Source organism: Opisthocomus hoazin, chromosome Z (assembly GCF_030867145.1).
Source record: "Opisthocomus hoazin isolate bOpiHoa1 chromosome Z, bOpiHoa1.hap1, whole genome shotgun sequence".
Taxonomy (NCBI): Eukaryota; Metazoa; Chordata; class Aves; order Opisthocomiformes; family Opisthocomidae; genus Opisthocomus; species Opisthocomus hoazin.
In genome coordinates this window covers 16,394,904-16,538,425 of record NC_134454.1, presented here as the reverse complement: position 1 = coordinate 16,538,425, position 143,522 = coordinate 16,394,904, and the positions used below count along the sequence as shown (strand labels likewise).

Sequence of the window (143,522 nt, the reverse complement as noted above, 5' to 3'; positions counted from 1 at the left end):
AAAAGAGAAAATAATAGTATATATCTACTTGTCACAGACGTGAAGAAAAGCCAGAAACTACAACTTGAACGTTGTTTTAGAGGTCAAAAAATGAGACAGCAACTAAAAGAGACCAAGGTTTATTTTAATCTCCTGGTATTTTTGTAGTTAATTATATTATTCTGCTGGGTCCTGCAATTTTTAAACATCTGGGATCAGCAATGCCCGTCTACACCAGTCACAAGGCTATGCTATAGCTCATCTCTCTCTTTCGAGCTTTGCTCATGGGTCAGCTCCTGCAAGATGCTCATGTCAGAGCTGAATGCGAGGCAACCCAGTTTACATGCAGCCTACGGCTCTGCCTGCACCTTCTGGGGCACCAGATGAGGAGAGATGTGCCAAGAAGGATGGTGCAGAAGGAGTCTTGGCTCCCTAGCTTCATCTTTCCTGCTGCCACAGGAACGGCACCTTGAAGCAGTACTAATGCTGTGTATTTGCACAGTGCAAAGGAGCTGCAGTAGTTCCTGCCACCATCCTCACAGGCATTTCTGCCTGGTTTTCTTCTGGGTTCCTATGACCAACAGCTGACAGAGAAGTACTTCGGGAGCTGATGGGGCTGCACGTCACACCAGGGTCTCACCACATACCTCAGACTATACCATCAGATGCGGTGGATGGTAGAAATGGATAAATGACGACATAGTTGAGAGCACCCTTAATTCAGGGCCTTTTGCCCGTTCTCCTGGCTGCAGAAGGGAAAGGGCCAAATGATGGCAAGAATTGGTTGGAAACAGCCTGCAGATGAGGGAAATCATCTTCAATAGAGGTAAGGCCGCCTGCCATATCTATTAAAAGTGTTCTGGGACACACAAAGCCATTCCCTAGGTCTTGAAACCACTCACCTGGAAATGAGTGCCAGAATGGTCTGTTCTCAAATGAACTCGTCAGCCACTGCGGAATTATTAGCAAAATTAAGGTTTTACATCTGAAAATTAAGGTTTATAGGAAAAACGTAGCAGTGTTCACCCATTGAGGAAAAGCATGAAATCAAAAGGAGCTCTGAGGATGGGACATAGCTGCAGCAGGCATGCGAGGAATCCACTAACACAGCAACTCCCTGCAATGTACCATAGAGGACGGAGCGGGGTGGAGACTCCATGGCCCTGCTCCATGATGATAAAGCAGGAAGAGATGGTCCTCTAGAACTGATAAGCATCTCATCTGGCCCCCTGAGCCAACAGTTTGGAAACCTTGCCAAAGTGCTATCCTGTTGTGAACTTTGCTCATTTTAATATCATTTTAATACCAAAACACACCTCCATCCCAAAGGCTACCCGCCTCCGAGGTGCGACCACCCCTCTTCGAGTCTGCGCTCTCAATTTTTCATAAACTATACCTTTAAATGTGAAGCGAGAGAATTTTACACCAATCATGATAAGAGGTATGTATGAATACAGTCACTCAGACTCCACCTTAAAGGTAGAAAGGATATAAAATTAACCAGGGGAATCGGGGATTTTCGGAGAAGAAGATAACACCGTAGATTTTCGGAGAAGAAGATCTTCAGAGGAAAAGAAGATAACACCCTGAGCAAGTCAAGGGAAACTCCACCTCAGACTGCCTCCGAAAGCCGGGACTGGCCGACGGGCTGAGCATTGCTTCTCCCCCCTTGGGACGCCTTGGGTGAGACTTAACTAAGCGCTTTTCTCGGGAATAGTTACTCCCTAATATTTATAGCCAGGCTGTATTATTTATAACCTTTTCACACGTTTTATATTTGCACGTGCTTTCTTGCAGACAGTCACTATCACCGGCAATTCGAAAAACCTCTATACCTGTTGCACAAATAACACTGCACTGTTTCAGTAGCCACTCGTCACAGTTTCTCACTGAAGGCGACCAAATGCGGCTGTGCCAGTTCATCAGCACTACTGGACTGGTAGTGGCAAATTGGACATCACTCAGAATTTAAACCTAGCCGCACCTAGCCTCTCACTTCGGTGAGGAGAGTTAGAAAGCAAGGGGGTTTACTTTCTGCCAAAGTAACACGACAGGCCACATCCGGTTGAACTTGGTGCTCTTCTCAGAAATGAACGACCTCTTCTTTGCAACACAGTAAACATTGACAGGATTTTCTTGGTCATACCACTCCTTAGGTATTATTGTTTTAAACGTAGAGCTTGCCAGCTTCTGTCACTGAGCGCTAATCAACCCAGAAGCAGGCCTGGTCCCAGCATAGGCTGTCAAAGCGGGTCTTTGCACCAGGTCATTTTTCAACTCTAAGTCGTACAGTGGCTAAGCCAAGTAAATTCCCTGTGGTAATTACTAATTGGTTTTGTTTAATTTCACTTTTTGGTGCAGCTCTTGGCTGTCAGTGTCCACCGCAGCTACTGGAACTGGTTGCTGGACAGAGTATTGACCAAGCAAGTCCTGGCTGTGCAGTGTGGACCTCTGCCTTATTCTTTTGCAAATTAAGTAGAACCTAGCCCAAATCAGCAAAAATCATCCATCAAACATCTCCCTCTCCCAGAATAATGGGATTCATTTTAAAGTCATTAAAATTGCAAACATTTATTCTACCTCCTTGTAAATTCCCATGCCTCAGTAGATGCTCAGGTTTCCCCCACACTGGGGAGGTCTAGCAATTAATTACCTTAGCTTGCAAGTGGAGAGTCAGACTGCCACCTTGTCACCACGTATGGTTTGTCTGTAGGGCTGCAGCCTTCCTAGGGGTCTGCATGACTCCTCACAGTCTGGATGGACTGTGCACAGAGGTGTGCCAGTACCAGTGTTGGTGGGTACTGACCCTCCTCCCACTGAAGCCACTGCAAATTTTGTGCCTATATATATATGACATTCTTATCCAGATCCGTTTAGCCTTGTCTTCTGCTCTCTGCATGAAAGGAGTGTATGCATATATGTGCATAACCACATGTATATGTATGCATTTAAACTTGCCAGGACTGTCTAGACCCAAGGCTGGACAGCTCTAGCCCTGTCCACTTCTCACCCAATAGGTGACAACCTGAAAAGCCACGATGTACTTGGGCAACCTGGACTCTCTGTAATCTCTCCCCCGGACCTGAAAATCTATCTGTGGGAAATCTGAACTGTCTAGGCCAACCTCAGGCACCCCACAGACCTACATGTACACTGAGTGCTTGCTGTGGGGCAATAGCATAGCACAACACTTTAAACCAAGGAGTACAGCTCTCTCTTACACTGATTATCATTACGATTTTACATTTATTCTTGATTCTTTTTTTCCCTTAACTCAAAATAAGCGGTGGAAACTAACACAGAGCTTCTGGGCCCCCTTTTGACCCCTTTCCACTATGCCTAAGAGTTTGTCTGCACTTCGTTATTCATTGAAATAGCAACTCTGGATAATGGTACTAGCTGTATATATATATAAAATGAGCAGCAGAACAAAAATATTTACATGGGCTTTGCCTGGCCAAACAAAACAGAGCAAAACTTGCCTGTTATCCATACCATTTGCCTAAAAGTTTCTTCCCATTTTTAGTCATAACGCAAGCACCCTGCTGGAATGGAAAGCTCCAGACAGAAACATTTTTCCTAGCACTTCAGCAGTTCTTATTTCCGGGTGGCAGCAGGTAAACTGTTGTGAAAACATGAGGGGCCTTTTTGCTTTTGTAGTTCTTTTGAGGTTACTGGATAGTATATCAGTATTTTCTCTCCAGTACATCTGATTTTTTGCCTAACAACCTAATTAAAATCTGCTTCTTATTACTAGCAGACGTGAACTAGCAACCTGCAAGAAAATATGTCCAGTCTCAAGCTGTTTGCAATCAATATCTCATCTGGAGATATAATCTAGGTTTTTGGAGACAAATAATGGGTCTGTGAGTCATTCTTGTGATTTTAATAGACTAAAATTACACCTGCAGATAAAAACCCTGTTAAGAACTAAGGTGCTTGAGACAAGGATCTCTGTTTTGTCATGTGGGTTCCACTTTGACTTTTTAAGTATTCTTACACTGCCTTATCTGACTAAGAAGATAAGTCCCTTGGACAAGTAAAATGACACAGATAATTTGGTTTAGTGTTTTACAAAATGAGTTGCCCATGTGTGTTCTCTGTTTCCTTGGATACTTAAGATTTCATGCCACAGTTCAGACACACATACATTTTCTATTGCATTACAGCACTGAGAATATGAATTAAAAATCCTCAGAAATTGTGAAGACATGAACAAGACTGTAGGTGTAACCTCAAGCAGGAACCTCCTTGACAGTGTCAGATAGGAGTGGACAGGTAAAGCAGAAAGGTCATCATCTGCATAGGTGATGCTTCTCAGTGGTGCTCTCTCTTGCTCTTCTAAACAGATAAGTTTTGCATGGGAATATTTTTTTTCTTTCACCATTCTGAAGCTGCAGTTGTTTTTGCTTTTGGCATCCACCTGACTGACAGCTTAAAATACAACAAATCAGACCATGTGCATACTTTGGACTAAAGGCCAGTCCAGTGCATTTTCAAACCAGTTTTCATAAGCCCTTGCACAATCATGATTGTGTGATAAAAATGAGAAGCTCCATCCTCAAAGCTTTACATAGGTGTGCAGATTGATTTACTAATCTTATGAATCACTTTCCATTCACTCGTGTGATTATTCAATCTCTGAGTATTTGTCTAGCACTTCCTAAGTCTTTCGCAAATCAGGAGTGTTTTCCCCGAAATGGACAGATTACTAATTCCAAGTTAGTTGATAGTAATAACAACAAAGCTGGTTCACCAGATAACCTTTAGTCGGACACATTTAGTCTGGACAAAAGGGCAGGGAAGACTTAGAAAAATCTGATGAATACTTTCCAAAGAGTTCTTTATGTTTAGCAAATGTAGATAGTCTTTTTCCATTAATTTGTTGAGCTATTTTGAGAACCCAAACAACTTATATCATTTACAATGTCTTGCAGCAAGGAGTGGTACAAATTAATTGTGTGTTTCATGGAAAACCACCCCCTTGTTCTTGTCTGGAACCTACCTACGTCTATTTCAGTCAATGTCCCCAAGGTTTTGTGTTGGAAGAGCCCATCAGAAATGGCCACCTCCTTCAAGTCACTCAAGATTTTACAGACCCTTGAGTTCTGCTTGTTTCCAGACTGAAGTGTCCTAAATTGTTTGAATTTTTATCACAGAAAAGCTGTTCTCTAGCTTCCCCAATCTTGCCATCCTTCTCTGTAACTTCTCAGTTCTTTGACTTTTTCTGAGCTGTTTCAAATCAAATACAGCGTCCAAGATGCGGACATATCACAGATATACATACAGTGGCATAAAGGCATTCCTTGTTTTGTCCTTTATCATTTTCTGAACAACTAGGATCTTCCTTCACTTTTCTGACCTTTGCTGAGAACAGAGTTCATGTTTTCGCCAGATGCACCTCATCTCCTACAAGCCCTTACCTTTTCTTGTTGCCAAAAAAGAGGAGACACCATTCCTAATTTAACTGCCTCACTTCAGTTGCTAAATTAATGTGATGAATTAGGTATTAAAGCTTATCTGAGAGAAGCTGTAAAGAGAATTTTAGTCAGAATATAGCAGAATGTCATTATTTACTTCCAAATCCTGGCAAGGCACTGAATATTTTGTGCTATTCTCTGAAGGCTTTGGTTTTGTCTTCCAACTGCTAGTTCAGATGCACAGAGTTTCCTTTCCACCTCTTTGTATTTCCAGTTTTCTTCAGAGGGAGAGAAACATGCGCGAGCTGTGCGGTGTCAAGGCTCTGCACTGGTCACTGAACGGGAAAAGCAAAATGCCATTACAGGTGAAACAGGATTTCACAGGTATATCTCATGCCCTTTTCACATCAGTGATGGTTGATGCTTGGTGTCAACATCTTCAGTGACAGCCCACCACTGACACTTGCATGTTCCTTGAGCCTCATTTCACTGACACTGGGAGATATTTCCTGGGATGCAATCTGGAAGATTCGGAGCCACTTTGCAAAGGCAACATCTGTCTATGGGGGGCAAAGGCTGGCATGAATCAAACCATTGCAGTGAAAGGCCCTGGAAAAGCTTCCCAGCTGTGTTCTTGCCCACAATGCAGGAAGTGGGAGAGACCTACAGCCCACTAGGACAGGTCTCTTCTTTCCAACAGGTATCACGGGATATTACTACCGCAGGGCTCACAGGGTAATAATATACTAGAAAATGCATTAGAAATCACTTTGTAACTAGGCTTGCAAACTTTATTTTTATTGGTCATACTGCAGAAGAAGTCCTAACAAGGATGATGTCCCCTGTTGCAATCAAAGACTTCAGACTTGCAGTTTGAGAGCGTTCCTGCATTAGGAAGCCTGTTTAAAGGCAGGATCATTAACTCCTGTTCCCTCCCAGGAGGGTGGCTTGCTTCGTGACTAATGCTCAGCACAGTAAAGTGGCACAGCCAGAGTTCTTGGCAAAGCAACATACGGTGTTTTCAAGCATTGTTGATGTTTCATTGCATATGTTTCCCACTGCTACTTCGCGACACTTCAGGGCACCTCTTTGCTCTGTTTATCGTTGTTGCTCTAGTCCTCTCTACCTTTGTTTTCAAATGTTTATTATTTATAGTATTGATACTAGAAATTCATACCAGAAAGACAGATATACCTGTGTATACACAATTTTGGGGGTTTCTTGTAACTGAGACCCCAAACTATGCAAAAGCTTTTTGATGCCAGACTTTGCCACCATTTTCCATCATGTTGTGCATCCTACTCCTGAGTTGGGGACTCTGTGCAAAGCACTAAGCCTTGGTTTTATGCCAACTAGAAACTCAATACACCTTTTGACTGCTTGGCATGTGTCCTTTGGAACAACAGTATTTTCATTTGCACAAGTAGTCTTTACATAAATAAGCTTGGTTCAGAGGCAGGCAGAAAGACACACACACACATGCAAAGCAAAAAAGCCCAGCCACGCCAGGGGAGCTTACCAGTTAGTACAGTATGTTTATTCAGAGAACTACATTTGCCCTCTCTGGAAAAGCCAGTGTGATATTTTCTTCAGAGTCTAATGATCCAGTCCCAGAACAATCCTCGTGAGTCATGAGTTTCCATCTGCACAAACCTGGTGTTAAATAAAATGAGAGAGAGGCAGATAATCTGCTTGTGTTCACAGGACTGATGCTAGAGTGAAATGTGATGCTTCAGAGGGGTCCACAGGGTGGCAAACTGCACTAACCTGGACTGCTGAGAATGGAGGTGGACTCACCAAAGAAGCCAGGTGGCTGTAACATTAGTTCTCTTCCCAAATCTGTGTCCCGTTTACTTCTTGAGTATACGCTGACTGACATGGAATGAGGGCTTTTTAGCTGGGGTCTAGTCAACTTTCCATCCTCTGAATATTTAAGACAACAGCTTGTCATATAAGACAAACAGGAGTCTATGATAGCAGTACTAATGTTAATAGGCATGCTGCCCCAGGGAAAATGAGAACCTTTTTTTTTTTCAACAGTATGCGGCCAAATCATTCAAAAGAGATTCATGCACAATAAGAAATCTGGCATGAAAAATGTAAATAAATGTAGGGCACCCTGTCTGCTGTAAGCGGGCTGCTCCACCTGGGTTCAGCGGTGTCACCCAGCTCACAGCAGTAGCGTGGCACCTCATGTGCAGAGAGCCCCAGCATTGCCTTTGCCTCACCAGCCTTGCTCCCTGCAGACACCAGTTCACAAAGAGGGGCTAGAACTCAGGCACCCTTTCCCCAGAAATCTTCAAGCTGCTGAAATTGTTCCAGGACAGCCCTGCTACCAGCCATAACGCACAGAGACCCTGAGTCTGATCTACATTTTGGTGGGGTGAGACCTACCCTATAGTGAGCAGAAAGTAAAATTGGCCCAGCATAACTTTGATCCCTGAGTTTTGCAGCATGTATCCTGGATATCAAACCTTAAGACTTTCTTGGAAGAGCACAGAAAACCCAGGAGCCTCATGACCTTGGGAAAGTCAGGACAGTGATTGTCTAAATACCAACTGCTGTGGCATGTATGGAGCTGGGGTTCCTCTCTAACCTCTGTAGGGGTCTCGCTGGACGTCACTCCAGCCTTGGAGAAGTCCAGGTGGTTTTCAGCCCCCTCTTCTGACGACTTTTAAATCTCTGAGGATAAAATGCAGCAAGCAAACATTCACAGTCAAGCTAAATTAAAAAAAAAAAATGTATGTTGTTATGGGTCAACCAAATCATGTATTGACTTTCATGAATGGGAGGAGAACAGCTGAATAGTAAATCATAGCCAACTAAATCGAATAGAATCAAGTGCAGTAGGATAGTGCTATTGCTGGGTCAAAGTCAAATTGATCTGTAACTTTTGACTGCTCAGAAAAAAACCATACAGGTCTAATTCATTCACACTGTTGCCCTTCTTTCCGACAAACATTTTTGTTGAATTTTCAAATATAGAAAAGGCGTAATCTAGATTGCTTAGCTACTGCAGTATATGTTTCTGAGTTTATGGTTTTTTCTTGATTTATGTCCATGTTTGGAATGATGTGTGGGTTTAAAAAAAAAATCCTACCTCTTGAGTTTGACATGGCCTGTATCAGGTCCCCACAGAAGAAATAAAAGCTAGATAATTTACTTTACTTTAAGCTGATATGAACAAGTCCAGTAACTTGCTGGTGTTCCCTGAAACTTGACCGAAGTTCATTTTCTGCTCAGACAACACTTTATGTCAACTGCTTGCTTCACTCACTAGATAAGATTTGCAAATGATGTGAAATGATCAAAGCAAGGTAAATTGGGCAATGGTTCTTGTGAATGTACATTCTACTTGATATATGTGTATTTGTACTTATGTGAAGCTCTTTTTCTGCAAAGCTGAGCTTCGTAGCCTAATGATACTTCATTCTCCCACCTCACAGGCACAGGACTTTCTTATGTCCTGTCTTTTATACGTGTAAATAAGAAATGCGTATGTGATGTAAACAAAATTAGCAATGAGCTCAAGAGCATCTTCATTTGGACCAAATGGTGACCCTTGTTTTGGCTTCAGACTAGGAAACTTAGAGTAGCAGGTTTGCAGGTAGCACACCTGCAGTCCAGCTTACTCTGGAGCCTATATCTGGGAAAGATGAACTGCATGTGTGCCCTTCTTAAACCATAAATGCATCTATGGCTTACTAACTATTTTAATAATAGTAAATAATACTAAATAATACTAAATAATACTAAATAATACTAATACTAATACTAATAATAATAATAATAATAATAATAATAATAATACCACAGCAATAATAATAATATCACATAATGACAGTAAATGCCACATAAATAACAGGTGCTGAAAAAAATCAATACAAAACTGGCTCCCCATGAGAAAGGAGCTGACACTGACAGAATGTGTAATACATACTTGCACACACACACATTCACCTATTGCTGGCTTTGCCCAGCTGGTCTGTTTTAGCACACTGAACTTATGTTTTTCTACTGTCAGCAGCTCTGTGGTGCATGAGGCAAGACCTTTCCTGTGAGTCTCCCAAATCACACTTTTTTTTTTTGCCAGGTAAGACCATCAGCCTCCCAGTGCAGCCCAAACCACACTCAGCAACTTCTATACTGTTTTAGAAAAAGCCCTTTTCTGTATGGAAACATAGAAAACCACACACTTAAAACTAAATACTAAATATGTCCTTAAGATTTTCTCTTGTGGCAAGTTTTCATGGTTTCCCCATTAGCTGAAGATGTTTCTTTTGTCAGAAAATTAGTTCTAAATCCTTTCTTTTTTTATACAAAACAAATGCATCTAGTGATGAGTAAATATGTAGCCACCCTGGGTAGGCTCATGAAATGTTCTTTATCAAGCTGTAATCCTCTTCAGAACATGTTTGGGCTAGACTGCAGGGCAGTACCTACCAACTCACTTGCACGGGGACCACCCGCGGGGCTCTCGAAGGTAAGCTCAGTGCTCCCAGACCTCTATCACCCACACAGGCAAAACCTCTGGGCACAGCAAACAAGCAGCAAGTATTTACAGCTTTACTACCATGAAATTTCAGAACTGATGACTTCCTTCTACCTCTGTGACTTTTCGCCCCAGTGGACACTAATTTCCCAGTATTTACACTGGAAAGGGTATTAAAGGTATATGGGAAGAACAACCTGTACGTCTTCTTTTATAAGTGTTAATTTGGTCACCCTTCACTATCAAAGAGACATTTCACCACAGTCTAGAGGTGCACGGCAGCTGTAACAGGTGAGATGGTGTCTGTAGCACTGCAGGCTTGCCTGTGTGTTATTCCAAAGGTACATCATGAAAATGCCTTTCTAAAGAGATGTCAACACTCAGCCCTCAGAAATATTGCAAGACTAAAGTCCCAAAGCAGTTATACTCTTAGCAATTGCAAATTAATTGGCAAGTGTTTTCAGATTCCCTTTAAAGTGTCTTTCCATTAGGAACAGGACAGAACAGTATGTTGCTTTGCATTTATGTCCAAGTATCTGAAGGAAAACTTGATTTATTTTTATGCTGTCTTCTCTTATTCTAAGAAATGGGATAACTACAGACTTTTGGTGAAGAAGAAAGTGAAATTTTGTAATGAGAAAAAGTAATAAGCAAAATCAGGAAATAAATTACCATAACAATATACGTTTGCCTTTGTAAATATCTTCCATTTCAAATAGCTTTACAAATCCTAGCATTCCTCAGGCTTTGTCTTTGTATGAGTATGTACGAGTTTGCTCATGCACATATTTCCAATGAGGCACAAAGAATTTATTTGCACAGGAGATGCAGAATCACAGGTATCTTTAGTCAGCACTCAAATCACAACTGTATAAGGGGAAGTTTGCTATGAAAGGGAAGGAATTATTATTATTATTATTGATAATAATAATATAATATAATATAATATAATATAATATAATATAATGTAATGTAATGTAATGTAATGTAATGTAATGTAATGTAATGTAATATATTATATTATAATATAATATAATAATAATAATAATAATAATAATAATTTGTCAAAGTAATGTTTCTCAAACACTTCCCAGCTATTACTTGTGTCAAAGGATCTGTTGCAGTAAAGCCATGAAATGACCATCACTGAGTCCAGAGGGTGTTATATTGGGCCTTCCTGATACGTTCTCCTGTGCCACAACATTTGAGGCAGCACTTGAATAGCATTGGATCTTTTTTTGTCTCATTGACTTTGCATCTGCGTATATAATCAGCTCTCTATGTGGTTGCAATCTAACCATTCCCCAGCTAACAATAAACAAGCTCTGAACTAACCAGAGAGAAATTAGCCAGTGTAACACCTCGGGCTTCATTGGTTGAGTCTTTAAATAGGATTTCTGACAAATCTGTGCTTGCCTGAGATGCATCCCACCACAATTGCACTGCTGTAGGTAGCAGAGCCCTTAATTGTATGGTTGCTAGCTGGTTGCACCCAGACCAACTGTGTAGAAGTCAACAGAGGAACACCAGCCAAAGAAGGTGTTAATTAAATCAGAGTTAGCCCACTGTGTGCAGGAAACGCTGGGACACCAGAGAAGCGGAATATATACCCCAAAGATAAAACCCTGATATTGGCTGATCAAGCTGGAGGAAGATACTTGGCACATTTGCAGCTTCCTAGGCCAGTAGAAAAAATGAGATGAAGTAAATCATTATATGTCTACTGTGAACTGCATGTAACCCAAGGAAATAAAAATAATCCATATTAAAATAATGTGCTCTCTTATTTGCTGTAAGAAATGTGTATTTTACTTAGGAAAGTTAGCTTTGGCCTCTAACTTCTTGCACTGCTGGCACTCAGGCTCTGAGCTTAAAGAGACAACCCGGATTGTTCTCTGTAGCAGTGGATAGATCCTCTGTGCAGAAGTTCCCCTTGATACAGAAATTCATTTTTTCCTACTATTTATTTTCAGAAATTGAGTTGTTTCTTGATTTAACTTATTTTCTTGTTCTTTCTGAGAAACACGGCAGGAAACCTGACCCCTCTTTTCCTTTTCTTTCAGATGTTCAAAAAAGTCTTCTAGTTTTCACAAATTCAGGCTTTCATTGTTCCTTTGGAAATGCTGAAAGTTGCACAGGAACAAGAGAAACAAGAATTCTCATTGCCTCCATTGTGACTGTTTGAAATGCATCAGATCATTTGTTACTGTGGTGGTGTAACAAGTCACCTGCTAGCCAGTTAGCCAAGCTCTTGCAGAAAGTAAGAGTGAAAAATTCTTTGTTGTTTGGAATGGAGTCAAAAAGAGAACTATTTCTTTTCAAAATCTATTGCCACAGAAGCACTGGTGATGATAGAAACATTCTTCAAAGTGCAAAGTTTTTGTTCTGGGAAGATATGCTCTTTTTAAAATTTCAGATCTCCGGTTTCCCTTGGGAAAGTTGTCCTTTTTGCAGATTAACTAACCCTTTTGTAAGGGACCTGCATACATTATCTAGAAACTCAGTCCAACCCTTGTTGAAATTACGGAATTTACTACTAGTATTAGGAGGCACGTGGGATTCAGGCACCTGGGCTGCAGTCAGGTGGTAACCGCCTGAATATCTCCCTGGGTTTCCCATGGACAGCCCTTGGACAGGCACTCATGCCCCTTTCAGTCTTAATTATCAGGTAATTTCATGTTCGATCTAAATTCTGAAGGCTGAAAATGAGCTTTCACTTGACCAATACATATGCCTTGTATGCCTCAGAAAATTTTACCATCCAAAACTTTGCTGGTCTACAAGCCCAAGCCAGAAAAATCATCCTATTCCTGGCAAGACTTGCAGCGTAGACCAGCTCTAACAAATAGGGACCTCACCTTTGCTAGCGTCTGTGCTCACTGCCGAAGTGCAGACAAAAGCAAGAGGAAGAGCCCGGAGCTAGAACTACTGGCATTCGTCTTTCTGCTTGTTTGCCCAGCTGAAGAGATATGACGTCTCATCAGCAAAAATCCTCTGAACAATCAAGGATAATTTGAATAGGGTCTAATTTAAAGAATTCCTACTACAACTACACATTGGACTATTTTTATTATTTTGTGCCCACATAATGAAGTATTCGAAGTTTATGAGGGCATTGAAAGTTTACCCATTTGGAAAACAAAATTTCCCAGAAGAACAAAGCTTAAAAGGCACCAGATGGTAAAATTAAAGCTAAACCTTTTTTTGTTGCAGAGCTTAATAAGCTAATTAAAAAGATGCCATTCATAGCAGAAGTTACGCGATGCAGAGGACAACAATGGAGCGCTTTTCTGCAAACATCTGTTAGATGCATCGGCCTGTAAGGGGATACCTGTGAAGCATGTGTACTAAGTTGGTTGTACCCTCCACAGTGCAGGTTTGGTAGAAACGACGTCTACAATTTAGCTCCAGATTATGATAGTTTTTCAAAAGATTTGTGCACAACAGTACACCAAAACCCACTTAAAAACTGTATTTCTGTACTTGTGAAGGATATTAATTGTTTAAGGAAAATAGTTTTGATCCTCATCCACTATTAGCATGGCAGAGCATCTCTGAGAGTCAGTGGGTGTTGTCTCTATTTTGCAAGTAAACAGTGAATACTTCTCTTTCAAGTAAAGTTCAAAATTTTAATTCCTAATATATCTTAAACATTATTTTAAAAAGCACTTGAATTTAATTATGTCTTACTTTCAGCAGCAGGACAGTTCTATAAAATAATGTAACATACTGAAATTGATATGAGTACAATGAGCACATAGGTTTGTAAAGACAGATGTTACATCCATTATATAGGTGCATGCACAGAAGCTGTGGGGAAGGGCACATTCTAAAACTTTAGATGAATACTGAGAGTTCGGTGCAAAAAGGGCAGTTTAACATCTGTCCATTTATCGAGTGCTTTGTGCCTACTTTTACAGTCTGGTACAGGAAATATGTTTGAATATTTAGGGCATCCATGTCTGGGCAGCCAGCTGCCACGTCGCTCTACCAGCTGTGTGCAGGGTTGCCCCAAGCCAGGACAGCGTGAGGGAGCTGCACAGACAGCGTTCATGCCTCCCAGTCAGTACTCAGCGGATGGCATGTGCAGATGGTCAGAATGAAAATGTCCTCAGGACTGAAGCGTGCGAGAGAATGGCATTTACTGACAGAAAACAGGTAGGTTTGGTGCTTTTTGGTGAGCTCTGACAGCAGCTGCCATCTCAGGTGCTTCCCACAGAAAGCTTTTCACACATGAGGGGGAATGCTTAGACAGCTCTGTGCTGCGAGTGTCATGTAAGGCATCCACAACATAGATCTGGGGTTTGGCCACTCTGTACAATTTTGTATCATATTTATTTGTGGATGCTGTCCTTTATGCAACATCTTCTTGGTCAGCTGGAGGCTAACTCAGAAGAAGTGCATATTGAGGAGTATGGCCTGATTCACTAACAAGCACACTAAAGTATGCTGTGACTAAACACTTCAAAAATTTGGTGTTATGAATAAAAAGCATTTGGAAGAACCTGATGTTTGTTTAATTAATTATTAATACTAATTCCTATGCATTAAGTCTCAGGAGTTGCACTGGGGTTACACAAGCATCTGTAGATTCCCTTGCTGTTTTTTCCTCTAATTGCTAATCGTGACCAAGCAGTTGTCTTTCTTTTTTCTCCTCTTGCTCCTCTGGGATCTTTATAGGGAGGATTTCAATCTTTGCTTCCCAGGGAAAGTAAAACTACATCTGAAACAAGACAAAATGTATATTTGGACTTCCAATTCATATTCCTGATGTACAAAAAATAAAACTGAAATAGTCACCATTTGAAAACAGATTTGCAAGTAAAACTGTCCCTTCTGGCTGGACTTGCAAAGTTCAGCAGCAGGCTAGGTCCGTAAGAAGAAAGAAATGGTAGACCACGGCTTTCTTCTGTTAACTCTGGCACACCAGACATAGCAATGTAAGGAAAGTACCCTGATGTTGTACAACAGAGATAAGATAGAGCTGTTAGATAAGGAATGATGGCTAAGTTTATTTACAAGAGTTTAAAACCAGAACATGTCTATGTATCAGTAGGTGCCCACACAAATGTGTCTTCAGGCTAGCAATCAGTGCTGCGATAGGGATTGTGTAACATATTCCTCAGCACCTTGGAATCTGAGCCCACAAATATTTGTTTTATGGGAGACCTACTCAACCATGTCAAGTTTTCTGTGCATGTACCTGGTTATGGGATTTGGCACGCAGACTAGGACTTAATTCTGACGGAGACTGCACGTGACATGACGGATAAGCACAGGCTCAGTCTGAATGGGTGCCTCCACAACCATCAGACTGCTCCTATTTCTCATAGACAGTCCAGAAGCAGTGGTAGGGTACTGTCAGCATCTGCTTCTTCGTCCACCCAGGTAAAATCTCACCTAACAAAAGCAAAGCTATGTAAAAGCTGTATGAAATGACATGATGTTTAGAGACAGATTTGAAAGGCCCAGCATTTCCTTTTGACTTTACTGCTGTGGACACACCACTGTGCCTGCCCCTTTACCATTGCAGGAACCTGTATTTGTACAAACATGATAGAAGCAATTGTGATGTGAAAAATAATCTGGCAGTCAGATGCTCACATCGCATTGACTGCACCCAAAAAGTGACTGAGGGCAGGATGGAAGGAATCACGGATGCTGATCTGTAGGTAAACCATTATCTCCATAGCAGTAACTCATCCAGCCAGATCGCCATCAAACTCAGCTGGCTCCAGGTACGTGGGTTCCTCTACTTCCAGACGAGCTTCTTCCCTAGCCTTGTGCCTGGAGCCCGCAGCTGGGGAATGGAAGAGAGATGATCTCAGCTCTTTGCCACTTGGGACACGTGTGCATTGGGAAAATCCTCCTGCGTCATTTTAGCTGGCTTCAGAAAAAGACACAAAGTGACCTTAATGCATGGCAGGATCTAATCCTACAGACACAAAGTAGAGTGTTAGAAGGATTGATTTGGGTCCAAAGCAGCACTGAAATGCTAGTATGTATACGATGATGTGTTAACAGATGCCTCCAACACAAAGATCATGTTAAAGCCACGCATCTCTCTACAATAGAATTCTCCAAGCAAGGGAACTTTTCACATCACCTTACATCAGCATTGTCAGAGAGTCAGTGTGCTTAACCACATGTTTGTTTGCCACCTGAGTTATCGCTGGGTCCTAGCAAACCGTGCACTCATTTGAATGCTCAGTGTATGCCTGTGACAGCAAACCATCAGCAAACAAACAAACAAAAAACCAGAAAGGTCAGCAGAGAAGCTCTAGTTGAAAAAAAGGATAATTCCTCTTAGGCATAGCAGGGATCAGACAACTCCTAGTACCCTGTCATAAACATTAATTATCCTCAGCACTGCAGGATACATTTCAGATACTAAAGGCTCTTAATAAGGTGGCATGCCCTGATAGTGTAATCTAATTTGCAGGAATGGTCAGGATACAGATTTGCTCTCCCTAAAAGAAAACATAATTAATGGGAACAGCTCTTGACAGATGTCAGAGGGGGAACTATGGAAAAGAGACAGCATATCAGTCCTACTGGAGTTCTCCAGTAAACACAAAAAATGACACTGGGGAAAAAAAAGAGATTAACTTAGCTTGGAAATGGAGAAAATTGCCTGAGAAGTTCTGTCAGAGCATATAGTAGTTTGCTTAATGGTGTGGTTGTGCAGTGAAATCGTTTCCAAGGAGAATGTTGAGCTTGAGGGATATTTTCCAGCCTGATCATGTACCAACCTAGCATATGCTACCGAATGGACTATTCTATATTCAGGGGTTTTATACCTCTCTCAACATAGATCCAGCTAAATATCTGTAAAAGGTGATAACCTGTATTTTGTTTTGCTTGGGTAGTAATTACCATTTGTTTATATATAGGGCGCAGACAGTGTGTGTTCATGTGCCTTTTGACAAGAGAAAAGTCCTGGCGCCCTACAGCTCATTGTGGGTTCCCTGTCCTGTGGGTACTGAAGTGACCACTCAGTCAGAAGGCAAAGAGAGGAGTGGTAGGGGCAAAAGTGGCTTTAAGCAATCTTTTGTGCTGTCTCAGTTCTGGGAATTACCCACCTGAGTGGGGTTTGGAAGCTTTCTGTGAATATTTATGTGGGAAGTGGATGGTACCTGTGACTAGTACTCACAGGAAACACATAAAAAAGTGGAAACCTGTGGATGTTATTATTAGCAGTGCTACAGAACAGTCTACACCATCACACACCTCTTTGGCAACTGGCTTTGTCAGTACACTACTCTCACCAGCATCTAAACAACTTGCAGTCTCTCCTTGACCTTTAGATCTTGGTCCATGCTCATACACAGCTGAAACCATCACTCTGGGCTGTCTGCTGATGAATTATCCTTGCAAATTCCCCTACTAACACTCCCACCTGTTTATATTACTCTGGAAGTATGCAATATACTGCACTACATAATTATCCCTGGCCTGCCAGAGAGCACTCTAACATACAGCCAGGTCTCTCACCTTCCTCACGCCTCTCATCTTCTAGAAGTATGTATGGCAGGCTATTCCCTCTCACAGGGGAGGGAGCAGCACTACCCGTACTTACACACTTCACTAAGGGAAAAAGCCTGTTTTATGGCTTCCTACATTTCCTTATCAATTGCCTGAAGCATGACTCAGCCTGGTACAAGAGCTTGTTTGTGAGGTGAAAACAAGAATACCTCATTTTCTCTGCTGTGCCCCACAACATTGTTTTTTTCAGCCAAGCATACTTCTGTGGATTGTCTAACTCAGGGCAGCTGCGACCTGCAGGCTTGCAGCCCGTGTTACCAACCAAGGATAGGATACTATACACACACTCTACATACATTTGCATGTTTTCTTTTCTAAATCATGTATTTTACAGGTGTGGCTAAGAGCACGACAAGTACAAATGTGGATGTGACTATTTATTTGACCTTGTGTGCTGCAGAGTGAATGGTTAACCGAGTGCTGACGTGCAGTTTGCAACACTGTCATTCCTATGGTGCGTGGCAAGGCTGCAGCGCAATCCACACAAGCTCCCCAAGCACTGCACACACATGATGTTCCATACATCTTGACAGCCCATTTATTTCCACTGAAAACAACAGCTTGATATTTTGCTGTTCTGCCAACAGGCAGGGACTAATCAAAAGTCCTCTGCTTTCCTTTTCTGCTTTGAAAGGGACAAAAATCTGATATCCCAAGAAAAGCAAAAAACCCATATAGGAAAGAATAAAAAAATATAAGAACATAATCTAATTACTGATCCCAATTTGACCCTGGGATACTTAGTGATTACAGCATTTTAAACCCCTGTTAGCACAACACTTGCCTGACACTGAAGGTTTCCAACAGAAGCATATTACTGATGTCACTCAGATTCATTTTCACTTTTGGCTCATTTCAAACCTTATCTAATTTCTATCTACTGCAGATAGAAATCAATAACGGCCATGCTGATCCTTCTAAACTAGTTATGCAGTAGCAGCAATCAAAAAAAAAAAAAATGCTTGTCACTTTGTGCTTCTTGCTGGCCAAATACAGAAAGAATCAGTATTTTCAAACACATCTTCAAATCACCTACAGGTAGTATTTTGCAGGTTCCTATCACAGCCTCAGCTTCCCGGAGCTATGCTGGGAACCACAAGACTGGTGTCATGGAGGGCCAAAAGGTATTGCTACAGGCTCAGTTCTGCAGGAATGGTATGCAGGCTCCCAGATCAGTCCCTGCACATGTAACTGCTAGTCTCTCCTTGACCTGTCATCTCACCTGTTTCTGCTTCTAAAGTTCTTCCACTGGGGCTCTTCTGGCTCCAAGTATCATTCTGAAACCCAGAAAAATGAAAGATGAAGACAATAGTGTAAACAAAGAGCTTTACAGCCTCCTGAGCAATCTGTTTCCTCTCACACTGCTTATGAATATTGCTTCTGTAGTGTTTGTGGTGGAGACCTGACCACAAGAAGTCCTGAAACCTGAAGGCAGTGCTATAAGTCTGGAAAACCTGTCCAAAGCCCCAGCAAAAAACATGAAGTTAGACACAAATCGTGTTTGTGTCAACTTTTTCACACAGGTGATATTTCTACTGACTTCACTGGGGCAAATGTTCGGTCGGGACAGAAACCAGGAGTACTTCTCCCAGCGTCACACAACTTTGAGACTACTCCATGTGAGAGACACCATGAAAGATGAAGGGAACTAGACTGTATGTTGAGGGTCTTTGCCATATCGTCTCCTATAAAATAGTACCAAGAGCCTATCTTACACCCACAAATACTTACTGCATCTTTTGCCCAAACTCTTATTTGACCTAATATTGGCACAGACAGGTATATTCTTGCACAGATACTGTCATGTTTTACGGTAAACTGCTCTGAGGCCAGGTGTCAAATTAGAGGCAACGTTTAATATGGTCTGGAAGGTGTTTCTCTTTGATAAATGGGTGTTGGTGAAAGAATACTCAGTAAACGTGAATAAAACTTGCTAGCCAACTGCTTGTTTTCATTACAAGAGCAGATCTGCGAAACCCACAACATTTAACTCAGTGCTGCTGAAATCTGGAACAAGCTGTGAAACTGGGGTAGCTTTGTGGTGGCCATGAAAATAGTAACTGTTGTCACAATTTCAAGTTTATTTTTAAATCTGAATTTGGACAGTATTACTTTTTTTCTGTAAATGGACTTTTTCCTTATATTTTCTCTTTTTAAACTACAGAGACTTGCTTCCATGTTACTTAGCAGTGAATGTGTCTTGCATCTTTCAGCCATATATCCAGAATAATGGAGGCGAAAACTGTGACTGTGATTGACATATGTGTAGTGCTGTACTGGTTTGTGAAGTTATAGTCCCAAGTCACACACATGCTCCATTAGCTGCTTAAGCATAAGGACTTCCAGTAACTACAAATGAAAAATGTAGAAGTACAACTTTTGAAAATGTAGCTTTTTAATTGTGATTAAAAATTTAATTCTGATTATTAATTTAATCACTTAGCTTTCTTAGCTACCACAGTAAACTGTAGGGACTAGGACTGAGAAAAAGAAAAGTAATCATAAAAATTTAGAGCTCTAATGTGCCTATTACAAAATCAGTTCCAAAACTCTTAAATACTTCCAGTTGTAGCAATGCCAGGCCATACACTTGTGACAGACCAAGTGATTCTCTTTATTTGTGTATGGCAGCTTTGCTTTCGTGCACAAACATCCTTGCACTTGCTCCTAATACAGGTCAGGTTTGCCAGCCAGCCATTTTCCTCACGCATCTAGGAACACCTCTCTTTTCTGCAGGGCGCACTTCACTAGAGAACCTTCATTAAGTTGGTAATGCATTCTCATCTATCTGACTTATGTGAGGTTTTTGGAGTGCTGCTGAGACTGGCTTGAGTTAGTAGACTCTTGGCCTTTATGTGACAGGAAGAAGAAAAGCTCCTGACAGTCCAAAGTAGGCAGCCCATTTTTTTGCAGAAGCCACAGAAAAGGGCAGTGAAAGGGAAGGCATAAGGAAGTTCATCACATTTGACTGCATTAATAATCACTTACAGAAAACTAGCAAAGGAGTTGACAAATTAAAATCTCACAATGAAAAAGAAGTGGCAGAGACAGCTGCTGAGTAAGGTCTTGAAGCCCCAGCGTGACTGATGCTGTCAGTAGTGTGACCTATGCAGTGTGCCAGTTTCCAACACAAGCAGCTGCTAAGGTTGTTGACTGAATATACAAATGTGTACCAGGGAGAGCATCCAACTTTTTGCTGTGTTGAGGTTTGGCCAAGCCTAAAACTTTCTGTAATTTTGCCAGAGCACATTTCTGTCTTCTGCTTGCCAGATCTAAGAAGGAAGGTATTTTGGAAGACTGGGATTTGAACTTAGGACTATCACCTTCATCCCATTCAGAATGATTATAAGAAAACCTTTGAGGCTTAAGAAACACATTAGGAAACGTTTGTTTTTTACTAGTAGGCTTGTTATCTCATTTTGTTTCTTTGTTTCAAGTACAGTTGTGGGAAACATTTTCTTTTTCCTTTTATAACAGGAAAGGGAGATGAACAAGGAGAGAATTACAGAAGAGTCAAGAACGGGAGATGATGTGAAAATATATGAGGAAATTCTAGAAAGTGGAAAAAATGAAGGAAAGAATTAGAGGAAAAAATGAAGGAATATGATGAATTATTAAGAGATCAGATTCAGATGTCATTCACAGAGTTATAAATCAGGAAAGAGTGAAGAACACTACCATTATGTGCTCCTGTTACTTGGGACCTTTGGATTAGTCAAGTGGATTTGTTCAGGTTTTTTCATTTCCCTTTTGGTCTTCCACTTTACTTTTTGCGTGAAATCTAGACTTCAATCAGGGTTCAAATAAAGGTTTACTTTCTTGAAAGACACAGGCTGTGTTTTAGAGAAAAGAAAGCAAATTGTAGTTGAGATGAGCAGATATTTCTGTGGACATTATGAATACAGATTTTTTTTATTCCTACCATCTCCATTCTCCTACAAACATTTACTAAAACTAAGCTACTGACTCCAGGCCTCTTTCTCTATCTTGCGCTTTTTGTTTCTTTGGAGACACCTTCTACACAGAACTAAACTTCAAAGACAAATTCCTTGCTATTGTGTCACCACAAAAAGTCCCTTCTACTTAAAGCACAGCTTTATGCAAACATCAGTGAGGGTGAGTGGAACAGGCACTCATGTGGGGAACAGAAAAGGGATCTTCTGTACTGCCACTGACTAGCCTGAAGCTCTTTGACTTCTGGGGCGAGGAACTGGCAGGACAAGGTACTGGGGGACACTGACACTGAGGTGTGGCTGCAGAGCAACAAACCTTTGCTGTGTCCAGGCTGTCAGGTCTGCTAGCGCTCCAGGACTGATGTCACAGGGAGAAGAAAAGTCCACTTTCTGTCCTCAACAAATGAAGGGGAGATGATGGCGCCAGTATGGGGACAGATCACCCTGTAAAGATAGAAAGTAATGGATGGATGGATAGAGAGAGCCAAAGGGCTCGGTGTAGGCTATGTTAGCTATAGACAGTAAAAGCTTGCTGTTGGTATTTAGAACGAAAATATACAAAAGCTATGCCTGTAGTAGCTATCAGACGCTTCTCAGATGACACCTGGTGGACAAAAGCTAAAAAGATGAAAGCAGCCTGCCTTCTCAGTGCAGAACTGTACCATCCGTGCTCATTCCTGCACTTACTGCTGATGTACCTGCCAGCTGCCCTCCCTACCCTGCTCCCCTGCTCCCAGAGAGCATTATTACACTGCCTCAGAATAAGCACATATCATCCATGTACCTGTAATAGCTTTTTTTTTTTTATCTGCTTACATTTTTTTTTCATATTCTGGCTGATGCCCTGAGTTGGTTTAATTCTGACCTGTGAGTCTTAGGCTAGACTAGAGTGGAAACACTGTTTTCACAAACAAAAATACAAGCAAAGCCCATGTTGTTAGCAGCAACTGGGTGCTTTTTTAGTCTAAGATACTGACCTGGTTTCAGCTGGGATAGAGTTAATTTTCCTCCCAGTAGCTGCTGTGTTTTGGATTTAGTATGAGAAGAATGTCATTAACAGTCATGTTTTCAGTTGTTGCTATGAAATCAAGGACTTTTTTTCCAGTTTCCCATGTTCAGCAGCTGAGCAGGAGCTGGGAGCGAGCACGGCCAGGCAGCAAGCCCAAGCTGGCCAGTGGAAATATTCCACATCACGGACCACGCTCATTTTATAAATGGGGGTTGGCCAGGGGGGCAGGAATCTTCTGTTTTCCGCGAGTTTGAATCCCTTCTTTCTCGGCAGTTTGAACTTTTCTGGGAGTTACATCTTTTTCAGGAGTTTCAAGAAATTTGTGAAATCCGTGAGTTCCAGGTTTTGTGACTGCTGCTCAGGGACTGACTGCGAATCGGTTATCAGGTGGTGAGAAAATTGTAGTGTGTATAATTTCTTTTGCATATTCATTATTATTAGTAGTAGTAGTAGTAGTATTTCCTTTCTTTCCATAATAAACTGTCTTTGTCTCAACCCAGGAGTTTCTCCTTTTGCCCATTTCTCCTCCCACTGGGGGGACAGGGGAGGGGTGAGCGAGCGGCTGTTGCCAGCTGCTGGGTTAAACCACCACAGATACCTAGACAAGTCTATGAATGCCTTCATAGTGGATAGTTGTACCCATAGGGTTAAAGGCTTTGATTTCTTCTGATTATTAATTTACACTTTTTCTTTTAAAGTTTAAAAAAAACTGCTCCGAGTTCACCTGGAAGGAAACATCTACTTGGGGAATTCTTTCTTGTGGGAATCTGCATCCAACCAGTGGATGCTTATGCCTTCTGGTAAGATAGGCGGATTTCCTCAGGGATCTTGTGGATGTGAATACAACATTACTTTGTGGTCCTTTTTCTCTGTCTGGCTTGAAGGATTTCAGGAAAATGAGAGATGTTGCTGAACAACCACTGTGACAGACGGGGCCTCTTCCATAAAGAAAAGTGGCTGTGATCAATTTTGATTGTTGCCATTGCATCTTTCAGGTTAACAGCTCCTTTTTCTGTTATTTGGGCTTTGTTGCTCTATGTATACCCAATTCCTTTAAATTTTAACAGCTTTAATTCTCCTTTGTGTATTTCCATACTGTATTTTTGTGCAAAATCTTGAAAGCTTTTATGAAGACAAACACACAGAGAAGTCAGGGATTTGCTGACTTCAAACACCAAACTGAGATGAGAAACAGGGAGTATGGAAGAGGTCAAGATACAATTATGCTATGTAAGTGTCTAGCTCGTTTCTTCTGGGTCTAGATTACCTGTTTAAAAAAAGTGGACAGAGGCCACCCAAGAGTCGTGGCATTGTATTTGGTCTGGCTAGGACACAGTTAACAGTCCCCACTGCAGTCCCCATAGTGCTGCGCTTTGTGTTCATAGCTAGAAGGGTGTTGATACCACTCCAGCATCCGGGCCACTGCTGAGCAGTGGTGGCACAGCACCAGGGCTGTCTCTCCAACAGCCCCTCGAAGGCCAGTGGGCTGGGGGTGGGCAAGAGGCTGGGAGGGGACACAGCTGGGACAGCTGACCCAAACTGACCAAAGGGATATTCCGTACCATATGGGATCATGCTCAGCAACAAAAAACTGAGAACGAGGGGGAGCGTTCGTTATTAAGGTGTTTGCCTTCTAAAGGAATCGCTATACGTTCTGGGACATTACTTCACAGGAAGTGGCTGGACATCACATGCTGATGGGACGTAGAGAAGAAATCTTTTGTTTTCCTTTGCTTCTGAGCATGGCCTTTCCTTTTACTCATTAAACTGCCTTTATCTTGACCCTTCAGTTTTTCATCTTATTTTCTTCTGCTGTCCTGCTGAGGAGGGTGAGTGACAGAGCTTGGTGGGCACCTGGTGGCCAGTCAAGGCCACCCCACCACAGCCATATCCTGGCTTAGATGAGTCCTGCTCCACAGAAAGAATGAAGTAACATCCTGGCCCAGATGAAAGCCGGGGTTCATCTTTATACCAGCATCACAACTCCATGCCTGACCTCTCTGGCACTTAGAGCCAGAACTAGCCAAGCCTAGCTCTGCTCCAGTGCCTGAAATACCTCTGCACATAGTTTCCAGGACACCTTTGTAAAGTCCTCAGTATTCTGAGTAACTCATGAGTGAAGTGTGTGGCAAACAATAATACAGACTGACCATCCAGAAGGTGGTGAACTACTGAACAGCATCTGAATTACACCATGACCAGAGCCACCTTGCTAAAATGCTTGCTGTGGAGCAATCCCTGACCAGTTATCAGTTTGTTGATCCTAATAACAGAAGCCTTGGAAGGGCTGACAGTCACCAAAGGAAAGCAACTACAAACATGTTCTAGAAAGCAAACTTTCTTCTCTTACATCCAATAGTGAAGGACAACACAAAGAAGACTTTGAAATACTGCTGTGGAGAGAACACTTTTACAAGCCATTTCAGGTAGCAATCTGTGAGAACAATCCTCCTTAATTTATGCTGATGACTATTTTCAGGTTTTGAAATGTTCTCCTATACTTGTTAATTCCTATTCAGCAAATACAAAGAAATCAAATGTAAGTGCAGTCATAAAATATAAAGAGAAAAATGTATCAGGGAAGTGCCCTTAAAAACATCAATTAGGCAATAAAATGTCTTCAGCTTAGGCCATTTGGTTAGCATCTGTGAACACTTGTGTTCTGCAGCTGGGAAAACACCAGTTTGTAAAATCTCTTTAGCTAGCAAAGCCACTGCATGAATAGATTATTTCTGTTCTGCAGAAATGTTAAGTGGCAACTCATTAAAAGTTTGATTGGTATATGTGAGTGAAAAACACGATCTTCAGAGTCCCCAAAATGTATTATATAATGTGAAACTCTTTATTTTCTGTCAGGATGATGAGGACATGCTCCAGCCTCCCTGCAGGAAGCAATCAACACAAGGCCTTAAACCCCAAAACAAATGAAACCAGAGCCGGTAACAAGCCTGCTCCGCAGGCTGAGAAAGGGAAGAAAAAAAAAAAAAAAAAAAAAAAAGTGTTAAATCATATATGCAAGATGGTTATCCCTCACAGTCAAATTACAGCCCTAGGCGGCTCTTCCCAATCGGCGGCAGCCCCCGAGGCAGCGCGGGGCGCGGTGCCAGCCCGCCACCAGCACCGCCTGCTGCCCCGCGTCCGATGGGGCTCCACAGGCGGGATTCCTGCCCGCCCTCGGGAGAGCTCGGCGCTGCCCGCCAGGCCTTCCGCGGGCCGCTCTGACGGGACACCTCGCTGTGACACCCAGACCACCGCCCCAGCTCCTCAAGCCACCCGAGGGGACTTCACCACCAGCCCAGGACAGCCTGGGGCCTCCTGAGGCCGCCGTCTTCTCCGAGCGCTCCCCGCCCCAGGGCTGGCGCGGCTGCCGGCCCTCCGCTCGGCACCCTCCGCCGCTCGGCACCCTCCGCCGCTCGACCGGTAGAACGTGGGGCAGACCCTCTGCGCGCAAACCCCGCCTGCTTTCTGTGGGAATCGCAGGATTTCGGGAGCGCCCCGCCGCCCACACGCCGGGCGGGCGGGCCGGGGCGGGGCGGGAGCCGGGGCCGCCGCCAACATGGCTGCTTTGGCGACGGCCGTGGCCGCGGCGGCCGCCGGGCGGCAACAGGTAACGGCCGGGGCGCGGTGAGCCCCGGCGGGCTCTCCCTGGCAGCGGGCCCGGCGGGAGGCGGCCGCCGAAGGAGACGCGTGCGAGGCGGTGCGGGCTGCGGGGCTGGCCCGGCCTGGCCTCAGGGGGCGCGGCCCGAGCGGGGCGCTCCGTGACCTGCCCTCCGAGCAGGGGCTGCCTGAGGGGCGTGAGGGGTTGCTACTGAGAAGAGCTGGCGATCTGCAGGGGGCGCGAAGCGGATTTCAGAAGTGAAGCTAGCGCTTGGGCTGACCCCCTGTCAGAGAGTGGCTGCCGCGAGAGGCGCGGCGGTGGAGTTAGCATTGGTTGTCGACACCTGATTTGGTGTTGCGGTGTGGTGAGCAGCCTCTGTTAAAGCAAGCTGATGTTGCGGTCTTCCCGGTTTTCCGCTGAAGAATGCGTTCCCGTATACAGCCATCAGCTTGCCGTTGCTCATCACTCCAGTTTTATACCTGTGTGACTTAAAAGTGGCAGGGCTGCACCAGTATAGAACTGAAGTTGTGCTGTTACTCTGCACCGTGGTGTTCTCTGGTTAAAAAAAATGCTCAGTGAACATTTGAAAAAATAAATGCTGTTTTTGAATAATGCTTAACTTTGTTATGCACAGAATGACAGCCGTTCCGGCACCACAGGTGCTGGTCGACCATTTCAGAACTGGAAGATGAAAGGTGAACAAGCTAAGAAAGTTGAATTCATAAGAACAGCAGAGAAGCTAAAAACTCAGTAAGTTAAACTCTTCGTCATAACTATATTTTCATGCCGTTCTGGAGGTAACATAACTCAAGGTTCAAGGTAAGAATTTCTGGTAATGAAACCTTCAGGCAAAGATTTCCTTTTCAGGAGCTCAGGCAGATTATTGTGGTTTTTGCAGTAGTTCAGGATAGGCTCATGAGCTCCAAAATGCCCTGTTCTTATGTCCATTTGGACTTCGGTCGAGCATCTTCTTTAGTAAGCTATTGCTGCACTAGATGCACAAAAAAGAAAGTGCGTGTGGCATAACTGAGCTCTCAGTTTTCCTACTCAGCTCTGCTTACCCTTCTAAGGACCTAAAGCCCTTAAGACATACCAACAAAAGGGGAATTGCAGCAGCATTACAACAGCTTCCTCACAGAAGACTGAAAGCACTTCATCTAGGCCACTGCTTTGGAAAATGGGGTTTCAAGCCACCTCAGACAGAGAAGTGATTTAAATCTTTTTCGTTACATCTTGAGCAAGTGCTGTAACAACTACACTGGCAGCTGAAAGAACAGGGAGGTTTCTTCTTGCATGGGTGAGCTGTATGAGGAAGAGCTGATGTAGCCACCTGGCTGAGGGCGAGGTTTGTAGTCGTGAACCCTGAACAGTGACATAAATCTCACAGCAGTGTTTTACACTGACTGAATCAGCTCCTCCCTAGTAATTCTGGATCCTGGGTTATGGCTCAAACATTGACTGCTGGGTAATGTAGATGTTCCCAAGCAGCTTCAAACAAGGCATGCCATTTAACTACGGCACACTGTCCTTCTGTAGTTGTGTTCTGAAGGCCTCTAGTGCACTGTGTGGGGAGATTTGGTAATTGGATCTGGTCTGTGGATTCCAGCGGACAGCAGAGCATTTAAATTCTGAACCATAAACTGCACCATAAAGGGGTTTGAACCACATAGCAGCAATAGTGTGCTGAATAACCAAGCTGCTACTGAGAGTCAAGAGTTTCTTGGGCTGTCAGTAGTGTTGCTTAACATTGGGGAATCCTACCAGATGTCTCCGTACTGCATGGCACCAGTGTCCTGCTGTTCTGATCTCCAACATGGTAGCACCAAACTTCTCAGCTGTGCTCAGGACTACAGTATGTGCTGCTGACTGGGTGGGTCAAACCCTATAGTCTACTGCCTGGTTGTAGTAGGGCAAAGCGCATCCCACTCTGAGTTGTACTCTAAAGCTCGTGACCTTAGTAAGAAAGCATAAGTCACCTATAGCTCTCTATACGGTACGTAAAGCATAGTTGGTAAGTAAGGTAGCAGCTGTAATATCTTAAGTTATTTAAATGCTAATGAACTTGAATTTGAATCTTCAGTTCCAGTAGTACTATTACTAGTGTTAAGGCTAAGGGAATGTACCTGCTTTGTCTGTTCTGGGGCTCCATCTACGTGTGCAACTGTATTAATACAGCCTGTCTCTGTCCCTGCGGATTCCAGTGAAAATTCTCATAAGGGTCCCTGTTTGTGAGCATACAGATAAAATTTCAGTATGTTTCAGTGTGTGAACCACTGCCTGTCAGCAAGGCAATTTCCTTGTTAACTTCTTCCTCTTGTCATGTTCTTAGGTTACTTTGGTGTGTAGTCTTGCCACTGCAGAAAGATTTTTCTATGAAAACACCGGTAGGAACAAACTAGTGATTTGTGTGAAATCTAAGACAGTCCTGTTGATGCAGCCCCAACTGGATACTAAGCTTGGAAAATCTTGGGACTTTGCAGAGTATTTGTGTCTTCTTCTGTGGCAACATTTTTTTCCAGGCTTGCAAATATAGAAAAAGACAAAAATGGACATCTTTACAATAGGAAGAGCGATTCCAGGGTAGAATACAGCACACTACAGGAACTGGAACATAGCATGACTGTCAGCAGGAAAACTGAAAGTAAGTAGGGTTTTATTTGGGTTTTTTGTTTGTTTTTCAACCTACTGTTGTTTAAGTGGTTTAATAATGAGTAGTACAGACAGATCAGTTCAGGTGGAAGGTAGACGCTGACAAAAGTGTGGTATTTCACCATGTGTACTGCTTATAAAGAAGACTTCAACAATTCACTTGCAAAATGCTGAAGCATAAACATTTTGGACCTTCTGTGTTATAAACTGTTCTTCATTAATCTCGAATGCAGCAGATACCACCCACAACAACTTCAGTGGAAAGTTACTGTTTTAGAGACTTGGAATCAATTTTGTATGTATATTGCAAAATCTGATGTAGTCCAGCTACGGTACAATAAATATGTACTTACCACAATATAAGTTTTCACACACTGATTGCTGCCTTTAAATATACTTTTAAACAGTTCCATGTTTGCGTTTTTCAAATTCATGGATAATAAGTATTCATATTCTAAATAGTGCTGTGATATGGTACACAGTCTGTCCTACGATATCTGTTATGGACCAATTAAATACTTCAGGAAAAATAGCGACTCCCTGATCACAGTACCTAGATTGTTTCGAAAGTAATCAAATAAATCTTGCTATGCCTTTTAATGTAGAAGATCAAAATAAGTTGAAGAAGGGAAAGGACACATAGAGACAACTAAAAATATACTTACCTTACAAATTTGTGTGTGTTTGAATGTGCGTCTTTTAATTAAGGAAACTTGCCATAGTGTTTACATCCTGCAACCCGTAAGTAAATAATTCCAAGGAATGACCAAGCTAAAAAGTTCAGAAAATTTTCCAGGGCGAGAAGGGCACATGGAAGTATGGATGGAAACACTGTTGTGAGATAATAAAGTGGACAAAGATGAGAGGTGTAAGGCACTACATGTGAGATGTGAAGGAGTGTTAAAGTATGATCTTTTAGGGCATGTACTAGAGCCCCCAAACTTCCCATTTACTGTGTTGAGGTCTTTAAGCATGATCTATGTGCTTTTACACTTTGGGTGGTCTCAGCAGGAACTAGTAGGGTCATGTGTTAGCTACATTTTGTTACATTTAGGTCTTGGACTCTGTTATCCCTTCCTTAAACCAAATCATCTAGGATAGGAGATACAGCTCCTTAGTACCTAAGATATATCCAGAACTTCATCCTCATCAGTATTGTATTAATGAACTTACAAGGAGCCAAGTGATAACAAAGCAAATAAGTGCACGCGTGCTTGGAGTACACAAAAACATAAATTCTGCTTTAGTTAACATAGCAAATAATCTCATTTTAGTAGTACATTCACATATGCTTTCCAAGTTTGTTTTCTCTTCATTTCTGAGTGTTTTGAGGCCCAGGTCAGAGTCTCCTTCAAAATTCTAGAGGAGATGTCATCCGCATAGCAATATTCTCCAAGCTCTGGTTATTTGATGGAAAACAAAACCCCAGCTGATTTAATCTAGATATGACTATCCCGTTGACCCCTTTAGAAATAGGAGCTACTAATTTTAAAATCTGTTGACGCTGTGTGGGGAAATACGTGGCCCATGCAGCCTGCTACATTCAGTTACAGTCACGTTAAATTGCTTAGCATTATGGCAGTTTCTTATGATCAAACAGAATTTGTGTCCCCACTTAAATGAAATCACCAGTTTATTTTGATCATTTTGTTGCTCTTGTTTTTGTATGGAATTTAATGCACAAAGAAATGGTTAGAACTATAAGCACTTTATTTTAACAGAAGCTAAAATCCTGCAGCAGCTATCGAAAATACAAAATAATGTGAAGAGACTTCAGCAACAATTAAAAGATGTGAAGCCTACACCAGAATGTAAGTTGTGATGACAGATTTAAAACCATTTTCCTCTATGGACAGGTTTGTTGCATAGTTGGGCTTATGATTCTCCTGCAGACTTGGTATAGTCCTTCTCCAGTCTGTCTGCTTTTCCAGGAATTTATACTGGGATTTGCATGCAGTTAGCTAAATCACTGGGAAATCACACCTTTTGAATAAATGAAAGTCTGTCTTTTAAGGTATTTGAGATGGAAATGCTTGCTTTTTTGTATACCAAAATAAAAAAGTGTCCCAGAAGTCTCTGCAAGTGCCTATATTTCTGAATAGTGCTGAATTACTGGTAAATACTGTAGACTTCTTAAGTGATATGCTCTTTTCTTCTTTTTGTTTTTAGTCGTTGACAAGCTCAAGGAAATGATGGAAGAAGTTGAAAATGCAATCAACACTTTTAAAGAGGAACAGAGGCAAATGTATGTTTATACATGCTTCAGCTACAAGAAAAAGTGCTTTTATAAGACACAATGAAAACTTTGCATTAATCAAGTAAACTGTTCTTTTGATTTACTCTTTTGCTAGTGATTCCTGTGGTATGTAAATCAAAACTCAGGCTCCCAACGTTAGAATCTTGATAAACAGCCTATTAGAGAGGCTGTTTACATAGCTATTGCAGTGATCCAATGTAACAATGATTTGCCTATGAAATGGCTTTTCAGAGAAAGGCTGCAAAAGAGATTAGATTGTGGGTTTTTTGTTGTTGCTGTTGTTTTTTTTTAAGTGGGTGGGGGCTTTTTTACTTCTCCCTGCTGGTGTCAGAAGGGGATTGAGTTAGTTGTTTGAGTGCCATAAATGTGTGCTTTCGCTAAAAGGGTAACTTAATTCTGATTGTGTAGTGCTTTATTATGGGATCATTAAAACCCTGCTGTCATCTGTGTTAGCATTTCAGTTCTTAATCTTTGAATAATAGCTTTTGTGTGGCATTGAACAATTCCAAAATTCATTTTCAGTGAATGAACAATGAATACTGGATTTTTTTCTTACATTTCAGTGTTTATTCTCTTTTCAGATATGAACAGCTTTTGAAGGAGGAAAAAACTGCCATTAATGAGCTCAGTGTTTTTGAGAGAAAAGTGGAACTGTGGGCGTTAGGCAGCTCAACATCAGAAAAAGTTTTTAAATTACCGTCAGCTAGGGTCTCAGTTGATAAAACACTAGAAAATCATCTACCTGAAGAAGTAATAGAGTTTGAAAGATTTCTTCAGCAAACAGGAGGGCGGCAAGGAGGCTGGGATGATTATGATCATCAAAATTTTCTGAAAGTATGGACAAAACACAAAGGAAGGCTATCTTACGTGGATGAAGCCCTTGAGTATCTCTGTGGAAGAACAAAAGAAGATATTCAACAGCATGACAAATGGTATCAAGAATTTCTAATCTTACACGAAAGAAAGAAAGAGGTAAAATAACCCATCTAGGGCTTTTGTAGCTTTAAGAAAAAGTACTTTTTTAAATTTTAAATTTTTTTAATTTTAAATTTTTTAAATGTATGCATTTCTTATTTTTGTATTTTCCCTTCTGGTGGTGGTGCTAGGTGGATTTCTGTTACAGTTGATGGTATATAACTGAAGTCTTTAGCATCCTCAACCTGCCAAAAATATTTGTCTTAAAGAATTACCAATAAACGTAGAGACCTAACAACACACTGAAGTGGGCTGTGTATTGCCAAAGTATAAATGATTTTGATGGCAGTAGTCCAGCAAGTTAGATGCCAATCCCAGAGCAGTAAGTGATCCTATCTGAAATTGCCATTCTAATTACGTCTGTCCCTAAGAATATCTGTCCCACTGTATAGGCAATATACGTCTGCCATACTGACAGAGAACTATGATTCCTTTAAGAACTATCCATCTGATAATAAAAGATACACTGACATAAAAGCTGAATTATGAAATAGTACTTGGAATTGTTAATTTGAAGAAAAAAATTAAGACCTGAAATATTTTTGCATTAAAAAAAGCATATTACACTGACATTCATAACTACTCCAAGGTAATATGAAGGCCATGACATGATTTTTTTTCAGGCACGTATTAAACCTGCCTGTGTGATCCATAAAAATAGAAAAAAAAATTGTGAGAAAGCAGACGTAGGCACTTTCTTGCCTTTAGTAGATGTTTTTAATTCCTGTCTGCCGCTTATATCCTTGGAGCATATGTTTTCATCAGACTGAATGAATGAGAATGTGTAAAATTTTAATGAAAGCTTCCCCACCCCGTTCTCTTGCAGTCAATTAAGAAGTGGAAAGAAAAGCAGCAGCAAGAAAAAGTAGGACACTTGAAGGAGAAAGAGAAATCAGAAAAAATGCTCAAGGAAGAATGGCTACAGCGTGAAGAAGCTCAGAAGAAAAAAGCAGAAGAAAGAAAAAGACAACAAGCAGCAGTTGAAGCATGGAAGAAACAGAAAGCAGCAACATTTGCAATGGAACAAGCATCACAACTAAAACTAGATGAAGAGAAGGAGAAAAAGCAGCAAAAAGAATACCAGCACCAATGCCACATGAAGTTACTGTTGGAAGGGTATACCTCGCAGAAGAAAGAAAAGGAGGAACTTCAAAAGCTTGAACAGAAGAGAGAGGAAACTGAAAAGGAGGGAGGGAAGAGAATTGCCACAAAAGAAATTACCAAGTTTCAAGAGCGTGTGCGTAATTACATCTCCATTTATGCATGCTGTTTTAAATTCACCTACTTCCTCCTATAATATAATCTGTTCAACACTTTTAAAAATCCTTAATACCCAAGTTTCATCCATTTAAGTCTATTTTTGATTCACTATGAATAACAGCATCCATTACACACAAAAAACAGTATGAAACTTTATTCTAGACACAGATGTTGCTTTCCCTCTATATCTAAGTTCTACAGGATTATTCAAGCCCATATTTAGTTCTTTTTTGCATACAGAAGTGGTTATATTTACTTCAATGTGAAAATGTTTGGGAAAAACAGGCTGTGTCGCTCTCCATGCTACAGAAAATGTCAAAAGACCTGGTTGTTGTTTGCAGGTGTGAAATAGAAAGAGATTGTGAAGATCTTGCAGGTTTCAGTAGCTGTAAGGTGAAGTTCAGTACCAGCTCAATGTAAATCTGATTACTGGAGAGCCAGTATTATTGTCAGCATTCACACTAGAGTTAATTTTTGTAAACAGAGACCAACTACTACGATCCTTTTTTTTTTTTTCAATACTGTGTAACTACTATTTGTTTGTGCAGGACAAGCTGTACCAAGGAGCTACCTAGTGTAACTTTATTCTGTACCATGACAAAATAATTTCAAAACAAAAAAATAAACTGAAAGGGCTGTGTATGTATTTTTATATAATTTGTTTTACTTCCAAAGAAAAGTTTGCTTTTCTGTTTGTTATATGTTTCAGGATCTGCATAAACTGGAGCTAAGTATTCTACAAAAACATACTGAAGAAGTAGAGAAACAAGAAAAAGAAAAAAAGTTGGCAAAGTTAAGAGAGAAGGTAACTTACTTTATTTTTTTTGTTTAACTGAGATGTGTGCACCTTGGTTGTTTAAACAACCTTTTTCCTCAGTGCTCCAAAAAGCAATTATTTTTACTTCTCTAAATGGTTCATAAAGGGAACAAAATTAAATAATAGGTCATGCTCATTATCAGGAGACAAAAATGCAGCAGGCATAATTGTGTTTAAAAGAAAAAAAAAAAGAGGAAAGAATAAAGGGCAAGAAATAATTTATTTCTCTCCCAGCAATATTTGCTCTGGGTAAAGCCTATAGTTTATACAAATGAGCTGCAATATGGTTGGTGTTTTTAATTTTCAGATGTTTTTCTACCATTAGTTAACTAACTAGGCTGGCTTCCAGAAGAGTTTTGGTCACAATGGCTGGGTTCTGAGAATCTAACCTTTTAAATTACTAAAATTCAACAAGAGCACGCAGTTGTTGCACCTCTTACTGATTTCATGTTTCTGCCATTTCCTGTGATAGTGCAGAGGTGGACGGTTTTTTTCAGGCTGGCCAGTGTGTCTTGTTTACGTTGCACCTATTCAGATGATGGAGACCTGGCGTGTGTATGTAACTCATTTGGTCATCAAGGAACAAGGCCAAGTTTTTTCTTTGTTTCCCTCCGAGGTCAAGATTCAGGTGGCCAGAGACGGGTCCAGGGTGTGCAGATCTACCAAGGAGGAACGCACGAAGCTGCTCACACCAGCAGCCTCGGCTTTCACGTATTCCGCACAGGTAAGGAGGAGAATCATAGAATCACGGAATCATAGGTTGGAAAAGACCTCTAAGATCATCAAGTCTAACCGTCACCTTCATGGCTACTCAACCATGTCCTGAAGTGCCACATCTACATGTTTTTTGAACACCTCCAGCGATGGTGACTCCATCACCTCCCTGGGCAGTCTATTCCAATGTCTGACCACTCTTTCAGTAAAGAAATTTTTCCTGATATCTAATCTAAACTTCCCCTGATGCAACTTCAGGCCATTTCTTCTTGTCTTATTGCTAGTTACTTGGGAGAGGAGACCAACACCTGCCTCACTACAGCCTCCTTTCAGGTAGCTGTAGAGAGCAACAAGGTCTCCCTTCAGCCTCCTCTTTTTCCAGACTAAACAGCCCCAGCTCCCTCAGCCGCTCCTCCTAAGACTTGTTCTCCAGACCCCTCACCAGCCTCATTGTTCTTCTCTGGACACGCTCCAGCACCTCAATGTCCTTCTTGTCGTAATGGACCCAAAACTGAACACAGTACACCAGGTGCGGTCTCACCAGAACGATGGATGCGTCACGTGACTTAAGTACAGCTGTATGTTCCTGTGTGGAGGAAGCAGGGCTATAAGTAGGATCAAAATCCCGTGGGCCAGGGCTCTCGAAGTAGGGGGGTCCAAGAGAGCTGGTCGCTGTTTAAATGTCACTTCCTCCGTGCACAGGAGCAGTGCATCCCCCTGAGAAAGAAATCGAGCAAAGGAGGCAGGAGACCCACGTAGATGAGCAAGAAGCTTCTAGCAGAGCTAATGTGGAAGAGAAAGGTCCATGGAATGTGGAAAGAGGGACAAGCCACTTGGGAAGAGTACAGGAACGTGGTCAGAGCATGCAGGGATGCAACGAGGAAGGCCAAGGCCCACCTGGAATTGAATCTGGCAAGGGATGTCAAAGACAACAAGAAGGGATTCTTCAACTACATCAGCAGCAAAAGGAAGACTAGGGACAATGTGGGGCCACTGTTGAATGAGGAGGGTGTCCTGGTGACGGAGGATGCAGAGAAGGCAGAGTTACTGAATGCCTTCTTTGCTTCAGTCTTCAGTGCCAAGGCAGGCCCTCAGGAATCCCAGGCCCTGGAGGTAAGAGAGGAAGCCTACAGAGAGGACGACTTTCCCTTGGTCGAGGAGGACTGCGTGAGGGATTGCTTAAGCAATCTGGACACCCACAAATCCATGGGCCCCGAAGGAATGCACCCACGAGTGCTGCGGGAGCTGGCGGATGTCATTGCTGATCCACTCTCCATCATCTTTGAGAGGTCCTGGAGGACAGGAGAGGTGCCTGAAGACTAGAGAAAAGCCAATGTCACTCCAGTCTTCAAAAGTCTACCTTGACTTCCGCAAGGCTTTTGACACTGTCTCCCATAACATCCTCCTAGGGAAGCTCAGGAAGTGTGGGCTGGATGAGTGGTCAGTGAGGTGGATTGAGAACTGGTTGAATGGCAGAACTCAAGAGGGTTGTCATCAGCGGCGCTGAGTCTAGTTGGAGGCCTGTAACTACTGGTGTCCCCCAGGGGTCAGTACTGGGCCCCGTCTTGTTGAACTTCATCAATGACCTGGATGAAGGGACAGAGTGTACCCTCAACAAGTTTGCTGATGACACCAAACTGGGAGGAGTGGCAGATACACCAGCAGGCTGTGCCGCTGTTCAGTGTGACCTGGACAGGCTGGGGAGCTGGGCACAGAGGAACCTGATTAAGTTCAACAAGGGCAAGTGCAGGGTCCTGCACCTGGGGAGGAGCAACCCCATGCACCAGTACAGGCTTGGGGTGGACCTGCTGGAGAGCAGCTCTGTGGAGAGGGACCTGGATGTCCTGGTGGACAACAGGTTGACCATGAGCCAGCAGTGTGCCCTGGCTGCCAAGAAGGCCAATGGAATCCTGGGGTGCATCAAGAGGAGTGTGGCCAGCAGGTCGAGGGAGGTTCTCCTTCCCCTCTACTCTACCCTAGTGAGGCCCCATCTGGAGTCCTGTGTCCAGTTCTGGGCTCCCCAGTTCAAGAAAGCTGAGGAGCTACTGGAGAGAGTCCAACGGAGGGCTACGAAGATGATGAGGGGACTGGAGCATCTCTCCTACGAGGAAAGGCTGAGGGAGCTGGGCTTGTTCAGCCTGAAGAAGAGAAGGCTGCGAGGGGACCTTATAAATGCTTACAAATATCTGAAGGGTGGGTGTCAGGAGGATGGGGCCAGACTCTTTTCAGTGGTGCCCAGCGACAGGACAAGGGGCAACGGGCACAAACTGAGGCACAGGAAGTTCCGTCTGAACATGAGGAAGAACTTCTTCCCTCTGAGGGTGACGGAGCCCTGGAACAGGCTGCCCAGGGAGGTGGTGGAGTCTCCTTCTCTGGAGATATTCAAGACCCGCCTGGACAAGGTCCTGTGCAGCCTGCTGTAGGTGACCCTGCTTCGGCAGGAGGGTTGGACTAGATGACCCACAGAGGTTCCTTCCAACCCCGAACATTCTGTGATTCTGTGATTATGTATGTGAGCTCTTCATGCCTTTTTTTGCCTTGTTTTTAGGGCTGTCCCAGCCTGGAGCCAAGGGCTGTAGACGAGCACCTGCCTTTGCCTGTCGGGGGACGGCGACGCCCGTGCCTGTGAAGAGGCCAGCGCTCCTCGGGAGTCGCCACGAAATTTGCGTGACGCAATGACGTACATTTACCTTTCCCTTTTTTTTTTTGTTTATTTTTTTGTCGGATGTGAACGTCACCTGTGGCGTCACCGCGGCGGGGGCGGGCCGTGACGCATTGCGTGCGCGCCGGTCGCGGGCGGCGGCAAGATGGCGGCGTCGCCGTGCTCGGGGGAGGGGGAGCGGCTGGATTTCCTGAGGGAGCGGCACGTGCGCTTCTTCCAGCGGTGCCTCCAGATCCTGCCCGAGCGGTACTCGTCGCTGGAGACCAGCAGGTAGCTGCCCGGCCTACTCCCGCCGCGGAGGGGCCGACGACGACCAGCCGTGCCGGCCTCCGGGGCGGGAGGGCGGGGTCCCGTTCGGGGTGGCGGTCGCCGGGCGTCCGGTGGCCGGAAGGAAAGGCTCCCTCAGAACCCGCCCGCCAGCAGCCGGCCCTCAGAACCGGGAGCTGGCGTAGGGGCCGCGTCGGTGCTGGCTTGAGCTCCCCGACGTCCACGGGGGAGGGGTTGCCGATCCTTTTATAGCTGTCTTCGGGCGTGTGCTTCGCTCTTTTAATCCACTCTGGAAGCCGGTTTTAAAATAAATGACTTGAGACTTTTGTAGCTCGAATTCGTCGTGCAGGAGACTCTTGTTCATGTAGCAGAAATAACTTTATTAGCTGGTGTAAGAGTTAAAATACTAGTGAAATGTCTTCCTCACTTTGAGTTAGAGGGATGCATGTCCTTGCTACGGCGTCAGAATGCATCTATTTCAGATACCTAAAGTCTGCAGGTAAGGTAGTCAGTGACACCTGAGGCGCAAGAGGGTCAGTAATTTGGTTGTTAGGCGGCGCTTGATGAAAATTTGGAGACATGTAGAGGATTCGATCTCTTACTCAACCGGTAAAACCATCAGGTGCTTTTCATGTTACAGTGTCCTGTGAGTCGTGCTGTGAATAATGCTGAATGGCTTTGATCAAATCTTCCTTCTTGCTCGGTTAAATTATGACAATCTGTGAAATCGAAATTTCTGAAAATCTTATTCATGAAGAATTAGCAAATGTTTCAGTGTACTTTGTCAGTTATTTTAACAGACAGCCAGAGGAAGTCTAGGCGTTCTATACTCTTTAACTCTTTCTAGCCATTAAAGTTAGAGTAACGTGCAGACGTATTAGAACCATAACGCAGAGGGATAACCCTAGTCACACTGACACATGGAGAAAGGCTCAAGAAATAGGGTTTGTTCAGCCTGGGGGAGGGAGGGTCAGATCCCAGTCTTCCGTTACTGAGAAACTAGTTACAGAGAAAGTGGGGGTGCACCCTTGATGAAGGAGCACCGTGGTGGGGCAGGTGGCTATGGGAATGACTTGCTTCAGAGACAATTGTCTGGATGTAGGAAAAACATTCTTCACTGTTGGAGCAACTAACCACAGATGGGTTGCACTGTGGAGTGGTGGAGTCTCCTTGAAGACCTGGTTTGTCAGGGTCCTGGGTCATCTCATCTAAGGCCCCGTGTTCCCCAGAAGGTTGGACCAGTGGTCTCCAGAGGCCCTTGACAAACGAGGAGTTTCTGTTCTGTGATTTGCATTGCCAAGCTGTTGCAGTTTGCCACTGAGCTGGAACAGAGGCTCCACTTTGCCTGGGGTCTTCCTCAGTCTTACTGAGTAATGCTAATCATAACGCTGATTGTTTTGAGAACTCCTGAGAAACTAATGAGCGGTCTGAGCTTATATTTAATGTGTGGTTGTAGTAGCCATAATACATTAAATAGCCAGTGCGTAGTGTGTTGCACATAAAGGCTGTGCAACACTGAAAAAAACACTGTTTTCTGAAAGTTTGAAGTGTCAGTTTGAAATTTCCAGGGTGCCTTAATTTCTGGCTGAGTACAGTCTAAGCCTTCAATTAGATTAATAATCACGGCCATCTATTTTTTTGAAGCCATGGAGTTTTTACTCAGCCAGAGGTTTTTCGGTTCTCTTACACTGATTTTTAGATCAGTGTTCTGCAGGTGCACATGCATGTCAGTTAACAAATTCTAGGCAGGGGACTGAACCGTAAATCTGTCTTCACCGGTGTGATGCTGAGGGTACTAAGTTTGCCTTTTCGACAAGTTCAAGGTCACTGAGTTCAGCAAGCCTCCTGAGCTGGTACTGCTGCGGAAAGAAGTGCTGTCACCCTTTTGTTCTTACCTCCCTTGTTCCTGCGTTTCTGTGGTTCCATGACAAATTAGATGTGGAAACTCAACTAAATTAAATAGAGACTTGTAAAAAAAAAAAAAAAAATCATTTGTCAGTGAGTTGGTTTTGGGTCACTGCACTGCAGCAGAAACAGCTGCATTTGTTGTCACCAGGCAGGGTGGTAGAGGAGGAAATTTTCCACATGGTGGTGGTGAATTCTAACTTAAGCTGTAGTTTGTCAAACACTAAGAGAGTAGGTACAACAATAAAGAAATTTGATTTCACATTCTTGACTTAGGATACTGGCTCGGAGCCTTAATAATTGTTTTTGTCTGTAGTTACTGCATGCAGCATCAGCAACAGTCGTTTTGACGTGATCTGGTTGATAGTGTTTCATACATGATCAGTCAATACTGTGAGGTTTTGCAGGAAAATGCAGCTCGCCTGCTCTCTGAAGTCTTTCAGATTGTGGTGCTTCATGGTGCTCTTTGTAGCACGCTTACTCAGTTCCTCAAATCGGTCACTTCAAATGCTTTCTGAATTCTGCTGAGAAACTGTAGTCTTTGTCCATGTCTGAAGACAAAGAACTCTGAATCTGTCATCAGAAATGTCTTTACTTGCATGTCTTGGAGGGGAACTTCAGACAAATGATACCTGTTTTGTAAACTTCCAGTAGGTCAATTAACAAATAAATTTCAGCTGCTAAGCTTTGATGCTTGACTTCCTAAATTAATACAAATGCAGTAATTGAAGTGGTAGGAGGCATGAAGAAAAGATACAGCAAAAGTTGTGCTAAACTTAGGAGCTGTCTTACAAAATGCTGCCCTCTGTGGAAATCACTGTATGTAAAGTTTTTACACCTCATGCTGTGTGTCAGGTAAGAGTTGTGTTTGTTAGTCTTAGAACATGTGTACGTTAATTTTCTGTGAGGTGGATAGTGTATGAAGTAAGTATGCAATATTTAGATGGCTCTGTCAGTACCTGTCTCTGTCCGGTGGTGCCAGGTGTTCTTGCCTGTCGTATGTGAATTCCAGCACTGTACGGGCTGCTCCTTGCTCATGCTGATACTAATAACACAGAGAATCAGCTCTAAATAAGTAAACTGAAACCGAACTATATGTAAAACCAGTTTTTATATTCATTGATCTGCTATATGTATTTTTTAAGTATAGATGAGATATATTGTCTGTCTTGTATGTGCAGCCTTGTGGTTTTGGACCTGGTTTGCAGCAGTTTCTAGTGCCAAAGTTGGCATGTTGTTTGTGCCTCATTAGAAGTAGCTTAGCTAGTAACATAGTGTGAAAACATCTTTAAGTAGTTTCAATAAAACATTGTTAAACTTAATGTTTGTGAAAGTTGGTAAATATATGCAAGGTTTTAAGTAATTATTTACTGTAACTGAACAGTAAATTCTTCGGGTTTTTATAAAAGTAGTGGTTTTGCTTGAGCTAGTGGGTTATTACCCAGAGTCAGATTTTGGGTTACACATAGCTGATCAATGGGAAGAGCTGGCATAAGCATTGAAGTGTTAATTTTGCAATTTAAAAGACAGTTTTTTAGTCATCGGGGGACTTAAGAATGGCTTAAAAGATACTGTTGTTCCACATAGAAATACCTTAGTGTGCAACATACTTTTTTGGCTCTCTATACTCAAAAACTTTATTTGTAATAATAATAATAGTAGAGAGACATAGTTTAGAATCCAGTAATTACAGAGTAAGTTTACACTTTCTTTCTGCTGTGAATACTTACAGTAATGGAGCTCTATGCTATTCCATGTTGACTTTTTTTTTTAACTTTTTTTTTTCCCCCCACAAGGGCCTTAGAATTGCTGGGAGGGATTTTTTGGAGAGAGGATGTTAGTGTTCAGTATCCAAGCAGATTATGTTTCTGAGAGTGGTATGAAAAGCAGTGCAAAAGTTGAGGGTCAAAGTAAAAGACTCTGTAAAATCAAGTAACTTCAGCTTACCAAGTCACCATTATTTAACTGAGTTGTGGCCACCACTTGTGCTGTGTAATCCTAGGTGATAACAGTTTTGAAGCAGAAGCTGTTGACTTAAGTTATGCTTGTGAATGACTGCATGATGACTGTAGCAGCCATTCAGCCCACTGGTAGGAATGTCACCCGTTGAGGTGGTGCCATTGCATTGAGATTAGTGTCTGCTGCATCGGCACTTGGCTGCTGTGTTTTAATTAGAATTCTTTTGGAGATGTTGTTTGGGCTGACTCATGTCACCATTTTTTCTTTGGTCTTACTGTTTGTGGTTCTGATGCAGAACCGCATGCAGAAATGAAGTGGCTGTAGAGGTTTCTGTCCCCGTGTGTCTCCTCATCTCTAGAGGTGTCTACTGCCGATGGCCAAGGTGGCTCACCAGCTTGTGAGATAACTGCAAATTATAAGTTCCTAAGGAACTTATAAATCCTAAGGAATGCTGGCATTAGCTTTTGGTTTTCCTTAGCGTACTGAACTGTAGTTTCTGCCTGTGTAGCAGCTGTTTCACAATCCATGATCTTACCTGGTGAAAAGAGAGCAAGAATTTCTGGAAGCAGCACAGGCAGACGCAAGTGTGGGTGGCAAAATACAAATCCAGCTGGTTTTAATCTGAATCAGAACTTTGAAGGTACCATTACATGAACATTTTATCTCCTAGCAAACTATCTCAAGTTCCTAACCCAGTGCTGTTGCTTTGGTGCCCTGTCAGAGCAAATAATGCTAGTGTTTGAGGTGCCATGCTGTAAGCTAGATGCTGTAATGCTAGACTGCAATGGTTTGAGGTAAAAACAAAGCCCTCAAAGAAGGTGGTAGTTAACAGGTGTGGTAGCACACGTTTATGGAAGGAAATGAGCTGTGGATAAGAAGGACATTCAGCATGCTAGCTACTTCAGTCCTGTATTGGATGCTTGAATCTGAGGTACTTAATTTTAGATGTTTAATTCAGTTAGTCATCTAGACTCCTTTATACCAAAGGACAAGAAATAAGTACCTCTAAATGGTAATTCATCCTGTGTGTCTGTTTGTGCATTCATTAGTTACAGAGGAAGCCTTGCTGTTTGACACCTAAGTTCTTAAGCATCTGAAATTGGGTTTGGGACACAATGAGAGGCAGCTTCCTGCATTCAGGGTTACCTTGCACTTACTGCATATTTAGAGGATTGTTCTTGTAAGAATTCTTCACAGAGAGCCAGTGCTCCATCTATTAATAACCTGGTTTACTTTGTAGTGTTTTTTTCAGGTAAGCAGGCACTTAGGGTTAATGTCTGAATTGGCATATCATTACTATGTAAAAGGAGGGGTGGCTTATATGAAAAGCCGTGTTGACACAAAGAAACATTTACAGTACAAAGAACATAGTTTTGTCCAGTAGATAAATTTCATACTTTCTGAGCTAGGCTGTATATACTGCACCACTGTCAAAGGCTGAGAATTCATAGATATTTCTGTTTCTGCAACCGTTTGTTAATTTCCCCATGATATTTATGGTGGGAAGTGTAAGTCTTATCTTTTTCTTTTAGGTTGACAATTGCGTTTTTCGCACTCTCTGGTCTGGATATGTTGGATTCCTTAGATGTGGTGAACAAAGATGATATAATAGAATGGATTTATTCCCTGCAGGTCCTTCCCACAGAAGACAGTGAGTGAGTTTTTAGTTTTTTTTTAATTGATATTAACATCTTTACGTTTGCTTTTCACCTGGGGAATAGTGGATGGCTCTTGGTTTCTATTAAAAAAAAAAAAAAAAAAGATTGACCTTCCTGAAGTGCTGTCCTGATAATTTCAGGTAGTTATGTCAAGCAAATCCTAGAAATAGATCCCTTTAAAGTAATAAAGCTATTAAAAGCGATTAGCTTAGCTTTTTTATGTATACAAGGTGAATCTGTGAAATTAATTCGAAGATAAGACAGTATAGAATAGTAATGAAGTTGCACCTTTAAGTATCTCGAAAGAGTGTTTCACCTGGTTCTAAAAGAACTGCATGTGTTATATAAGTATTACAAGTCTTACAGTGATTATATTGACTTCCACTAATTGTATCTATACCAGGAGCTCTGAGCACAGATGTGGTTATTTGGAACAGCTTTTGAAAAATGGAAAGTGTAAGGTTAAGAAGCAAAATGGATAAACACAGTTCCTGCTTTAAAATGAAAAATCTGTTCCTTTGACCTGTGAAGGTTAAATTTACCTAACGTTTTTAGAAGGAGCAATGCTGTTGCTGCATCCTAGTGGCCCTTGGATGGGAAAGTGCGTAGCAGATCCAAGTCGAGGAGGGAGCGCACAGGACATGTTCCTTTCCTGATCACTTGACAGAAGTCAGGGAGGTGCTGTCTCTGTGGGCTGGTTGGTATTGGCGATTTTTTCTGAGGCAGCACAGGTGAATGGCTAACCGCAGTAGAGGGGGTGGAAGGGAGGGAGATGCAGGTGAGGTGCTGCTGCTTTATGACAGGAGGTGCTGGCAGTGTTAAGTGCTGGCTTGGGGATAGCTCCAGGCTGGTCTCAGGCAAGAGGTAATTCCTCATGCCTGTCTGTAAAATCATCAACACGTACTTTGTATGTTGGATAGTTGTAGAAAGAAAAATGTGCATTTCCTTACCATATTTAGTCTAATTATATACTACAAATTAGGTCTTTTCCCTAAAAACAGTTTGATGAAATAAAAGCGTTTTTATGAAGTAAGCGTATGAAAGTCAAGATTGCCGATGCTTGATTTCTTACAGTAATAAAAAGATCCCTTTTCTTATTCTGTCAATTTATAAACCATCAGATCCACCCCAGGCGTTAGCTTTAATAGATTTGGTTTTTCTCATGTTGTATTGTATCATGTTGTATTGCAGGACTGATTGTAGAAAATCAGGGGTTTGGATCACACAGTTATTCCTGCAGTGTTTTTAATCATGAGAAGGTTCCTGTCCCTTAGAGATAAAAAAATTTTCCAGGGTATACATGCTTTGTTTTTAGAAGTTGCTCACTTTCTGATCTTTATCCCAGTCTTCAGGAGTATGTTCTGAAAGAACAGTGAAATTTGCAAGAAGAGAGGTTAGAATAGGCATTTTTTGTTGATTTGTCTTTGGTTGTATGTAGTAATTCTCAGTAAGGTTTCTTCCTATCTAGCCAATGTTTGGAATAGTCCTATCGTCAAGAACCTGCTAGGGAGGGCAGTGTAAAGCTCAGTGTGGAGATGTGGAAGCTACAGTCCAGGGCATAGCTGAGATGTGCTCATTCTTTTTCTAGCTATCATTCCATCATAAATTTACAGGACGGTAGTTTCGTGGAGGGCACTTTTGGCAGTCATTCTGTGCTTTTAAGTAAGAAATCTCTCTGTTGTACCAGAACAAACTTCCTATTTTTGTGTCACATCATAAGAACTCTGTTATTGTTAAGCTCTCCTACTCCATGTGGTCACTTGACCCCTAAAACTTCAGTATTGTTTTTATTCCATTTTTACTTCATCTAATGCAAAATGTACCGACAGCAGCAATTTGGATACTGGATGACTAAATGTTCAGAAGGCAATGCATACCCTACTGTAATATCTACTTGCAGTAACATGCATTGACTTTCTGTTTTTTAATGCTGGGTGTGTGCATTATTTGTTAATTGGCAGCCTCCCAGCAGTAGAGCTCTGACTCCCTCTTTTGGCCAGTTTGAAGAAGTAGCTGAACTCTGATAGGCTGCAGCAGTGAAGTTTTGTGTTTCAGAATGCTTGTGCATCTCTAGGAAAAGAGAATGGTTGCTAGCTTGATGCATCAGAATCTTTCCAGGTTAAAAAAAAAAAACCAAATCCTTACTCTCCTTTTAAAGAAATATTCTATTGGAGCTTCTCTGACATGCATGCTGATAAATCCCTCTTTTCAGGGAGGGTATGTTATTATATAATATAAATTTCAAACATTTATAATTTAACACTGATTTATTATGTAGCTTTTGGAATTATGAATTCCAATAATTTTGCCTGGAGTGGTAACTATATTGTACTTGGTACAAGTCTTCATTGCTTTTGGCTATGGGACTGAAAACCTATTTAAAACTTAGACTTTAAATTGGAATATATTTTTATACATTCTTGGTTGTTTGTTTTTGATCGCATCACTGGTTGAGTTCCTAAAATGAGCAAAAAGAGTTCCTGTATTTCTGATCAGAAAAATAAGTTTCCCTGCTATTTGTGTTTGTCTGTCCAAAGGCTCCACATCCATAGCATTTCAGTTGATTTTTATTTAAAACACTTTTTTAAGATGGCAAATTCAAATTATTTTGAGAACTACTGCTACCTTACAGTCATTTTTTCAGTGGATGGGAGACAGAACAGTTGATGCTCTACAAACTTAGTATCGGTTTATTTTTATCGATAACTATTCTAGTAGGTGTACTGTTGTATGGGACAGAACTCATTTTATCCAGAATAGCCCATATGCTGTTGTGGTTTGCGTTTATGACTAGAACAGTGTTGCTGACACACCAGTGTTTTAGTTATTGCTGAGCAGTGCCTGCACCCCTTCACGACTGTCTCTTTTTTCCCCTCTGCACCCCTTCTCCCTCAGCCAGGGGACACAGCCAGGACAGCTGACCCGAGGGAAACCCCAAACCATCTGACATGTTCAGCAGTAAAAGCCTTGAGAAAGGAGAAAGGGGGTGATGTTTGTGATTGTGGCACTTGTCTTCCAGAGTAACCCTTGTGCGTGCTGAAGCCCTGCTTTCTGGGAAGTGCCTAAGCAGCTGCCTGGCCGATGGGACGCAGTGCATGAACTCCTCCATTGCTTTGCTTGTGCCCGCAGTGTTTGCTTCACCCATCAGACTGTCTCAATCTATGAGCCTTCTCTCCTTCACTCTGCTTTTTCACCCTCCCACAGAGCTGGGGGTGGGAAGTGAGTGGGTGGCTGTGTTGTGTGCTAGCTGCTGGTCGGGGTCAACCCACCACAGCAGGACGTTACAGAACCTGGTAGAAAATTCAGAATCTGGTATTTTAGAATACTTCTTAGTGTCTCACAATATGTTGTGATCGTTTTAAGTAACATGTTTGTATTTACTGGTATGTGATATGTCTGATGGCTAAAGAAAGCTTAAACTCAGAGGTTTGTAGCCTTTGAAATTTTTATGTGAAACTAAAGCTCATGAATGTCAAGTGGTGAGATCTTGATCTTGCCAAGTAAGAAAGCGTATACATACTCTGTGACCTTAGTTGAAATGCACTAAAGGAAGCTAAAGATTAGGGTCTGCCAGGATGGACTGTATTCTTCTGTGGTTTTATTGTAACTGTGATTCAAATAAGTAATGTCCTTTAGCTAATATAATTTCAGCTCAAGTGCTTTAGAGACCAACTCAATACCAGTTCTAATTAGGAGGGAATGTCACGTCACACATGCCAGCTGACCCTTACACAGAAAGCTGCCATCCTTAGCTGAATGCTTGGTCTCATTGCTGTCTTCTGCTTATTTGAAGGGCCGCTGTCTTCTGTAACTTGCAGAATAGTTTGGCTTTATATTCTATAGATTTCAGAAATGATTACTTTTCCTTCACTTTTACTAAATGGTTTGCTTAGGTGCATGGTAATACATGTGGTTTTGTTTGTTCACTGCAGAAAGACCTCGCTGTGTTTGCTTTTAAGAAGAAGTAGGACTATTTAAAAAGAAAAAAAAAATTCATTTTGAGGAGGGTGGTGCTCTTTTACAAGCCATATCATAAATGATAAGTATTTAGACTAAGATACTTCTTAAAATGCTAGTGAAATTGGAAAAGACCCTGAAGAAGGTTCAGAAGGAACAGAAGAGCCTGTTTCAACTGCTTGTTCCTAAGGTTCTTGTCATGTGAGAGCTTTACTGTTTTCCTCTCACAAAGCAGCTCCTAGAAAGAATTCAAATGTATTTTTACTAGCTTAAAGTGCAGCTCTTGGCAATGTGAGGAAGATGTGTCCAGGTTTCTTGCAGGCCACGTTTAAAAACAGTTTAGCCCTTTTGAAAAATAGTGAATCCGGAGCTCTGTACTGAAGTGGTCTAATTACAGGCACACAGTGGAGGCACACTCCTTCGCTGTATTCATCCACCATCCTCCCCCATAGCAACACTGGCACTTGTTTCACCATGCTTGAGAGCTGGTTTAACTTGTTGAAGTGGAGAAAAAGCATGCATTTATTTGTCTAACAGAGGGTTAGCTTTGTGCTGAGTTGGTGAACTGTGTTGGCTGAGTGCTAGTGCCAGCCCAGTAAGGGAGAGGGAACAAGACTGTGCTTTTTGACAGCTGGGTGCTTCACTGGCTTTGCTGTACCAAGAAGTGGCACCAAAGGGAGGGCTGAGACATAATACATTTGTGGGTCTGAACCCCCAGGACCCATGCATAGCAGGCTGAAAACTATTACACTGTATCAGAGACCTAAAACGTTCGTCTGTCAAAGTCTAAATTTAGATTTGTAATTATTCTTTTTTCTGCCTTACTTGTGTGTTAGCACTGAAAAAAAAAAAGGATGAAATGTCATTGTTTTTGAGATCATTGTTACATGTGAACTTTCTGATCATGAGTTTCTCGAGCAGAAATACGAATTTTCCTCCAACATAACCTTCTTTAATGGCTACATTTGAAGTATTTATCTGGATGTATAATGGACTTCTGTTTCAGAGAACGCAACTTTGCATTTTATGACATATTCAAGTGCTTTGATTTATAGGAATAGTTATATTTTAGCCCTAGTACAGTAAGAATTGCTTATGCTTACTTTTATCTGGATGTACTGACTGTGTCAGCCTATGATAAACCTGTGATTTTTTTATATTGTTTTAAGATTTTAATGGTGTTTGTGAGATTGCTTCTGTACTTAGCAACATGAGAGAAGCCTTGGTACCAGATAACCTGGATTGGGAGGAAGTACTGGTAAAAGTTACCAGTCTCCGTGCAAGACAAATCTAAAAGAGCAAAAATGTCCTGGCTGTTACAAGAGAGGTCCCAGGATAAGCCATCTGTGGTCATCACTTGGAGCTCTGTTACATGTCTTAAAGACTTTCTGGCATAGGCACACATTAGTAATGTGGTTTTTCTTCATGGGAAGGTATCGGCTCATGATTTGGGTGTGGAGTCTTTTGGTTTGGGAACAGGGTTGGTTTTCTTTAGTTCCGTTGTCAAATGTGAAAAGTTTTTCCAGGTATGTTTTGTTCAGCTTGCAATAGTCATGCAGCAGTTGATGGAACGTTTATTACTTTTTGCTTTTTCTTAAGCTCTTTCAGAAAGTGGTTAAATACGCTTAACGCTGACAGTGAACACTAGGTGGTACCATGTCATAACTGCTGCTACAGTTGATGCTGCAGAGGACTGTGCGGGAGCCGAACTGGTCACGTCAGCAATTTGTTACGAGAGACATAAACTGTGATCATATCCTCTTAATTAGGATATGTTTAATTTCTGGTTCTACTTCTGATTCTGTTTGTGGTTCAGGAAAGTAGACAAGAGTTAGATTAATACCACTAAGCTATTACAGAAGAAGTATAGGTACTTTGCAATAAAATAGTAAAACCAACTTTGTAGATGGTGATGTATATAAACTGAAAGACAGTGGCTTTTCTCTAATTTCCCATTAGTTCCCATTTAGTTTTGAACTTGTATGTTCACAGGAAGCTAAAAAAAAAAATTGGAGACATGACGTCAATGTGCCAGAGTGATCTGGTTAGAAATGGGCTGTTTTCACTTCCTGTTTTAACACTTCCTTTACCAGCTCAGCATTCTACTTTTTTAATTCAAAAATTATAACTAGAAGTTTAGCTATTTACTTGTAATGCTGAAGGTCTAGGAAGCATCTACTGCACACATGTTAACGACAAAGTTTTTCTGTTTGGAGGAGGGGGTAAAATTCCCTTCAAAGATTATACTGCACTAAGGGCGTAGAAAAGCCACGCTGTTCTGTTTCTCCTAGGAGCCAGTGTGTAGAGTCTAGGGCTGGAGATCAGAAGACACTGACGTAAATAGTCAAAACAGATTTTAAATCAATGATAGCTGTACATTTAAAAATGCATTGTTTTAAAATTACCAATGCTGTTTTTTAGTTGGAAGCAGTTTAGCAGTAGAATAAAACTTGTTAAAATGTTGCACAAAAATTTAACAGCTGAAGGGAACAATTGATCCTGATTTCATTCATATGCTTTATTTTTAATCTTTCTTTTAGTTGTCAGATCAGGAGGCAATCAAAGTCACCCATGAACAGCACACTGCATTTTGGTTTGACGCGGCCATTTCTACCTTGATAATGATTTATAAGCTGCAGTTTAAAAGACTGATAATGGGGATCTGTCTTTCTGGGATGAATCCTTCCATCTAGCAACTGGTAACTGAGTTCTGTTTGGCAGCAGAGCTGTCGTAATTTTGTGTGTTTTCATTTGCAGCAGGCCAGAACAGCTGTGTACCAGTAGGTTAGCTACTGTTTTCTGGATGAAGGGTTTCCACATCAGTGCCCTTTCAAGATGAATTTTGTAGTTTACATAAGCACTTAAGACACACATTAGTTTTTACTGAAAATGGACTAGGTGAATGATGATTTTTCCACAACAGCGTCACCTAGGAAAACTGGTATTTAAGCAGTAGGAATTCTAATTCTCTTCTTATTGATTCATTCACATTGTGTAATTTTTCAAATTGTGATGTGTTTTGGGCAGTGTCTGAACATGAGAAAGAACTTCTTCCCTCTAAGGGTGACGGAGCACTGGCACAGGCTGCCCAGGGAGGTTGTGGAGTCTCCTTCTCTGGAGATATTCAAGACCCGCTCGGACGCGGTCCTGTGCAGCTTGCTGTAGGTGACCCTGCTTCGGCAGGAGGGTTGGACTAGATGACCCACAGAGGGCCCTTCCAACCCCCACCATTCTGTGATTCTGTGACCTTAGATTGGTCCTTAAGACTAGTATTTATTGTGCTTTTGAGAACCTGTTGCAACATAAAATGCAAGTCTTTGACTACAGGATCTAACAGACAAACGTTCTCTGCTGAGAAGAGTTAGATTGTAACAAAATATGTTACGCATTTTTTTGTCTACAAATACAGATACTCTTTCTTTCTGTTCTCTGTGGGCATGCCTATAGTATACCTGGTTTTAGTGCAGGCTGAAATTATCTTCATTACGCCTGTAGAATCATTAAAAAATACTGTTGTTTGAAAGGTGGAGAAAGTGGAGAATTGCAGATGGTTAGTTTTCTTCTGTTAAATAGTAGTTCATTCCATGTAAATTAGATCCAAAGACTTGTCTGGTAGAGAAACTTGCATACTTTAACCATGTTGAAGTACTTAGACTGTTAAAACCTAGTTTAAATGTTGCATTTATGCAGAATATGCTTAAAATTAGAAGCTAATGTGCTGATAAAGGACACCAGAAATGGTAGAGCACATTGCATAGGACTTTGAGCTTTATAACTATTCTTATTTGTTTAGTCTGGTGCAATTTTCCCTAATCTCCATGAGGATTTTTAGATTAAAGGCTGAAGAGCTGAAAAAAAAACAACCCAACAATTGGAGAGAATTTGAGAACACCCAAGTGCTGTTGAACTATGGCACTCATTAGGCTTTTACTTTCAGAGGCTGAGGAGTGAAGTAATTGAGTTCTTGCCATGCAGAAGCAGATTTGAGCCCTGAAAACCTGTACTTAGCTCTAGACAGCACAAAGGGCACAGTTCTGTATACTGCATGCTCAGGTACTGTGACACATTTAAAACGAATTATACTGAATCACTAACAGAATCATTTGATAGATACAATGTTCTTGTACCTGTGTTTTGGGTGAGAGAAGAATGGCTCCAATTAAAAATCTGCCTTTCACGTCATTTTAACTATTTCACTCTGACAGTATTGAGTTAGATCGGTGGTAGCCTAAAACTGTAGACAGTTTATTTGCCCTTGTACAAGTTGCAGAATATCTTAAAACAATTCTGCTTGGGAACAGACGGTATTACCAAGCAGGAATCCAGAGAGGAAAAAAATCTGTTAACTCTGGGCAGTTTGCCAGGGGAGCAATATCTTTGGGTTGTTTGGGGGTTTTCTGTGAGCGTGGTAGACAATTCTGTGTGATATGAACACTGTATTTCCACCAAATCAAAGAAATCTGTTGTGTTGTCGTTACAGCAGGATCAAGTATGCTTGTGGTTTTCTTTGTTTTGGTTTTTTTTCCTTGATCAGAGTCATCGCAAACTGAGGTTGGGACTGTACTGAAAAATACGTGCAAACTCTAGTAATAATTGTGAATAATGTTGAACTAACAGGTCTTGATGAAAGAATTATAGTTTATAATAAATGTTTCAGCAAAGCAAGTTAGTTGAGTCTTCTTTTCTTTTTTTTTAATCTTTTCCAGGATCAAACTTGAATCGCTGTGGATTCAGAGGCTCTTCATATTTAGGGATGCCATTCAATCCCTCCAAGGTTGGTTAAATGTGTATGCGTGAAATATTTTCAATTTGTAAATAAATAATCTTGTGTCTTTTTTATAATGTTAACTGCATGATTATGACATTTTTGCATGGTTAATATGCTGAAATGTTTGCAGGACTTTTAGGAAACGTACATAAGAGACATACTAAAATGGTACTGCTTGAGTTTCCAGGGCAGTGAAGAAATCATCGTACAAATTCTGGCTGTTGGTGCACTCCCCCCTGCTCTAATCTGTTACTGAAGCAGGGAAACTTCTTTAACTGAAGAACTATCACCTGGTAGGGATTAGCTCCATATTACGCGGTGCAGCACGTGCTGTTCTTTGGTATTCCTCTTCCTGTGATGAAACACGTGTGTTTGATTGCAGCTGTTATCCATTTGAACATAGGCAAGTGTCTGCTCATCCCAGATGTCGTGACTGTAAGAGAGGATGCTTTGAAGCCCATAGAACTGAGGTTCAACAGAGTTAAATCTGTATACGAAAAGAAAGTGCCTTCAATACAAGAGAGAAAGGAGGTTAGCAGAGGCTGCTAAAGATAGTACAGAAGGTCTGATACATTTGGAAGAGGGAAGTAGAGGCCAGCGTTTAGGAAGGACTGTGAAAGAGGTACAGTAGTTATGTGTTTGGAGTGGAGTCACATCTCACTGAAGAATGGATGAAAAATCTGGAAGAGCACTAAATTATCACCAAGTATTTGATTTTTATAGTGGACAGATAGCAAGCTTTTAAATATAAATGAATGAAAGAATCATGGGATCTGAAATTGGAAGCAAGGATGGACATCTGATACACTATTGACTGTAGTTTGATCTAAAAATGCTTGAACTAACTGGAGTATGAAGGTAGTACAGCAGCCTGTTTTTGCCTTATATTTGTTTACAGTTAACAGCATAACTTTATGATTCTGAAGAACTTGTGGGAATGATAATCTACGTTGGAGCGATAACTGCATATGCCTCTTAGTATATAGCAAGTCAGCCAAGTACTAGTAGCAGAAATATGCAGGGGTTATGCTTTCTAAAAAGGGAAAGATAGTTGTGAAGAGGGTTTTTTAAATCTCTACACTAGGTGCTACAGCAGCGTGTTGACAGGCAAGGTAATTTGTCTCTTGGTTTGTTTTGGTATTTACCCTGTTTTACACTACAGATGGTGTCTGCGGTGAGCTCGGACTGTAGTAGCAAGATGAATTCATCATCTGTTTTAATTGGAATTAACCTGAGTGGCAGTCCAGCCACCCACTGAGCTTGAAGGAAAAAGGGAAAACTTCTGCTTAAAGCCTAAAACAATTTGGGATCTGTAGTGGTGATTTACTGGGATACTTTGTTGTAAATAAAGTTTGAAGACAAAATAGTAAACAATGGTTTCAGTATGGTCGTATAAGAAAAAGACTGGTTTTACTCAGAAGGAAGATGGTTGTCTTTGATAACAGTCACCTAAAGAAGTTGAGGTTGTCATGCTATTATTGTGGCATAACAGCATTATAAAATGAATAAAGACATATTTTTGCCAAACTGAGCTAATAAAAATGTCAGTCATGTTTCCTCAAAGGTTTGGGTCAGTGCTATGTGGTGTAGTACATTAAATGAGTGCATTTTTTTGGGAACGTTTTTTTCATCCTGCCCAGTGTGTAAAGCTTGAAGAGTGAGTTCTGAATATAGTTCTGGGATCTTGTAAAGGCCTGTGAAGACAAAAAGTCCATAAGATCAGCAAAGCATCATTATTCCTTCCCAGCACTTTCTGGTGTTTTAATTTAAGTCTCAACTTCCAATAGTGCACGCTTCATACTTAAGTATTCTCTTTTCAGGAAATGTGTTGTGGCCCATCAGTGTCTCATAATGTGTAAACAATCTGCAGAAGGGACAAAGGGGTGGAATCATATAACTTGTGGAAATTAGCTACAAGGTCATTATCTCTAGAAAACTGTTTGCAGATGTATGTCCTATTTGTTCAAGCATTGCAATACTTTTTTCATTGCATCTGCATTGGAGGGATCAGAGCTGCTTGATTTATTGGCGTACAAAGGTTTTAAAGTATTTCCAGCACTGTTGCCCTGAAATGTTCTGAAATAACTTAGAAAGACTTGGAAATACTTTGCGTAGGCTTTCAATTATGTTTAAGGTCTTGTCATTTTTGTTTATTCGTCATTTAAAAATGCTCTATAGAACCTATGTCTTGGAAAATAATTTTGAAAAAGCCTGTAAATGTTTTGGATTTGCATTGGCATTTACTATTTATTACATGCCACTACAGTGATTTCATTCTTGAACTCTGAGAAAGTGCCATATCAGATGCAGCCAAAACTCTTCTGTCACTAGGGACCCTTCAAAATAATAGAAAAAAGCAAAGGATATGTTAGAATTTCCAACTTTATTAAATATTACCAGGATAGCTCATTTGATTTTGGTTTGGGGTTTATTTTTTCAGCCATTTTCCTTTCAGTGTTTGGTGGTAGTGTCTGTGCAGCTCTTTGGGACTGTAGCAAAAGTGAAGCAACCCCATATCCACTTGACCGACTCCCCACACACAGTCTTAGCAGGCTGTAACAGTCTTAACTGTAAATGAAGGCTCAGAGTGTCACTTCTATCACTGCATTTAAATATGAATCATTTAAAATTAGATAACGGTTATTTTCTAAAATGGCTCCAGGTTCTGCAGTCTCTCTGATTTGGTGTTACTGGAGTTTAAACTAGCTTTTCAGTTAGGGAAGAACAATCAGAGTTTCAGATGGGCCTATGTCATTTCAGTCTCTTCACACTGTTACGAAGGAGTTTTATGGGCTAGATTGAAAGCCGGTACCTGGAACTTTGTTGTGGTAAATAACATAAGTTTTCGCTTGGGGAGGGGAAAGATCTGTTTTGTGTTCCTGAGACAACATTGTATTTTCTCGAGGCTGAAACAATCCGTGTTTGTAACACTGATGCCGAGTGTGAGAAGAATGCTTTCTGAAAGTGGGACTCTGCCTGCGTAGGAGTACATTTGGTAGCATTCTTTATTATTGTTTGGAGAGATCTTGCCCATGCCTTTGCAGCAGAGAGAGTTTCTTAGCCCTCTTTGCAGTGGTCAGCAGGAATTGTTGGTGACCATGAGCTGTGTTTAAATAGCTGTTCTGGATAATGAGGGAGGGAACATTAGGATGTCACTGTACCAGTTTTACATGTACTCCCTCTCAGCTTGGCATCTGTAAGTGTTAATTCTTTTAAGGAAGGTTCAGATTGTGCAGACCGCAATGGTAACTCCCACAGAGCAGGACTGTTTTAGTCCATCGCTGAGAGCCAAGTTAATCTGTTTCCTGTATGACCTGCAAACTGTAATTTTCACCAAAGGTGAAGTGTATACAGAGGGCAGGACCTGGCCGTATCCCCATTGTTGTATTCTCAGAGTATGTCTGCACCAGCATATTGGTTCAGATCAGTACAGAGCACTTTAGAACAGTAGTCAATGTGCTTGCTCCAAAAGAGTGAGACACACAGAGTGAGCTCCTTTTAGTGGTAACTGAACCAGAATGAACTTCTCCTTTAGTGGGCTGTTAGTCCATGAAGCCAGACTACGGCTGGCACGAATTGTGAAATGCACATAACATGGGCACCAGTACCGCTGCAGCGCCTGTTCTGCCCTCCTAACCCACTCCTGTTGTGTTATTCCTTCGCGTAGACATAACCTTACTGGATGCAGTGTATTTCTTCTGATTGTTTAGTCTAAGTGTTTAACAATCCATACACAGTTTAATAGCTTTCTTGTTGCTAGTTTTTGAGATGTAAGTTCTACCATTCTTAAAATAACTTCATTCTGTTTATCTCTGTCCTTGGCTCATGAAACTCACGGTTTGAGGTGGTGGCAGCAGTGGGGTTTTTTATGCTTGGGCTGACAGTATACATAGGTGCTACTGTTGCTTTAATCTGGAATGTCTATGAGGCAGAAATAGTTATATTTCACTAAAAGTCATCTTTGTTCATAATACAGAACTTAAAAAGCAACTTCTTTTTACCAAGCCTGAAGATGCCAGTTAAAAATCAGCTGCTTTGACTGTGGTGTGTTTGATAAATTTGGGACAAATTTCTACACAATGTCGGAATTGCTTTGTCACAGAATCACAGAATAGTAGGGGTTGGAAGGGACCTCTGTGGGTCATCTAGTCCAACCCTCCTGCTGAAGCAGGGTCACCTACAGCAGGCTGCACAGGACCTTGTCCAGGCGGGGCTTGAATATCTCCAGAGAAGGAGACTCCACCACCTCCCTGGGCAGCCTGTGCCAGTGCTCTGTCACCCTCAGAGGGAAGAAGTTCTTCCTCATGTTCAGACGGAACTTCCTGTGCCTCAGTTTGTGCCCATTGCCCCTTGTCCTGTCGCTGGGCACCACTGAAAAGAGCTTGCCCCATCCTCCTGACACCCACCCTTCAGATATTTATAAGCATTTGTTAGGTCCCCTCGCAGCCTTCTCTTCTTCAGGCTGAACAAGCCCAGCTCCCTCAGCCTCTCCTCGTAGGGGAGATGTTCCAGTCCCCTCATCATCCTTGTAGCCCTCCGCTGGACTCTCTCCAGTAGCTCTGCATCTTTCTTGAACTGGGGAGCCCAGAACTGGACACAGTACTCCAGATGGAGCCTCACTAGGGCAGAGTAGAGGGGAAGGAGAACCTCCCTCGTCCTGCTGGCCACACTCTTCTTGATGCACCCCAGGATCCCATTGGCTTTCTTGGCAGCCAGGGCACACTGCTGGCTCATGGTTAACCTGTCGTCCACCAGTACACCCAGGTCCCTCTCCACAGAGCTGCACTCCAGCAGGTCCACCCCAAGCCTGTACTGGTGCATGAGGTTGTTCCTCCCCAGGTGCAGGACCCTGCATTTGCCTTTGTTGAACCTCATCATGTTCCTCTCTGCCCAGCTTTCCAGCCTATCCAGGTCACGTTGAATGGCAGCACAGCCTTCTGGTGTATCTACCACACCTCCCAGTTTGGTGTCATCAGCAAACTTGCTGAGGGTACATTCTAACTCTTCATCCAGGTCGTTGATGAAGAAGTTGAACAAGACTGGGCCCAGTACTGACCCCTGAGGGACACCACTTGTCACCAGCCTCCAACTAGACTCAGCGCCGCTGATGACAACCCTCTGAGTTCTGCCATTCAGCCAGTTCTCTATCCACTTCACCGACCACTCATCCAGCCCACACTTCCTCAGCTTCCCTAGGAGGATATCATGGGAGACTGTGTTGAAAGCCTTGCTGAAGTCTAGGTAGACAACATCCACGGCTCTCCCTTCGTAGCAGAGGCAGTGTAGCAACACTTCCTCCCACCCATGCAAATTTTAAAAGTATTAGCAATTATCTCATGAAACCTTTAGAGTTGCTGTAATCTTTTGCATTTGGAGAAGCCATTCCATTTCTACTTTGTGACACCAGATTGTCACAGGATCAGTTTCTACAAAGTTTTTTTAAATTCTGTAAAATTTGTGTTCTCAATTTTATGCAAAAAAAGTATTGTTTTCTTGAGTATGGTTTTTTTTTTTCACCTGAAATGTCCAATTATTCTGATTGTTAGATTGTTACCCCTTAAAGACATCCTGTTACCTGGGCTCAGGTGTTCTGTTGTGTTAGTACAACGCAGTGTACTGTTGTGTAGGTACAACGTAAAATTTTATAAGTAGTATCACAATGAGCTTGAAATAATTGCATAGAACCTGGAAGATAAAATGAATTCCAGTAAATTTAAAATTTCAACAGTCGTGGTTAGCATACAGAATATATTATTCTGTTATGGTTCTGGTAAATAAGTATATCTGCTTTTTTTAAAAAAAAAAAACCTGATGAGCAAAGATCTGTTAGGGTATGAAGGGTTCCAAAGTCCTACAGTAATTACACATACCAGGTTTGCCTCTGTGAGTATGCCCTGTAGTAATTCCTGTATGATTTCATATTTTATTCCGATCCTTCTGTGTTTAATTTAATTAAATTTTATGAAGTATGTTTGTTGAGATTTTGCCGTATTTGTTGTGATTTTTGGCCCTAAATTAAAGATTCTTAAGACATTGGCTGCATACCAATATGTTGGACCGTCTGTTAGTTCCACTGGCTGTTTTAGTTATTACATATCAAGATGTCTATCAGTATACCAACATATCTAAAAAATATAATTATTTTGCCACATGATAATACTGTGATAAAACTATTAGTAATAAAGGTAGTTGTGTGACCTGCAAGCAGCTGTTCTTGAATGCTGAGACCATCTTCATGATGCCCCACAAGTCGTTTCAAAATTGTATATCCTAATGATCTTTTCTGCATTACTTGTATCTAAAGATTTGTTGGGTGTTTGAGGATGGAGGTAGATGGCAGTACTAATTTAGCTGTGAATTTCATGATTCTGTGTACAGGCAGTAGACATTACTGTTTACTTTATACGAATCCTGCAAGCAGAGTTTGTGTTCTTCATTAAAGCTACCAGACTTGCAAAATTTCATGTAGCTCAGGTGTTCCTGAAACCCTGTAACTGAAAAAGCAGTGTGCTACTGCTACAAGCTGAAATGTTTGCATAGAAAATGAAGTACAGATAGAAGTTGTACATAGTCCACTCACTGTATGGGGAGCGTGGTATTACTTAGTTTGATGAGTATACATGTGCTGATAACACTTTGTCTGCAGCCTGTTTTTACTGCAGTGAGTACCAATGTAACAGAAATAACTGTATTCACTAAAAAATAAGGACCCAGATATTCAAATGTTTATAGGCTACCAAAGCTTTACAGGCAGTATAGAATTATCATGTGTATAGAAAATTACAACTGAAAAAACGAAATCACGTGAAGCAGGACTTTTCAGTTACTTTATGTAGACACTGTATGAAAAATTGTCACTTGAAAGAGAATGTTACTAAGAACTATAGATGTCTTAGAAATTTTCCAAATATCCAACCACATTTGTAGCAGTTAGAACATTTGGGTAGTTTTCATAAATACGGTTTTGAAAAGTAAGTCTGAATATTCTTAGAGTAAATCTTCCTTGCTTGGTGACTGTTGTCTGGAAATAATATTTTTGAAAGTAATGTTGAACTGTGTCACGGTATCTGTTACTGTTCAGTTATTCCTGATGTCAATATTTATTTGGAGACGGACTACCTAGAAAAGTGTGTAAATAGAGCAGTGGTGAACAGTTAATATTGGTTTGCAGGCTCTGGCATTTTCAGTGTATTTGTGTGCAATGAGCAGAGGCAAATTCTGGACTTCCTCTGCTCTAGGTTATTCCAAGTAAGGAGAAATTACACGTTCTCCTCATTCTAGTTTAACTTCGATTATATAGCTGTTTGGAAACTTAGTTTTCTTTATAGTTGCTGACAGAAGCTGCTGCGACATTGTGTAAGCAGTTGGTCTTAATATTGGAAACCTTTCTAGATATTTTTCATTAGCTGGTGTGTGTCTTGTATTCCATTTGACAAAACATGTGAGAAGGTTTAGCTACAGAACGGGGACATCAAGAATCCTTTTAGGACAAGAACTTGTTCAGATGTGCCTTTTTAGAGTAGAGACTTGCTTAAAAGTAAATTGATCAATTGCATTAAACTGAATACTTCTCTGTGTCAGTGCAGATTTGCCTGTATCACCCTATATGTCTGGATTTTTGCAGCAGAATTTTACATGTGAAGCAAGTTGATGCAGCAGAAGGGTTAAGCTGCTTAGAAGAAAATTTTTAAGGGGAAAGTATTCTTAAAGGAAGATTTTCAGTTCTGCTTTATTTAAAATGCCTAAAATTGTCATGATAGGCCAAGTTGTTCCTTCTGGGATTAGAGCCTGTCATCCAGTCAAGTTAGAAAAACATATTTCATGACTGCAGTAGCTTTTTCTAAGCTGTTGGAGGGCACAGCTGTTCCCCATCTGTGGGGTGCCCCATGGGGCAGTCTGTCTGGGCCTGGAGCATCTCTCGTAGGAGGAAAGGCTGAGAGAGCTGGGGCTGTTCAGCCTGGAGAAGAGAGGGCTCAGGGGGACCTCATCAATGTATACGAATACCTGCAGGGAGAGTGCAAAGAGAATGGAGCCAGGCTCTTTCCAGTGGAGCCCAGTGACAGGAGCAGAGGCAGTGGGTACACACTGAAACACAGGAGGTTTCCTTGGAACATCATGAAACACTGTCACTGTGAGAGTGACCAAGCACTGGTGCAGGCTGACCAGGGAGGTGGTGGAGTCTCCATCCTTGCAGACAGTCAAGAGCCATCTGGACATGGTCCCGGGCAGCTGTCTGTAGGTGTCCATGCTTGAGCAAGAGGGTTGGACCAGGTGACATCTAGAAGTCCCTGCCAGCCCCTGCCACTCTTGAGTATGTGCGTGTGACTGGGGGAGTTGGAGGGCAGAAGACAGTGACGGGGGCTCTGGCAGCTCAGGGGTAGGAGTGGGAACTGTTGAGATTTGTGCCCGCTTCTCAACAGACAGTCTAGGGCTGGAAATCAGGGAGAGGAGGTGCAGTGCTCAGCACTCACTCACTTGTTCCCTTTCTCTGTTGCATAGCTAGAGCTTTTTCAGTGCTGTTGCAGCCACTTTCACCTTGTTTTCTGCCTGTCTTTCCCAGCTGTGTTTGATTCCCTAGGGTGAGAATGGCCCCTTGCTGTCTAATGGGCAGTAAGTATTTTTCTCCCGGTGCCTTGTTAGAAGCAAGGCTTTACAGGTTTGGAAATGAGCGTGACTTGTCTGAAAACTACCCGTTACATATAACAATCTTATTTAAATTTTTTCTTTGCATGTGTTATTAGGATGAATTGCAAAATAAAAATGGTGACTGACTAGGCAATAATGCCAGTAAAATGTCATTTAAAAACTTGCTCGTCTCTACTACTCAGTATTGAAATAGCTTTTATCCGGTTTAAAATAGTAGTCTTTCATTTGGTCCAAATTGAACCATCCTAAGTATCCGAAGTCATCTTGTTACATGTGGTTTCTCTTTTCATGAAGTGGTACAGCCCAGGATGTGCCTATAAAATATCACAAGGAAAAATAATGATTTCAACACAGTTGTATCAATCTCCCACCTGTTATTGTGATTTGTATTGTGTGACTACTCAGCATTTAACTGTCACTTTAGCTTCTCAATTGACATTATTTTCTATGTAAATACTATGTTTAAGCTCTGATTATTGTTTTAGAATAGAGATAAAAGTACGTGAGAAGATAATTTGGTATTGCTTCAATTGACAGAGACATTACTAGTAATTCCTCATGCTGCTTTCTGCTTGTAGATCATTAGATTGTAAAGTCTTTGTGGAAAAGGCCTCCAGAGGTTTGGGTATTCAACAGTTCTTATCTAGCTGCCAGGAAGCCAATGCCCAGTGTTGTGCTGGGATGAACTTAAGTACAGTTGAGCACATCCCATCTTTTTGCTTAACTCTTGCGTAAATATCACTCATGGCAAAGCTTTTTTTTCCAAAGCTTCCTGCTGACCAACTGTTTACAAGGGTAGCAGAGCTGTGCAGTAGCTTAGTTTGATTATGAACGTTGAGTGGGATGCATTCAGTTTAACCATAATAAGTGAAAGGAAAAGAACTCTGTTTACCTGTTAGTTTTTTTAAAATAGTGAATGCTTGACTGTAATATAAGGTCTTATGATATTTCAACATTTTTATTTTTTCCCCTTTTTTCTAGGGTCCGGGTGTATCTCATCCCTATGATAGTGGTCACATAGCAATGACTTACACAGGTCTGTCATGTCTGGTTATTCTTGGAGATGATTTAAGTCGAGTAAATAAAGATGCCGTACTGGCAGGACTCAGAGCTCTCCAGCTGGAGGATGGAAGGTAAAAGATATTTTACATTCTACGGCTCTGCAAGGTTCATAGAAAACACAGATGTGGAATGAAACGTAAGAGACATGGTTTTTATGAAAATAGCTGTAGAACCTTTTCTTTCTATTAGAAAATAGTTTGGTGGGTAATCAGTAACAGTCGTAGAACACGTGCCAGTTTAGAGGACCAAACAGCATTGTCATACTAGAGAATGACAATATTTGCTTACAACTGTAGATGCTTGGTACTCGAAAGTTAGTTGACTGGTTTATGTCTGGGGAATGGTAGTTTTTCTGCTCTGTCCTTTATATAAGTGAGGTTTTCTGTGTTCGTAGTCTCTTGTTTTTTTGCAGGCCCCTGGAGCACTAGTAGGATGAAGTTTGCTGTGCTTTGTGGGAGAATGGGCTTTGTTTAGTTTTTGAGAGATTCCAGATATCAATATACAGGGTGAATTAGCCTATATGTTACTTGTAGTAGGAGTATATTACTAAACTTCATTGTGAAGTCTGTCCTTTTTGCATGCATTTTTTAATAAGTGTTGTGTAGCCCTTGATCTACTTCTGTTGGTGGGGTTTTTTGGTTTTTTTTAAAGCAGGTTGACACTGGTAGCTAATGAAGACTTCTGCTAAGGCACACAATCTGTCTATGTTGTTAAATTTTACTGAATGTCATTTTTGAAAGAGTACTTTAAGAAATGCAGAATTACAGAAATGTTCCTGAAGGACTTATCTTTCATTTCACAATGAAATTGCTATCACCCTTTATGAGTTAAGAAAGCTTTTGTTTTGGTCAAATGGCTTTGTATTGCCTAGACATCTTCAATAATTAAAACTTTTTTTTTGTAACACAGCTATTAAAATGCCGTGTTGCATGTTTTTAGAAAGAAAAAACAAACACGAACTCCAGAATGTTCGGAATGTAAGTGGTGAATATGAATTGTATGATGTACAGTTATTCTGTGATTTGTAACAGCAGACTGACCTTGATGGGCCAAGTCCTGAGATTTTTGTGCAGATACATATATGTGCATTTATTGATCTGCTGCAGTTTTCAGTTTCTGCAAGCATGTGGAGGTGCCTGTTCCATTGTTCTAAGCATTTCTATTATATGTCATTTTTGTTTTTAAAGTATATCCCAAAGGAAGGAGATGCTCCCAACCCACTAGCGTCTTGAAGTGATTACTTGTTATCTTGCCTGATTACAGTAATAAGCTACATGCAACTAACCTCTTCTGCATGTTTGCATCATGTGGTTTTAATGTACAGACTGATAACTCTTGTATATGATGCTGTGTTTTATATTCCCTGCTGAAGAGTGCCAGCTATCCCCTACAAGGAAAGGAGGGTGCTTTGCATATCTCTGGTATGGAATAGCTACTTTGGCAGGAGTCAGTTTCTAGTGTGACAGACATTTTCATACCTATGAAAACCACTTTTACTGCCCCAAAGGGGGAGGATCTGTGAAGGCCAGAACTTGAACTTATCTCGCCTTGACCAGACTGAAATGGCGAGTGAGCTCAGTGAGGGAAAGAGAGTGTAAGTATGCTAGCCTTAGTTAACAAAAGACAGGTGTGAAGAAACAAAAACTAAAAAAAAATATATATTGTCTTTTTTTACACTATGAATAAATAGATGTGTTTTAATTTATGTCTTTGATTTGAAGTATGTGGATAACATACAGCGTGGTTATCACCTGAGGATGAAGCAAGATTGTAAACCACGGTACTGGCATTTCCTTAAAAAGTGTCTTGTTTCCCAGAATGTACTGTGCCGTATCCAGAAAGTAATGGAGTTCATCCTTATCTGAGCTGCAGAGAGCAAGGGCCTGGCACTATTGGGGTTAGGAGAGATGAAAATATCTTCCAGTAAATGTTGGAGGCTTTTCTGTGCAAGGAGATGAGATACATACTTGAATTGTAGAGTCAAAGAGGGAGTGTCATTGTGGTGATAGTCGTGCTTTAAAGACTGTCTTAAAGTCGGAAATACCTCCTCCCCCTTTTTAGAAGATGTGTGTCAGGACGACTCATCAGAATATTCTTTTGTGCTGGCTTCTTGCAAATGGTGAAGTCCTCAAAATACACTAACTCTTTGAACCAAGTGGAGGCTTGTCAGGCAGCAAATCACATCTTCATTTTAAGGGTCTCAGAGAGCACAGGATTGTACCTAGATAACTCAGATACAGCAACTTTAAAAAGTTCCTAGAGTTTGGAAAGATTGTAGCCATAAGACATCAAAAACTGGATTGAAGGTGGTTTTTACTGTTACACGTAGGAAACTGATCCTAAAGTTGCAGTGAGGAAAGAAAGCCTTGTCAACTGTCCAGATTTCTAGGAAGGCAAAGAATTCTGCCCTGAACAGTAAATGGTAAAATGGTAATTCCTGCATCACATATGCTGTGATAGGTGAAAGAATGTGAGCATTAATCTCTTCAAATAAATGAAGACCAGTGTCATTACATTGCTGGAGATAAAGTCACCCAGGCCCCTAAATGTTAATAGTTACATTCATTTTGCTTGGCTTAGTTAGAATCACATGTTCTAAAAAGAAGATCCAGCATAGCTTTGGGTTATATTTATGTGCATACTGTAAATAGAAGTAACTAATTTTTAGAGGAAAAATTACACAATCCTTCAGCTGTGTCCTGGTTTTGGTATCTGCCACTCTGTTTATTGCCATCATGCTCTAAATGGTGACAAACTGCTTTTCGTATTTTCTGATATAACAGGCTATACAGCATATAATGACAGAAATGTTTCTTTCAGTTTCTGTGCCGTGCTGGAAGGAAGTGAGAATGATATGAGGTTTGTGTACTGTGCTTCCTGCATCTGCTATATGCTCGATAACTGGTCAGGCATGGATATGAAAAAAGCGATAGACTACATTAGAAGAAGTATGGTGAGTATTCACAAAGTGTAATTTCCTACTACATTTTAAAGTTCCTAGCTTTATTTCTTAACTGTGACAAAAAATCCCCCCATCCAGATTGAAATATTATGGTAATTTCTTTCTCTTTTGTTCCTACTTTAGCGAGTGGAAAATGAAAAAATACACTGGGTTGTTTTTTTTTTTTTTCATTTGTATTTTCGTTGTAATTTGTGTACTAGCTAGATATTTTTATTTGGTGTGTATGTTCACTGCAAATTAAATCTGACCTTTTTTCTTTAAAACTTAAAATTTAAAGCAGTTTTTTTGAAATTGTGGCCTGATGTTCCTATAAGTTAGAAAAAATGCATAATAGAACACTGCATCAATAAAATACGTTTTAATGAGCTGTAGTGCTGCTTTTTAAATTATATACAGAATCAAAAGAAAAACTAATTAATGACATCAGTTCAAACTTAGTAAGAGTTTCCAGTCATGCACTTCATTATTTATTTATTAGATACTTGGAATGAAGGAAAATGTTAGTATATACACATTTTTTTTCTTTCTCTGTGAAAGCGGTCTTCATACTTAGTTGGAGAAAAAGATTTTTCAGGGGTTTTTCATTATGTTTTCATTAGTGTAATTGAGTTTCATTTTCCCAGATTGAAATAAATGTTTTTCAAAGAAACTGAGTAAGCTTGAAAATTACAATTTCTTGAATGTGACTAAACATGCATAGTAAACTCTTCTGGTCAATAAAAAAGAGCCAAAATTTATAATGATATACTGTGGCAGCACACCATAATAAGTTATGGCAGTCACAAAGCAAGCAAAAGCAGACAGCAGCAGAAGCACTGTAATGGTTAATCATCACATTTTTATATCCCCTTGTCCCCCAGCCCCATAGTCTCATTGGTGAGGGTCTTTTGGCATGTAGCTCCTTTGTTCTTCTGATTGGTCATCATGCGTCCATTCACGCAACCTTCACGCTTATCGAAGAGTTGGATTTTCCCATCCTGTTTCTTTGTTCCTTTCCTCCTGTTTTTCAACCACAGGTGCACAAAATAATTAGCTCATAGATACGGCTCTATTCCATCAAGACCGTCAAGGCTGCCTGCGGCCCAGCCGATTCCCACAATATACAACTTCAGTTGTAAACCAGTATGTTTTAGTAGTTGCTGCCAGCAGTGAGATTGTGAAATTGAAGTGAGAAACAAGTCTAAAAAAGACTTAATCTCCTTCTTCAGACCAAATTGGGTTTTATTTTTTGTTTATTATGTAAGGAGGTGGTTAGATGCATAAGCATTTCTTACTGTACATCACAAGAAGCTTTCTGGCACACTGCCATAGACTGGTTAGGAGCATAATTTTATTCATATGTTCTTTTTCAACAAATTTCAAATCATCTAATCCATACGTTGTACATTCATGACATTAGCCTGCATGCTGGAATTGAGAGGATGAACAAAACTTTATGCTATCACTCCTACATTGCTTTTAATGCTTTTTAATGTGTTTCTGCTTGGCTTACTCCCCCAACACACCTCAGCAGGACAGAGGAGAGAATAGGAGGAGCATAAGCAAGAAAACTCAGTGATGGACGTACGGTTAGCTAAGTGAAGAAAAGAGGAGAAAAACAAGTGATGCAAAGGCAGTCAGTCAGTCACGGCCTCCCACAGGCAGACTGATGCCCAGCCAGTCTCCAGGCATCAGCCATCTTGGAAGACACCTTCTTCCTCCTCACCCCTTCTTCTTCTGCTACCCCAGTTTTACTGCTGCGCGTGAGGTTATGGCATACAGAATATTGCTTTGGGCAGTTGGGTTCAGCTGTTCTAGTTGTGTCACCTCCTAGCTTCTTCCCCAGCCTACTCACTGCAGGATGGTGAAGTGGTGAAAAGGAGAAAGCCTTGATGCTGTGCTTGGTACTGATAGTCCATCCAACAGCTGTCGTCTAGTGCCCATGTCTCCCCCACTTCTGGCAGGTCAGCCTACAAGCCTGTGAGATTCATGGTCCCACTCCAGTTGCTGGTACTCAGACCACCTGTCTTACCCACTAACTACTTGGGTCTGAAGTTTGCTAGCATTCACATACGTGCACACTTGGAATAGATAGCACAGGTCCACAGAAGATAGTTTTAAAAAGTGTTTTATAAGTCTTGGACCAACCAGGGTGATCAGGTGGTCAAGGGCAGGGCTTAGTTATGCAAGCATACAGACCAGCAGTCTGTTCACGCTCTCCTAGCACCTTTTATCCCCTTTTTGCCTCTGTTTTGCCTTGCTAGTTCCTCTCCAGTCTGCTTTGATCTTTCTCTTTCTTACCATTGGTCCTTCCCCTAGCCATCCCATAATAAGTTGTGCACACGCATGCATTCCCCAGAAAACATCCCATAACAAGTTTACACAATCCCAGATTTTTGTCCCCTTGCAATCCCATAAGAGCTCCTATACCCCCGTAGTTAGTAGCCCACTTAGCATGGGCTTCCACGGTGAGGAGATCTCTGCTGACTCCTCTTGGCAGGCTTCACCCAGGGACAATGATCTATCCATTCTCCTTTGACAGTGTGAGGGAGCAACGGAGTCAGGGTGCTGCTCACTTTTCACTGATTAGGTTGGAAGGGTTTTTCCTCCTCTGATCCTTGCTGGACCTTTGTGGTTACTGAGGTGAGCCTTTAATCAGGTAGCTTAGCAGAGATAGAATAGGAGAATCAAATACTAAGAAAGAATAGAGAACAAAACCAAAGAGCAGATGCCTCATAATGTTGTGCTATACATCTCGTCAACTGTTGGTTAGCATTTTGTACCCTGACTGTATTTTTGGTCCAAGAGGATATGGTGGAACTGGGAAGGGTATAAGAAAGTTGAGTGGAATTGTTAGAGGTATGAACCAGCTTGTGTAGAAGGAGCACTTAAGATGCTAGGACTCTTCATTCTGGAAACGCGATGATTAAGTGGATTGTGACAGAGGTATGTAAAGTAATAAGTAGCACTGAAAAGATGAAGTGAGCCCGGAACAATTACTTCTTTCTAAGACAATAACTAGAGAGCATTATATGAGGCCGCTGATGGAGGAGGCAAGCGAAGAATTTTTGAAAGTTTGGAGCTTTCAAATGGTGCTGGAGATTTACTGTCTACAGTGATCTTGAACCAAATTTATAGTTTGCTTCTAGAGCCTTAGCATTAATCCTTGAATCTGCAAATTCCAATTTGGAATTGCTCCTACTGGGAAAATTAACACCACTTTAAAAAAAAAAAAAAAAAGTGAAAAAAGAAAAAGCCTGAACAGAACAAGACCTCTTTGGAAGGGCCTGTAGTAATACTTTGGTTGACCAGTGAAGTAAGACTGAAGTCTGGGCTTGGTCAAAGTCCGGAAGACACTGGCTTATCACAAAGACGAGGTCTTTTCCCAGCCAGCTCAGAGAGTAACTCAAAGAGATCCTGTAAGCAGTGTTCAGTAGGCAGCAGTCTCCTTAGAATGTGCTTATGTGTAACAAGAAACTATATTTTTGTCCGGGCTTACTGTGAGATGGTAGATTGACTATATAGTGTGTTCAGTAGGACATCTTCTCTAAGTGTCAGTTTGCTGTGAATGCACTGCAGAGTTGGTATGCGTATGTACACTAGTTTCGTCTGGGTTTTCTGGGTGTGCACTGCTTGGTCAGACTGGTATTTCAGTGCACCAACTCGGTTGCTAGGTGCCTGGAACTTCTAGGCAAATACAAGAAGTCTTTGCATTCTGCTTGGTCACATCGTAGAGGTGAAGATGTGTTTAAGGAAGTCTCAAATGCTCAGAGAGTCGCCCTTTGTGAAAATCATTTCACGGTAGTGGATGTTCCTTCGTCTCATTCATCTCTTTCCATGACCCTTCATGAGATGTATTCCAGTTCAATTAGCTGTCACAAGAAGCAAGTCTTTCTTAAAGTGTATTGCTTAAATGCAATGAACGTGAAATATGTTATTCAAGAATATTAGCCTTTTTTCTCTGCTAAGATTTTGTATATGGTGCTAGAAATAACCTGTATATGTAGTAATTCAAAGTAAATTCTATTTGAGATTATTTCATTTGTTACTCCTTGTGTAACTAGCTATACAGTGAATATTGCTATAGATTTTCTTGCAAATGCTTATTCCTCTTTCCTACAATGTTGCCTTGTTCTGCTGCTTACGTTAATTATAAAGCAAAGCAGATTGTGTTGCTCAGTAGTAAATTGCTGTGACAGAAAGGTGTGGTTTTGTTTTACAATTATATGTCACCATTTGCACGTAAATGAAGCAAGTGATAGTTAACAAACTTTTTTTGAGTTATTTAAATTGGCATACATGTGAAGTGCAACGAACTTGGATGGAGAGTAACAGGAGTGGTTAAGACCAGTAATCTTTATAATAAGCTCCTGGATTTTTTAGGTTATTCTTTGGAACTTATTCTCTTTAGTGATGCAGTATCAGAAATGTGATAGATATAATTCAATACAGCTGAAGTAGGGAGGGAGTTTGTGTAGTTAAGCATGTTAAGAACAGCAGAAGACTGGAACACGAAACAATGGTGTTGCTTTATTCAGAAAAGTAGCTGGGTTAAAAAGAATTGAATCTTCATACAGACTAGATGGCCTTCTGTTACTACTTGACTAAGAAATGTTTATACAGTACTGATCACGAGAACAATTCTGGATGAGTTTTATTGTCAGTGAAATAGGCTCCAATCACAATTTTTATCAGCCTAAGTTGATTTTTTGCTTTCACGTTTAAAAGTCAGATATATCACTAGTCAAAAAACAAAAGGCACTAAGAAGCTGAAATTTTGAATGACTTCACCAAACCACAGACCCTAAAATAACTGCTTTTTGCAACACTGCTTGATTTACTACAAACTTGGTTTTCAGGTAGAGATATTGCAAGAACTTTTAAGTGTAGCATCTGGTTCTTCCAGTAGAGTCCTCTTGAAATGCAAATACATGAGTCTGTTGATATAGTGAAGCTGATTGTGCAGCTTTTAAAATATGAAGTAGAGATTGTACCCAACTGGATTTACACATATCCTGAGGATAGTATGTATTTAACTGTATAGCTTTCATGTTGCAGTAACCTAGAGCCTCTTTTGCATGTGATTTCCTGGGCCCTTTCAAAAGGACAAAGAAACAAAAATATTTCCCTAGTTGCACACAAGTCCTCAAAGAGCAGCTGCTGCATGTAAATAAATAGGCACCAGTCAGCCAAAGGTCAACTATTGTCTATTAAAATTTCAAGCTAATTGTACAGCCCAACATAGTACACTGTGTGGGATGCACACTTAACAGCTTTTCTCCACAGCTAATTACTTAGTCATGTGTAAAGCAAACCACCTCCTTTTACAATTGCTGTTTGTAATTAGCTTTGCCAGCATAGCTTTGCTAATCAGCTTGCCTTTGCTTAGCAATTAATGGGCCTGTAGAGTGTAGTAGCACGTTTGGACCGCATTCTCAAAAGGCGGTGCAAAGTGTTTTACACTGTGTGTTATAACATTCAGGTATTCATAGGAATTACTTAAAATTGACCTGTTCAAACTTCAGAAGGTCGAGCTGCAGCTTGAAGTGTATCTATCAGATGTTACTCTCTTTAGTTGCTTCAACTTGCAGCAAGAATTCAAAAACTGAGAAATAGAGTTTTAATGTGGCTTCTGTTTCCTTTTTTATTCCCAATGCCAGCTTTAAAAACAGATCTACAAAACAATCCTTAGGTCATTGCTAAAGACATGCTAGCTCCTGTAGGCATTCTTTGGTTAGGACTATGGGAGTCTGTCAAGGTGTCCTGTATCTACTAGCCACTTCTAAATATTTTGGAGAAAACAGGAGAAATTCATAGTCAGCATGGGGGTGGGGGCAGTTGAAATTGCTTTCTACCTGTCTGATCAGATATTGAACAAATCATTAATTGAGCAGCTACTATAGAAAGCGTAGGATCTTTGTTATTTAACTTTAAAAGTTAAACATAAAAGGTTGAATGATTTTTGTTCCTACTAAAGAGTTTGCTATTTGTCCAGTGGTAACTAATTAAGCATTCTATGAACTGTTGTAAAATAAACATTTTCCATTTTACAAATAACTTACTCGGATCTCTTGTTTTTTATCATGCAAAATGATTTAATGAATTTTTAAGGAATAAAGATTATTATTTCTACGTATACAATATCACCTGCTCCTACGTTGCTCATAACAGACCTGTACTGTAATATTCTTGGTGCTTTGTTCATCAGACTCAAGTTTCTGCTTTTGCTTATCAAAGTGATTTTTCGGCATTGTTAAGATATTTTTTAACAGTAAAATTTTATAGGGCAGGTCAAGTTTAGTCCAATAGTATGCTTTATGATGATGTCAGTTCTGGTTTGCCTCCCCCACTCCGTAGTCTTTTTTAAAGCCTAATGTTCTTTTTTTAAAGCCTAATGTTCTTGCTTCTTGATAACGCATTTCTTGTACTTGAGTATTGTACACACAATAGTACCTTTCATTTTGTCTTTTTGTGTGTTAACCAGCTTTTGGGTTAGAGACAGATTTAATTTATCCATTTAACTTTGTTTGGAATTTTGTATCCTTTTCCTCTTTTTATGAAGAAAAAAATTGTTGTGTATTTTTCCTTTAAGGGTTATCTGCATTACATGCTTTCAATTTTTAGCAAGAACTTGTTTACCCATTTTCAGACTTTTAGCATACGTCACAACTAAAATAAATTCCATGAAAGTCATAAAAGCTGCCTGCGTTGAAACAAGGCTGATTTGTTAACTGTTTTGTGCTGAGAGCTTTTTGAGGGTTGGGTTCAGAATTTAATCAGGTTAAATGGTGGTTATGATCTGATGATAATTTTGCTAGTAAACTGAGAAATTGCAATGTCTGTGAAAGTGATTTGGTACTAAAGTAACTGGTTTGTGGGGTTTTTTTTTTTTCTTCAGTCTTATGATAACGGCCTGGCGCAGGGAGCTGGACTGGAATCTCATGGTAAGAATGTTACCACGTTCTACACCTGGTTTAAAGACTGGGATTGAAAATGCTGTAAGAGGTGCAGGGGGTGTCATGCTTTTATCTCTTTCCTAGTTTTAAGGAAGTGGAATGAGGAGGAGCAAATCTCTCATCTTCCCTTAGTATCAGACCAGATGGGCTCTTAATATATCAACTCCATTAATCTTATCTCATGAATATTTTGTTGAAAGGTGTTGGCGGTAGTTCTCATCTCTTGCTGAGAGAGTGAACTTCTTTTACATGTACCATTGCTTCTCTGTGGATTTTTTTCAGGAGATTTTGTGCAGCGCACCTGATAATCTCCAATTTCAGCAGCTGTTAGTAAAACCTCAAAGCATTTCCTCTGGTAGATTACAGCATCCATTGGGGGCTCCAGTGTTGAAGCAGGAGTTAATTTTTGTAAACGGTAGTAGTTGCGAAGGTAGGAATTCCCAAGAGACTGATGTTTTTAAGCAAAATGTTTGTATGCCATGAAGTAGTGGTCTGCTCGTCCAAGAGAAGCTAATGATTTTTGTGTGACTGATAGTAAATCTATCACATGTTTGCTAGCTTTATTCTTGGTATTGAGCTTTGGTAGAATTCCATCTGTTTTCTTCCTGCAGGATGGACAGAGGTGAAAAACTTCAATTATACCCCTATGTATTTAAAAAATCAGTTAACTAAGTTACTGTAGAATGCTAGTGATAAGAGATAGCATTACTTAAGCATGCTTCTCCTGCTGCATTTCAGCACGAGAATGAAAATAACTCTTAGAGTTCCTGGGATGTTTCAGCACTGGGGTAGTGTAAGGAACTTGCGGCCCTATGTCTTGTATCTACAGCTTGCTTACAGTCTTTCCCAGGCTGTAATTTTATCATATCAGGTAATAGACTGAGCATGAGTTTTGATGGGCTTTAGAAAGTGATGGCCATGGTACACAGACAAAGAACATGAGTTCCTCTTCTAATTCCAAATTTTATAGTGCAGTTTCCTTGACAAGAAAGAATTCCTTGGAAGCATAATTTGTGTTTATTACAACCATCAGAGTCCAGCAGTTTTTTCATAGTATTAGCCATGCCTTTGTGTTTTCCTTAATATTTTTTTTTTGCTTTCTGCTCATCAGACACTTCTGTCTGTTTATATCCTCTGGGGGATTGTGTCTGAGACTGCCTTTGGCATCTCTGCTTCAGTCTGATTGCTGGCATCCCAACAGCTTTCTTTTTTAAGTTACATATGAAGAAATGTTTTCTGTTGCATTGCAACTGCTGTGTAATGCAAATTGCACAGCATTGGGAGGCAGTCCATCTTTAAGAAAATTAATTCAGGTTTATTTGTGCAAGAGTTGGGTGGAGTTTTTCCTTCCCCTTTGACACACGTGCTTAACTAAAGTGGTTTTATTTATTTGGATTTTAGACTTAAAATTAACACTTTCATACTTCTAAAAATCCATTGATTTAATAGTTACTACCCTAGTTAAATTTTGACTGAGATCATAAGATCTTCAGTGAAAATCTGGGTAGCAAAACATTGCAAACCCAACTAATTATACCTATATATATAATATAATGTATAATATACTTCACAGGTGGCTCAACATTTTGTGGTATCGCATCGCTGTGTTTGATGGGTAAACTGGAGGAAGTTTTTTCAGAGAAAGAACTGAACAGAATAAGAAGGTGGTGTATAATGAGACAACAGAATGGCTACCATGGACGACCCAACAAACCTGTAGACACTTGCTATTCCTTTTGGGTGGGAGCAACATTGAAGGTAGTGTACAGAACAGCTACAGCATAGTTATTGTTTTGATTAGTTTAAGCATCGTGTCTTTTCTTTGCCTGAAAGAGTTACATATTTGACACAAGTGCATGAATATGCAGTGATCACTATAAAGGTCTTTCTTTCATCTTGCAAAAATGCAGGATATCGAGGTTTACCAGATTACTACTGTCTTTGCTATCACTGCTTCTCTGATGAATAGGCACTGTATTTTGGTATTAAAAATATAGTAAGATTTAGTAGATTACTGTAATGCTCTGATTTCTTTTCAGCTCTTGAACATATTCGAATATACAAATTTTGAGAAAAACCGAAATTACATCCTGTCAACTCAAGATCGCCTTGTTGGTGGATTTGCCAAGTGGCCAGATAGTCATCCAGGTAAATTTACTTTTTGAAATTATGGTGAATGTGTTCTAAGCTAGAAATACATTCAAGCAGTCAGACATCTGAAAGGTGTAAAGGAAGTTTTCTCCTCAATGTCCTTCAAAAAATGGAAAAAAAAAACCCTTTAAAATACGAGATTTTCACAATTTAAGTAGAAAAAGAGAGGTAAAGTTTTTCCCTGTTGAGCCACAGAGCAATCGAGCTGTTGTTGTTTAGACCGTTGCTAAAAGTGTGTGGCTGTCTGTTTAGAGCTGGAGAAGCCTTTCCATACGTGTTTAACTGTTCTAGTGAAAAGGAATATTATGCAGTGGGTATCTTTGTAAACAGCCTGAGTAAAAGATTTCAAAACATTTGTTTCCTTAATGAACGAATCCTTTAAGCTTATTCATAAGTCATTGATGTATATAAAAACAGTCAAAGTTTACAGTTATATGTTATGATTCACAGATTGTAGTTACATATAGCAATTATACATAGTGCACGTGAAAAATAATTATTATCCTTTTGGAAGTGGATAATTTGAAGTAGTGAAACCTTTAAAAGATGCTAAAATCTTTTAATTTTAAATAATTTTAGAAGATGCTAGAATTCAATGAAGATATTGCAAACTTGTGAAAGCAAACCTTGTACCAGTAGTGTTGCCCAGAGGCATTTTGTACAGGGAAAGTAAGCAGTCTGTAAACTGACCAAATAAGATAAAAATTTAGTCACAATAAAGGCTGTGTTCAGAATCAGTGCCTTGATATTTCATCCTTTCATCATTTCATTTTGAACAACAGTTGAGAATTTTTCAAGGTGGACCCACACTAGAAGCACAGTGCTTGTGATAGATGTCCTTCTCCCACTCCCCTGAAAACCAGCTTAGGATTCCTGAGGACTTCGTTGTATTTACTCTGCATTATATGGAGCAGTCAGTATTATTTGGAGGAAGTATTTCTGTTTATCTTGATGAACCATTTACTTAGTGACCTAGGAATTAAAAAATCTGTTAAAACCCCAGTCATGTGCAGAGTTCCTTAAACTGTCTTTTAGCATAGGTATGATAGTTAGAGATAAGATTTGAGAAAGGCAAGACTAATAATAAATCTGTTTTGCTTTGTTTTTTGTGGTGTTCCAGCCTGAACATTGTTTCTTATAAAGCAAGCTTCTGTTGTCTCTCTTGTTTTGCTGTGATAGGTGGGCTTATATCAGCATCCTTTCCTCAGGCAGTTGGTGGCGTTAGTCTGTGTTCACGTTTTGAAGGAAAGAGTAAAAAGTTAACGCAGTTGTAATGTGAAGAATGACTATAAATGCAACTTTACAAAGATTGTTTCTGTGGAATGTGATTTAATTGTCACACATAGACAGCTGAGCTTCCTACCAACTCAGTCTAATATCTGAAAGGCAAGCTGTCTTTTGATTGTTGTGTATCTCCATAGTAAAGGTTTCACACTTCACTAACATGAAGTGTCTGTGCAGCTCAATTGATCTTGAAAGCCTACTGGTCGTTAGATATACAGTCCTCTTGACTCCAGTGTAAATGCAAAATGTGAACATAACGACAGTGATATGAGTGATCTTGCAAATGAGTTAGTACTTCTTTTGAGGTTGAGCATGGACAGAAATTATTTGTTCTTCTTGAAGCGTTTAGCATTTGTAAAGCTGGTAACAGTGGCCTCAGTTTGGTTTGTTGCAAAACTCTGATGTGACAGAGTATTCCAGGGAAAGTTTGCAAAGTAAGAATGTGCTCTTTTTTCAGAGGTGCTAAGATGGATTCAGAATTTGAACGTCTGTAGCTCCTACTTTATAAAAGCTCTGTTTAAATTTAGGTAGCCAACCTGTCTTCGCTCTGCAGTAATATTTTTAGAAAGAGGAGTAGAAGAAATTGCAGAAAACAGTCAAGTGCTTATGATAATCTATATATTATATGGACTTCCAAAGTTGCAAGTAACTTTTCACAACTGATTGTGCAGGGAAGTACTATTTTGTAGTCCTGATGTTCTTGTGCTAACAGACATCATTTCAATGAATCCTGCTTCTGGAGGCTGGTAGCGTTACTTAACACTTTTTTTTTTTTTCCTTTAGAATAGTCTTTGGGCCAGCATGCTTATTGAGTAGTGAGCTTAGAAAACTTCTTGGCTATGAAAATAAATCTAGAAAGTCAAAAGACTCTTAAATACTAGTAGTCCTCTGAAAACATGAGCATAACAAACTGAATGAGGACATGATGGTTGGTTTGTTTATAGTGGACTACAGGTTGTCAAACACAGGAAGGGCTTTTATCTGAAGAATGTTCTGAGCATCATTGTAGCAGTAATAGTATTACTGTTGCATAAAGCAGGCACAGACATTGGCTCAGTAGGGAGATTTATACCTCAAAACAGAACGAAGCACCTACTGTATTTGTTCTGTTCTTTGTTTAGAAGTGACTGATACGTATTTTTTCTTCAAGTTTTCCATGTTAAGCAGTTAGATTTGCTGCCTTGTGTTAATACTACTTGTTATAAACATTAAACCACACTAGTTTTCTTCCTAGTAGCCCATACGGTGCTGTGATTTGGATTCATGACTAGAACAGTGTTGATAACACACTGATGTTTCAGCTGTTGTGGAGCGGTACTTATGCAGAGTCAAGGCCTTTTCTGCTCCCCCTACTGCCCTGCCAACGAGTGGCCTGGGAGTGCACAAGAAGTTGGGATGGAGCACAGCTGGGACATCTGAACCCCACTGAGCACAGGGGTACCCCATAACACATGGTGTTGTGCTCAGCAGTAAAAGCTGGGGAAAGAAGGAGGAGGATGTTTGGAGTTAGTGTTTTTCTGGGAAGTGGCTAAAAACCTGCGTGCCAATGGGATGCAGTGAATAAATTCCTTATTTTGCTTTGCTTGCACCCACGGCTTTTGCTTTCCATCAGAACTGTTATTCAGAAAACTCAACCCATGAGTTTTCTCACTTTTGCTTTTGTAAAGTGAGAGGGGGGAAGTGAGCGAGCAGCTGTGCAGTGCTTAGCTGCCTACCAGGGTTAGTCAACATTTCGCTAGGACACATACCCAAGCGATTTGGGTTATTTTTGGAATTGTGCATGTCAAGACTAGATTTCAATAAACTTTTCTTTTAAATTACTAGATGTACTGTTGCATGCCCTAGGAGGTTGTGCGGCAACTCTAATGCATCTTGCTTGTTATCTTTAAATGACATGCAATATAAAAGAATTGGTAGCACATGTGAATTACAGATTATGCAAGAGAAAGATCAAAAGATTTAACATAAGAGAGTGAGAGGATGAAAATCAGCATGCACAATTACTACATGTGAAACACTGAAGTGAGATTTGCTCTCATAGAAGTATAAATACACCTTATTTTGTTATGTTTTTAAGGCAGCAGCCGAACAGTTGAAAGGTTGCATGCTGCATTCTGTAGTTGTGAGTTACTTAGGTCTAAACACTTTTTCATATGTTTTTTAACCTTGGAAAGCTTGGTGTATTTCATAGCTTGAAACAGAGGAGTACACAGGCTGCATATATGTGTTTTAGCTAGAACTAACCTGAGTATTAAGTTAGCATGGATTTGCACAACTGTTGAACTCAGTGGTTAAACCCACCAAATAGCCATACATTAGGTTTGTATATAATTTTTAGTGGGTATCAGTGCATCTGTCCACAGGGGTTAATATACTGTATCACCTGAAGTTGAGGACTCCTTACCTGACATACTTTCTGCAGCATCAGTAGAGGCTGTGTCTGCTGAGCATGCTTTTGTCTGCATATTAATGCTGATAAGCAGAAGCCTTCTTCCAGAGTGTCTCTATCCAGATTCCTTCTTGTAACATCGTTTTAATCAAACAGGAATTCACTGGCACCTCCAAAAGATTGCTATGTGTTGAGAATTTGTAAGGGGCACGTTAAATTCATGTCCCATTTCCATCTTTAGCCCTAGATTTTGTGGGCAGATAATCCAATCTAATGGTTTGCTGCTGCTCAGAGGAGGCAGGCTCGCTTCTCTTCCTCCCAGCTTCCCAAAGTACTGCTGCACATCCTTTCTCCTTTTTGCACTAGCTTTGATGTATATCAAAACCTTCTGCAAAGCAGTTTAATTCACCAAAATGTCAGAAAACTGTCCGTTTTCTCCTTCTTGGGTTAATTTTCTTCCATGTTTTTTCAATCGCTTTAGGTCCTGGAGGGTGTTCAGCAAGCTGTAGTGCTGGTATAGGGTAGACAGCAGAAGCAGCCTGGGACAAGGGAATAAGAGCATCCGTTTTTGGTGGCAGTCATCTGTTATTGCTGATCAAGCCACCTCATGAATACCTATCCTTAGGGTATTCTCCCAGGAAGGGGGGAAGCTAGGTAAAGTAATGACTTCTTTCATACTTCTGAATCTTGCTCATAGGCAGCTGTTGGCACTAATTTTGGTGTTTCAGTAGTGAGCTGTTCATGAAGTAATCAGTGAAAAAATTCTTTCATGTTCGGGAAGAAAACTTGCTTTGTTGACAGATGTCATTTCCAGCTCCTCGAGTTCTTTTGCTGTTTGGCCTGAGCACTCAGAAAAAATAAAGTAGTGGGCAAGCATTGTTATAAAATAAAACTAGGCTCTAGTTTTAGAGATTGCAGACTATCAGTTCATGTGGGTGACTTTGGGCAGAAATTGGCTTTCTGTCAAAAGTCAAGTTTAAAATATAGCACCTGTTTGTTTTCTTTGGCTGCAATTATTCAGGAGTGTTGGAATCCAGGAACACTTGGCTGTGACAGTCTGACGTAATTTTCTTTTTCCTTTTCTGTCCTTCTTTCAGATGCTTTACATGCCTACTTTGGGATCTGTGGTTTGTCATTGATTGGAGAACCTGGTATTTGCAAAGTTCATCCCGCCCTGAATGTAAGCACAAGAACCTCAGAGCGCCTTCACCACCTTCATCAGATTTGGAAAACAAGGACTCTAAACAGTGTTCAGATGACACACACCTCTCTACATGACTGATTTAGACTTGAATTTAGTTCTGGTAGCATAATTGTAGCCCAAGGTTAAAAGCCATGTATAACCAATGTGCTCTTTTAAGTGCTGGAGTCATACAGTCAGATCTGTGTTGCTGGCATCACTTTGATAGATAGGGAGTTGCCTTCAGCAGGTTATTCTGCATTGTGAAAAAAGGCAGTATTTTGATTATATATATGTTTGTCACAGCAGACTGTAAATGGCTCTTCAAATGGCTTTACTTTTAAGAAATCCCTTGAGGCGTTTAAACTTCATTTTTATTTTATTTTTTTAGATTTGTGCATACTGTGTCAAAATAGATAATAGGAAAGTATTTTCAAAATCTGTTTACATATCATACAGTATAGCACAGAACCTTGGAGTTCTTTATGGTTTTAATGTTTGACATATTTTTGGCTAGAGAATGTCCCACATTAAGTCTCAGTTAAAAGTTACCTTTTATTGTCTACTTTCAAATTCCATAAACTTTGTTAAAAAAAAAATCAAGTAAATAAAGTTATTTTATTCAATATAGTGGACTTCTACAGTTGTGTGGCCTTACTAAATGGATTTCCTAATTCTCTGAGTAGCTTTCACACAGATGCAGTGGATCGTTCGCCAAGCAAGGAGTTTTCATCTGACATATTAACATATGTCAGTAAGAGACAGTCAACACAGTCTTTTGGAAGAGTAGCTGTGTGCAAGAGTAGCATTAGTACCTGTTTTCAAGGTCAAGCCTTTACAATACACTAAAATTGTACAACTGCATGCTGATTATTTTTTTATACCGATTTCCCTTTTAGGGTGAAATAATTGCGAGTCTCTTAACTATTCTGTTTAAAGAACGAAACATTGGCCTTTAAAGTAGGTGACAGTGGTTTACTATTGGAGAGGTGATGAACTTTCTCAGTGCCTTACTTCCTATGCTTGAAATGCTGCTCAGAATCAAAGCAATAACTTTGCAGCTGTTGGACTTGTGGCAGGTCGTTCTGTGCATTTCAGGCATACAGCAGACACGAGGATGTCTTTCTGCTTGCCAGTCATTAAGGCTTTTTTTTTTTTTTCTAAAGGACTTCCAAAAACAGATAACTGAAGATCTCTCAAGCCAGATTAAGCGTGCCATTTGCCACCGCTGAGCCCAAAGACACAGGGTATAGACCCTTTCAGTCAGCAAAAAATGCTTCAGGAATAACTGTGGTTCTGATTTTGCAGTGCGGCACAAGTGAAAAGGTTAGAGTAGTTGCAACCCTAACACCCATGTCAGAGCGATCCGATGGGCATCCTGAGGCTACCAGAACAATTCCAGTGTCCAAACCTGTAGCAGCCTTCCTACTTAAAGAAATGGGTTTTATTTCTGTAAGCAGACTAATTTCCATGGCAGCATTGAGCACATCACCAGTGGTGGTGTTCTGCTTGGAAAAGCAGAGAGGGAGCACGGGGCAGGGCTTGGAAGACGTGTGATCTAGGCATGTCCCAGTAGACACTTTCCTTGCAGAAGGAGAGGCTACATAGCTGTAAGAACTGTAAGAAGTCTGGAGCGGTGGAAGCGAGAGGACTGTAGGGCTAGGATTGGGGAGGGGGAATGAGGTGCTCGAGTAGGACTGGTGCAGAGTAGGAGGATATTAAAACTGGGACATACGGATGGTGGAGGCAAAAGAAAAATAGGGGAGCAAATATGGACTAAGAGTGGAACCACAGTGGTGGAAAGGGTTTGAGCTGCCAAGGATAAATGCATAGATAAGGGGTCAAGAGCAAGAGGGAGGTACTGACTCCCTCCTTTCGTGAGAGAGTGAAGTAAGGAAGATAGAGCTTGGGAATTGGTTTTATTCCCCACATCCTGAGATGACCTGAAATTCACCTGCAAACAAAAATGCATAGTAGACATCCCTGAAAGAGAGGATCTACCAAGCTCAGGGCGCATGACAGCACTTCCTGTGGGAGTCCATTTACCTGGAGGGGCTTAATGATCGGTTGGTCAGCAAAGGCTGAGGCAGCTTCCCTGAACAGAAGCCTCTGTGGTCATGGGAGCAAGAGAGTCCATTAAAAAACAAACAGCCAAAGAACTTTGGGGTAGAAGTCATTCAAAATAGTGTATGTTTGTCCTTGACATCAGATGGTGGCCACAAGTTGACCCATGGCAGAGTCGCATGTTTTTTTGGAACATGGTGAAGTTAGAATGAAGGTGAGATGTAATTGTAGATACCCATCCCTACTTGTGCCACTCTGACTTGCTGGAGAACTGTCTACCAGTTTTTTAGCATTTGGTACAGCCCCTGTTAGAAGAAGTAGCTGTGAATTTCAGAAGAGTTGAATAAGGTGCTGTAAGTCTCTACTGGGAAACAGCCCAAATATTCATACTTTCATACTTTCCTTGATGAGGTATGATGTATTTGATTATCTTGTGGCTGAGTTTTGCTATCTGTGACCAGGTTCTCATCTGTGAGGGACATCAGGGTAGAAAAGCAGAAGTGAAGGGGACAACAGTGAAAAATCATATTCTGCGAGTAACTGGTTAATTTTTCATGGCAAGTAATTTAACAATGTTCTGCTTCAAGAAGCAGCTAATATTTCTTGCTTTGATTTCTGTATCTGTAAGCTACCTTGGGTTGTGTATACAGATTTTATATTTCACTTTTCCTTGGGCCCCAGTTATTCTGTAGCTTTTTTTTTTTTTTTGCTTCCACCTAAATAACAGCATCTTTTCAGGCTAAATGTCGACAGCAGAGTTACACTTTTCTAAAGGCTGCAGAAGGTGTATTTCCTTCCGATTAACTCCCATAGTTTGTTCTCAAGCCAACAAAACATGTATGCCTTCACTCCGCACTGAGAATCTAATTACTTTAATTGGTTTGAAATCTTTAATCTTTTTTAAGTTAACAAAAATCTGTGCTAATAACCAACTCTGCATGCATGATTTGCCGTTCTTAGTGCCCCAATTGGTTGGGCAAACAAATGGTGAACACTGAACGTTCCTGTGTAGCAGACATTTTGATTCTGCTTTACTTGTGTAGTTATTGCTAGATTGCATTGTCTCTCTTATTTTTGTGGTTATGATGTCTTCTGACTAGAGAAATGTGAAATGATAAATTGATGAACAATAATTTCACAAATAAGAAGAAGAATCCATGACCTAAAATCTCATAGAATGGAGACATCCAAATGCAGCTGAAACTAAAAGCTGAACTGTGAAGCTTAAATGTAGCTACAAAGAGCAAACCATCCAGTTGCTATCTACCTGTAATAATTTTGTGTTAATCACATCTTTGCATTGCTGAGGCTGAACCTAAATAAGGAATTAGTAATTTACCATGTGCTTTTGAGGATGTAAAAAGCCATCTTATAGACGAAAGGCTGGACATGAGCCGGCAATGTACGCTGGCAGCCCAGAGGGCCAACCGTGCCCTGGGCTGCATCAAGAGAAGCGTGGCCAGCAGGTCGAGAGAGGTGATTCTGTCCCTCTACTCTGCTCTGGTGAGACCTCACCTGGAGTACTGCATTCAGCTCTGGAGCCCTCAGCACAAGAAGGACATGGAACTGTTGGAGCAGGTCCAAAGGAGGGCTACAAAAATGATCCAAGGGCTGGAGCACCTCTCCTATGAGGGCAGGCTGAGAGAGTTGGGCTTGTTCAGCCTGGAGAAGAGAAGGCTGCGGGGAGACCTGATTGCAGCCTTTCAGTACTTAAAGGGAGCCTATAGGAAAGATGGGGACAATCTTAGTAGAGACAGCAGTGACAGGATGAGGGGTAATGGTTTAAAACTAAAACAGGGTAGGTTTAGGCTGGATATAAGGAAGAAATTCTTTACAATGAGGGTGGTGAAACACCTGGGTGGTTGCCCAGAGCGGTAGTGGAGGCCCCATCCCTGGAAACATTCAAGACCAGGCTGGACAGGGCTCTGAGCAACCTGATCTAGTTAGTGGTGTCCCTGCTCGCTGCAGGGGGGTTGGACTAGATGACCTCTAGGGGTCCCTTCCGACCCAAAACTTTCTATGATTCTATGATTCTATCTTGGCTAGCAGGGCTTGTAGTATGCGGAACAGTTACACTGCCACAACCTTTCGATGTTCTGGCAATGGTGTTGTACAACAGGCCCAGTCCGTAATTATTCCTGTGCATCAAGGCTGCATTTATAAAATTAATGCCTTATGTGATCCTCAGCGGCACTCAAAGCTTGCTGATGTTGGCTTGGACTGACAAAGGTATGCCAGCTGGGTGCCCCTACCTGATCTGGAAGGCTCACAAACTATGTCTGTGGTTCCACCTCCTCTTCCAGAAAAAGAGCTTTGAACTGGCTTGGTGAACAAAGGCAGTGAAGTGTATCCTTTCAACAGGATCTGAGGACAGAGGCTTCAAACATCATCATTAGGGCTTTCAAAGCAACTTGATTTGTGTGTAGCTGCTGGCAGTTATGATAACACCATTTTGGACGACTGTTGCTAAGTATGTTTGTATTTATGAACTTTTAGGCTTGAGAAATCTTGTTCTAAATGGAACAATCATCAGCTGTGAAAAAAACTAAGAAGTAAATTGGGCATTGGAGAAATAGCCTGAAGTATGTGTATTGGAGCACATACTATGTCTGCCTTGCTCCATGCTCTTAATGCCCTGTAGCAAAGTATGAGACAGCATAAGAGGAGCTGGAGAAGCTGCATCAAATTTGCTGTTCTCCACGGAAGCCAGTATCAAAAATGAAATATCTCGTAGAAACAATAGTGTTTCCAGAAAAATATGTTTCACCTTTGTAGCGAGTCCTCAGGCATTCAGTTTGGGGTTACCTTGTGTAGAGGGCGAGGAACAATAATTTCGAAAGTCCAAGCCTTTGTGGACCGCCTGTCTCCTTGCGTTTTGGAACAACCCTGCTATTGGCGCCCCTACAGAGGTAGAAGACTTGCTGTCAGGACGTGAGGAGAGATCCTGTTGCTGCAACTAAAACGTGAAATGTGTTTGAAATTCGTCAGTTGAATGAAATATTACTGTGTTGCTGTTAGATACCATGGTTGTTCTGAAAAACAGGACTGGACAAAAGTGGCCATTGTCTCTGGAGGACGAGTAGCATCCCAAGGAAGGAAGCAGTCCTGCCTCTCAATAAAAATGAGAAGTTCATCAAGGAAGAGAAAATCTGTGTGAGAACAATCTGCAGCCTCTCAATTTGAGGATTTCAAAACGTGCATGGGAGGGGAAACATTTGTGGTAAGGAAAGAGCTTTCAACTTGTCCGATTGGGTTGTTTATGTTAAACTCGCAAATGAGGGAGAATGTGGAAGCCTGCGTTTTGACAGCTTTTGACAGCTTCAGCCACACGTGCGTGTGAAGGTGGCTTCCGTGTTAGCTCCAAACAGTGACAACAGCCAGACTCTGGTACAAGGACCAGGAGCTACTCTCTGCACTGGTTAAACCAACTGCCTCGCCTGCTCACAGTCTGAGAGAGCACGGAGGCCTCCAGGAAGCTGTTTCTGCAAGAGCCATCCGTGGGTTTCCATCCAGATCTCTCCCCGTGTCCCTGTTGCTACAGCACAGGGGCCAGAGGCTCTGCCTCACCCCGAGAGGGAGGATCCCACCTTATCCTTTTGGGAAATCTACAAAAGGGCAATTGGGTGTGAAAATGGCAGAACAGAAGCCAAGACGGTTGTTCATCACCCACCCTGAGTGCTTGTGGGAAAGGAGCGGTGCTTGTGGTGCCTAGAAAGCTAAAAATGCAGGGCTGCTGTTGAAATTGCACGCTGCTTTTGGGTAATTTAAAGGTTTCTCTAAGCACAGAGCTGTATTTATTTGCTGTTACGCCATCCAGGACTCTTCATTTAGCAACCTTCTCTAAATTGTGACTATGACTTTCAAAAATAGGCTCACTTCACGGAATTACATTTTCATCTAGAACCCAGCCTTTGTACTGCTTATTATACCATTAAAGCCTCCTTTAACTTCAGACCCGCCGTGGAGGAGCATCGTGCTGAAAAGCATCTGTGTAAACCTGCTGCCCTGGGAGCGTTCGTCACTGGTGCTCTTTCACAGCGGGTTAGGAGAACAACTGTCAGCAGTGACGTAGGGACAGCTGATCTGGCCTTGGGGCAGTCTGGTGGGCTCCTAACAACCCTCCTGCACTACTTTTTACAGTTCTTTAGTCCTACTTCAACACTAATTTTTTTTTAATCCACCCGCTCCTCCCACCCTGTAAATTCATAAATTAAGGGCAGTTTTGCTGGTAGGACTGTTTAACAGAGCGCTGATTGTAAGGTGCATAGGTGGGTATGGGAGGGATGTTTCTATGAATAGCGCAAAGATAGAGGGAATCAGAAGTTTTAGAAGGACTGGACATATTTGCACACCAGTCTGCACACTGGCACTTTACAGATCAGTTGTCCTTGAGCAGTGCTGGCTGCCCAGAGTCCTTCTGAAATAGCCTCTGAAATATGCAGCTCTGGTGGGGCCAAGGGCAGGGTTCTGCTAGAGATGTGTCTGGATGAAGCTTTCCAACGTAGCCACAGGGATCTTCTATATTTTTGTATATGGCTTTATATAGATAACTCCCTGTATATGGCCAGGCAGCGTGCGTCCTGTGGAGTGGTGATAACACGTGCCCTCTGTGGCTTCCCCGTTGCTATACATAGCTTCCTACGCAGACCACAGGAACTGCTACTGCCACCAAACTTCTCTGATGGCCTCCAGCCTTCACATTTGGTTTCAGTGTAAATAAACTCCAGCCTCAAGCGACTGCCTTCTGCAGAATGAGGAGGTGCTCGTGAGGGCAAGGACTTCGATGGTGGGCTTCTAGAGAGAAGGTGTAATCTGTGTTAACGAGGCGAGCCTCTCTAGCGACATGCCAAGTCCTGTCCCCTTCCCCTCTGCTGCCCCAGGCTTGTCCTCATTTTTACTAAAAGCAGATAGGAGGGAGCAGCAGAGGCAGGTGTTTTATCCTGCTCTGCCCTGCTGAGGGGTGTTCCTGGCTCTGAGGATGAGTTGGGACCCGCAGCCATTGGTGGGGAAGCTGCTCCCCAGCCCTGTACCGGCTCGGCATGCTCCTGTGCCCGGTAGCCCTCAGCACAGGACCCGGGCAGAGCCCCATGGACTGAAGCAGGTAGGCTCCCAGCACGCTTCTCCTCCTGCTCCTGGGTAGCCCTGACTCTGCATCACCCTCATCACCCACCTGTAACCCCTCTGGACCTCTGCAGGCTTTCTCACCTCTTGTGGCTCCAAGTCATGGTCCAGCAGCCACAGAACAGGTAGGCTTCACGGGTCCCCGTATGAAGCAAAGGCAGGCACGCTGCTTTTGGCTGCAGCAGGAACCTGAGCAAACATGCAGACCAGTATTCGAGATGTTACGCAGCCTCTGGTCCCCAGGGAGGGCAGTTCTTTAAGCCGAAGGCTCTGCGGGCTACGAAGAGCGACAGTTCCCACGATCCCCCTTCTATAAAAGGAAAACGAAGTCTGCAGCAGCTGTTGACCTGATACCAGTCTGGACTGGATCCCCCTCCCAGACCCTTGCTGGCTGCCCAGCCCACTCCAGCTACCCATGGACAACTCCTTCCATCGGAACAAGCTAAGCCTTCTGGTGCTTTCCAATGCTAGCCAGATATGGAGCAAACAGGAACGTGAAGAAGACTGGTTTTTTTTTCTGTCTTTCAAAAATAAACACTCCTATGTCAGTCACTCCAGTGAAGGTCTTACATGGCTAACACTGGCAAAGGAAGATTCAGACGCTTCGGAGGTGCTTTGTCTTGCAGGCTGAGACAGCTCTAGCCTACACACTGCTGCTCATCTACTGGTGTTAGTCAGGAACAGATTATTCTTCATTGCTAAAAAAAAAAAAAAAATCAAACCAGGCTATAATGTCCTTTTGCCAACATAGTTTATTTCACCCACCCCCGCTCCAGATGAAAACAGTAAAAAGTTAATAAATAATGCAATATTCCCAGGTAGTAGTAGAAGTGTTTGTCTTGCTTTAGCCAGTTTGAAACCATTGGGTGGCAAGTTATGTGGGGAGAACGCTGGGAGGAGCCACCCTTGGCAGACCAACGTGTGTTTGACTTTCCTTCACAGCAGCTAAAGGTGAGTGTTCCTCCGTGAAGCTAGTGCGTTACAGCTGAATCAGAGGGAAATCGGTTCCCCTGAGGTAGGCTGCTGCATCAGGGAGGCCTTGTTACGTTCTCCAGGGAGAACTGCTCAAGTTGTCAAAAGGCCTGTAGAAGTCAAAGGAGTGAAAAGGAACTGGTGTGGAAAACCAGGGAGATTTCCTTTTCTAGAAACTCCAGAGTAGTTCATAAGTGCTTGTCTGCCCCTGGTAGGGCCTGGACTTCCATCATCAGGGACCACGCTCCTGCGTATCACCCATTTGACGTTTGCAATAGCTGGCCCTGCACCGCAGCGTGTGTGGGACAGGGATGTCCTCCAGTGCAGCAGCCGAGCTCTGGGGGCTGCGGCTCTGTGACACTGCGCTCTGTGGCTGGCTCTGCACCTTGTGGTGCTCTGCGCCTTGTGGTGCTCCGCTTCTCCTGCACTGCAACACACGGGAGGCACCAGCCAGAACCATGATTTGGGGGGTTTGGCCCCAAACAGTGCTCTCCCTCCTGCCCAGATCCCTGGCCAGCCTTGGCATCCATCTCACACCAGGACAAATTGCAGCCCCAGGTCCTCTCTGCACTCCACACAGTGGGGCCAGGAGCTGGACTGTCGCTGCGCTTCACCCTCGGCTTTTTGTTAACGCCACAAGGAACAATTTGCTTTGTTGTGACTTCAGATAAACTCCCCTAGGTGACATCTTTGGCCTTTTGCTCCGCACTGCACATCCCTTTCCGTACATAAGCCAACTTTGTTTCAGCCAGTGGTTCTGCCTGCCTGGGAGCTGATCCCAGGCGCATACTGGTGTTAGAAGCGGGTTGTTGGTGTCAGGGGTCTGGAGACCCTCAGGGACCCAGGGGTGACAAGGGTAAAGGGGCAGGCTCGGTCTGGTGCGGTGCGAGGCCGGGGGGTCAGCGCTCGTCCGGCTCACGCAGAGCACAGCAGGGCCTGCACTGGCCTCGCTCGGTGCAAATTCAATCCCCACGGACGCTGAATTCGCTTTCAGTGAGGATTAAAGACTGTGTTAACCCACAGGTAAACTCAGGGGAAGAATTTCTTTGCAGGAACACGGGGCACGCTGTTTTGGAAAAGGAGAGTTAACTCCAACATAATCCCGGTGTAGTTAAACTGAAACAAAAGCGCAAAAGCCGAGCTGACGCATTTAAACCTTAAACGCGTGAACTGTACAAGCTTTGTAGAGGGGCATGATACTCTCTGCAGGCCAGCTGAGTCTGAAAAGCTTTGGGGTCTATGCCACCTTCTTCAGAGCCTTTGCTGTTAGAGACACAACTATTCTGCAAAACACACATCACTAAAACATGCATCGCATGCAGATCTCAGTAGCACATATCTTTCCCTTATCTTTCCCTGATTTGCATGTCTCTGATTTCTTCATTAGACAAATTCTTTTAAGTAAATGAATAGAATCAGTAAACCAATAGACTCAAGCCTGCTGTGTTTTGCTCAACTAATATTTGTTAAAACTCTGGATACCCAAAGTTCTCTTTATATTGTCAAACTTGATTAACTGCAGTTGTAGCAAAAAAAGGCAATTACATTATATATTCATGGGATGCATCATTACGTACTTTAGCTGATTCCTTATAAATATCTAATAACATACTCAGTACATTAAATATTCATAGCAGTCTACATACTTAACCCATATTTCTTAAATGAGCTTGTTCTCAGGGGCACTTGATATTGTACTAGTATCACATGGGACAGGCTGGGAGGAAATCATACATAAAGACAGTTTTTCATGCAGTACAGATGCAGTTTTCACTCTGTACCTTATTTTCATGTGTTTGTGCCTCACAAATACTGAATGGATATGTTTATGGCATTTGGACAGAGGTGTTTGAATGGAGCAAGACAAAAAGCATAGAGGTGGATATCTCTGGTGTCAAAAAGTCTGGCTCCAAAATATTGTGGATCTGAAATTCACCTGTTAACTTTACAACATTTGCCTTTGCCAGAGGACCTACAGCCAGAGGTAAGGGAAACAAGAGGTACAGGCTAAGGGAGAGCCATTACCAATGGATGGTGTTGACTTTTAGCCACAGAGCAGCAGCAGAACTGCTTCAGGATCTGGTGTTGATTGTTGCTGTTTGTTTGACAAACAAACAAATTTAGTGTTATGGGTTTAGTGACCTTTTGGTTTTGCCAGTATTTAATAGAACAAAGAACGTAAAAAATAATAAAACCCTGCTTCAGTCTGTGGTGACAGGGAGTAAAAACTTGATGTCTCCAACAGAAAGTGAGGATGCAAATTGACAGCTGCATCACAGAGAAAGATCTGGGGATCCCTGGGAATCACAGGCGAAATCTGAATCCTGTGTGGGATTTATTAACACGAGTGTCAGGGAGAAGGTGCAGGAGTTTGTCTGTTTGAGGTGGCCTTGGTTGGACCTCAGCTGAATGTGGAAGAGACGCAGAAGCAGACGGTTCCCTGACTGCTCACCAAGCAACTCCAGATAGTTCTGCTCCTTTTTCTTACCCAGAGCAGCACAAGTAAGAATGGGGGGTGGGGAAAATATTCCCCTGTGATGCCTGAAAGAACAAGAGGGGATAGGGTTTATTGCAGGGAGAGGTTTAGGTCTGCATGCAGGTACTGTAAGCTTTGAAATACAATCTGGTCTCATTTGTCCTGCTTGTAAAACCTCTCCAGCCATCAGAAGATCTCATCTGTTTCATGGCAGTTTTTTTCTGCTAGTGACAGTTCCCATCTACATCACTCCCTGTGGAAGGAAGCAGTTCATGTAAAATTCATAAACTATTTACACAAATTCTCTTTAGTAATGCTCAAGCTGGATGCAGGCCTCTGAACACTGTTAAGAGAATAAAAGTAGGTCACAATCCTTACCAGAGACATGCATGCATGGGTACGCGTACGTGGTGGGGTTTTTCGTGATTTCAAATGTTTGTTCAAATATGCAATTTAATACTGAAGCATGTCATACTGAATACTGGAGTCATTTCCCTCTACCTGTAACATCACCTTTCTTGCCATCTCCATTGCTCTGGCATTGCAATTGTCAGTGACATCTGAAATGGAAGTACATCTACGCAGGTCCATTTCCCCCATGCACACTGTAGAATGGAAGTGCTCCTTCTCTCCTCCATACTCTATTATTTGTGTTAGCCATTCCCATATCCCACCTGCAACTGGTTTCAAACACTCTTTAAGTAGATTTCCTCAGGTAATGATGGCCAACAACTTCAAGTGTGATGTACAGGTGCACAGTGGGGTAAGACCCCCGCTCAGGATGCTAGACAGCTCCCACATGTGCGTGCTTGAGTGGACTCCTTGCATATTGCAAATGGGAAAACACCTTACCCCCCTAAGGAAGCAGAAGGAAAAGAGCACCGAGCAGGCTCCACTGCTCAGATTTAGTACACAAGTAGAAAGTAAGATGGAGAAGCAGATCGACCAGAAAATCTAGAGCTGTCACAGCGGTCCTGGGAGAATCAACATAATTCACACGTCAGGAAACACAAATTTCCTTTATATTTTAATTTCTATACCTATGTGCTGAGACAGAGTCCTGTGTTGCATGACATTTGAAGACTGCTGTACAGGGCCATATTTTCCAGTGGTATAAAATTATATGGATTAGTTTATATCAGTGGATTATCTAGCCTGGGATCCTTGCTTTTTTGGAGACCTACTTGAAGTTTAAGTGATATAAAGTAAATTAAATCCTTCTACTGACTCATTTTAACATCATATGGCACGCTCTGAGACTGATAATTTCATGACAACTTAAGGTTTGAATTTGTTTTCAGACATCCTGGTTCCACAGAAAGGAACTCGAGAGACAACACAGAAGGAGGAAAAGCATAAAAAGCAAATTCATATCTGCGATTTATGTGGACCAGATGAGGATCTCCCAGCTATTTGTGACATACAGCCTACCTCGGTAAAGGTTGTGTTATAACACAGCAATGGGTTACCAAGAGGGGTGAAAGTCCCTGGGCCACCAGCTGCAACATGAAGCTTCTCCATCTGTCTCTGGCCTTTCAAGCGCACATTCCCCTGTCAGCCTGCAGCCGCTGAAGACAAAGGCTAGCACAAACTGTCTTCCACCCGAGGGGAGGTAAACAGGATCCCTCAGAATGGCCACGGAGATTGACATCTGCTGCAGAGAATAGTCCCAAATTCCTGGCTAGTCTGGATCTATGGAGACAGCTCGTGTTAATGACACTGAATCACCCACAAGGCTCTGACCAGCCTCGCAGCACCCTGCAGAAACACACTTTTCTGCAGCGCTGATGGCAGAGTGCTGCAATATAGGGGCCAGGATCACCCCAGCAAGAGCTGCTTGGGAGGATGCCATCGCTGAAGCTGTGAAATCAATGCAAAAGTTGTTTGTGGCATCCTTCTGCTTGCCTATCACTGGCAGGCGCCTGAACCTGGAGTGCTAACAGAGGTAACACTGAAACAAGATCGCTCCGAGAAAAGAGCATGAAAGAACCATCAGCTTCTTCTGTCTTCTCCTTTATCCTTCGTGCCTTGGCTGACTTCATGACTTGAGCTACATTTACAGCTTTTTACATATATGGATCACTCTAATGAGAACCACAGCACCCTGGAGGACAGCACAACTCAGCTGTGACTGGGGTGTTGATCGATTTATGGATGCAGGACGTGAGGGTGTGAAGGGAGGGGAACCAGGAATCATCCTTTCTGTCCAAAGTCCTTGAATTTCAGCCCAGGCTGGCCACAACTTACAGTGTGTAGCAGAGGGGGGTGGTGGGGGGAAGAAAAAACATAATTACACTGGTGCAGAAAAAAAATCATGATACAGCAGCCAGAAATTGAGAGCACATAGTTCAAGCTAGGTGTGATTCATGGCCAAAGAACAGAAGACAGAAGCGCTGATTCAGAGCAGGAGTGCGGCGTGTGCGCCAGGGGAGACCTTTGTCTCACAGGCCTTGGGAGATGGTTGTCAGGGGTCCTTCGACATGAACATAGCCAAGGTGCAGTGAGGCTCAGGTGCGGACATGCCTCCAGCTGAAAGGGTTTTGGTGGAGTAAACCGCTGCATGTTTTGTCTTGCACTGCGGAGCAGGAAGGGTTGTAAATTCCTTGGCTTTTCATACAGCCTGTTATTACTGAGCAGTAAGGTCAAAGGTATGCTGGCTGCTTCGTGCTGGTTATCATGTAGACATTCGCACTGATACCACACTACAAACTTCGGTGCTCTCTACACCTACCTGAAAGGAGGTTGTAGTGAGGCAGGTGTTGGTCTCTTCTCCCAAGTAACTAGCGATAGGACGAGAGGCAACGGCCTCAAGTTGCATTAGGGGAGGTTTAGATTGTATATTAGGAAAAATTTCCTTACTGAAAGAGTCGTCAGACAAGGGAACAGGCTGCCCAGGGAGGTGGTGGAGTCACCGTCCTTGGAGGTGTTCAAAAAATGTGTAGATGTGGCACTTCAGGACATGGTTTAGTAGGCATGGTGGTGTTGGGTTGACAGTTAGACTTGATGATCTTAGAGGTCTTTTCCAACCTTTGAGTCTATGATTCCTCAATGTGGTAGTGCTGCCGCTGCTGAGGTCACCACCGGTGCAGTGTCCTGTTGATGATGACTGGACTTGAGCAGCTTGGGAGAAGCAAGGCATTCCTTCAGGCTGTCCCTCGTCCTAAGCTCGGCCAGCCCTGCCCTCTGACGGCACTGGATGCTGACCCCAAGAAATTGCAGTAGCAAATATTGCCTACGTGAGTGCCACTTGGTGAGCTGGAATTAGATGAAAGAAGCAAAATATCTCACATTGAGTTAAATTATGTATCGAGGACCTCTCATCTGCGTGGGTGATGACAGCTGACTGTCCCCTGTGCCACTGCCCATTGTTTATCCCTGGGCTACTGCACAAAAGCAATACGTGGAACACTGAAAGCCTGTCTATATCCCAATAACAAGCTATTTGATTAATGAGTCATCTGATACACATAATTGTACAGTATCTAGTAACAGAAAAGTCTGGTAGCTATTCACGAGTCCTGTTTCCTGAGAAAGGAAGGGTATACTGTTTCAGTGAGTAACCTGTAGAGAGAACCTGGGATAACATTACTACTGTATCAGTACTCTCAGGAAATACAGCCTCCGACGGGGGTACATTATACGGTTACAAAACACCCTTTGCTATGTGCTCACCACACAGGGGTGATGTGCTCCACGGGCTACCTGATAGCTGCAGCGTAAGGGTGGCTTGTCCCCTTCCACCTCTCAATTTGTGAGAGAGCCGGTGAGGACCTGCCCCTCTCCCCTGGTCTTGGGGGCAGCTGGGATCTTTGGGTTTGGGGCAGCCTGAGACCACAGGAGGAAGAAAGGAGCCAGCTGCTGGTTGAAGCTACCTGTGGTGCCTCCACCAGAAGCAAGCTGTCGCAGCAGCATGGAGTGGAAACAGGCACGGAGCAGGGGCATGATGTCTGCAATGTCTCAAGCACCATTCCCCAGCTGTCCCTTGGGGCCTCCTTGCCCACCATGTCTGGGTGGAGTTCTGCAGTGCCTCTTCTGCTAGCTGCCCCTCCTGCCTGGCGTGAACATTTCAGCAGGCCCTCAGGGTTGTGTTCCTCGAGCAGCGCAGAGTATTTGTGTTGCTGGGACTAGTTTTTCTGCCACTGTTGGATACAGGCATGTTGTATCCTTCTTCTCTTGAGTGTCAGCGTGAGGGTGAAGAAATATAGAGGACAGAAGTTTTCCTCCTGTTTGCGTTACGCCACAGACATGCCACCAGCCAAGCGCAAACACACCAGACAGGTCATACACACAATGATGTGCATTACATTAGTAGGTCCGCTTCTCTGCAGATGTGTTTAGACACAACTTTTGTTCTGAACAAAAGCTTGGAGTTTAAGAAAATCAGACAGAGCCTGGAGACAAATGCATCATGCCAAAACTCAGCGTGCGTCCCACGTCAAGCTGTGCTGTCAAGTCTCTTGGGAAAGAGGCATCAGCCCCGGGCCATGGGCTCAGCGAAGGCCGATACCAATTTATACAGTGACACTCAGACCTGGCGAGACCACGAGTGGATACAACCTCGCCAGCCTGAACCCAGATCTGGTGGCGACAACATCTGCGCGGACATGGTGCTTCTGGGCACCTCAACATGCCCTGACAACCCACTCGTGCTGCTGCTGGGTGGGGGGGCCTCATGGGCACCCACAGTCCAGTGAGCATCCCCCGCGGAGTGGATGCGCCTGGAGGGGAGAATCGCTTCCCTCCTTACTTTTTTTCTGGGGGCGGTGGGGGACACTTGTCTTTAGAGCTGATGTACTTTGGAGGCTCAGTTTACAACCTGAAGCACAGGAGGTTCCATCTGAACATGAGGAAGAATTTCTTCACTCTGAGGGTGACGGAGCACTGGAACATGCTGCCCAGGGAGGTTGTGGAGTCTCCTTCTCTGGAGATATTCAAGACCCGCCTGGACAAGGTCCTCTACAGACTGCTGTAGGTGACCCTGCTTCGGCAAGGGGGTTGGACTAGAGGGCCCACAGGTCCCTTCCAACCCCTACCATTCTGTGATTCTGTGATTCTGTGTTTGCCACATGCTTCCCAGGCTGTCGGATGGCCAAGTTAAAAAATGAAACTGAAATGCAAAACTTCGCTCAGCCTGGCACAGTTGGGCACCAGGGATCTTGGCAGCCTTCTGCTCTGTGCGTGACAGCTTGTCCTTCCGCTCAGCACTGGATGTGGTGCGCGAACGCGGGCTGCGCCCATGCCAGCCTGGTGCCGGGGGCTTTTTCTGTTTCCCACAGTCGACTGGCTGTGGGCAATGCTGGAGCGAAAAGTGACAACCCCCCCCCAGGAAATGATTCAGAGTTTGCAAATATTTTAAGGGAAAGTAGCATGTGTGGTTCGTGTCAAAAGGCGGGGGGGGGGGGGCGGGGGGAAGAATCCAACTTCTTGTATTTGTGAGCTGCTAATACACATGGAAAAACAAGGAGTGCTTCTTCTCCCCTCCCACAAAGGTTCTGCTCCAGTGGGTTTTAAAAAAATTATGTAGGCACTCTATTTTTAAATATAAAAATAAGTGTGGTAAACAAAGGGCTTATTTGAAAGATTGTCTGTTCTGAACGCATCCTGAAGACCTTCCAGCTCACCTCCAGAGGCTGTCCTCAGACCCTGTTTTTTGGGCCCGCCATTCCTCCCTCTCTCCCACTCCCTCTTCTAAATGTCGGGGATGAACCTTTACAGTGGGGGAGACAGGAGCTTCCTGGGTGATTTTCTGCTTCTCCTTGCTCGGGGAGAACCATGCCTGGAGCTCCAAAGGAAAATTCAGGTGGCCAAGTCTTGTTCCTGTCTGCTTTACACAATCCACAAGCTCATAAAGGGTTTCAGGCAAGAAACTCCTCTTGCCTGCAATTTCGCTGTAAGGGCGTGATACGTCTGTCCCCTCTCTCGCAGTTAAACAGTCTGTGCTGGTAACTCGAATCAGACACCCTCTGCAAGAACATATGCTTCGGCAGACAGCCGCGTTAGCACACTAGTGTGAAATATGCATGTTTATTAGAAACAGTGCTGTTCTTCATACATGGAGCCTCGTGTTGCCAAGCCCCACCCTCAGAGACACTTGATGTACCTGAACAATAGAGGAGCCGTAGCAGCTGTGTGACCTTCACAGACTTTCCGTAGTGGCGGTCGCTGCTTGAGGCTCTCCAAGGGCCAGCTCAGAGACCTTTCACTCTCCACGTTTTCCCTTTGCATTTCTTTACCTCCTGACAGGGGTTTTAGATTACAGCTCCTTTGTAATTTATTGATGTTATCCAGGATCTTGCAGGTATTCTTCTGGGATAATTAAGCTTCTTTCTCAGGTGACATAAATCATGCCAGCAAAAGGACTCTTCTGCCCAGTAAACTGTATTTTCTGAGGGGCAGGGTGTCACTGCTTAGAAGTCCCAGCACTCCAGTTTTCCCTTTCCTGCTCTCCCACATCAATAAAGCTTTCGCAACCCGGAGAGCACTCACACACTCTGAGTTAACTGCTAAGCATCTGGCTTTCACTGAACAAAGAACCATTAGAGAAACAGGATGTAACAACAATACTTCACACTTGCACACTCACCTCTCCTGTGCGCCGGGTCCCAGCAGGTCCGAGACATCAGCTCGCGGGCCCTGCACGCGTGACCTCTTTCGGCACTCGTGCTGTTTGTCCACTTAGTTTCCAGTCTCTGTCAGGCCTCTGGAACAGGGCAAATCATTGCATATCGCTTTTCCCTGGGGGGATGTCACTTCAAAAACCTGTTAGCTCTTTTAATGATTTGTACTGATCATTCCCCTGTGACTCTATTTCACACAAACAACTTGCACGCTGTACCTTGAACAGAAAGATGCCTGCAACACTTTTAGCCCCAGTAAGACGGTCCTTGTGTAATCCATACATCCATGGCATCTGTTTAGGCTCACGACAATACTCTGTGAGATAGTCTGGGCCTCCGAGGCACCTGTCACAAACGTCACAGCAGCATCTGAGCACTCCAAAATATCCCTCTGAGATAGGATAACAATTAACTGCATTTTGTGACAGGGGCACCGAGGCAGAAGGAGATCGTATGAACTTTTTTCAGGGCTCTGAAACCCCGGTTAAAATCACAGCAAGGACGGACTCTCAACTGTCTCCAAATGCCATAATGTTCCAGAACTGATTTCAGGCTTCCTTTTTTTCCTCTCTCTTCTTCACTAAGCTTGCTTTTGCAGTAGTCAAACACACAAATGTCCCTACACTTACTCACCCTCACTCTGTTCACACTTGTTTTACTTACGTAGACACACATTTTCTTCACTGGAATGCATCTGCCTCTCTTGTAGTATCAACTTCAATGAATTTTAAGAAAATTACATAAAGAAATAATTGTGTCTGGTGGGGTAACTGGTACAAATACTTGTCATCCATTTTGTAGAACCGTTTTCGGGTGTTTTCCTGTAAGTGGAATAAAATCAATAAACCAATGTAAACCAATGTGAATTTCAGAGAGAGACTAGCAACACTGACACTGTCCTCGTGCACTATCTGTTGATTTTGTTGAAATAAAGCTCTTGGAAGACTCCTTTTTTTTCTAATAAAATCCCTAGTTCTTTCTGGTTTTTCCCTCACTTGTTTGCTTTTACCATCTGTTCCTACCCTCAGCATGGTTTGCAGAAACTGACAGTGTGTGATTCATAAGGAACAGCTTTAAAAACATTTATCCAGAGAAAACATTTAGAGAAATAGGTAATACCGAAACCAAGCCCAAACCCCCATATGATGTGAACATGAGAAATTTATAGAAATAATATTTAGAGCATTTTAGATTCTGCATGATCTCCACCTGGACCCTGCCCGTGACACTGATTTCCTTCCCTCCCCTCTGCCTGGTTTCAAAAGATGACCGATGTACAACTCTTCTGTGGTGGCATTTCAGCTTTTCTCCAGGTGAGAGTAAGGGACAGAGTTACGTAGGGGTACAAAAAATGAGTCGCATGAGGAACTGGAGAGAGGAAATAAAGAGAAGTTTATGAGTGGCTGTGGGGGCTGTAGGGTTGTGCTCGTCTGCCTGACTCAGCTGAACTGAAGTTCTGCTCATCATAAGAAGATAAAGTGTTACATATTTCTTGCTTATGTGTAGGAAAGCACTTACTTGGGGTTTGGGTCCCGGTGGGGAGAATAGCCCTTCACCTTCACAGCCATTTTCTTTTGTTTACAGTGTATCCAGAAGTGTGCCAGATTGTGTCTACATTGTGAGGGGTATTTGTGCCAAAAGGTGACTTGGGTTAAAAAGAGCATGTAAAGGTAACTTGGAGTTCAGTTTCAGGTAACAGCTTAACTCAGATTCTGCAGAGGAGCCGGAGTCTGAAATCTAGCACCTAAGAGGAGTTAAAATCCAGTTTGCCGGTCTCCACAGCTTTTAGTCTGAGTTCATTAGCTGGGTTAGTCAATCTGTGTGACAAAGGTGTGTTTCCACAGCTTAGACGTGTCCTCATCACTCGAGCAGTGGGTTCTCCGAAGCAGCTACAAGAGCACGGGATGTGACACGGGAAGGGCGAGCTGCCAGCCTTGCCCTCGGTGTCCCAGGTAGCTACAATCAGAAGCACAGGAAAGAAGACAGCCGACAGAACAGCAATTCCACATGTGCTACACGTGTGTTGTTCATGTTTTTCATGTCATATCTTTATAGTTCCAGAAACTAGGTCTGTGGCTGGGCTTCCTCTATATGTGTTTAGCTTTTTTTTTTTTTTTAATATAAACCTTTTATATTCCACATCCTTTAGAAAACAACCATTACATTTAATTTCTGCTAAACAGCAGTAATTTGTTTACAGCTATGACTCTCTCCTAGTTCAGAGCTGGAGGGTGTCTTGGTCTGAATGTCATCTATTTTTGGGAAGCTTTTTCATTATAATTCTTTTCGTTTGCTTGGCAAGTGATTGCAATATGGGGAGAGAAACAGCAGAGTCCTCTGTGTGGACTGCTGTCTGTAGCTGCTCTTTGGATCCCCTGCAACTGCTGCTTTCCAGGTGTCCCGGGAATGAAGCAGAGTACTGTACACGTGGCAGTAAGTGAAAAAAAGAAGATATACTGAACTGATTTTAAACACTTTGAGATGTGCTAGCTACAAATCCTACCCAAAGCTGACAGCAATCCCAACATTCTGACAGTTTGATGAGCATAGTTTTAATGGCTCAGTGCTCTGTGCATAGCAGTGGCTTGTGTGACCTTCTAAACTTGTTGGGTTCAGATGATTGGCTTACGGGATCTGTCAGAAAATCCATCTGACCATGAGGGTTATGGGCCTGTAGCACATCTCTGCAGAGCAGATAAACAACCAGAATCGAAGGATTAGGTCTTGATATTTTTGTTTTATGACACAAAATCCTAAATCATCGTTTTATGCATTTTGAAACACCCAAGGTCTTTAGGTCCTTGCTGGCTATTCAGGGTGACACAACTGAAGGGTATCCATCAAGAAGACAAAGATGAGCCTGTATTCCTGAGCCGTAACAGGCACGTTTCTCTCAGGCAGCATAAATTCCTGCCTTATTGCTAAGCAAACGACGTGTCTTTCAGCCTGCATGACTGAGAAAATCCTGGGGAAAACAGTAACCTTCAAGGTTCAACTTTTCAGAGCAAAGCAGAGATGCAAATAGCATTGCTGATGATTTACAGAGAGCATGATGCAGGCTACAAGCCCACTGCACCCATCCTGGTGGAATATACTCCTATTGGATAGGGAGCACAGTGTCTCTCTGGTAAGTCCGTCCCCAGGACCGCCACATGGGCACAGGCATGAATCTCACTCTTCATGCTGCATATCTCTGCTTTGTCCCTGCCCTGATGCAAGCACGGTACAAGGCAGGTAGCAGCAGCTCAGCCAGAGGACTGCAGACCAGCACGGAACTGGCTTAGGATCGAGCCACGGCAGCGAAAGCAGCGTCAAAAAGAATGTCTCGGAAAGGTTTGGTCTGAGGACCTGACTACACAATACAGGAGACTTCAGGATCCTGCGTGTAAGAAGAAGAGTGATAAGTGTGGTGAATGACTTCATGGACCCCAATCTTGTGCTCAATCAGAATCATTTTATTGCTCATACAATACAATAGTTACTAGAGCCAATCAGCTTTGGATTCGTGGCTTTGCAAATGCCAGTTCACAGTTGCTGTTTTCCAGGATCTTTTGCAGCTGGATGTGTGAAAACAGCTTATCTCGTGAGAAGAGCAAAGGGAGGCACAGGATGCGCTGATCTTTCAGGGTCATGAGACAGTGCTGTTCTGTCTCAAATTATATGGTTTCCCACAGATAAGTAGGATCAAAACCTTGGACTTCAGGAGAGCTAACTTTGGCCTCTTCAAGGAGCTACTTGGAGGAATCCCATGGGCCAGGGCTCTCGAAGTAGGGGGGTCCAAGAGAGCTGGTTGTTGTTTAAACATCACTTCCTCCATGCTCAGGAGCAGTGCATCCCCCTGAGAGAGAAATCTAGCAGAGGAGGCAGGAGACCCGCATAGATGAGAAAGAAGATTCTAGCGGAGCTAATGTGGAAGAGAAAGGTCCATGGAATGTGGAAAGAGGGACAGGCCACTTGGGAAGAGTACAGGAACGTGGTCAGAGCATGCAGGGATGCAACGAGGAAGGCCAAGGCCCACCTGGAATTGAATCTGGCAAGGGATGTCAAAAACAACAAGAAGGGATTCTTCAACTACATCAGCAGCAAAAGGAAGACTAGGGACAATGTGGGGCCGCTGCTGAATTAGTTGGTTGTCCTGGTGATGGAGGACGCAGAGAAGGCAGAGCTACTGAATGCCTTCTTTGCTTCAGTCTTCAGTGCCTAGGCCGGCCCTCAGGAATCCCACGCCCTGAGGCTAAGAGAGGAAGCCTACAGAGAGGATGACTTTCCCTTGGTCGAGGAGGACTGTGTGAGGGATCGCTTAGTCAGTCTGGATGCCCACAAATCCATGGGCCCCGATGGAATGCACCCACGAGTGCTGAGGGAGCTGGCGGATGTCATTGCTGAGCCACTCTCCATCATCTTTGAGAGGTCCTGGAGGACAGGAGAGCTGCCCGAGGACTGGAGAAAGGCCAATGTCACTCCAGTCTTCAAAAAGGGCAAGAAGCACGACCCAGGGAACTACTGGCCGGTCAGCCTCACCTCCATCGCAGGAAAGATGATGGAGCAGCTCATCCTTTCTGCCCAACTTTCCACCCTGTCCAGGTCATGCTGAATGACAGCACAGCCTTCTGGTGTATCTACCACTCCTCCCAGTTTGGTGTCATCAGCAAACTTGCTGAGGGTACATTCTAACTCTTCATCCAGGTCGTTGATGAAGAAGTTAAACAAGACCAGGCCGAGTACTGACTCCTGGGGGACACCACTAGTTACCAGCCTCCAACTAGACTCAGCGCTGCTGATGACAGCTCTCTGAGTTCTGCCATTCAGCCAGTTCTCAATCCACCTCACCAACCACTCATCCAGCCCACACTTCCTGACCTTCCCTAGGAGGATGTTATGGGAGACCGTGTCGAAAGCCTTGCTGAAGTCTAGGTAGGCAACATCCACAGCTCTCCCCTCATCTACTCAGCCAGTCATGCCATCGTAGAAAGCTATCAGATTGGTCAGGCATGATTTCCCCTTGGTGAATCCATGCTGACTACTCCTGATAACCTTCTTTTCCTCCACTTGCTTGTTGATGACCTCCAGGATAAGCTGCTCCATCACCTTTCCCGGGATGGAGGTGAGGCTGACCGGCCTGTAGGTTCAACAAGGGCAGGTTCAGGGTCCTGCACCTGGGGAGGAACAACCCCATGCATCAGTACAGGCTTGGGGTGGACCTGCTGGAGAGCAGCTCTGTGGAGAGGGACCTGGGTGTGCTGGTGGACAAGAAGTTGACCATGAGCCAGCAGTGTGCCCTGGCTGCCAAGAAGGCCAATGGGATCCTGGGGTGCATAAAGAGGAGTGCGGCCAGTAGGTCAAGGAAGGTTATCCTTCCCCTCTACACTGCCCTAGTGAGGCCCCATCTGTAGTACTGCATCCAGTTCTGGGCTCCCCAGTTCAAGAAAAATGAGGAGCTACTGGAGAGAGTCCAGTGGAGGGCTACGAGGATGGTGAGGGGACTGGAACATGTCTCCTATGAGGAAAGGCTGAGGGAGCTGGGCTTGTTCAGCCTGGAGAAGGCTACGAGGGGACCTCATAAATGCTTAAAAATATCTGAAGGGTGGGTGTCAGGAGGATGGGGCCAAGCTCTTTTCAGTGGTGCCCAGCGACAGGACAAGGGGCAATGGGCACAAACTGAAGCACAGGAAGTTCCATCTGAACATGAGGAAGAACTTCTTCCCTCTGAGGGTGACGGAGCACTGGAACAGGCTGCCCAGCGAGGTTGTGGAGTCTCCTTCTCTGGAGATATTCAAGACCCACCTGGACAAGGTCCTCTGCAGCCTGCTGTAGGTGACCCTGCTTCGGCAGGAGGGTTGGACTGAGTGACCCACAGAGGTCTTTTCCAACCCCGAACATTCTGTGATTCTGTGATTCTGTGATGTGTAGCAGAATGGCTTGCCTTGCTGTGCCACAGAAGACAGAATGTCTTCACGCCGTTTCCAAGGCAGCAGCAGAGCCCAAGGGGCTGACAGTTTGTTTTGCCCCAAATCAGCCACATCTCGTGTCAGTGATGGGCAGCGTGCTGGTGTAGGCAAGGGCTTGTTAAGAGCTTCGTCCTTTTAAGCCTGCCTGTGACATTGGGAAATTTGGGGACAGTAGAGGTGGTTCAGGGATAATGTAGTTATTGAGAAGCTTGCAAATCAACGCTCAAAAGACGGTTGGAAGGCTGACAACTCACGTCCTTACCAAGCCGTTGCCCCCCCAGCTCGGTTAAGTGGCACATTTCCGTTTGAACACAGAGACTGCACATTGCTGGCACCACCGCAATCATTTCAAGCACAGTACTCTGTATTTGTATGAGGATGGTTTCTACAGTAAAGGTGAAAGAGCGTCTTTATATGTGTTCTCTAGAAAGTTCTTCTTTGTGATACCAGACACGCAAAAACATCACCTCTGTCTTCACGATTTGTGGGTGTAATTTTCCATTCGAGCCTCACCCACAGGCCACTGAAGCCCAGACACAAACAAGGACCAAAACCCAAACCAGACATTTCGAGCACGTCTGATTTACTGACTCGCACCGAGGGTAGCTCTGAGGGCAAAAAGGAACTCCTTACCCTGTCATTCGCCTTTCAGATCGGCAAACAGGCCAAACCCGGGGCTCGTCGAACCGCCAGCGTTTCCCCGCTGACATCGCCCAGGCCCCCCTTCTCCGTCAGCCGAACCTCCTTCCCGCTGCCGCGCTGCGGCCCTGTGCGCCTCCACTCCCCGTCTCCCGGACAGCCGTTTTTCCCCCCGAGCCGCGTTCCCCGCGGACAGCACCGGGCCCGCACCCTTGCCGAAACCCGCGGCAGCCGCAGGTCCGGCAGCACCGCTGCTCGTTCCGGCTGGTGGCGGGCGGGAGCAAAATAAACCGAAAAGCAAAAGCCCCCAGGAAAGCCCCTCTCCCCGCGGCCCGGGGAGGAGCAGGCGGCCCCGCCCCGGCCCGGCGCCGCGCTGCCCCCTGCCGGCCGCGCGGCCCCGCGGGCGTGGCCGCCGCCGGTGCCCGGTGCCGGTAACGCTCGCTCTGGGCGCCGCCCTTGGCCCCGCCCGGAGGACGCCACTGCCCCCCCCCCCCCGCCCCTCGGCGCGGCCGCCTTCCCGCCGGGCCGGCAGGCGCTGCGGCGGAGCGGCCGCGGGGATGGAGGGCGCTCGGCTGGAGGAGAGCCCGGTGAGCGCGGGGGGGTGCGGACTGGGGGGGTGCCCACCACCACCACTACGCACCCTGCCCCGGCAGGGGGGGTCCCTCCGGCAGCCTTGCCCGCAGGGATCCCCGGCGGCGGGGTGGCGGGTGGCGGGGCCGCGGACCCGAAGCCGGGTGGGGGCGGGCGGGGAGCCGCGGGCGGGCGCCGGGGCTGCGCTGCGTGCCTCCGGCAGAGCCGGGCCAGCTTCAGTCCCTGGGTGTGAACTGCGTGGCGGGGGAGCCTGTTGTCTCACCGGTCTCACACCTGGTTTCTCTCTCTTTTTTCTTCTTCCCCCCCCCCCCCCCCCCCCCCCCCAAATCCTCCCCTGCTTGGAAAGCGAGCGAGCGAGCCGGGTGAAACGCGTGGGTGCCCATTGTGCGGAGCAGGGTGGCTTTTGTTGCGCTGGGTCCTGGAGGGGAATCAGAGCTGGTCCCCTCCCGTCCTTTCCTCCCCTGCAATGCAGGCGTGACCTGAAGATGAACTGGGTTTGCCCGGTGGCGGTGTTCGTTTCAGCGGAGAGACGAACGCCGCCGGTGCGTTCGTAAATGTTAATTTGAGATGTGTTTGGGGACTGCCTCCAGCCAGCTACAACTGCGCGCAGCCGTCATTCCACAGGGCTGGGGTCCGGTGACACACAGCTGCAAGCAAGCCTCGCTGGCTCGCGCTTTCTACACTGATGCTTGTTTTTCCCTCTTTCTGTCATGAAGGTTGCCATTAAGGGTATCGAAAGAGAGCTCATCTGCCCGGCGTGCGAGGAGTTATTTACCCACCCGCTGATCCTTCCTTGCCAGCACAATGTCTGTCACAAGTGTGTCAAAGAAATACTCTTTGCGTTCGAAGACTCTTTCGCTGATGGAGGCTCTGAATCCTCTAATCAGAGCAGCCCTCGAATTAAAATCTCTTCTTCTAGCACAGACAGAATTGACAGGGTTAGTAGATCAGGTACGTATCAGAATTTTTGCGTGTTTTCCTAATTTTGTGTATTGGACTGACTTGAGCTGAATGGTGTCTGCACTGGTAAAATGTCTTCCCATTGCTCCTGACACAGGTAAAGAGATGACTTGGGCATAGTGCGAGTCTTGTTCATTCTCTAGCAAGAGCAATGGGAATATTTTTAAGGACAATGCACTTTGTTTCATATATAAGGGATCTATCCTCATGGCATCCTGTAAATCTTTGTGGCTGTTGTGTCTGTTTGTTCCTGTATTTCAGTTACACCGAGAAGCCATAGTGTCACGTTCCATAGCGTCGAGATGCGGATCCCTGCAATTTTATTGCCTGCCGGTAGTACTGTTGAGGTAGTTCTCTCAGGTTTTGGCCAACCTAAATTCAGTAGTTGGGACTTTCTTCCGAGCCTCGGTTCACTTTGCAAATGTTAGATTTGCCTTGCCCATTTCGATATGCTCACGATAAGTCATTTTCCGTAGATGATGGTCATCGTGCAGTTGCAGAGTCGGAGGACGGGTGACTGTAGGAAGACTGCGCTCACGGTCTCTGTCAGTGCAGCCTGCCCAAAGCTCGAAGGAGCACGTAGCTGCAGGGCTCCTCGTGCCCTTTGTGATATCACACTAGAAAGACTCTTTCAGCCGTCCGTGTAACCCACGGATGAGTTGATCTGCTTTTACACAGATACATCGGAAGCGCTTTGTGCGTGTTAGACTCCTTCAAAGAAACCTCATGTTGGCTTTCAGGCTTCCTTCTGACATAATTACCCACTTTAAGACCGCAGTCTGCGGTGCACTGGAAGAGTCACCTGCAAGATGATCCCCAGAGCTGCACCTTGCATTTCGTGTGCTACTGACGTTCATCCTCCCCAGTTTTCAAAGTTCAGATGCTTTATTTCACCCGCTTCTTGTAAACGACTCCCGAGCTGTTAGTACCGGGGCTCTTTTCCAATCAGTCTGATAAGCGACCGCTGTGCTTGCTGTGTAGCTTGGCTGGTTGAGGGGATCCCCGAACCAAACGGCTAGTGGTCTTCACTGCAGCCCTGTTTTCTGGATGCGGGGTGCACAGCCCCATGGTCACTGTTTAGCTCTACAGGCACACGCCTGGGCTGCTTCCTGAGCCTGCTCGCACTGCAGCGTTATGTGGCGTTTGGAGGGAAGGCAGCCTGACGGTGACTGCCTTCTCCCAAACCCAAGCTTATCCCTGTCCTCCCTCAGTGAGCATCGTGTCTGGCGTGGCATGGCATGCATGGCCTGAAGCGGTCACCGGTTTCCACGGCGGCCATTGTCCCCTCTATGCTTTCACAGTGCAGGCGTTGGAGCACCTGGGGAGTGGCGGGCGTGCCGTGGGCAACCTCCCCACGAACGCTGTGTCTTGCCAAGCGTGGGGCTGTCACGCGGGGCGCAGCCGAAGCGAGGAGGTGGTCCTGCATCTCCCAGGCCAGTAGGGATAGTGATCTAGCGTGGCATGGCCCGCACGCGGCACACGGAGGAGGCAGGGCTCCCGTGGGGACCTGGCATTTAATTACTGCTAGATTTGCAGAGTTCGGTGCGCAGTGCTGCGCTGTTGGCTGCCCTTCTCGTGAGGTTTAGCATTACTGCTTTGTTACACCCCTAAAGACAGGGCAGGAAAGACCCCTTCTTGGTGCTCCTGCCCCCCTGCGATCCATACACAGAGGCTGTTGCAGGGCTTGTAATCTTCAAATCCACAGTAATCTGCCACCATCCCAGCAAACTGATGGGGAACTAGGTGTGTTACCTCCTCATCTGATCTGCTAGGAGAGGGAGGTGAATGCTTTGCTAAAGACTTCGTACCTGTTTGATGAGTAGCAAGGTAGTGTTGAGACTTGGAAGTGATGGGCTTTTTCCCCTTCCTCCCAGAGAGCGTTGGGCAGATGCACGTCACAGGAAAATTACCATCTCAGACAGCTCAGATTTACAAAATTAAAAGCATATGGAAATGGGAGCTTTAAAGAATGCATTTGGACATTCACATTGTTCTGTCTTTGCTTCTGATGTTGCAGGCGTTACGGCTCCATCGCCGCGTGCCGCGTGAGGCGTGAGGTCTGCTCTCAGGCGCTCGGTACCAGCGGCGTTCAGCCAACTTGCAGCTTAACGTCTGTACAGTTCTGGCCTTGCACCTGAAGTACCCATGCTGCACACTGCGTGCGCCTAACTCGTTTTGTGATCCGTAGGGGAATTTGTAGTAAACCAGCTCCGTAAGAGAAAAAAAGTACAAGAAAACACCCAAAGTGGGGCCTCACACGTATAACAAAAAAGCCACTAGAATTTCTGGTAGCCTTGTGCAGGGCATGTCACTGTCAAGACATTATTGTTATATTTGAAAATGTGTACGACGCCTTCCTCCCACTGTGGGTTTTTTCTTTTTTCATTCGAGGAATCCCTGCGATCTCCATGAGGAGTATCATCTATTTAAAATGATTTGGGCATTTGAATTCTTGAGATGCCAGAAGGAACGGGTCCACATCCTGTATTTGTTGTGCACACACAGCTTGCATTTAGAAATACAATTTATCTTAGTGTAAAAAAGGCCGGAACTCTTTTTCAGCTAAAAAGGAGTGCCTATGCTTCTTAAAGTATAATGCCTTGGTTTAAAAAAAACCCCACTGTTTATGGTTTAAAAAACCCCCACTGTTTATGTTGTATATAAAAGAATTTCTCATTAAAAAAATTATGTTGCATATAAAATGAAAATAAAGGTTATTTCTTATTGCTAATCCATTTTCTGTAATGTTAGTGTAATCACAATGTTGGTGTAATTAGAGTAAAGCGTGTAATGTGGTTACGTTGACACTTGTGCAGCACTGATGGATGATGCAGAAACTGAATGTCTGAAGTATCTCTCCCTGCCCTCCCCTCCTCCCCCCATTTCTTCTTTCTCGCTTTTTCTGTTCTACTTAAATACTGCAGTTGTTTCATGCGCTAGGAAATTAAACATTCTTGCCTTTCAGCCCTGCAGTAGTTTGCAGCCACAGGAGAGAAAACAGTTGATGCTTTTCATCTGAACCATTGTAAGCCAATGGTGTATCTCATTTTTTGATTTCTAAACAGCTTTCTGTTCACTGTTCACAGCCTCACAGAGGAGGTCTTTTGGGTGGAGAGGTAGAAATGCTTCACTTCTTATATTGGCTAGAGATAGTCTAGCATTTAGATCTTGAGTTAAATATTGTTGGTTAGCATATAGCTTTTTGTCAGTGGTCAAGTCCACAAAATGGCTTTTGCAGTGAGCAAAGGTACAGCAAAGGACTTCTATAAGGAAAGCTTTTCATTCTGTTTCACACTGACTTAAAGGTCAACTGGACTGGAATTCAGTTAAGGGTTGGATTATATTTTTTTTCTTATGTGTATGCATGACTGAACATACATTAATGGGTGCAAAAACGCACGTTCTCTCTCCCCTTTGAAACAAAAAAACAGTAGTCACCACCCCACCCCACCCCCGCTTTTTAATTTTCAAGAGTTTATGTGCTCAAGTTTCAGTAAAACTGCTGTCTTGCTTGTAGTGAAGTGTAATTATTAGATTGATTTTGGTAACATTGAGAGGTCATGGTTCGCCTTGACTTCTAAATGTAAGGTAATACCGGTTCTTCATTGTATCTGGGCCCGCATAATTTGATAGAGAAGCAGATTGAAATTTCCACCATGTGAATCTGTGTAGGTAGTTCTGGATCTGGCAGATTAGCATGGCACATGAATATAGGAGGAAAATGAAATATTTTAAATTGATACACTTGTAATGTTTGGCATGCTTGGTGACAGAGTCAGGTTGAAGGATAGCCAGTGTCTCTTTGTTCTAAGTACGTCTAATTTCCAAAATTGAGCTAGTCTAAGCATCTCAGCCACTATGTGGGTTTGTTAACATAAATACTTTTTTGGATGTGATGCTCTGTTAAAAATGGAAAAAAAAACCCCAAAGCTCCATGCTGCCATAATATTGTCAGGCGCATCAGCAATCCGTAGAAATACCGTGTCCTTCAAAAAAGACATGAACTGAGCTAAACACAAATCTGAATTTCACACTCAGTGGAGGACAAAGCAGCTAATCAGAAGGGGAAGTTTAAGTTGCCTCAGTGGAAGACTAAAAGTGTCATAAAACAAAGATACCGTAGGACACCGTCAGAGCTCTTGGAAAGCTATCTTTATCTACTCTTTTTGCAGAAGGCACCCTTGATTTGGGGAAAGTTAAAGTATCTGAAAATGACATTTTGCAGCTGCTGACTTCTGTCACATTTTTTTTTACTTTCTTCCTAAAAATCAGTCCAAAAGCATTAACTGAGTTCGGGGGGTGGCAACGTACATACGTATTTTTTGAAAAACTTTTATGAGAATCCAGTTGACTTTTAAAATCTTTATTTTTTTAAACTCTCACACATTTAACTTCCGTGTCTTCCATAACCAGAGAATTCTGGTGATACTGTTTACTTGGAAAACACAATTTTATCTTTAAGATGTCTTATCCCTTTGCAAACAATCAGCTGCAGGTTGGGCTTTTCAACATTTTAAGGGTTGGTACCTCTGCTTAGGAAGAGGACATTTAAATATTGTCTTTAAAGACGTACTTAAGAGTGCTCTTTGACTTAAGTCTTTGCAATCTGTATCGTAATATTTGTGAGGTTGGAGTCTGAGCATGAACATGCTCAGTCATGAGCGTGAACGTATTTTGTGCTTTTTTTAGTTGCTGTTTGAGCTATTCATTGCAAGGGGAGCAGCCTGTTTACAAATGACAGTTGGAAATTTCTGGTGATGATTCCTAGTATTCCACAAAATGCGCGCGTGTTTGTTGTAAACCGGATTGGCAGCGTGTAAAAGAGAACGTGGGAAGGACTGAAGTTTTTGTGAGCTGCACATCCAGTATGTCTACAAAATCCATGGGGTTTGCAGCTCCATTTTTTTGTATGTTTTGGGGTTTTTTTTTTTTCCTTCTGTGTAAGCAGAATTCAGTTTTAGCAAACTGGACACAAGATAGACAGGAAAGATACTGCTCAAAGTAATTTATCACTTCATCAGTGCTTTCTTTTTAAAGTACGAGTGTAGAAATCCTGTAAGCAGAAAGGACAGTGATTCTTACTGCATGTTAATATTTTAACATGCACTAGTCAAAGAGAGAATGTTTCCAAACTTGAAGTATTGAAGTGGCAGAGCATGCCAAGAAGCTTAGCAAGTAAACTAACAGGGGTTAAAACAAGGGAAGAAAAACCAACCCTAGGCTCTTGGAGTGCTGTGAGTGAAAAGGGATGAGACATCTGAAGGTGCGCAGGACTTCCTTGGCACTGGATCGCTTTCCATAAGCAGAGTGTCACCAGTCTTCGCAGAGCATGGCTCGTGATGCCGGTCTCGTTTCGGTCCGCCACGGGCAGAATGAAAGGCCTCCGTTGGGATGCAGCTGAACTCACCTTTGAGTTAAACAAACACCGCTTCCACGTTTGAGCCGCTTGGGCCAGACTTCAAAAGCATGCTACTGGAAACGAATTTCAGATCGTATTTTTAAACTTGACCACTGCACCATGTCTTGTTTTTTTTTTTTTCTTGTTACTTTGCTTTTTCATTGCTCGCTCTCTCCTATAGCATACTGCTTATAGGCAGTCTCTGTACGTACGACACTGTGTCATTGTTTTCTTACTTTTAGCAAATGTAAGTACTCCAGATCCCTTTCTGTAGCTGTTGACTGCATGGCACTGCATGCAAAATCATCTTTTTTGTTTAGGCCATTGTAGAAATCTGTGTAGAAGGTCTCTCTGTGTTGCTGTGTGCAGTGCTAGCTTGGAGCATACAGTGCAAATACACTTTGTGTTTCACAGCTGTTGTTGTGCATTGCATGTGTGTGTTGCTGTGTATGCCAAGTTACAGGTACCGCAGGACGTGCATTTTGGGTAATTAATTCACTTCAAGTAAGTACTAAAAAAAAAGTAGGAGGAAAAGATCTCTGCTTCCTGTCACCAGAGAGCTGTATACCAGTGCCTTGTGTCACCCATGCTGTGCTGTAAATGCAGTCCAGTTGTTCTGCTGAAAACCGACAGAGAGGTACGAGACCAGCTGAGTTTGAGACTGCCAGCTTGTACACACGTACTCATGCTCTGGTTGTGGCTTCTTGGCTGACGGTCTTGCATAACTATCATGGGGTGCATTTCAAAGATTTTTTAAAAGAACTAGTTCCTTACGGGAGTGTTGGTTTGATTTTTTTAAAGAGGCTGGAAAGGGCGTTATAGGAAGGGAGGTTTTGGATTGTTGGGTGAGGCAGTCACAGGAGAGCAGCACATGGCAAGTGTCTTTTGGATAGCATCAAAGGACACTTCAAAAAGAAATGAAGCATCAACATATCTGATGGGAAAACACTGATTAAATACAGATGAGAACAAATTTCCCTTTCTGAAGAAGAACCAATTTCAAGACTAAGAATTCAGCTTGAAGCCATACCTGCATTTACAAATTTGTTAGTTATACCAACATGCAGTCCTCCCAAAGGGATCTTAAAATCATGCTCCAGCTACAGAGGATGGTTTTTTATCTTTTTGTAAGGGGAATCTAAGAGGATACATGTTAAGCCTAAACACTAGCTTAGCCTGCTTCAGAAATACATAAAGGACTCTTTTTGACAGTTGTGCCTGCTGGGTTCATGAGTGAGACATGGGGATGCACTCCCTGTTTGAAAGCCTCAAGTATGTTACCCTGTAAATAGCTTTTGGGTCTGTGTGAGCCATCCCCTTGAGCAGGCTTCAAAGGCTCCTTACGCTTGCGGTGTTACTTGAGCCTTTGATAGCTTTTTTTTTGAAAGGAGGGAAAGTTTGTGCATAGCTGTTTTGTAGGAGTGCAGCTTCTCTGCTGTCCCCTTCTGAAGTGAAAAGATATGGATGTACCCTGTGTAACCGCGCAGATCCGTGGTTCCCCAGCTCTGGGCAGAGAAACCTCTCAGACGTAACCACCTCGGTATCCCCTTTGGTGTGCGGGGCTTACTAAGCAGCCCTCCTTTATCAAGGCCATTCAGCAAGGGGCAAGTCAGCCTCTGCGTATTGTGACTAAATGATTTGGCTGAGATTTCGTACTGGTAGTATCTAGTTGTGTTGTTTGCCTGTTTATTTTTTTATGATGCCTCTTGGGATGAGCCAGATAAGTTTGTCTCAGCCAAAACAAACTTTAGGGAGCTCAAAGCTGGCTATATTTGGGAATAACTAGTCTCACTCTGGGAATAAGCATCTTTCACTTCAATATGTTACAAAGCTGTTGCTCTCTATACAGGCAGCCATTTAGCCTAAAACCAGCTGGTTTCTGGGAGACTTGTGTTTAGTGTTTCGAAAGGCTGCAGCTTGACTGCATCCAAAACTAGATGAAGAAGATAGGATTGGAACCGCTAAATTCATCTTAAGATAGAATGAAGCTTTAGAGCAGTAGTTTGTAATGTCCCTTGGACTCAGACGTTACACTACCTTGTCATGGCAAATGTATTCTCTTTGGCTTGGCAGACTGCATATGAATTGGTATTGTACTGGTTTGGATGATGTGCTACGATAGCTTGGAATTGGTTCATGAGTTTAAAATGTAAACCTCTTCTGTTTATGCTTCTCCTAAATCAGGATTTGGTGTCAACACAGGCAGAAAACGCAATTCACTGACTCCTAGATCGACTCTGTTTCATTGTCCGGGTTGCCAGCGGGATATTGATCTTGGAGAACGTGGCATCAATGGCTTATTTCGCAACTTTACTTTGGAAACCATTGTGGAAAGATACAGACAGGCGGCCAGGGCAGCCATTGCTATTATGTGCGATTTCTGCAAACCTCCACCTCAGGAGTCCACAAAGAGCTGCCTGGACTGCAGCGCAAGCTATTGCAATGAGTGTTTCAAAATACACCATCCTTGGGGAACGGTGAAAGCCCAGCATGAATATATAGGACCAACCACCAACTTCAGACCCAAGGTAAGTATCTTACAGAATTTGGGTTGCAGCATTTGCATATAGCTTCAGACATACCTGTGCAACAGTAGTTGCTTTTTAGGACCATTGTTGCTTGACTGACTATTGCTGTCATTTATTGAGTGAACCGTAAGTTTTTTTCCTATTTATGCTGAAGTGGTTGTCGTTGAAGAGGACATTGAGAACATATTTGAAGGGGTCCCTAAAAATACAGAATTTTTTACTTTGGGGAGTGGATTGGGTGATCTGTGATTTGGGTCTTTTTTGTTGTTGTTTTTTTGGAAGACTTAGTGATCTTGAGCATCTAAAACATCAGGGCTTTTCTCTAGAAGTCGGGTCAAGGAGGATGCCTGTGTGCAATAAACTTAAAAAAAACCCAACACAACAGTCCTGCACCATGGCTCCCTTAAGGTCGGTTCCCTCTGGATGTTTTGTGCCTGAACTTGATCCATCACAAAGCATCTTTCTTCCCTCCTGCACTGCATCCAGTGATAGCAAAAGGTGGAGTTTAGGTCTCTGTTGTTATGACACCCTGTTATTTTTTCAGCTACAGCAGAAGAGAAAAGTGCAATGGGAAGTTTTCTGCTTTACACACTGCTGCTGCTGCGTTCAGACAAAACAGAGTGATTGCAAAGTGCTGCTGCCCTTGTTTCTCCTGCTGAGCGTGGTGCGGAACGTGGCAGTGCCTGACTGAACTGAAGTTGCACCACGGGAGGGATTGTCACAGCTGCCATCTCTTTAACAAGGGACCACAGCAGGTCTTAATGTCCCAGCACTTGTTGCGTGCCTGTGGCTGGTGACCTCACTGGAGGTCCCACAGATACTGGAAATGCTGATGTTTGAGGAGTCCTGATTAATTTTGATTAAATTAAGTAGATTTGATTAATGTGCAGTGCGTAACAAGCTCTTGACTGGTGGTGTACCTTCTTGCTGAGACTGGAAAAAATTGAGCCTCAAAAGTTAGTGAGCTGGCAGGTAGTGAACATCCAGAAGTCCTCTTACTGCTGTCTGGTTTTTTTTTGGAGTCTAACACATACATTCCAGTTGGGAGCAAGCATGTGCTTGATGTGCTTTAAAAATCGCTAGCACACAGCTATCTTTGTGAAATGTCCCCTTACTGGATTAACTGAGTAAGGCAAAAGTTTGTATGCTGTCTTCCAGCTCTTGATCTAAAACGCTGTACAGCTGCTTAAAAACTTTGCCTCTGCGGTATCTAAGACCTCACTGCTGCAATATTGCAACTTAAAAATACCGAAGGCTTCTTGTGATCCTTGTGTACTCTTAACAGTACCGTATGTTGTTATAATAGATGCAGACTGAATTTGGGTTTAAAAGTCAGTAACTGAATTCTGTTGAAGCAGAGTAAAAGGGGGAGAAGTGGTTTAAAACATCCTGACCTTGATGTATCAAGTGTGTGCATGCATATGGGAGTTAGCTGTTTTAAATTGTATGTGAAGACAGATGTACTGTTTAAAAAAAAGAAAAAAAAGGAGAAAAACATAGTATAGTTAAATCAACTATAGACACATCTACTTTGTCGAAAAACTTTCCAACAGCAGTAAACTGATCTTTACTGTGCTCTCACAGAGACTATTTAATGACTGTTTGAGCTTAGTAAAAGAAAGTAAAGTGCATTTTTCATTGCACTACATTGTTAAGACCTGAACTGAATGCATGAAGTATTTGCTGGTCTCCTAAACAGTGTTTCCAGTCATCACTTTAGTTTACAACCAGCCTGGAGAGCACTTTGTAACGTGTGTGGTGGGGATGGGAGAAGCACATACTGGGCTGATTGTTCTTGCATTTTGAGGGAGCTAGACAAGGTAATGTGCTGACCTCCTGTGTCTCTAGCTTGCAGGCTGTAATTCTTGCTTACACAAGGAGATGAATAAAAATATGTGGTTTCTGTTAGATGTGACTGTGCACTGCTGTGGAAAAATTACTGCCACAGACTAACAGCATGACTGCAGTTTTTGGAGATGTCTGCCTGCACAACTGGTTTTCCTGAAGATTTCCTCCTGCGCCCCCCCCCCCCCAATCCAGCAGTCAGTGAGAATGGAATAGCTTACTGCATATTCTGTTTAATGATAGTCTTATGTACCAAGGTGCTGGTGAGACTGGTGTCTTTGGGCTTTTCACCGTAGCTTAAGATAACATTTGGGCGTTGAGAGTTGGCTTCGAAGATGGTCTGCAGTTTTAGCTTACTGTGTCCATACTTATGCTGTTCACACTTTTCTGGTTTTGTGCGCTTTCCTGCCCTTTTTTTTTTTTTTTTTGGTGTGTGTGTGTGTTAAAAGATAATACTTTCAAAGCTTGACTCTTGGCACTGCTATCTTGTTCTTCTCCTTGGCATGAAACTGAAAAGCTTTTCGAGAGCCCTTATTTGTTAACATGGAGTAGACGAACCCAAATGTTGTCTTTCAGTACTCCAGAATGAGGCAAAGCCTGTGCTGTTTTTTTTTTAACACCCTCCAATGATTTCATCTGTTGCTTGAGCTTGGAGTTCAGCAGCAATTTTTTTTCCTCCTCAAGCAGTTATTTCAACACGTTCAGTTTTTGAAAGATGGTTTTCAGTGAGCACCAGCTTTTTCGCAATGCTGTTTAAGCTGATAAAGTAATTAGTGCGCAACATGAACAACTTGTGATGGGAGTCAGACAGAAAAATGGAAACACTGGAGCCTTTTGTCTTTAAAATGACTGTGACTGGTGGTGGTGGCTGCATTTCATTTGTTGGTCTGAGAGCAATGGCTGTGTGGCTGATCAGAGTCTAGTTTAGACTTAAAGCATTACTTTGTTATGTTCAACTCTTGCTTTAAGAAACAGTTCGCAGCTGTTTCCAGAGGTGCTGGCATGGACATGGTTAAATTTGTGTTATATACTATATTTACAGCTCTGAACAAGATTGTAGGGAGCTTCAGACGTGCAATCAACTTCTGGGATTAGCAAAATGGTTGACTGCAGTATGGAGGCTATGTGTTGTGTGCACAGACATTGCTACAGGTTCACTCACTGTAAACCTCAGGAAACTGTGTTTTCATCTGCTGGCTTTCACTAGCATGGACAAATGTAAAAGGTGAAAGATAAAGTGAGTGTAAAAAATCCACTGATTAAATCAGACACTGTTGTGGGATGATGAAGTGTTTTGATGGTTTGTTGAGCACCTCAGTTTTTGGAAGTACATCTGCGTTCTCACTTGCATTCTCTCTGCTATCTTTTTTTTTGTTTCCCCCCCCCCCTAGATTTTGATGTGTCCAGAACATGAAATGGAGAGGGTAAACATGTACTGTGAAATCTGCAGAAGGCCTGTTTGTCATCTTTGTAAACTAGGTGGATGTCATGCAAACCACAGAGTAACAACTATGAGCACTGCCTACAAAACCCTTAAGGTAAAAGTAAACATTGTTGGACCTGGCCTGAAGAAGGGGAAGAGTACCGAGCTTCTGGTATAAGGGCAAACTCCCTATGGCAGGAAGCCAAGACGTGTGTTCAGAGGACACTGAACTAGTCATGAGGCATGCTGTTGTGCAACATCTGTTAATGTATGTATCAGTGTGACATAGTGCATGTCTGAGAAACTAAACTGTATTTTCTGTGAGGCTTGAGACATAACCCCTGAAAAGAGGTCCCACCTATCTTAGTGAACTGTACAGCAGTACTGATCAATGCAGAAAGTTTAAGCAGTTAATACTTTACAATTTAACTTTCTTAAGATAAGTGGCCTTGTGGCTTGGCTTAACTGATACTTCAGAAGCACTCCTGAAAAATTTGCATCCGAAGTATCTGTTGGGACCTTGCGTGTTTCTGAAGTTGCATAGCTGTTAATTCCCTAAGCACAGGACAACAGGGAAGACTTGCAAACATTGCTTTGTGACTAAAGAATGGTTGCTGCTACCTCCTCTTCTTCCTTTTCTTCCTCCCTTGCTCACAGAAGAAAAAAAAAAAAAAAGACCAGACCAGCCTGCCTGGTGCTCTTTGGCCTCCTTGCCTGTTTGCAAGGCGTTTCCTGTACAGCCGTTAACTCTTGCAACTATGGAAATGCAGAGACACCCATAAGTTCATGCTTTGAACCATTCACTTTTCTAGCAAATCTTACTACAAATGAGTTAATAACTAACGAGTCTTTTCTGCAAGAAAAAGTAACGTCCTGAAGCCTCATGATCCTAGCCTAAGAGAGTGTGACTGCTGTGGCTAGGGAAGAACGAGCCATCTGAGGCTCTTATGTGTTTGGAGGCTGTGCCCCCAGTCCTGGTCACAGCATGGCCTGATGTCACTGGGCAGTCACTGCAGGTCACTGAGCAATTTTCTGCAGGGGTTGCTGCTCGTAACGAGTGGCAGGCAGTTGTCCTTGTAGCTTGATAAACCGAGCGCTGGCTGGGTGACCTGCCTGCGCTGGTTGTCAGTTTCGGTGGGATACCCTTATTCTGCCAGCTTGCCGTTTTATTTTAACAGGAGAAGCTTTCGAAAGATATTGAGTACCTCATCAGTAAGGAGAGCCAGGTGAAAGCACACATCACGCAGCTGGATCTGCTGCTGAAAGAAACAGAGGTAAGAGTGGCTTGCGGGTTCTCTGGGGATGCCTCTTGCAGGGATGCGGCAGGGACTCGAACTGTTTTCAGTGAAGTGTTTCAATCTTTTGGGTTTTTCCATTAGCCAGTAAAATAATTTCTGACCAGTTTGTGTTAGTACTGAATCACACATGGTCAGACTTGATCCTGACAGTGTGGGAAATTTGGGTGACACACAGAGGGAAGTGAAATTTTGGATGCTGCTGTAAATTTAATTGAAATAAAGCTTATTTGATAACTTAACCAAAGAGGGGTGAGTTAGACTTACAGCTCTTGTGTATTAATGGTGCTGCACAATTTACGCTGTCTGTTTACCTTGGGGATGTTGCAGTGAAGTCAGAATTAAGGCCAAAGTCTCCCTGCAGAAGAGTCACAGCTGGGAGTTCACATACAAGCTGAAAAACATGATGGCAGATATGGCAGGAGCTCCTGTCTCTGCCTCTGTCTTGATACAGATTATTTCCATGCTTTGTAATTCCTTTTATCCAGGGCACTAGTCAGAGGTGGCACTACAGTTCTGAGGGCGTATGTGAGAAACTGGGCTGGACCCCCAGTTCAGGACGATTGGGGGTGGTGGAAGAGCACTTAGCTCTTGGGCGTCAGGACTTCAGAGGCTGACCTGCTTTTACAGTGCTTTTCCAGGAGCTGTTCACACAGATGTTGTGCATAACTCAAGACATAATCAGAGGAATGCTTTTCTGTTCTTTGTTCTCTGTGATAAAACAGTAAATGCTTATGAGCTTCAGTGCAGTGCTGATTGCATTTTCAGTGCTGAAGAGCATAACAAAGCTCGTTAGTCTTGTCTGTCAAACAGACAGAATGGCTAGATGGCTATGATATCTTGAACAACCTTAAGTATGTTTCTGTACACAGCCACTGTGCTGTGGAACCCGTCTAAAACATCTTCTGTTCCCTCCTAGTGCAACAGTGAAAAAGCTAAAGAAGAAGTATCTCAGAGTTTTGAGAAATTATCTCACATCCTGGAAGAGAAGAAATCTGCAGCTCTTAGGGCAATTGAAATTTCTAAGAATTTAAGGCTGGAAAAATTGCAGGCGCAAGCAGAAGAATATCAAGGGCTTCTGGAAAATAATGGCCTTGTAGGATATGCTCAGGAAGTGCTAAAAGAAACTGATCCATCTTGTTTTGTTCAAACAGCAAAACAACTTCATGTCAGGTATCTTGATTATCTTCTGTTTGAGGTACAGGTACTGTTCCAGGGTGGCTGGTCAGTCATGTTCTTTTGGCACCTGCTAGCAAAGTACTGAATGCAGTACCTTGTATTGCAGAGGCTCAGAGATAGTCCCAGTACTTTCGGTAGAAATTACTACGTTACAGCATGTGTTACGGAACAGCACACAGGAGGGGCTCTGTGCTGCGACAGCGCCTACCCTGGTTCGTTAGGACTGCAGTGGAAGGGTAGCCCGTTCAGCTCTCCGGTGCATTGCATTGCTCAGGGTTTGTATCTGGTATTTGCAAGTTAATCTAATAGGTCTCTTCTGGCTTTAAACTCTTTGATCTTAATAGTTGTTGTTCCATTAGTGCTTCATACCTATTTTGTTCTTTCAACACAGTGGCCCAAACTGTTAAAATACTCTGCCAACTGAACAATTACCCGTTCCTTATCTTTACACTGATGTACCAAAAGCTTTTAAGTTTTGCATTTGAATTCTGTCTAGAGAGACAGAAATTTCTGGGAGACATCAGTAAGTACGTGAAAAGAGAACTTTTTTTAAAGCAGAAACTACAATTTTTACTTTAAGGAATGCACACATATGAATTCCCTTTTCTCTCTTCTGCCATCCGTCTGCCTCTGTGCTTTCAGAATCCAAAAAGCTACTGAATCTCTGAAGAGCTTCAGGCCAGCAGCTGAATCTACTTTTGAAGACTTTGTGGTGGACATAGCCAAGCAAGAAGAGATCCTTGGTGACTTTTCCTCCCATTCCAATGGTAAATTGCGAGACCATCAGGTCTTTCTCGAGTTACAGCTTTAAGCCCTTCTCTGGAAAGAGGCAAAACTTATGGAGGGCTGCAGTTGCAGAACTCAGTCTTGTGACTTGCATTGTCCTTCTTGTCTCTGTGATCCACTCTGGAAATGGCTCTGTGAGCCATTTCAGCGAAACCACCAAGGTGAAGGGCTGTGGTGTGGACAGCCGCGCCGGGGAACCCTTTCCCAAAGCTGCAGAATCGTGCAGTCAAAAGCGCAGGGAGGGAGAAGGCACCCCAGCCCCCCTCCCCCTCAGAGCACGCAGGAGTCAGCTGCTAATGAGCGGGCAGCTCCGACTCAGCAGGGTCAGAGTCAGCGGTGACGGAGGCGTGACCCTCCTGAGTACAAGAGCAGACCCTAGGGAGCGCGAGCGACCAGGAGCGCGGCGACCAGGGTGGGCAAACAGGGTGTGGCGCGGCAGTTGGCGCAGGCAGGGCGTGCAGGGAAGGCAGAGGCTCTCCCCCAGCTCCCGAGGCAAGCTCAGGCAACTCATCTGCAGGAAGGAAGCCCAGCCATGGCACCACGCCGTCAGAAGGCTGCTTCTTCCCTGCTGGTCATAAAGGAAGCCTCAACTCAGACTGAGGTCCCTGGAAAGCACGCGGCTGTCCAGGTCTCTGGCTGCAGCGAGTGCCACCAGCTAGCGCTGGGGACGGACAACAGCAAAGGGAATAACTGCATAAGGTGCGACCAGGTGGACTATCTACTCTGCCTGGTGGCAGAGCTAAGAGAAGAGGTAGATAGGCTATGGAGCATCAGGGAGGCCGAGCAGGAGATCGACTGGTGGAGCCATGCCCTGACAACCCAGGAGTCTACCCAGGAACAACCTGTAAAAAAGGCCCGGGACCAAAGGGCACTGGTAACATCCCCCCATCGGGCTGAAGGAAGGGACGCAAAGGAAAACAGCGAGTGGAAGCGGGTCCGCAATCGGGGCAGGAGGCAAACTCTTCCCTTGCCCACCACATCTCCACAGGTGCCTTTGCATAACAGATATGAGGCTCTAGATGTGGAGGACAAGGTGGTGGATGGTGCAGGGGTTGACCCATCCACATCGGAGGAGGCACAAAGATCGGAAGGACCTCCCTCTCATATACTACCAGCTCCACAAGGAGGAAGAGACGAGTCACAGTTGTAGGAGACTCCCAGCTGAGGGGAACAGAGGGTCCGATATGCCGGGCAGACCCTCCTCTCAGGGAAGTCAGTTGCCTCCTGGGAGCACGGGTCAAGGACATTGTTAGGAAACTTCCTAGACTGGTCCAACCTTCAGACTATTATCCTCTGCTGCTCTTCCACGTGGGTGCGGACGAAGTTGCAGTAAGTAGCCCGAGGGTAATTAAAAAAGAATTCAAAGCCCTAGGACGATTAGTAAAGGAATCTGGAGCACAGGTTGTCTTTTCATCGCTCCTTCCAGTGGTGGGCAGAGACGCTGAGCGACATAGACAGACTCAGTCTATTAACACATGGCTCCGTGACTGGTGTCACCGCCACAACTTTGGGTTCTTTGACCATGGGACGACATACACAGCACCAAGCCTGCTGGCATCAAATGGGAGACAGCTTTCTCAAAGGGGGAAGAGGATCTTTGCCCAGGAGCTCACAGGGCTCATTGACAGGGCTTTAAACTAGAGGTGAAGGGGGAAGGGGAACCTATCAGGCTTGCCAGCGACAGGCTAGGGGAGGATACACAATGGTTAGAGGGATGGGGGGCTAGTAGGAGCCCTCAACCCGTTGCCCAGCAGCATGCGAGGGACACTGCAGCAATGTGGAAGTCTTGCGGGAGGCAGCTGGAGGCGCCTGAGGTATCAGGTGCCAACAAGAAAATACCCATGAAACACCTCAAGGGAAAAAAGGGGTGCTCTGCTATGAAGGTAACGAGGCCGACAGCTCAGATGAAATGCCTCTGTACAAACGCATGCAGCATGGGAAACAAACAGGAGGAGCTGGAAGCAATCGTGCTGCTGGAAAGCTGTGACCTGATTGCCATCACGGAAACTTGGTGGGATGAATCCCACGACTGGAATGTGGCTCTTGATGGCTACAGGCTGTTCAGAAGGGACAGGCGAGGAAGGAGGGGCAGGGACGTTGCCCTTTACATCAAGAAAACACTACAGAGTGAAGAGCTGTCCCTGAAGAACAACCACGAGCAGATCGAAAGCTTATGGGTAAGAATCACAGAGAGAGGCAACAAAGGGAACCCAGTGGTTGGTGTCTACTACAGGCTGCCAGATCAAGAGGAGCTGACAGACAAAGCGTTATTCCTCCAGCTCCAGGAGGGTTCGTGCTCTCAGGCTCTCCTCCTACTGGGGGACTTCAACCACCCCGACATCTGCTGGAAAAGCAACACGGCAAGCTGTAGGCAATCCAGCAGGTTCCTAGAATGCATTGAGGACAACTTCTTAAGCCAGGTAATAAGCACCCCTACCTGAGGGGATGCGATACTAGACCTGGTGGTCACCAATGTGAGTGAGCTCGTTGGGGATGTCAAGATCGGAGGTAGCCTGGGCTGCAGTGACCACGCACTGGTGGAACTAACGCTACTGAGGGAAATGGGAATAATGAAGAGCATAGTCAGGACCCTAAATTTTAGGAGGGCAAATTTCCAGCTCTTCAAGGAGATAGTCAGAAGGACTCCCTGGGAAACGGTCCTCAGGGACAGGGGAACAGAACAGAGCTGGCAGGTCTTTAAGGATGTATTCCAGAGAGCGCAAGAGCTCTCAGTCTCCAAGTGTAAGAAGTCGGGCAGAGAAGGGAAGAGACCGGCATGGCTGAGGCAAGAGATGCTGGTCAAACTAGGGAAGAAGAGGGAACTGCACAGGCAGTGGAAGCAGGGACTGGCTTCCTGGGAAGAGTATAGGGAAGCTGCCCGGTTGTGTAGGGATGGGGTCAGGAAGGCCAAGGCACAGCTGGAGCTGAACTTGGCAAGGGATGGAAAAAATAACAAGAAGGGCTTCTACAGGTATGTCAGCTGGAAAAAGATGGTCAAAGAAAGTGTACCCCCGCTCATGAGCGAGACCGGCAAACTGGTAACAGCAGATGAGGAGAAAGCTGAGGTACTCAACAACTTTTTTGCCTCAGTCTTCAATGGCAACCTCTCTCCTCACCCCTCCTGAGTCGATGGATGGCATGAAGGACACCAGGAGGGTTAAATCCCTCCAGCTGTAAGTGAAGACCAGGTTCGGGATCTCCTGAGGAACCTAAACATACAGAAGTCCATGGGACCTGATGAGATGCATCCCAGAGTCCTGAGGAAACTGGCTGATGTAGTTGCCAAGCCACTCTCCATGATATCTGAAAAGTCATGGCAGTCAGGGGAAGTCCCCAGTGACTGGAAAAAGGGAAACATTGTGCCCCTTTTCAAAAAGGGTAGGAAGGAGGACCCTGGGAACTACCGAGCTGTCAGCCTCACCTCTGTGCCTGGGAAGATCATGGAACAGATCCTCCTAGAAGATATGCTAAGGCACATGGAGGCCAGGGAGGTGATTCGAGACAGCCAGCAAGGCTTCACCAAGGGCAAGTCCTGCCTGACCAACCTCGTGGCTTTCTATGATGGTGTAACAAGGGAAAACTATGGATGTCATCTATCTGGATTTTTGTAAAGCCTTTGACACGGTCCCCCACAACATCCTTCTCTCTAAATTGGAGAGCCATGGATTTGATGGCTGGGCCATTCAGTGGATAAGGAATTGTTTGAATGGCTGCAGCCAAAGGGTAGTGGTCAACAGCTCAATGTCCAGATGGAGACCAGTGACGAGTGGAGTCCCTCAGGGGTCCGTACTGGGATCGGTGCTGTTCAATATATTTATCAATGACATGGACAGCGACATCGAGTGTACCCTCAGCAATGTCACCTTTGCAGATGACACCAAGCTGAAGTGGTACAGTTGATACACCAGAAGGACGGGATGCCATCCAGAGGGATCTGGACAAGCTGTAGAGGTGGGTCTGTGTGAAGCTCATGAGGTTCAACAAGGCCAAGTGCAAGGTCCTACACCTGGGTCGGGGTAATCCCCGGTATCAATACAGGCTGGGGGATGAAAGGATCGAGAGCAGCTCTGCTGAGAGGGACTTGGGGGTACTGATAGACGAAAGGCTGGACATGAGCCGGCAACGTGCGCTGGCAGCCCAGAGGGCCAACCGTGTCCTGGGCTGCATCAGGAGAAGTGTGGCCAGCAGGTCGAGAGAGGTGATTCTGCCCCTCTACTCTGCTCTGGTGAGACCTCACCTGGAGTCCTGCGTTCAGCTCTGGAGCCCTCAGCACAAGAAGGACATGGAGCTGTTGGAACAGGTCCAGAGCAGGACCACAAAAATGATCCAAGGGCTGGAACACCTCTCCTGTGAGGAAAGGCTGAGAGAGCTGGTGTTGTTCAGCCTGGAGAAGAGAAGGCTGCGGGGAGACCTGATTGCAGCCTTTGAGTACTTAAAGGGAGCCTATAGGAAAGATGGGGACAATCTTTTTAGTAGAGACAGCAGTGACAGGACGAGCGGTAATGGTTTTAAACTAAAACAGGGTAGGTTTAGGCTGGATATAAGGAAGAAATTCTTTACAATGAGGGTGGTGAAACACCTGGGTGGTTGCCCAGAGCGGTAGTGGAGGCCCCATCCCTGGAAACATTCAAGACCAGGCTGGACAGGGCTCTGAGCAACCTGATCTAGTTAGTGGTGTCCCTGCTCGCTGCAGGGGGGTTGGACTAGATGACCTCTAGGGGTCCCTTCCGACCCAAAACTTTCTATGATTCTATTATCCACAAGGTATTACCTGGCAGCAGTGTTAGGTGCAGCTTTGATAAAGAGGAGAAGATGCCATCGCATTCACTACCAATTTATATTGGCTTCCAAAATGTTATAGTTAAGTAATACCAGGTCTTCCTAGAAGCTTTTTGTTTCATGACAGAAAGGAATAGGTTTTAATATGTTTTTTTTGACTGCCAGCAAAGATAAATAATACAACTTTCAAAGTAACTTTCAATGTATTCATCTCCAGTCTTTAACTGAGTGAGTCAGATTTCCCCCCCCACACACACACATAGTGTTACAGCCACTCAACAAAGGGCTGGTGTGGTTAATTCTAAAACAACATGTATCTAAATTTTTGGCTTTTTTCCCTCTGAATCTCTGGCACTCCAGGTCTAGAAATACCAGAAATCAATGAAGAGAAGAGCAGAATGTACAACAAAGCTCTGATCAGTTGGGAATGCCCTGGGAAGACAAACTCTGCTGATATCTATGTTCTTGGGTATCGTAAGCTTAACAGAGAAGAGGAGAGTGCGACGTGGCAGGAGATCGAAGTTTGCAGCAAGAGAAAAGTAATATCTGATCTTGATGATGACAGCAGCTATGCCTTTAGAGTTCGAGGATATAAAGGGTCCATCTGTAGCCCTTGGAGCCAAGAAGTTATTTTGCGTACACCTCCAGCTCCAGGTATTGGGTTTTCTTATGTCCATGAGGTGCTGAATCTATGTTTGTCGGCCATAAGAGCTGTAGGTGGTTTCTAGTAGCTCCCAGACTTCTGTACTGTTACCAATCGCATAAATGTTTAGAAGCACTGTTAACAAGCAGGTTAAGTGGGTAGCATACTGAGACAGTGGTAGCTTGCATGATGTTCCTGGTAGCCTTTAAAAGCATGAAATTCTAACAACAATGTGACTTAAAATGCAGTTTATAAGCACAGAAGGTCAAATATTTAACCAAGAGGAAATTTTTGGGATACTGTTTTTCAGTTTTCAGTTTTCTTTTCGATGAGAATTGTGGGTACAACAGTGAACATCTCCTGCTGAACCCAAGAAGAACCTCTGTGGAAAGTACAGCTGGACTTCCTCTGCTGCTGGGATCTGAGCGCATGCAGGTTGGCTGCTACACAACCCTGGATTACATCATCGGCGACACTGGGATTGCCAAAGGGAAGCACTTCTGGGCTTTTCATGTGGAAGCCTATTCCTACCTGGTGAAAGTGGGAGTTGTTTCTAGCAACAAGATACAGAAATTGTTCCATAATACCCATGATGTGACCAGCCCAAGGTAAATTGCAGACTCTTGCTTAATACATGTTTTGTATAAGGAGATGGCTTTGTAAAAAGTAAATTGAGAGCAAGTCTGGTCTCAATTAGTACAGAAGGTGAACCTAATGCTTGAAGCATATGGTGTAAGCAAGTTGTCCTATTCATCCCCTGCTATTAGTAGAAAGATGTTCTAATTATCCAGAGTCCTATTTTCTTTCTTTTTGGGAAAGAAATCAGGTTCCTATAGACGTGAAGATAATGCCAGTTAAAGCAAGAAGGTAAAAAAACCCCATCAGTTGCAAGATTGAAGCAATGCTTAATTGTCAGTAGTAATGCCCTGCCTTAATTGCCTTAGCATGCTAGGTTTGGCAGCTGTTCAGAGGTACAATGTTCACTGTGCGTATCAGCGTATCTTTTCTGTAGCTTGCGTCACAGCGGATTCCAAGTCACTCGCTTGTCCCAGGCTATACGCTTGCATACACTACTGGAGTGCTACTGAGCACAAGCCAAAGTACAGTGGACAAACCAGCAAAAAGATTTCCAGCTCTCAGTTACGATTGTAGTAAGCCTGGATGTGTCGAGGAACTGCAGGCTGGGAGGTTATCTCCTGGGGACTTGTGACTTTTTCAGGAGTCTAACGAATGTATTGGCTTCCGCCTGTGTATCATAGTGAACGTGTAAAAATGCCAATGGCTTGAGCTGCCTAAAGTCAGATGGAGCCTTTTTGCAAAATGAGGAATTAGATCCTGATTTTCTGATGTCTTTTTCCTTATCCACACAAATACCTGGAAAATTTAGCTGACACACATCCAGTCTCCCCACAAACACCCCAAAAATGCAAACTTAGCCAGGGATTGTCTGTGCATAGGAGTGTGCACTTCTCTGGTCTGTCATCGTCTGGGGGACAGAAGTAGCAGGAAAAGCATGTCGACTGAAGAAACCAGGCGACAGACTTTCCCCAGTAACCATCGGGGAAACGGGTTCAGGGAAGTCTCCAGGCAGAGCACTTTAAACAAAAAATCCAAAACTTAAACCACTACTTTTTTCTTGTGAGTATTAAAGACAAGGTAATACAGCAGTGGCATGGGAAATAGTAACGTTAAATTTATTTAGTGGTGTCGTTTAACATTATTTACATAAAGTTAAACATATCTTGTCTGTAATGATTAGTCATATTTGCTAAATCACTTCATAAGTTAACTAATTTACTATACCTGTACGTTCATTAAAGATTGCCTAGCATGAGTATGTTTAGATATATCTGCTCCTTAGTAAAGCCTTCTGTGGTCTTGTCCTCATTAGTGTTTAGCTGTTATTGTTTAAAGTGGCCCAAGTGAGTGTTCTGCACCTACTAAATGCATCTCCCTTCCTGGTTTAGGCGTGTTTTAACCCCACAAGGTTTTATGGGTGATTGTGTGGTGTTACCTGTCTTACAAGAATGTTTTCTGCAGTGCACATCACTGATCCCGCTTCAGAATCTGAGAAAAGGAAATGGTTGCTTTTCTCTTCTAGGTACGAGCAAGACAGTGGTCATGACAGCGGGAGTGAAGATGCCTTCTTTGACTCCTTGCAGCCTTTCCCACTGGTCACTTTAGGCATGAAGAAGTTCTTTATCCCCACAACACCTGCTGCCCCCACGGATCCAGCAAGCAGAATCCTTCCCCTGCCGCCATGCTTGGGCATCTGCCTGGACTGTGACAAGGGCAAGGTGGGGTTCTACGATGCAGGCCGTATGAAATGCCTTTATGAGTGCGAGGTGGACTGCTCTGGCATAATGTACCCGGCGTTTGCCTTAATGGGTGGTGCAGCAGTTCGTCTCGAGGAAGCTGTCACAGCAAAGTACGGGGAGTACCACGACGACATCTAGTGCAGTAATCTCTTCCCATTGCTGTTCTGAGATGGAGGATAAGAGCAGATGAATTCAACCTTAGTTTTCAGTCCTGATTAATTACATTGTACCTACGAGTTGCTCACAAGCCTTTGGGCCGTGCTTTTTTTTAAACAAATGGTCCAGATACTTCCCACACCGGTGGGAAATGTTCTTCCAGGAGCTCTCCTGCCTTTCTTGTGATCTGTGCGATGCTGTTCTCCACAGACTTTCTTCCCAGGGGGAAGCAGGGAAGAAGTTTGGCTAGCAACCAAAATCACTCTTCTGGGGTAAAAATCTGCCTTCTGTGTAATTTAAATCCTCACATAGTCAGTTTTGCATTTAATAAAGTCAAAGCTGACAGCGTGTGATTGCCATTATCCTTTTAAGAAATCTGTCTGAATGCCTCTGGGGGTTCAAATGCTTTCCAGTTAACCCCTGAGCATCACGGGTTCGCCCTTTCACCACGAAATAACATTTGCAAAAATAGATTATAAAGCAGGGGGAAATTAGAACTGCAGCTGAACGTTAAGGTTGTATTTGGAAAGAGGAGGGTAAACTAGAATCTGAATGCATGTCATGTACCTTTAATGTTACTGTAAGCTAAACCTCTAATTCTGACACCTGGTGTCATAAAGTTGGTGGCATAATGGTAAGTTTCTTTACGCTTCCAGGCTTTTGCTACAGGCTATATGAAATACATAAAGTGCAATTCTACCTTAAACATCAGACTTTAGAGTCCAAAATCAGAAGTGTTTGCATGTGTGAGTAGTAGTATCTGGCTATTTAGGCAAAAGCAAATGAGTTATTGACATGAGTAGAAATATGTGAACTTAAAAAAAAAACTCAGGTATTTCTTTTAATACTTGCTTTTGCCAGTTAATTTTTTTTTATCTAGTAGCAGCTTGTTTTTTTAGTAAGAATGCTAAAAATGCACCGATTAAGTTTTGAGACCCGATTTCTGCCTTAAAGGATGTCTCCCCCTCAAATTTCTGTTCCTTATGTTAGAAACTGTGTCACTTATTTTTTAGAATCATAGAACCATACAATGGTTTGGGTTGGAAGGGACCATCAAAGATCATCTAGTCCCTCCCCCCTGCCATGGGCAGGGACATCTTTCGTGAGATCAGGTAGCTCAAATCTCCGTCCAACCTGACACTGAACACTTCCAGTGGTGGGACATCCATACCTTCTCTGGGCAATACCTTCTCTGTTCCAGGGTCTCACCACCGTCTTCATTAGAAATTTCTTAGTTGTGTCTAGTCTATATCTACCCTCTTTCAGCTTAAAACCACTGCCCCTTGTCCTGTCTCTACAGGTCTTGGTATAAAGTCTCTCTCCATCTTTCCTTTAAGCCCTCTTTGTGTTTTGAAAGAATCACAGAATCACAGAATGGTCGGGGTTGGAAGAGACCTCTCTGGGTCATCTAGTCCAACCCTCCTGCCGAAGCAGGGTCACCTACAGCAGGCTGCAGAAGACCATGTCCAGGCGGGTCTTGAATATCTCCAGAGAAGGAGACTCCACAACCTCCCTGGGCAGCCTGTTCCAGGGCTCCGTCACCCTCAGAGGGAAGAAGTTCTTCCTCATGTTCAGATGGAACTTCCTGTGCTTCAGTTTGTACCCGTTGCCCCTTGTCCTGTCACGGGCACTACTGAAAAGAGTTTGGCCTCATCCTCCTGACATCCACCCTTTAGATATTGATAAGCATAGATTAGGTCCCCTTGCAGCCTTCTCCAGGCTGAACAAGCCCAGCTCCCTCAGCCTCTCCTCGTAGGAGAGATGCTCGAGTCCCCTCACCATCCTCTTAGCCCTCTGCTGGGACTCTCTCCAGTAGCTCCTCATCTTTCTTGAACGGGGGAGCCCAGAACTGGACACAGTACTCCAGATGAGGCTTCCCTAGGGCAGAGTAGAGGTGAAGGAGAACCTCCCTCGACCTGCTGGCCACACTCCTCCTAATGCATCCCAGGATCCCATTGGCCTTCTTGGCAGCCAGGGCACACTGCTGGCTCATGGTTAACCTGTCGTCCACTAGGACACCCAGGTCCCTCTCCGCAGAGCTGCTCTGCAGCAGGTCTGTCCCAAGCCTGTACTGATGCATGGGGTTGTTCCTCCCCAGGTGCAGGACCCTGCATTTGCCCGTGTTGAACCTCATCAGGTTCCTCTCTGCCTAACTTTCCAGCCTGTCCAGGTCACACTGAATGGCAGCACAGCCTTCTGGTGTATCTACCACACCTCCCAGTTTGGTGTCATCAGCAAACTTGCTGAGGGTGCATTGTAACTCTTCATCCAGGTCGTTGATGAAAAGGCTGCAATGAAGTCGCCCTGGAGTCTTCTCTTCTCCAGGCTGAGCAACCTGAACTTCTCAGCCTTTCTTCATAGGTTCCAGCGGTCTGACCGTTTTTGTGGCCCTGCTCCAGAACCACTCTGTGCTGGGGGCCCCAGACCTGTGTGCAATACTCCAGGTACAGTCTTGGGAGAGCAGAGTGGTAGAATCACCTCCCTTGCCATGCTGGCCACCGAGCAGCCCATGATGCGATTGGCTTCTGGGCTGCAAGGTGCGCATTGCTGGTTCACGTCCAGTTTTTCATCCACCAGGATGGCCAGGTTCTTCTCTGCAGGGCTGCTCTCCGTCCCCCAGTCTGTGTTGATACTGGGGATTGCCTGGACCCTTGTGCAGGACCTTGCACTTAGCCTTTGAGAAACTCATGAGGTTCACATGGGCACACTCCTCAAGCTTGCCAGGGTCCCTCTGGATGGCATCACTTCCCTCTATCGAATGAACTGCTCAGCTTGGTGTCATCTGCAAACTTACTGAGGGTGCATGCAATCCCACTGGCTGTGTTGTTAATGAAGATACTAAATAGTATTGTGCCAGTACAGGCCTTTGTGGGACACCACTTATTACTCTTTTCCACTTGGACACTGAACTATTGACTGTAACTCTCTGGACATGGCCATCCAGCCAATTCTTTATCCATTGAACAGTCCATCCTTCAAACCTGCATCTCTCAAATTTAGAGGTAAGAATGTTGTGGGGGATCGTATCAAAGGCCATACAGAAGTCCGGGTATATGACATCTGTAGCTCTTCCCTTGTCCGCTGATGCAGTTGCTTCATCAGAGAAGGGGTCTAGATGAGTTAGGCACAATTTGCCCGTGGTGAACACATGTTGGCTGTCTCTGATCACCTCCCTGTCTTCCATATGTTTCGATATATCTTCCAGGAGGATCTGTTACATGATCTTACTGGGCACGGAGGTTGACTGCATCTGTTTATAGAAGTGTACGTAAAAAAATGTTGGGGTACTTGCACTGTTAACTTGTGTTGTGGAAAAATAAGGATCTAAAGTGAAGGATGTTTCTAATACATACTTGGTGCTTTCTAATTTGGGGATATGCTTTCTAATTTGGGGATAGTGTTGCATCTTGATGAATGTGTGTGAAGTATGCTTAAGAAGTACCTGTATACAGCTGTAGAGTTATGAAACGGGACCTGAATATCTCAATACACTTAAATGAATGTAGGTCATAATGTAAAACCTTTATGTGCTTTGCTGTCTGAACTGTTGTACTGATCTGACCTGGAGTCTACTCCTCCCAGTGTCCTCTCTCTTAAGCCTCTGTCCAGTGGCCACTGTCAGAAGAAATTGGCGGAAATGGTTATTGCTGTGCGAAGGTGAGCATGACAGGCCTTTTGGGGCTAGAAAGGCCCAGCAAGGGCAACTTCTAGTCTGGGCCTCACCCGCCGATGTTTCTGCCTTAGTAAGGCTGTGTGGAAGCATGTTGCACAGCGTCATTGTGTGCTTGCATGAGAAAGACTTTGATGTCGCAGGCAGCAGGTGTGAAGCAGTGGGTATCTTCTGGAACTTTCTCCTGCAGGAGAAACGGTAAATTGTCCCTCGCTAGTTATCCTTTAGGTCATTTTGCAACAGATGCTTTCCCATTATGCCCTCCCCTTCATGTTTCCCCTTGCTGGATGGAAGCCATTCTGTGCTGGTGAGCATCCTGCTGCCCCTCTTTCTCCGCTCGCCTTCTGAGGCTAACAGAAGGAGCCCTCCCTACAGACACTCTGTTGTTGAGAAGGATGACAAAATTCTGTGTTTTCCTTCTTTCCATAGTCCTAAAACCATATTTGCCTGTGTCATTTTTGATTCCTCTGTTTCAGAAACTGGTCTAAATTAGAGGTGTTAATGTCACAGTTAGCACTCCACAGTTGCACATTTGTATTCTTTATAAGCATCTGGACCAATATCACCAGGCTTTGGCCTTTTGTTACTTTGTGGCAATACTGATAAACTGAACACTCTATCTTAGACATGAATACAATTTCTCAGACTCATTTATTTAAAAAAATACTAAATTTTACTGGTTTGAGAATGTAGAAGTAAGAGATTAAAAATTTAGGGTTTTTTTTACTACTATAGCTTTACTTGACATTGGTTTAAGATCTGCTCTGCTATGCAATTACTCATTCTACTGGACAGAGACTGACACTAAGCATTTATCTACCTTTTGATATGTCTGTTTGTATTTATCTCATTCTGAGTTTAAAAATTGATTTGGCTTTTGGTGTTACTTGAATACTTAGGATGCACTCATTACAGTACTCTGTGGTGCTTACTCCAGCTTATTAAGTAAAAAACCACATTGTCAGAGGCACTGACAACACGCTGTCAGACTTTCTTCACTAAAATGGAAGTATCACCTTTCAGAAATACAGTCAGCAGTACTTGCCTATCCAGATACTTATTTTTCCAGAACAAGTATCTTCCTACGAAACAGCACTTTACAATATAGACTAAGCTAAGAATGGTGTAGTGTTGTGTGGATCTTTGTGCAATATAGCTGTTTGGTGACTACTGTGTGATTTGCAAAGCTCCATGGAGGTATGAATCATGTAGACAATTTTTAGATATCTAAAGCTTTAACAAAAAGGCCTTGTTTAAAAATATTCTGAAATGTAAATGTGATGTCTTCTTTTTTCATAATAAAAGCTGAAAAATCAGTAGCTTGATCATTCACATTTATTACATCGCAGCTCTGAGGTACCCCAGCTGAAATAATATTTCTTACAATAGATGACAACAGGTGACTTGTGCGGAGAAAGCTCTGCTTTTGGTTCTCAAGTCTGCCCACATACCAGTACCTCTGATCTTAGGAGGACTAAAGAGTCTAGTTTGGACTAACTGCCACATCAGGCTTTTACTTAAGATGCTGATGTTAGGAACTTGGCTGCCTGAGGCTCCCTCCTCAGGCAGGGGAGGAAGATGTGTGCCCAGAAGGAACTGGGCTCGTGGGCATTTTCAGGGAAACCTACCCGTCCTTTAGCGGAGATACTCCGTTCTCCCATCTGAGCAGCCCAGCCAGGAGACTGGAAGTTAGGTTGGATGGACCTGCCTTGCTCTGCAGTTCTGAAAATCGGCGTCACTGCTTAAATCTCCTGCTCTTTGCAAACTCAGTGTTTTACATTTGCCGACGCTGCTGCTCTCAGTGTGTTTTAGTTCCAGCTTCTGGTGGTTGCTGCCTTCGGGCCTGCCGTGTGTGCACCTGCGAGTGCTGGAGGCTGTCTTGGCTGCGACTGCCCTGTGAGCTGTGCCAGCGCGGTTAAAGCAGCCGCATGGTCAGTACGTGTCTGTGTATACTTCAGGAGAGGAGGGCTGGCACTCCTCAGAAAGCAGGAGCACTGAAGCCAAGTGCCATATTCTGCTGAATTTTCTCAACTTTCTAATTTGACTGCCATCCTCGAGTATGTCGTGCAAAGGTATGAATAACAGGTTGGTTTATTGCTTGAAGCCGAGTAACACCGACACTGTAGAGACAGAAGGGTTCGGACCAAAGAATATTCTTGGTGCTACGTCAGCAAATGATTGCAGAGCTGACTGGCACTTCCTGAGATGCTTGCCATCAGGGGAAGACCGAGATGGTGCGTGGTCTTTGGCTTGGCTCCTGTTCAATAAAAACTTTCTGAAAGCTTATTTTGAGGTTCGGAAAAACAAACGGTGCATCTGTGTGAGAGAGAACTTTAGTTTGCGCTCGAGTCTCAAATTAGAAAGAAGCAGCTTTGACTTGGCCTGAGGAATATTTCTAGCTCCTTGGCAAAATAAGAAGGCTTTTTGTGTATTTATTGCCCAGCTATAAACATTGCACTGGGCAAATCCAACTTAGCATGAAAGGATCCATTTGTTTTAGCTAGCCTGTCTTGTTTGACAGGCTTAGTCCTTGTTCTTAACCCTTTTGTTCCGTCTGTCTCCAATAAGACATTTGTAAGGGAGAAACGGGAGGCTCAAACACCATAAAAAAATGTGTCTCTCAAAAATTTATCTTTTCCTGCCTGTTTATTAAATTCTACCACTCTTTTGCTCCATCGCACCCGTATCAGCTCAGCTTTGGTGCAGTTATTGGATTTCCTGCTCTTTTCTCAGACCTGGGAATGACTACAGCAGCAGTATCCTCTGCACTCTCAACTGATGCAGGAAGGCGGAAAAAAAAAATTGAGTTATCCTTAAACCTGTCAGAAGGAGATGGAGATGCCCTAAGTAGACAGAAAATTTTCACCTTGGAAAAAAAGGGTTACAGAGGACAGGAAAAAATGTCTATTCTCTTCCTTGGGGTCCGTGAGTGACAATTCTGCATGGGTGCCTGAGCAGGACAGGGAGCCAGGCAGGCAGAGGAGGTTCCCACCAGTGCTGCTAAACACCTACAACCCACAGCACGACGTGGCATGGTGTCCAGAAATGGCTGTTTCTGGGGTGGGTAACCCACTGAGACCTGGTGGGCTAAAATGGACAAGTGCCGCCCAGTTTCTTGCTGTGTAGCATAGTGTGCAAGTGACTTTGTTTCTGCCTGAGCTGAAGTACGAAGATTATATGTGGCCTCTGTGTCAGTTGATTTAAAAAATGTCTGTCTCCAACAAAGAACTTGTCTGAATATCTATCCGTTGTTCAAAAAGAGAACTGCAGTATAACTTTAAGAGTAGAATTTGTATTAATACAATTTAAATGAGTCCTCATACATAATTACATAGCACACCACAAAAACACTGTAACTAAGCCAGGGGCATGAAAAAATTTCCTTTAAGAAATAATCTCATAAATGCTGCTTCAAAACCAAGTTAAGTGATGAATGCAGATTAAAAATTAAGAATTCACTTGGGAAGTCATTTCATGAGAGAATTGCAGGGATCTGAACTAACTACTTGGCCATGCAAAGCAAGCAGCACTGCCATTTCATTCAACACTGAACTGCCTATATACAGTCATGCGTGTATACACATTTATATTTGTCCATACGTGCGTGTCTCTTTTTTCTGGAAAGTTACCTGACTGCTCAAGAAATTGTTAGCAAGGTCAGAAAACACTGAGACTCATTCACATAATACCGACAATCATTCTTAGGATCAGCTTACTCGGGATTTTGCATATTGCTGGTCCAAGCGTGCTCACTGCATCCAGGTATTTGGGCTATGCGAGGTGACCGAGGATGCTCCTTTCCTATGCACCTGGGAGTCTATGGGGTGAAGATACTATTTACCAGGAGGCAGCAGGACCTGGGGCCATGCTGATGGTGCATCCAGGTCATGCTGATGGTGCATGTCCCGTAGACGTGAATGCTGAGCCAGAAGATTACATGAAGGTGTGACACTACACCCCAGCAGAGCTGACAGCATGATTTTTCCTTAGCTTTTCTGCATCAAGACACCACAGACACTGTCACCTCCCTCACTGCTGCTTGTTGGGGCTTACAGGAAGACTCTGGAGTTGGGAATGATGTTAGAGGGCACCTTTGAAGCACGATTCCTGCAACTTTGCCCTGGCAGAAGTACTCTGTGGCCACATCCACAGCACGCCCACATGGGGTCTGGACCCCAACAGCATCTGCCTGTGGGGAAGAAGCCTTCTCTGCTGACTGCCCAGCAGCTAACTGGCAAAGGAAGGTGGTTTAACACAGTCATTCCAGACTTCAGCTGAATTTGTCACTTCTTCCCTTATTTAGAAGATGCTATGTATCAGGCACCTCCTGATACTTCAGGGTGTTTATGCAGGTGTGGATTCATTCATGCTGGTTTTATTAAAACTTCTTCCTACCTCACAGGGGAATAGGAAAAGCCTTACACAAATTAAATCTAGCTCAAAATGTTAATCGACTTTTTTTTCTTAAATGACAACAGAGTCAATTTTAGAGAACTATTGAGACTGAAAAATAAGGAGGAAGATGGATAAGACTGAGACTTCTTATGAGAAAAAAATCATGTATAGTGCCAGGTCTGTACTATTTTATTTCAGAGCAGTTTGTTTCTTCCAGATATAAAAAAATATGAAAAAAGCATTTTCAAGGCACTAGCGAGGCAAGGATGTACTGGTAAGATTTCTCTCTGCAAATCCTATTTCTTCTCTAAACACTTTAATTCACATCCTAATTCATAGAGTTGTTTTTTTTTTTTTTTTACTTCATGCAGCTTGTATTTTGTCGGGCTCCACGGAGGCAGGCTGGCATCACTCTGAGCCCCATCCAGTTCCCCATGCGCCAGCCAGCTCACGGCAGTCAGCACCCGGACTGGTGCATTACTGCTGTAATCAAAGGGCAATAACAAATGGCATGCACATTTTTGGTGTAAATGCATTCAAGAATATTTAAACATGAGATTATCTTCCAGCACCTCTTTTTTAACTTGCCATGAGAGCAGCCAGTACAACAGCACACAGAGGCTTGGGGAGCCTTTCCTCAGAGCCCTGCCATCACTTTTTGTTGGGACACAGGTGCTGGTTTAGGAGCTGAGTAAGCAGACCCGAGTGTGTGGGTTTGCTTCACTTTCATTGACTTTCTAGTGTCACTCCCTTTATTTAGTTTTTCCTTCTCTTCAGGTTCTATTAGCTAGCTGGTTGCTGGATTTCTGGTGTTAATGCATGCAGAAGTAGTTTTTTAGAGGAGCAATGCAAAGAATGTGCCCTTGGAGACCACATAATCACTTGTAAAGTTATATATGGGAAGGAGAAAATACTAATATTCACTTGATTACAGTACTGATATACTGCCTGTTTTAGTATTTTATTATTTACAATGATTTAGAAAGAAAAGACTCAAACCTAGTTTATGAGCTTGATGATTTTTTTTTTTTAATTTTAAAGAAGACCTACCACTACTGTTTTAAAAAGTGTAGCCCATATTCTTTCAGCAATACTAATTTCTGAACTGTGATTTTGTGGTTCTGGTCCAACCATTAACCACACCCGTTTTCTTTTCAAAGAGGGGGCAACAGCAACCAGCGTTAGCACCAACTCTCAGCTCAACCTCCTGCTGTAGTACTGTGTCTCCCCTTGACTCGCCTCCTGGTCACATTTGGGGACATCTTTCTTCACAGGACATTTAGCTCCAGGTTCATCCCAGTAAGGCCAGCTGCATGTGTTGGTGAGACTGGAACACACAGCAGGGAAGGAAGGAAGAAATTATTAAATATTTTTAAGAATGCATAGTCAAAGCATATTGGCTGATGAGTAGAAACTGAAATAGGAGAGATGGGCTCTGTGGTTTCACAGCAGCCATTGGCAGTAGTTCCTGGGAGACAGGCTGAGCCTGGTTTGTTCAGCTCATGTACAGTCAGTGTGTGCCTTCCTTTATACTTTCTGCAGCCTTACAAATACCCATTTAATTCTCAAGGGAGAGGTGCAAGATTTAAGACTGCGTGAAGTGCGCTTTGACATGGGACCAGCCCAGCCTTTAATGTATTTTCCAGTGCTGCTGGTACCATTGAGCTGTCCTCCACAGAACATACAAGAAATGCAAAGGCACAAGGGCTGTCTGCTTTGAAGTAAATCTGGGAAATGGTTCTTCTCCTTTGAAATGCAAACCTGATGGCCGAAGCCACTGCTCCAGTGGCTGCTGTTCCCTTTGATATGGCACATAGAATGCAAATGAATGCTAGAGAGTGACAACTAAAAGGCTCTGAGAAGCAAAGGAACAGAGAAAACATATTCTTACTTTCTACAGCTGTTACACTAAGCAGCAGTCAGCCTGCTGAAATAGAGTTCAACAAGTAGGCCTGCAGAGACCACCTTGTTGGAAATTAAGTTAAAAGCTTGCACCTCCCCAGTGTGACTCAGTGGATGATTATACTGTGTTTCACTGTTGAGATCAGTATTGCTCACATTTGCAATGTGTTTGTAACAAAATTTTAGGTTTGGTTTTGCCAACTTCTACACAGATTGCTGAGAAATCTGCTGGAAGTTCTTCAGTTGTCATTAGGGTGAACTCTGATTTAAGAAGAATGTTCTTTATTGATATGAAAAATATTTCTTAGTCACTAGTTGACATTTGTTTCTGTTGTGGATTTAGCAAAATGTGACTTTCTTCACATGGTTATTTATTTTTAAAATGATACTAAACTTTTTTCTCACCTCTGTTTCCATCATTTGCTCAAGATACCAAAAGGAAAAGCAAATTCTGTTGAAAAGAAAAAAAAAAGGAAACTTTTTCTAATTTCAAAACAATATTAAATTTTATTAAAAAAAAGGCAAAAAGTCTAAGAAGTGACCATAATATCCTGTGGGTAGCATCTTCCTGAACTGTGACATCAGTAAGAAAGTGCATATCTGATGCAGGCACAATTATTTCTTCTTTTCAGTGCAGACAGGATTTTAACCACATTCTTCAACCCAACACAGCTGGTTTTTATGGTCTGGAAAAAACAAGCAAAACAAGCTCAGGTTCCATTCATACCTGTTTACATCATGTGTGAATAAGCCAAAACATGTTCAGCCACAAATTGGTTGAAGTTATGAAGTGGGCTTTGTTCCAAGGTTTGCTGAAGCAAATAAGAAATTAGAGGAAAGGAGCTTTAAGTCAAGATACTGGAAAAGAAAAAAGGATAGGGTCATAAATTTTGCAGAAACTTTTGTAAGTATTATAACCTTGTCACACAGGAACCTGCCAATTTTTACTTCTCTCCTCTGCAATTGAGTTACTGACCAGAACATTTACATCTCTCTGCCCTTCCCCTTCTTACAGTAGGTTTAGTCTAAATGCTTGCAGAATATTGTATACGCTGACATAGTGGTAGAAATATTTAACAGATAATTAATGTTACATTGTTTTGTTTAACAGCTGGGGCTTTCTATCTTATCAAAGTGGTAAGAACAGAATATTGCAAGTTATCAAAATATTTATTAAATGAAAAACCTGTTCTACACAGAATAACAGAACGGTAGGGGTTGGAGGGGACCTCTGGGGATCATCTAGTCCACCTCCCTGCCTAAGAAGGGTCACCTATAGCAGGACCGTGTCCAGGCGGGTCTTGAATATCTCCAGAGAAGGAGACTCCCCAGCCTCCCTGGGCAGCCTGTGCCAGTGCTCCGTCACCCTCAGAGGGAAGAAGTTCTTCCTCATGTTCAGATGGAACTTCCTGTGCTTCAGTTTATGCCCATTGCCCCTTGTCCTGTCGCTGGGCACCACTGGCCCCATCCGCTCAATGCCCACCTTTAAGGTATTTATAAGATGCCCTTGCAGCCTTCTCTTCTTCAGGCTAAACAAGCCCAGCTCCCTCAGCCTTTTCTCTTAAGACCTTCATTTCCCCATAATACACTTTTATGACCAAGCTCTGATTTGATCCTTTGGTACTTACCATTTGACAGAGTTAATGTTAACAAGCTTCAGGTTCTTTAAATTCTGTTCTAAATTTTGCACATTTAATTATTAAAATTATTTTTAATAATTTAAATGGGTCTGGCCCCATCCTCCTGACACCCACCCTTGAGATATTTATAAGCATTTATAAGGTCCCCTCGCAGCCTTCTCTTCTTCAGGCTGAACAAGCCCAGCTCCCTCAGCCTCTCCTCATAGGAGAGATGCTCCAGTCCCCTCACCATCCTCGTAGCCCTCCGCTGGACTCTGTCCAGTAGCTCCTCATCTTTCTTGAATCTGGTTTCAGAGATTCTCAAGAGTGAGAAAATGTGTTGAGCCTCAATCAGAAAATATCAAATAATCTTGCTCATTTTGAAACATAGCTAGTCCCCTCCAGGAAAGCTCATCTCTCCTATATTTAAGAAAGTGTACTCTATTGACAAAGCATCGACTGATCATTTGCTTTTGCAAAACATCTTCCGTTCAACAAGGTTGTCAAAGTCAAAGCCAAGCAAATAGAACAAAACCAGCTTTGAGAAGGTATTTTAAACCCATCTTGGCTGCATTAGCTTCAAGACCTCATCCCAGCATTTCAGTAACTTCATAAATTCCAGCACAGATGCTGAAAGAAGCCAAGCAATACATTTCCTCCAGCTTCAAATTAGCTTTCTGCTGGAGGGATGAGAGTGTCTGTCCACATGGATGTCACAGAATGAGGAAGGTCTTCACCTAACAACATCCATGATGTATAGCACATTAGAAAGAAAACCTAGATTCCTGAAAAGAAATAGTCTTAGACTGCTTTGTTTTCCAAAAATCTCTGCTGTTTCCCTCTTCATTCACATGCATGTTTTGCTTCTCATTGCATGACCATTTTTACATACAATGATGTCAGGTGGCTGGACTTCAACCTCTGAGATCATGGCTTTCAGCAATTAGCACGATCATCTCTGCCTCTGCTTAAAACACTCAGATTCAGATTGAAATCAGTATTTCTTCAACTTAAAAGTCAGATTTCTGTGGCACTGTGCAGTCTGAAGCCTTCCAGGTCTGAAAATTAATATAATTAAGTCATAAGCTTAGTTCCATTAAGTTGCTGTCATTAAACCATGCAGCAGGCAATCACAGCACCTCTTGTGAACTGCTGTGGGTGCAGGGCACTCAGAACCCCTCTTAAACAGAATTTCTAGTGAAGCAAAACATTCAGTCCGTTATTCGTGAAAGCCATTACATTTTCGTTCAGCACTGGAAAGCACTAGGTAGCAGGTCTAAGTTAGTGCCTTGCTGTTTATCTATTTTTAACAGAAGCAAGCAGCAAAATCTGCTACAGGAGACCCACTGAAAGCATGAAGCATGTCAACTACAGCACCAGAGCCCATTTTCTGGCCCACTGGCAGCATTGCTGCTCACTCCATGTTGCACACAAAAGTTGCAGCCCTTCGCCTGGTTTGGTTTTTCCTACCATTTTTACTGCCGATCTGGAGGTTAGTAGAGGGCAGCCCTGTCCGGACGTGCTGGGCAGCAGGGATTGTACTGGGTGCTCTCCCAGAGTGCCTACGAGGCAGACGTTTGCGGTGAATTATTAGCGAAAGATGAGGTGAGACTACACGGGGACCCCTTCTGCAAGAGTACTGGGGGGGCCCAGCCTGTGCCCCAGCCCCGGCATGGCTGGTCAGCAGCTGAGGGGCCCCGCAGCACTGGGCCTGCTGCTCCGCTACAGCTCACCCAGTGCCCCCTCCCAGGGGTCCACCTGGAGAGCCAGGAGAAGGCTGCAGGTTTATGCTGACAAGCAACCGAGGTTTACTTTTGTCTCCTTTCAGTTTGACTTGATTACAGACCATGATGCCATGAAGAAAAATCGGATTAGATTATGTAAAAGGCCAAGGAACGTGCATTTCTATTTAGGGTGCCAAGATAGGCAAGGGGGCTGGGATAAGAGAAGGGGAAGCTGGAAGTAGGATGCCTGCTTAGATTTAAAACCTGCCGCTACTATCAATATACTGCACCGTTCAAAGTCAGTTACTGAATTGCTGCAGGTGGTGGAGGTGTATTAATTTGTGATGTATGGATGGAGGAAGCCTGCATGTCAATGCAATCAAATGCAAATTAGCTACTATAAAGGCAAAGCATTTCTAAATGTCAGTGAGCAAAAAAGGAAACAAATACCTGGAAGACCGAAGGCTAGCAATACCTGAATAGTCTGTTCCAAAGGGTACCTGGTGCCAACCGTTGGGAGATTCTGTTGCTTCACAGCATAAGGTATTCGCTCTCACCTCAACTTCAGCGTGCCAGCTTGCCTCTCTGAGATGGGTAGGGGTTTTTTTTAGGATTGTGACCCTCCCGGTGACTCTGAAAGGAATGATGTGAACAAGACCCGTGTAAAGGTGGCCCAGAACGGCTTTCGCTGAGCGACACCCAGACTGAAATCCCGTCGTAGCCATAGCCTGCTTTCCCAGCTCGCGGTCTGAGGGACCCAGCTGAGAACCAGGGAATCACAGAATCACAGAATGTTCGGGGTTGGAAGAGACCTCTGTGGGTCATCTAGTCCAACCCTCCTGCCGAAGCAGGGTCACCTACAGCAGGCTGCACAGGACCACGTCCAGGCGGGTCTTGAATATCTCCAGAGAAGGAGACTCCACAACCTCCCTGGGCAGCCTGTTCCAGTGCTCTGTCACCCTCAGAGGGAAGAAGTTCTTCCTCATGTTCAGACGGAACTTCCTGTGCTTCAGTTTGTGCCCATTGCCCCTTGTCCTGTCGCTGGGCACTACTGAAAAGAGTCTGGCCCCACCCTCCTGACACCCACCCTTCAGATATTTGTAAGCATTTATAAGGTCCCCTCGCAGCCTTCTCTTCTCCAGGCTGAACAAGCCCAGCTCCCTCAGCCATTCCTCGTAGGAGAGATGCTCCAGTCCCCTCATCATCCTTGTAGCCCTCCGTTGGACTCTCTCCAGTAGCTCCTCATCTTTCTTGAAGTGGGGAGCCCAGAACTGGATGCAGATGGGGCCTCACTAGGGCAGTGTAGAGGGGAAGAAGAACCTCCCTCGACCTGCTGACCACACTCCTCTTTATGCACCCCAGGATGCCATTGGCCTTCTTGGCAGCCAGGGCACACTGCTGGCTCATGGTCAACCTGTGGTCCACCAGCACTCCCAGTTCCCTCTCCGCAGAGCTGCTCTCCAGCAGGAAGTCCAGCGGCGGGGTGCAGGCGCAGCGGGAAGGAGAGCCAGCCCTCGCTACCGGTTCTTGCCGAAACAACAAACCTCAGCAAAAACAATCCCGCACCGCGGGGCCTACATTTCCCGCCCGGCTTCCTCGGGCGCCCCAGCCAGGCCGGCCGGCCCGCCCGGCTCCCGCTGCGCCCAGCCGCGATGCTGCCGGGAGAGGGCAGCCCTGCGCCGGGCCGCCGCCGGGCCGAGACGAGCCGTGCTGTGGCCTGCCGCGGCCTGGGGCCCGCGTGGTCAGCGGCCGCGGCCTGTGGGCTGGGGGGGTTAGAGGCCGCGGCCTGGGACCTGGGGGGTCAGCGGCCGCCTTCCCGCGCTGCATGCCCGGCGGCAGCGCTGGGCTGCTGCTGCAAGCAGCGCGACGCGTCTGGAGGGGCCTTTTGTCAGGGTTTAAGCGGGTGCCTCCAGCTCCCGGGTGTAAAGCTACGGGGCTGAGGAAGGGCAGCGGCAGCGGTTTGGCGGCCCCCGGGGAGGTCCCCAGCCTCACGGGAAGCACCTGGGTATGCTGCCGCCCCTCCGAGAGCTGAGAAGTAGCAGAGAAGCCGCTTTGGCGGCAGGTTCCCACCCAGAGCAGGAGACAGCAAAGGCAAGGTCGCCTCTGGGTTGCGGAAGCGCTGCCAGATCCTCCCTGCGTCTGGCAGGTGGAAGGGCAGCGGGTGAATCTGCGGCCTGGGTCGGTGGCAGCGCTGGGCGCCGCGCCGGTGTGGGCGACTGCAGGCTGTCGAGACGTGATGGGAGATGCAGGGTGACAGGTCCTGCACCCCCTCCACTTTTGTTGCGCTGGTACTAAGAAAATTGGTTCGAAGTGCGAGAACAAATTGCAGGATGTGTACACGAGGTATACATTAGGTATTAGGCAGGGTATACCCGTTAGGTGTACATTTTTACAGCGGTAAAAGTGCTCCTGTGCGCTAACAAAGAGAGATTTCAAAGGCTGCCCAGCAGGCAGACACGTAAGACGGATGCAGTGAAGACAGGTATAATGGAGGAAAAGCGTGTATGTTCACTCGGTAGTGCAGAGGAACAGGCCTGATGGCAGCAGAACAGATTTCTACCTGGATTTGGTTAGCGCATCTACCAAATGCACTTCAGGTCTGCGGCGCTGCTTTCTGCAGAAATGCCAAAAGCACTCGGCTTTGTGCCGCTACGTGCAGGAGCGTCCAAAGCGGGATGCTGCGCTGTGCCAGGGGTCTGCTTTCTTGACGGCTGGATCAGTGATCGAGGGTTGCTGGCGTGCGTACACGAGCCAGCCGAAAAGGATACACATCTTGCTGCTTGCTGAGAGAGTGATGAGTTCTGACCGTGCTTTTGAAATCCTGTGGTTTTTTTTTTCTCTCTTAAGAGTAGAGAAAAGTTGAACAGATGCCAGCTTCCTTCCTTTGGGCATCCCTGCCACGTTTGTAGTACAGGGGCAGTGTCCTGTTCACAGTGCCAGCTGTGCCCCCACTGCCTTTGCTCCACCAGCGCCACGCTCGCCGGACGCAGGGGGAGCAATGTGGCCCGCGGACAGCAGCCACCCCATGTGAGATGGAGCGACGGAGTGGAGCCTTCCTCTGGCTGAGCAAGCGGGGACTGTGCTCCGGTTGTCTCAGCTGGAGGCCGTTCTTGGCATATGTTCATTACATTTCCAGAAGGACACGCAGCTTGTTCTGATACTGAACACTGAACTTGCAGTCACTGTGTGCCCGAGACAATAAATAATTATAAAACCAAAGAACTTGGAGAAGGCCACGTGTTTTTCAAGTTTTTTAAACTGCTAATGAAAACACAGGTGGAAAGGGGTCACAACACCCTTTTACACTGCACGCTCCTCAGTTGAGAGGACAACTGCTAAATTTCTTGTCTAGAAGAGCTGTCTAAAGCAGTTCCTTGGATGTCTGAATCTCTTTGAACCTCCTACTAAGCGGTACAGCTGTTCAGGTTTGGAAAGGAGACCTGCAGAAAGCTGCCGGCTGGCAAACATACCAGCAAGAATATCTATGAATTTTATACTTTCTTTTTTGCAACACACAGGAGATAAAAAATTTTCCGTAATCAGCTCAGTAAATGAGTGCTTCATAATAAAGTGTCAAATATCAGAATAATTCAACCAGAAGGGTCCCAGCCATGTTGTGGGGTGGGACCGTTGATAACTAAGTCCTGACAAAGGCTTACCTAACATGTGCTTAACCCTCCCCAGCATGGGAGTTTCCACAGATTCCCTCGACAGTCCTGGTAGTGTCTCCATCTCCTGCAGCAGCTTGGCTTGCCTGATGAAGTTTTACGTATGATGGACTTGAACAAATCACCCCTTTTTCGATACAGAAATCTCGGGAATTTTTTAAGGCCTTTATCACATCACTTTCTCCTTTGTCACTTCTTTTGTAAGAATGACCCCCCACACCCCCCCCCCAGTTTCTTTAATCTGTCTGCAGAAGTTATGCTCTCTAGCTTGCTGGTTGCTTCCCACACCCTCACCCTGTTTCTAGACCTTCTCAGGCAGCTCCTATTTTTGTGTAAAGACAGCCCTGAAACTG

General features: G+C 43.6%; 3 protein-coding genes across 6 annotated transcripts; all 3 read left to right on the top strand.

Moving 5' to 3' along the window:
- The first annotated feature begins 25,774 nt into the window (after positions 1-25,774).
- On the top strand, positions 25,775-37,305 carry CCDC112 (coiled-coil domain containing 112). 4 transcript variants are annotated; one of them, XM_075411090.1, is made up of 10 exons: positions 25,775-25,818; positions 26,631-26,746; positions 28,516-28,637; positions 30,367-30,456; positions 30,815-30,890; positions 31,484-31,874; positions 32,704-33,114; positions 33,847-33,942; positions 34,571-34,678; positions 37,217-37,305. In XM_075411090.1, the coding sequence occupies exons 2-10, from the start codon at positions 26,685-26,687 to the stop codon at positions 37,295-37,297; spliced, it is 1,437 nt and encodes a 478-aa protein (XP_075267205.1). In that variant the 5' UTR covers positions 25,775-25,818; positions 26,631-26,684; the 3' UTR covers positions 37,298-37,305. The 4 variants fall into 4 exon arrangements, with proteins under 4 accessions (XP_075267205.1, XP_075267204.1, XP_075267203.1 ...); XM_075411089.1 differs by lacking the exon at positions 25,775-25,818 and adding an exon at positions 25,936-26,005 and having other exon boundaries at positions 34,577-34,678; XM_075411088.1 differs by lacking the exon at positions 25,775-25,818 and adding an exon at positions 25,936-26,005.
- Positions 37,306-37,475: 170 nt separating this feature from the next.
- On the top strand, positions 37,476-79,083 carry PGGT1B (protein geranylgeranyltransferase type I subunit beta). The gene is given in 10 exon segments (XM_075411092.1): positions 37,476-37,600; positions 42,994-43,112; positions 51,783-51,850; positions 61,472-61,623; positions 64,373-64,505; positions 71,392-71,437; positions 73,023-73,207; positions 73,489-73,597; positions 78,371-78,502; positions 78,505-79,083. Coding segments are annotated over 10 exon segments (1,116 nt in total). The 3' UTR covers positions 78,552-79,083.
- A 23,730-nt stretch (positions 79,084-102,813) lies between these two features.
- Positions 102,814-127,566, top strand: TRIM36 (tripartite motif containing 36). The gene is made up of 10 exons (XM_075410607.1): positions 102,814-102,877; positions 103,598-103,832; positions 111,424-111,767; positions 115,004-115,150; positions 116,214-116,309; positions 117,250-117,503; positions 118,152-118,276; positions 123,435-123,728; positions 124,028-124,325; positions 125,819-127,566. The coding sequence occupies exons 1-10, from the start codon at positions 102,848-102,850 to the stop codon at positions 126,171-126,173; spliced, it is 2,178 nt and encodes a 725-aa protein (XP_075266722.1). The 5' UTR covers positions 102,814-102,847; the 3' UTR covers positions 126,174-127,566.
- Positions 127,567-143,522: the final 15,956 nt, after the last annotated feature.

Bases quoted from the DNA above. Each gene is read 5' to 3' on its own strand.
- CCDC112 (XM_075411088.1), top strand. From the start codon at position 25,955: ATGGCTGCTTTGGCGACGGCCGTGGCCGCGGCGGCCGCCGGGCGGCAA. The intron at 30,457-30,814 runs GTAAGTTGTGAT...TTTTGTTTTTAG, and splicing joins TGTGAAGCCTACACCAGAAT to TCGTTGACAAGCTCAAGGAA. The intron at 30,891-31,483 runs GTATGTTTATAC...TTCTCTTTTCAG, and splicing joins AAAGAGGAACAGAGGCAAAT to ATATGAACAGCTTTTGAAGG.
- TRIM36 (XM_075410607.1), top strand. From the start codon at position 102,848: ATGGAGGGCGCTCGGCTGGAGGAGAGCCCG. The intron at 116,310-117,249 runs GTAAGAGTGGCT...GTTCCCTCCTAG, and splicing joins TGCTGCTGAAAGAAACAGAG to TGCAACAGTGAAAAAGCTAA. The intron at 117,504-118,151 runs GTATCTTGATTA...CTGTGCTTTCAG, and splicing joins GCAAAACAACTTCATGTCAG to AATCCAAAAAGCTACTGAAT.